The 144,179-nt window shown below is 32.8% G+C and overlaps 1 protein-coding gene and 1 pseudogene across 2 annotated transcripts; one reads left to right on the plus strand and one right to left on the minus strand.

Moving 5' to 3' along the window:
- Window positions 1-9,697: 9,697 nt before the first annotated feature.
- Gabrg1 (gamma-aminobutyric acid type A receptor subunit gamma1) lies at window positions 9,698-83,856 on the minus strand. Of its 2 annotated transcripts, none has more exons than XM_071614788.1 (9): window positions 83,753-83,856; window positions 63,485-63,633; window positions 48,485-48,552; window positions 30,248-30,468; window positions 29,173-29,255; window positions 26,954-27,091; window positions 26,674-26,826; window positions 21,770-21,858; window positions 9,698-9,967 (listed from the first exon to the last, which is right to left on the minus strand). In XM_071614788.1, exons 1-9 carry the CDS (start codon window positions 83,854-83,856, stop codon window positions 9,698-9,700), a joined length of 1,275 nt encoding a protein of 424 aa, XP_071470889.1. The 2 variants fall into 2 exon arrangements, with proteins under 2 accessions (XP_071470889.1, XP_027793620.2); XM_027937819.2 differs by having other exon boundaries at window positions 21,770-21,981.
- LOC114100889 (U2 spliceosomal RNA) lies at window positions 79,097-79,301 on the plus strand (annotated as a pseudogene).
- Window positions 83,857-144,179: the final 60,323 nt, after the last annotated feature.

The raw sequence follows: 144,179 nt of genomic DNA on the forward strand, positions 1-144,179 counted from the left end.
AAAAGTGGAATTATATAGTATTTGTCTTTTGGGGACTGACTTGTTTTACTTAGCATGATGCCCTCAAAGTGCATCCATAGCATATCCATAGCATGTGCCAGGATTTCTTTCTTTTTTAAAGTGGAATAATAGTAAATTGTATGTGTCTATCACATTTTACTTACTCATTCATTCCTTACTGAACACTTGGGTTGCTTCCAATTAGATACTGTGAATAATTCTGTGATGAAATTGGTGGTCAAGTGTTCAAATATCTTTTGGAAATTCTGCCCCCCTCCACACACATTCTGCTTTCAATTGAATCATTGTAAAAGTAACTTTAATTAATAAAATAATTTAAAACATGAAGTTTTGTACATCATTTGGAGGTTTACTGTTTTTTTTTTCTTTCCCCTTCATTCTTGTGATCATTAGCCTGTGACTTTTGGTTTTTCAGCCTTGTGAATTAAGGTAGATGATCTTGTTTCTCTGGTTTGCCAACCCTTATTTGAGTCTTCTGTTTTCAATCCCATACTGGACGAGCACATTTTGCTTCCCCTCTCCTCTAATGTTAGTGACTACAACAAGATATATTCATAGTAATGCTTTTGGACTTATGCTGGGAAAGCAGAGCCTGGATCTATGGAGAGGCAATTTTTGCAGAGCGCTCACCAGGGCAGGTTCTCAGATGGACATGCCTGGGATTAATCCCACTTGTAGGACTCACTTCTTCTGGACTTTGGACAAGTATATCAACCACTCTGTGCCCCAGTTCCTCCTGTGTAAACTGAGGATGATAATGGTAGCAATATCTTAGGGATATTGTAAGGATTAAATTAGTTATTATAATTGAAGTTCTCATGACAATACCCAGTAAATAGTACACACTGACTATCACTACTTTTTCTTATCATCATATTTTGTATTCCCTGTTCATTTCTTTCTTCTCAGAATCCGTTACCTCTCTAAGTTCTTTTAGGAAAGCATGTCTTTTCCCCCAGTATAATTTGTTTCATGTGTCATCTTCAAATTCTTCTTTACATTATCTGTCAAAAGTGGTCTGAATTAAAAATCAAACCATGGTTTACTCGTGTAGTATTAAAGATACTTATTTTCAGGACCTGAGAATACTGTCAGTTCATTTTTGATACGTGAATACCAGAAGAAAAAGTTGGCCCAACTCTCCATTGTGACAGCTTAGGAACCAAATTCCTCAACAAGACTCTGAAAGCACAAGAAGTAAAATCAAGAATCAATAAATGAGATGGTGTGAAACTAAAAAGCTCCTTTACAGCAAAAGAAACAATCAAAAACTGAAGAGACAGCCTATAGGATGGGAGAAAAATCTTTGCCACCTGCACCTCAGATAGAGAATTAATCTCCAAGATATATGAAGAACTCAAAAAACTTAATACTAAAAAAACAATAGCTCAACCAATTAATGGGAAAAGGAATGGAAAAGGCACTTCACAGTAGAACACATACAAATGGCTAACAAATATATGAAAAAACCTTCAACATCTCTAGCAATTACAGAAATGCAAATTACACTATTTCAATGTTCTATTGTTCTCCTTGTGGGGCCATGAATGAAAATCACATCAAAGTCTCCTTTGGGTTGGACTTTTCCTGTGTTCCTGTGTTCCTCACTCATGCTCAAGGAGACAAAGGAAGGGAGGACAGGAAGGATTATGCCACAGGCATAATATGAAGATGGTTCTAATTCCTTTATAATATATCCTAAGCCTGGGTTTACATTATAAACACAAGGTATGAGCAAAATTTTGATCTTAATATACGTCACAATGTGTAGGTCACCTAGCTCTCTGGCTCACAATTTTTTTTATTAAATGGAATATGTCTGATATTGTTCCTTCATATTCCAGAGACTATGCAAATGTTCACCTGAAATCATTAATATAGAAAAGCTTATATTTAAGAACAATACGCTAATGTTAGTAATTAATATTAATATAAGGAGAGGATTTCAAATTTTACATTTTTGTTATGATAGACATTTTTTTTAAAAGACAAAGTAAAAAAAATGAAATTTGAGCACAATGATTTGAATTTAAAAATTAAAAATTAAAAATTCAAATCTGAGTATTAATGTAAGAAAATTTTAGTAGTGCCTTGAATTTATATTCAGGTATTTGATTTATAGTGGATGAAGGGTATATCATGACTGAAATAAATCTATTGTATAATGTTAGCTCAAAGAAGGTTGCATACTTTATTCCATGTGTGCAATTTTTAACAAATTATTCTTTGTGATTACTTGAAATGTAAATTTTAATAATTGAAATGCACATACTGAAATGGAGAGGGAAAGCACATGAGTAATGGGCAAGGTAAATTAAATATTTATTCCAATGGAATCATTCATAAAAGACTGCTTGGGTTATGGTGTTCTGAAAAATGTTGTTAAATGCAAGATTATAGACACAAACAATTTTAATGAGGAAATCTGCTATCACAAGGGAGAAAATTTTTTAAATTATTTGAATATTTACATTTACCACTTATCTTTTAAAGAATTTTAGTGGTAAATAATCTTGTGTTTATCTTTAGACTGACCTACGTTATCTACTTTAAATATCATTGAAATAATACTAAAAAAAGCCATTATTTTCATTAACAGGACAGATTTATAATTTTTCATACATTTTAAAAAAGAAGACATAGTTTTGATTACTATATTTTTGAAATAAATTGAGTATGAAATTCAGTAGAAAGCAATTAATTCTGTTACGTTACATGAAACTCTTCAAGCAAGACCTTTTTCTTTCAAAGTTAAAATATATAAGAAAATGCATATTTTTAAATATGGTCCTTTTAGTTAGCATAGTAAAGTTTTTCTGAATTAAAACCATCTCCATATTTCCAAATTCTTCCTGTAATGTGTCACAGAGTCAATATTAAGGCATTACAGGTCATGTGATTCTGTTGCACATACAGGGCTATGTCATAGCATAAAAGCAGCCATAGTCAATATGTTAATAGTGGGTGTGTCCCTTACCCAATAACCATTGATGTGACCATAGTTTGTGGATCCCTTTTCTAAAAAGCCAACACTTTATATTTCTATTGGATATTAGATGTCCTTTTTTTAAAAAAGTATTTTTTTATTTATAGATGGACACTATTTTTTATTTATTTATTTTGATGTGGTGCTGCAGATCAAACACAGTGCCTCATACTTGTGAGGCAAGGGCTCTGCCATTGAGTCACAATCCCAGTCCATCAGGAGTCCTTTTAAAAGGGCTTTTAGAATATGTTAAAGGTGAAATAAAAATCCACTTTGGAAAGAATAAGTAAAGGCTATTAATGAATCATATAGTATAGTAAATTTTTGCTTTAAATGAAATGGACTGTGTGGTTTTTCAGTTCCCTACTTCCCATTTGTAAAAGAATTGCATATCTACTGTTGAAATGAATATGAGCAATCACTTTGCCATTCAAGTGATTCTTTATAACTGAAAGATAAGGCTCTTTATAGCTAGACATACATAATTTGATTTTACCTTACAGATATATGAGCTTGGAGAACGTACATGTTATATTGAACCTCAATTTTCCTATTTGCTAAGCAGAGTTCCTTTCTTTGAAGACTAAATAATTAACATCTAATTAATTTAAGGTTGCAGAAACAAGCAGGTACTCAAGAAATAGTAAGTCATTTCCTTCATTCTACAGCTTTTTATGCAAATAGTATATCTGCTACTTTGGACCTTACCAAAGGACCACCAACTTTTTCTTTAAGACTGTACTTTGGAGTCAGGGAAGAGAGAAGTGGGAAGATTAAAAAAAATATATTTAAAAAGTTTTTTTAAAAAGATAAATTATTTTCCGGCTTTCAATTTTCCTTCAGTAACTTTTTTCTTAAGTGAAAACAGACATTCTCATATCATGAGTTATTTGCAATGTTCTGAGTGCTTTTCCTAATGTATATTATTCTCATCAATTTACCTGAGTAAGATTACTGGACAGTTCAGATTAGGAGGAAGTCACAAATTGCTGGAATAATCTAGAAATTTATGGTCTGAGCAGTGAAAATGTAAGTATTAGTTATATTTGCCTAGCATCTTATGGTTCAATTTCTTTTTAAAACTCTCTATCAAGGAAAAATTTTAATTAATTCATTAATTAAAAAACTGAAATAACATTGATCAGAAATTAACTTCAGTGCTAAAGTCATGGTCACACCCTCTGAAACAACTCAGGGAGACATCTATATGAAAACAGGACACATTTTAAGAGAAGGTAACATGTAACTTTTTATTTCACAACAAGTTACTAAGTTTAGTTTGTACTTAGGATCATGAATGTACAGAACACTTGGAAAAATCGAAATATTTTTGCCACACACTTACAAATGCTTCTCAAAATCATGAAGCAGAAATAAAGCAAAAGCACTTTTCATCACAAGCTGTAAAACTTTATTATGTGAAGTGACTACATACACTTAATGGATGCAAATAGCCATTATTACAGCAATTTATTGAGATTGAAAAAATTTCCATTTAGGCCAATAGTGTCCTAAAATTCTGTCCATTATTCCTTTCTGCTTGACTACATTCCAGTTATCACAGTATTTACTATTCAAAGTCAAAAGGTCCAGGGACATTTCATTGTCCAACAATAAATATTCATTTGTTTATTAAGTCAAATGTTTCAGAAATTGTTTGAGGATCAGAAATCAACTTCCTGGATTTGTATGGCACTAGAGTGGCTTATTTCTATTTATGCTTTTCGTCTCTTCCTTTCCTTGCCCATATATATATATAGTGTATGTGTGTGTCTCAGCTAGAAAGACAGAATAGTCTACTTGAAGAGAAAATCCTTTCAATAAGGGTCAGATTTAATTAAAATAGTAATCTGGACAGACCACCTATGATTTACACTTCAGGAAAAAACACAGATCCTTAAAAATAAATAATCACAGGATTAACAGCAAACAAGATTGTAACACAAGTAGAATTTCTTTGTAGTGTTTTAGTGTCTATTTACACACAGACAAGTATTAAAGAAAGGATCCCCCAAACACATGCCAGGTCTTATAGTTAATGTTGCTTATGAATCATTGCTTAAAGTCTGCCACTTTTCTTTATTAATCAAGGTGATCTCTCCCCCATCCACTGAAAACTTCTGGAATTGAGAACTGATCTTCATCCCTCAGCTTCTACACTTCTAAAATCTATTAGCTTTCTTATTTTTCTTATTCTCAAGATCATGCACCAATAAGATGAAAGTTCTCCAATTTAATAATGGGTCTTTTGTATTCAAGTATCTCTGTGCACTCTTGATGAATTTTTAATGTCTGGTCTCCTGAAGTTTGTATTCTTGCTTCTCCACCATAGAAAAAGGCCTGTATTTCCAGTCTTACCTTCAAGTGTCTCTATATTAGATAATTAAAATGAAATTTTCATTTGTTTCTATAATTTTGCTTCTTTATGCAAGCTGTATTCGCACCTGAAAGTTGTGATCTCTGTTTTCCTCACCTATTTCCATATATAAACATATATCCATGAAATCTTCCCAATATTATTCTCCTTTTCTTGAATTGTGTAAGTAATCCTCTGATCTATTTGACTGTCTGTTTCTTGAGAGTGCATCTTTACATTTTCTATTAAAAAGAATATTACTTTTCATATAGAAAGTGCTGCATAAATATTTTAATTAGGTTACTTCACTTCCAAAATACAAACACAAAAAAAGCAGAGACAACCTTATGTTTACAAGAGCAATGTGGTCAATGGTGTTTGAAAAGTCCATTTGGAATGTCTTTAATAAAGACTTATTAATGGTTTTTGCAGCTTCATTGTGGCACGATAAGGCCTCCCTAGCAGTAAAAGGCAAAGAATGGCTAACAGACAATACCAATTAGAGCTGACCTTCATACAATAAGATACTAAGTAGCTGAATAAATTTAATGATTAAAAAAAATACTTGGTCAGAGGTAATATTTATAATATGTGTAAATGGGACAAATTCTAAATCATTAAACCATCAATTGGGTCTCTTTGATCCTGGTGCTGAGACCAATGAAATGATTGTGGATGTGGCTTATTTCTCCAACAAAGTTTACAAGACTGAGAATAAGCACTGATATAGAATTTGGATCACTGTAATGCATATATTTATTCTTTCGCTGTGTTTATTCAAATACTAGGTGTTAGTTTCAATTTTACTCAAACGAATCATCCCATAAAGCTTTTCTATTATAGAGTCAAAGTATAGAATGTATTTAGTCTTAATATATTGACTTGATACACAATTTCACCTTTTTATTTATGGGCCCCATGGTGTGAGAATACTACCAGTCATTCTTTTTGATCTTGAGACATTGTCAAGAAAGCAGTCCTCAGGTTGGGGTTGTGGCTCAGTGGAAGAGCTCTTGCTTAGAACATGTGAGGCACTGGGTTCGATTCTCAGCACCCTATATAAATGAATAAATAAAAAATAACTGTCCATCAATAACTAAAAAAATAAAAATAAAAAGCAGTCCTCAATTTTGTCCTTGTTCTTAAGGAAAGATGTGGCTTGTTTTATGACTACATAGATATCTGAATATGGGAACACACTTAAGGTGAAAAGCCCAGACGGTCACCTCTTTATTTACACATATTTACTGGGCTTTAGTTCAGAATTGATCAGCTTTAAAAACATCATAATGATATCTATCTTTACCTTAACATAAAATGCATTCAAAGAATTGTCTGATTTTTTTTGCTTACATCAAAACTTTATATTTAGTGAGACTTCTGGGGAAAATATTCCCTTTCCCTACTAAATTCTCAGAAATCTAATTATCTGTTATAACAAAAACAACAACAACAACAACTCAACATTGTAGTAATTGATTGCAAGTGAGCCTAATTTTGTCCATGCAGTTCAAGGATACATAAAATGTTACCATGTTATTGTAAATCTAAATGGAAAAACAATGTGCTAATCTCATTTCTCTTTCAGAAATTTTGCGTCTTGGACATATATTTAGAGGATACATCTACATGAATTAACATTTTTTTTAAAAAATGATTCTACTAAATCCTTCTGCTTCAGTTATCTTTCTCATCTGTTATATCCACTGTTTTGGTATGAGTGTTAAAATTTTTTTTTTTCCGTCCAGGGTACACAAGTCCCAGTAAATTTAGACATAACTCACCTAGAAAAAGAGAAAGCTTTTTAAAACATATTTCCCAAAATGGTAAAATTAATACTTTAAAGAAGAAAGGAAGAAGGATTATATCGCCTCCCATTTGAAAATAAGTTCTTTTTGATTTCTTGTAAAAAGAGTCTAAATGTACTTTGACCTTTCCATGCTAATTTTTAGAAATAATCAGTTTGTATACCTCTCTTTCTGATCTGAATATTTAAATAAAAACTGCTCAAAATAATAGCAGCTTTGAAAACAATGGGCTTATTTTTATGGTATATACAAGAAATATAAATAGAAAATCAACTTTTATATTTTCATCAGTTTTATTTTCACTTTTAAATACTGTCAACATTTGAAGTCTAGTTAATAAAACACCAATGAGAAAATCCAGGCTGTTTATATCAAGCATTTTATGTATTTTAAAATGTAGTCATGCTCAGATACAATTGAAAGAGCCCCAAAGTCAAAACTGCCCCATGATAATGAGCAGGCTATAGCTTAAAACATGTGAACTAGCCATAAAAAATTTAATGAAGTACTTTATTTCTTCATGGATACTTTATTTTTCATTTATCCAGAAATGAATGTGCAAGTTAGAATATCCACCAGTACTCGATGTTATAAACCTGAATGCATGAATAATCTACAAATGAATATATACACAGCCAAAGTTTAATTGGCTTTCCATTTTTTAAAAAAAGGCGGTCTCAGTGGATATTTGTCATTACTGTTTAATTCCTGCTTCTTTTCTCAGAGGTTTGTAAGCAAAGTGAAAAAAAAATCAGATTTAGCCAGGTAAAAAATCCTATATGTTCCAAAAACAAGTATAACCATGCCAGAACCCCACTCACTGACCAAGTAGGAGAGGAAACTCACATTAAAATCTCAACTGTCAAATATGAAGGTGACATCAAAACTTTATATTTAGTGAGACTTCTGGGGAAAATATTCCCTTTGATTTTCTACTCTTTTAAGGATTCAATCATAAAACTCTTCACTCTAATCTTGCTCTTGGCAATGGGAACACTTTTTAAAGTTTATCTTCTGGCTGACTGTGGTGATTCTCCAGAATCAGGTTTTGGTGAATGAATATGGAGCTTGTATAAGAAATTGATATGCTAAATGACTTACTGGAATATGATCATTGGAGCCTAACTTTAATTCCCTTCTTAACTAGAGACAGTTGGCAAGTATTGATAGTCTTTTCATATAGTGAGACTTTATTGGCACTTTTTCTACTGTTTTCTGTAGAAATTTAAAGAGCTCCCACACTCAAGTTCATTCAGGATGCCTCTGAAAAGCTCCACCTTTAACATGATTTTGAGGCTTGCCCCATTTTCTAGAAAATTTATAATGTAGTTGTGAAACTGGACCAGAATCCGGGAGGTGGAAGAGGCAATATGTGACACAGGCCTTAAACTGTTTCCCAGATACGTATGGTCTAATAAATGTTAATACTACGTATTTAAGATCATACCCTCAATATGACTTGAAATCTAATTTTCTAAATAACTTTTAACCATTAAGAATACATGTAACCTCTCTTCCCTAATGCTTCTTAACTCAGGGACTGTAACACTCTTCTAGCACCTAAAGAAAACAATTATCTTTTCCTTTTGCATTGAATTGTAATGTGAGCAGATTTTAGCATTTCAGTGTTAACATCTTCATGCTTCATAAATATTATTAGGCAGAAAATAAAATGGATAAGTGTAACATGTTTCCTGAATTTTTTTCACCTTGCTTATGAAAAAACTAATGCGACTATGTCCATCTAATTTTATAGATCCTCAGACTAAATGTAGCCAGAGTTTTGTTTAATATTGAATCAGGAAATGGACTGGATTAAATGACAGATACATACTGGCTATTTCATAAGTCACCTGTAATTGCCAACTAGCTTTTGATTTAATTATTTCAGATTCTATTCATAGAAAAAAATGATAACATTTTTCACTCCAAAAATTTATGCAACTACAAGTTGTCAATTCACAACAAATAACTTTAAAAAATAATAAAACAGTGTCTTCTGGGGAATGAAAAATCTTGGAAATAAATTCAAAGAAATTACAAATTTGTTTTAACAAACTGCATCCCAAACAGTGCAGATAAATAAAAATCAAGAAAAAAAAATCAAGTAAACAATGTTTCTAGACAAAATAGTTATTAAACATTAGGCATTAGTCTCCCAATACAATGATAGTTATATTTAAACAAAATACATACTAAATTTATTTCATCTTTAAAATATGTATCACATAACTTATGAAGCTTTCAAAATCCTAACAAGATTTAATACTAATAAATTAATAATATATATACTAATATTTTAACATACTGGATCTGACAACTAATGAATTTTCTGTAAATTTATGTAAATGAATTTAAAAGTAGTTATTTTATTTACCTATGAAGGCCTTAAAATAGTTATAATACTATTCAGATTTTAACCATTGGATTCTCCCCATTTTAAGTTTGACCCTCTTATTCCTGAAGTACAACAGATTACATCAGATTTAGCCAGATGTCTTATGAATTTTTGTTCAGGAATGGAATTTATAAGTAAAGATAACCAACCCAGTAAACCAGATTGAATAGTGCGAAAGCTGTTGGGAAAAATATTCGCGAGTAGGAGTCAATTTTCGCAATGCGTATGTGGATCCTTCCTTCCCTCCAAGATCCTGTTCTGCAGTCTTCAAAGCAGCAGAAGAAGCTGGCACAATCTTTACCCTCCAAACACTGATACCCATAATCATCTTCTCCTTGTGGCAGAGAAATGCTATTCATTGGAATCAGAGTAGATCCAGCATGGAGACCAGGGGATAGCTGACAAAATAATAAATTAGTTTTTGAGACAAAAAAAAAAACAGAATAAAGAAAGATCAATTTGTGCCTCAAGAAAAACTCTGGGAGACTGATAAGCAATAGAAGTAATCATGATTTTCAAAAATTAAATATTTTCAATTTTAATGTAGTTTTAGATAACAATTTACATCACAACATGTAAATTTCCTTACTTTCCAGAGATTATGTACAATACAAATAACCCTAAAAGTATAAAGTATTTTAAACTTTTAGAAAGTTGGTCCACCAAAATACTGTCAACATGAATTGGATACTAAAATTAGAATGAATCCTATATTTCTATTTTATGTTACACTAAAACATTTTCAATGCAATGTTTCTTTGCCATATCATGTGTTATTTATTTTTATAATAATAAGAATAAATAACAAAGAAGGTCTTCCAAAAATGCAAAAGGCATAAGAAGTTGTGAATAGACAGAAAAAAAATTGAGAATTTGTAGTGAATAAGTGCAAAGCATCATATTTTGAAGTGATGTACACAAGCTAAAAACCTAGATTTGGAAACAACTGGTGTTCAAAACCTGTTCATTCCACCACTCTACTTATCATCATAGCTGGAATTATTAGCACCTAATTTTTATGATAACTTACTGTAGAATGATCAGTGCTCCATCTTGCCTGGTAATAATAGTGACCACTATTATCAGGATTACTTGGGAGACATATCAAATTAACATTTCATGATTGCCAGTATCTGAATAATACTTAGAAGTGTTTTTAAAGTGTCATAAATCAGGAAATGTCAGAATACTATAGAGCATTAAGGCAAGCCCTTTAGAGTCAGACATAGACTGAAATTCTAGCCTGGTTGAGCAGAATTGTATAAACTTGAATTTCTCTCTAGCCTCAGCACCCAACAAAATATGTGAAACATAGCAAGTGTTCAATTGCCAGTAGATAATAATTATTGTTTCTGTTATTGTTCTTTTCACCATTGACCCCTGACAAGGATATATTACAATCAACTATAAAATACATAATAAAACAAAAAAGTAATAAGCAATAATAACAAAACTCCTGAACTTAATCAAAAGATTTCCTAGAAAAAACAAATTAATAAGTTAACAATAAAAAGGCATGTAAAATATACATGAAGTCAGCGGTTTTAGTTATTCATTCTTCAGAACTTCTGCCTATTTCAAGGGTTATATAATTTGTGAATCTAACAAATTATTATAATCGGTGGTTTTATTATTTCAACACTAAATACAATGCCATTTCATAATTTTTAACTTGATCTTAATTCTTTCTAATGTAAATGTTTATCAAAATTATTTTCAGTTTAGCTGGGTATGGTGGTGCACACCTATAATCTCAGCAGCTCAGGAAGTTGAGACAGGAGGATCGCGAGTTCAAAGCCAACCTCAGCAACTATAACTATAGCCATAACTATAGCAGGTAGAATATGGACACAGGAAGAAGGTGAGGTGCTAAGGAACTCAGTGAGATGCTGTCTCTAAATAAAATACAAAATAGGGCTGGGAATGTGGCTCAGTGTTCAGGTGCCCCTGATTTCAATCCAGAATACAAAAAAAAACCAAAAAAACACAAATTATTTTCAGTTTGAACTTTGAAAAAGATAACTCCTAAAGTAAGACAAATTAAATACTTTATAGAAAAGAATATAGAAAAGAATTTACAAATTAAACAAAACAAAAAAAAGAATTTCTTTAAATGTGGACCTATATTCAAAGCCATTCTACTTTGAAAAAGAAACAGAATTCAAGCCAGTAAATATTAAAAATTCACTATATGCAGAATAAAGCAAACAACTGAATTTAGTGATACTTAAAAAAGTTGAAAACATGCAAGTCACAATATCCATATTTGAATCAAAATATTCAGCTTAGGGATAAGAATCAATGAATGGCCTAAACACAAATAAATTCATGACTACACCTGGCTAGACACATTGTAAAAACCAGAGGTGGTTTTTATGTAATGTTAATGACAGCTCTTTTGAGGGTGGCACTTGGGGTACTTGACTAGACTCTTTGTGGAGCACTAAAATTATATAAACAGTGAGGCCAACTGGTATTCATTTCCTTGTCATTTAATATTAAATAGCATATTTTCATATGCTAATCAGTGAAAACTGATTAAAATACATTTTTTTAAGCTGGCACTTTTAAAGTTTATATGATTGAAGGCACATTTCACATATCCCTATGTCACTCAGCATTGTCATATATAGAAATATGGTATCAGAAGATATCAGTTGTGTATGAGAGGGATGATAAAGGGTGAAAGTGCACAAAAATGGGGAAAAACTGCAAACAATTTAGTTTAAGAATGTGGTCACTGTCATGGAGATTCTCTTGTAATGACACTTGGACAATTTTCTTGTTTCTTGCTGTTTCCTCCTTCCCTCCCTCTAGAAAACCAAATTGATAAATTGAAAGAGACTGAAGTTCAATGAATGATGAAAGTGAACAGAAGTAGACTCTATCTAGCTGAAAAAAATACCAAAAGATCTGACACAGTCTCAGTAAAATAAAATACTGCTGACACACAGACTTCTGACTTGGAAACCACTGAAAAATTAATGGGAAGAATATATACATTCCCAACCGCACTTTCTGAAGTACAACTACACTACCGTGGCTGCCCTCCAAAAGAGCATAAAAATAAAAGTAAAAATAAAAGTAAATCAGCCAAAGTGATATAAAAATAAACAACATACTGGAACAGGATATTCTTTTATTATGATGATAGTTCAAAGGATATCCCATGTTTTATTATTTTCACAAAGTCCCTAAGATTTGAGTCAAACATAATTTTCAGAAATTCATCCCATTCCCACTACCAAAAATACATACATCAAGTGCTATTTTAATAATATATTATACTTAATAATATACTGAAATATGCAAAATACCATCTTGAGCACCAAGATGTACTAATGTGAAATATTAATAACTAGATAAATCATTTAAAGTATAAGTTACATTTGCTTGGTGTTCTGCGTTAGATATGAGGTGTCCCCCGAAAGCTCATGTGTGAGACATGAGGTGACTTTACAGAGGTGAAATGGTTTCATTATGAGAGGAGAAAACTAACTAGTGGATTAATTCCCTGATGAATGAACTGAACAATAACTACTGCAGGTAGAATATGGACACAGGAAGAAGGTTATTGGGGGTATGACTTGGGGGTTTATATTATTGTTCCTGGGGAGCAGAGCTCTCTCTCTCTGCTTCCTAGCTGTCAAGTCCTCAGCTGCCTCCTATCCTATACACTTCCACTACTATGTTCTGCCTCACCTCAGGCTCAGCTATGGAGCAGGCACACCGGGGAATGAAATGCGGAAACAGTAAACCAAATAAATTGTTTTCCTCCTCTAAATTGTTCTTGTCAGGCATTTTGGTAACAGTGATGCAAAAGTTAACTAAAACATAAAGTTATGTATTTATTTAATTAGTATTTATACCATATGATAACACCATGCATGCTATTCAATTAGTAATATGAATAACAAATATTATTAGATGAATTTGTTAACATTATGAAATACTAATATTTCTCATTAATTCCATTTCTAAAGCACTATGCATGAGAATGTCAACCTAAGCACTGGTTTTCTCTACCTCTCTCTTATAAATTTTATTTAAGTATCTGCCAGAATGTTAAAAAAATTATGAAATCCACATCAATACTCAAAACAGGAGGTGAAAAGAAATCAAAAAGTATATCTAAAGAAAAGGCATCTCAGAAATGCCAAGGAAGTGGAAGTGTGCATGTGGAAGATGTTCTTTCCCATCAAAACACTAGAGATGCTCCTCATAAGGGAGAAAAAAATGGGATGCTAAATAAGATTAAAACATCTTATTAGCTAAATGCCTCAATTTCCTGATCAGTTGCACTGTTTTGAACCATAGCCCTTGTACTGTGCATGCCCAGAAGTCAGATGCTAACAGGTGGTGGTTTGCTCATTGTGAGCACTCCATAACTTCTTAGAGTATAAATAATAACCTTCCACCACCTCAAGGAATATTAGAACTCCTATGGCAGTGTTGGAATGTTCTAGTAATGCCCTCATTGTCCTAATATTTATCATTTAGAGAGTATGGGTGTATATTTGGAAGCAAAGAGATGGTATGCTCCCAAACACACAAGAAAATAAAATCTGACAACTAAGAACTTGACACTTAGATAACACATTTTCAGGGTCTATTGGAGAATAATTATCAAGGACTTTTGAGATAAACCAACAATGCAAAAGGAAAAAAGTGACATGGAACAGTTAGAAGTACTGACTAATAATTCAGTAAAGAAGAACAACAATTCTTGTAATTAGTTCACTCAGAAGTACTTGAGCTGATAAATCCATTTAAGAAGAAGCAAAGGGAGAACAGCTAGAAAATAAGACCTCTAAGAAATTCAACATGCTTGGGTAAGTTTTAAAAACATTATAAAAAATCTAAAATAAAATCTTGAGGAAATTTCTCATCCTATATAAAAAAAAAACCTCACTGAAAAAAAGGGATTAAAAAAATCTGGAATGCACGGTTAACCCAGGAAGCTTAAAAATATCTAACAATAGTTTTTAGAGGAGAAAATAGAAACCTCTTGGAACAAAGACTCAAAAAAAAATTCGCAAAAATAGTAGAGGTTCTATTAAGTATTGAAGTAAACAAAAATACTAATATTTAAAAAATATTTTACACCATGACAAACATAATGGGAAATGCTAAGAAAAAGGTTTACTTACAAATAATAATCAGATTGGCAGTAGAATTAGTCACAAACATCAATTTAAAGCTTAAAATTAAAAATTAATATAGTAACTATAAATCATAAAATACTGAGAGAGAGAATAAGGAAATAGTAGAAGAGCTAATTACTCTTTGATGTTTTTTCTATGTTTGATACCTTGAGTTTTGGTATACCAAGAATTAAAAGCACAAGGAAAGTAATCATCAGAAGAATGTGAAAACAGGGTTCATTCTGAGTTCAGACCAAGGTTGCTAGGTAAAGGATTTTATTCCTAATTTTATATTATTGTTCTATTTATCCATCTGCTTCAACTATGTACTCATATTAGTATTAGTTTCAAAATCATTGTTTTTTTAAATGAATTTTCCTCAATGATTATTCTGATTTCTTTCAGCTGTAATAGTCTATGGTGCTTTAAGTTGGAAGGAAAACATGAAAGGATCTTATGTAAAAGCCAAATGGAAAAAAAAAAAAAGCCATTGGTAGTATCTAGACACCTGCAGAGGAGCTTCACAAGACCATTGTCACAACTGACATGAAATGGTGATTCTGTCTGTTGAAAACATTCCACCATCCACTGACTTTTTACAATTCCTTAAGCAATAATTTTGCTGTATTTCACATTTTACCAATATCACATAATCCCTCCTGGGAGCTTTGCCGAATGCCATTTCAGGAAAAAAAAAAATCTATGAAATTTGTAAAATTGTAGATTGATGTATTTTTTTGTGATTCTAATGCATACTCTGAAAAGCAGATAAATGTTTGTTCATATATATATATGCATCAACTAAAGAAGAATATCTCTTCTTTGCAGAGAAGAGTTTGTGAGGTGGGGTTGGAGTGGAAAATCTCTCTTCATCTCCATCCTAGTACTATTCTGGCTCTCAATAGTATATTACTATTGTAATGGTCTCCAAATTTATTTCCCTGACTCATTTGCCATACAAGAATATATTATGTTACTTCGAATTTTCTTTCAAAAACATATGTAAACATACCATCCTGTTAAAAAAAATGTGTATGATTTACCAGTGCTGATAAAACAAAATCTACCTGCTTAGTATTGAACTGGGGACTAAACAATCTGGCCATAAACTATTTTTTTAACTTTAGCATGGGTTAATTTATGTTCTGTTTATGTTCTGTTTTCCATTTTCTACACCAGCACTGTCCTATGATAGAAAAATCCCATATCTACTTTGACCAAGACAGCAGTCACCAGATATGTGACTACTGAGAACTTGAAACATGCATAGTTCCACTAAGATACTGAATATTAAAATTTTACTTTAATTAACTTGAATCAACCTAGCCATCTATAGCTAGTAGGTACTCTATGAGCCATCATTGCTTAGAACATAAATGTCTACCTTTTATTCTCATTTGGAAGTTACACTCAGTTCATATGCTTCTGTCTACAATGTTATCCCTAATTGGTTCTTCTGAAAACTCTTATTTTTCAAATAATTGCTTCAGTGATGTCATATGTTCTCTGAAATTTTCTCTACCAAACATCCTTTGAAAGAATTGGTTTGCATGCTTTGGGAATGAATTATTTACACTTGAAATTAAAGGAAGCCTTCCTACTCCACTGTGACCCACATTGACATAAGCCTCTTTTCAACGCTGTGTGCCTGGTAAATCAATGATTCACAGACCATATTACACTGTATCTCAAGACTGTCTTCGATGTTAGGTATTGGCTACATAGGCCAAGTTTTCAGCATCTATTTCAACAAACAGCTCCTCAAAAATATATATAATGCCCTATAGCTTATTTATACTCATTGTGAAAAAACAGTTCTGCTTCTGAAAACATATGAGAAACTACCCATCTCATCATTAACTCTCTAATAGCTTGTTTCTTTACTTTGGATTTTTATGTTATGCCATTATATATATATATATTTCACTTTATCATCTTATGTTTGAATTTCTAGTCTATTTTTCCACAACAAGATTTAATGATGCCCAAAAGCAGAGAACATGTTTTTTAAATTTATTTATTTAATAATGTAAATTCTTTAGATTGGACCCAGGCACACTTTACTACTAGGCTACCCCCCTATTTTTATTTCATATTTTTAGACAGGGTCTCACTAAGTTCCTGAGGGTCTCACTGAGTTGCTGAGACTGGCCTCATACTTGCAATCTTCCTGCCTCAGTCTAGCAAGTTGCTAAGATTATAATTGTGTGCCACCACATCTAGCTTCAGAGAACACATTCTTTTTGTCTACAAATTGCTCTGTCCATGCCTGAGGAAATAAATTTCTATCATTTTACATATTAATAAAGTTGATACCCTAAATATATTTTTTTACTCTCAAATGGGCATATTAAGTTCCTGGCAGAGGTATAACAATATACCTAAATCACATTTTTTAATGAGTGGCAATAAAGAAAACTAAACATATATTGAATGGGAATGTGAACCAAATAAAATGTCATTAATATGCACAATATAAAAGGAAGATGAAAAATATAGAGAAATAAGAGGAAAAGAAGCAAGGAGGGACAAATTAAAGAAAGATCAAAAAAATAAATGAAAATGAGAATGACAAAAGAAAAACGGAAGGAAGGAAGGAAGGGAGAAAGAAAGTAAGTTAATATTGAGAATAAAATAGAAAACATCTTTATTAATTCATGTTTTTCTTAAAGGTTTTACTAGATCTAAAATTTTGATGTGTTCGACTATAATCTCTACTAAGAAAAAATTCAGGGCTTTCTATAATGCTTAGTTAAGCAGTTGAAGAGATGTCAAAAAGGGGATTTCAGTTCTACTTAATAACTCACAAATTGACCTTATAATGACTCAAGCACATGACTTTAGTGGACTGACCATTGCTTCAAATATTGGAGAAAAGAACAAGGGGAAATTCTGGATTTCACACTATTCAGAATTTTGAGTCTATTAAATAAAATGAAAGAGAAAGAGGCAGGTAAAAAGGGGTGGCCAAAGCACAAGTGGGTGTAATGACAAGAAGATGCTATAGTCCAGGGCATATTTAGTTTTCCTACTTCAAAGAGAAGAAACATGTGGCTTCCACAAAACCCTTAAATAGGATATTTAAGACAAAAGCAAACAGAGCTGTCTATTCTTTGTTTTAATGTAAATATATTTTTATTTGTTCTTTTGAGATATACATGATACCAAACATAGCCACATCAATGTCTATAGCAGCTGAATTCACAATAGCTAAGCTATGGAACCAACCTGGGTGCCCTTCAACATATGAACTAATACTGAAAATGTTGTACATATAAACAAAGGGATATTATTCAGACATAAATAATGAAATTATGACATTTGCGGGTAAACGAAATGGGACTAGAGACTATCATGCTAACTGAAATAAGCCAATTCCAAAGAATCAAAGGCAGTCTATTCTTTATAAAGTACATTATATTTTACCTGATTAGGAAGACCATATGGCTAAACACTGGACCAGGCAGGAAAACAAATTTGATTACTGATCGTGGCCTTTCAAAGCACAATTTAGAACTGAAAGAGCTCATTAAGCACATAACTGAACAAAAAAAGAAAGACTAAAGAATTTAAGTTTGGATGACTGAAAAAAAATTCTGTCACATAGGTAGTCAATTATGTCAATTGAAATGTTGCCATTTGTCATCATTTAGTGGTTCAGAGCTGTCATTTAATTATTATTTGTGGTTTTTCCACCTTTACTGTTTTTGCATCCTGGATTAAATTTTAAATACTTGATAGATTTTTTTTTCCTTAAATTACTATACTAGAAGAGGATCTGGTAGACTTTAATACATATTTTGTGAGCTTATGTTTGAATAACACCATAATTTTAATATTTTTCTTCCAATATTTCAGCTCTTTTGAGTATTTGTGCCATCTAGAACTGTGGTTGAGTACATGATCTGCAGTCAAACTGATCAACTGTTACCCTACAATACCTACTTTTCAGTTTTATGTAATTAGGTAATAGAATAATAGAACTTGTTATATATATTCTTAGAGTGATATTAGAAAATACATGCAACATTATACATATTCTGTCTTTTAACATTAGTTGTTTTTATTGTAAATATTTTCAATCAAAATTTCCAGAACTAAAATTTTGAAAGTAGCAAACATACTTTAAAAAATCTAGCAAAGATGCTTGGCTTTAATTAAAGGAATGTAGTAGAAAACATTCATTTTTATTTATCTAAAAATAAGTGAAATAACCCAATCCCAAAGAACCAGATTTTCTGGTTTCTCTGATATGCAGATGCTAATTCACAAGGGGAGGTGCTAGGGAAGAATAGAGGTACTCTGGATTAGACAGAGGGGAGTGAAGGGAGGAGAAGGGATATGGGGGTAGGAATGATAGTAGAATGAATCAGACCTTATTACCCTATGTGCATGTATGATTACATGAACAGTGTAACTCTATATCATGTTTGACCAGAAGAATGAAAAGTTATACTCCAAGTATGTATGATGTATTCAAAATGCATTCTATCTTCTAAGGTCTTCTTAAATTACGTTTTTTATTGTTTTGTAGTTTTCATTGTAGAGGTCTTTCACCTCTTTTGTTAGATTGATTCCCAAGTATTTCATTTATTTATTTTGAGACTATTGTGAATCATACATTGCTGTGAGACTGGAAGTTGGAGCAACCACTATGGAAAGCAGTATAAAGATTTCTCAGAAAACTTGAAATGCAATCACCATTTGACCTAGCTATCCCACTCTTTGGTTTATACCGGAAGGACTTAAAATCAGCATAGTACAGTGTTGCAACCATGTCAATGTTTATAGCAGCTCACTTCACAATAGCTAAACTATGGGACCAACCAAGGTGTCCTTCAATAGAGGAATGGATAAAGAAAATATGGTGTGTGTGTGTGTGTGTGTGTGTGTATGTGTGTGTGTGTGTGTGTGTGTGTGTGTATATATATATATATATATATATATATATATATATATATATTTTCAATGGAATATTATTCAGCTTTAAATAAGAATGAAATTATGACATTTGCTAGTAAGTGGATGGAGTTTGAGACTATCATGCTAAGCGAAATAAGCCACTCCCAGAAAAACTAAGGCTGAATGTTTTCTCTAATATGTGGATGCTAATTCACAACTAAAGAGTTACTTTAGATTAGGTAAAGGGGAGTGAAGGGAGGGAGAGGATATAGAGATAGAAAGGACAGTAGAATGAAACAGACATTATTCCCTTATGAACACATATGACCACATGACTGATGTGATTCTACAACATGTAAAATTAGAAAAATGAGAAATTATATCCCATTTATGTATGGTAAAACAAAGTGCATAAATGCATTCTATTTGTCATGTATAACTAATTAGAACAAATTTTTAAAAATGCATTCTATGTCATGTAGAACTAATTAGGATGAATAAAAAGTAGCACTGAATATTAAAGCTGACATTCTTGCTCTCTGATGTATTCATTCAGGAACATCACTATGTCCCATGTATAAGCTAAAGTCATGTAGCATGAGAGAGTCACAAGATCATTGTACAACATAAATATTCAAATTTGTACTGCCAACAACATGCTTTGCCTTTATGTTGTGGGAGTCAGAAAACAAAATATAACAGGGCTTGCTTATTGGAATATAAATTGAAAAGTAAATTATAATTTAAGGGGCTAGGGTTGTGGCTCAGCGGTAGAGTACTTGCCTCGCATGTGCAAGACCCTGGGTCCGATCCTCAGCACCACATAAGAATAAATAAGGGTAGAAATGAATTACAGTAGATGGGGTAGAGAGAGAAGATGGGAGGGGAGGGGAGGGTAAGGGGGATAGTAGATGATAGGAAAGGCAGCAGAATACAACAGAGACTAGTATGGCAATATGTAAAACAGTGGATGTGTAACCAATGTGATTCTGCAATCTGTATATGGGGTAAAAATGGGAGTTCATAACCCACTTGAATCAAAGTGTGAAATATGATATGTCAATAACTATGTAATGTTTTGAACAACCAACAATAAAAATTTTTTAAAAAAGAATAAATAAGTGAAATAAAAGTATCGTGTCCAACATCAACTAAAAAATAAATATTTAAAAATTTAAATGTAGGGCAAAAATTCATTAAAAAATGAATGAAAAATGAGAAGGAGAAAAAAATCACTGAGTCCTGAAACTAACTAGGTAATATGGAAAACTCCATGCCTCATGGTATATATAACACGGCAGGCTTTTAAGTTCACACCTATCGTAACTGATGTATTCAGTTATAATTTATTTGAGTATTTTGGAACAAATCTGTTTTAAAAACATTTACTAAAATTAACAATGATTATCTTTGTTGTTCATTCTGGACAAATAAATGTCTACCTTTTTGAGTTCTCTAACAATAGGGAAATACAAAGAAAGGGTTATAAGTTTGAGCTCTCCTACCAAAACTGACCTGAATTTGAGTCTTAGATCTCTCACTTACTATGCTGTCCTTCTGCAAATCACTGAACTTATTCTTTAATTCTTGCTCTGAGAATAAATGAAACCATGCATATAGAATGCTCTGAGGAGTGCCTGAAACACTCACTGTTAGATATAAATGTCAGATCAATAATTGTCATTATAAAAGGAACTTATGATCAATTATCCAATACTTAAGTATATTAGGATCAGTAAAATAAATTGTAATATATAAACTGATACAATATAAGTTAAGGTAGATATGCTAAGAAAGGGGGACTAAGGGAGTATAAACATGTAACAATTTGAATTTTTTAGAATTCCAAATTCTAACACAAAAATAGAATCGAAGACAAATCTTAAAAATTGTTTTAGGTGCAAAAAGCATACCACTTGTGGAAGATTTTACAGTATTAGAAATTACTCTGCATGGGAGATCCAATAGGAATACTGAGGAAATATAGATACAAAAATTGGCAGGTAATGTTGGGCTCTCCATTTTTATCTTTCTACATACGTATCTTTTGTCACAGTGCCTCAAACACTCCCTAGCACCATAAATACCACATAAGTATTTGAAACAGCATCTCCACGTCAGCTGGCTTTTATGAAAAAATCTTTTGTGACATACCGAGGCCTTGCTTTTTAGCTTCCTGTCTCTAGTAGTCTTTCCTTTTTTGTTGCTAGTAAAATAGTGCAAGGTTCCATATTCCATCAAGGCTGCAAAAACAAAAATGAAACACACAGAAACAAAGAGATCCATCGCAGTCACGTAAGAAACTTTAGGTAAAGACTTCCTGGCAATTGTACTCAGGGTTGTCATAGTCAAAACGGTAGTGATACCTATGGAGAGAGGGGGAAAAATAGATTAAAAACAATTTAACACACCACTTTACTTTTCCATCTGATCTGGCAATATTTTGAGCTTAAATAAACAATGGAAACAAAAGAATATGATTACCAGGGATTTACAGAAAGAATTACTGGTAACCATGGCTACGCTATGTTCAATGCGCTTTTTGTGTCTGTGAATTTTAGTCATTTAAATTACTGTGGGCTGCAAATTAATGCCTGATACCCATCCTTCTCTTTCTCCATAGTAATAAAATACCAAGTTTTAAACTAGTATGTTGTTGCCTGGAAGAACAACTTTATTTGCCACCTTCTCAGCAACAGAGTGTAACCACAGGCTAATACCTAGCCAAGGAGACCTGAGTCAATGGAAGCAGTCTAAAAAAACGGTATTAATGAACTGGGAAAGGCCTTTCTTTCTCTCCCTCAGGAACTGTTCTGCCAGAATGCAATGGGTAGAGAGCCTGTCATCATCTTAGACCAGCGAATGATCCTTGGAATTCAGATCACCCATGACTCAGAGGAAATCTAAGAGCCTGAATTCCTCCTACTGCAGTGTACCATCACCTTGCACTACCTACCACTGGACTTGCACAGGAGAAACAAATACCATTCTACCTAATTGGAGAACAGTTATTGAAGGTTTTCTGCTATATGTGGTTAAAATGAATCTAAATGAACATAGAGCCTTCTTATTTGATAAATTGACTTCAACCTACTTTTTAACCACAGAGTTTAAGTATCCAGGCATAATTATTTAAAGTGAATACTTCAGAAGGACGAGGTAAAGATTTACATTTTTAGGCACTCAACATGTGGAATAGGAATAAGTGCAAGAGCCCTACCTCAGTGTCCCAGGGTGTTGTCTTTGGACATAACTGCATCTCTTTACCCATTGGCTTTCTTGTGGTTCCTGCCATTAATCTTAGGTCCTATTATGGTTTACATATGAAGTGTCTTCCAAAAGCTCCTGTGATAATCACTGAATGTCTGGAGGTGAAATCACTGGACTGTGGTAACTGTAGCCTAATCAGCTCATCCTAGTTTGAATGGGCTGAGTGGGAATTGTAGGCAGATGGTTTATGACTGGAGGAGGCTGGTCACTAGGAGGAAGCCCTCAGAGGGTACATATTCCCTATGGCCCCTTCTTTCTCTTTGCTTCCTGGATGCTATGAATGCTGCCCCACCAGGTCCTTCCACCATCACCTTGGTCACCTAAATCACAGATGCACTTTCTAGGTCTCTCTTTGCCTAAACTGCTACAATTTCCCTTCTTTAGCACACTATATATGGCTCTATGGTTGGCACTGTTTACTCTTCAAAGTACTACATATAATGCTAAATGCTTCTTAATTTGGCCAATATTTATAGAATGACAACATTCATGATAATAAAACAATAAGGCTGTAGCAACAGCCTCTTTGTTATGGTGAAGGCAGTAACTACCATTTTCCATCATGTTGCTGTGTAACAATTCCTGTGACATGTCCATCTTTCTAGTTTTAACAGTTCTTAGGATTGGAACAGAAAATGTCACAAGTGCGTTGGAAGCGAATACAGAATTAATCCTTGACCCACCTATTATCTTTGTAATCTTAAGGAAATTTTCTTACTCCTATGCTTCTCACCTAAAAAACTAGCACAGTAATACCTTGCTTGATACCTATAATCAATATATAAAAAGTAATTAATTTACTTATTCTTAAAATGGATACTTAGGTTACTGATTTTAAATCTTTATTCATTTCTAATATTAGTATTTAAAACTATAATTTCTAATCTAAGTAGTGTGTCAGCCTCATACTTCATTAATCACGGTTCTAATGCCACCTCTGCACAAAGATTTATATAGACACCACACTGCATAATAGCAAACATTATGTCCACCTATATCCCACCTGAATTTATGCTATGTTCTATTAAAATTCAGGTTGAAATATTGTCTAACTTCCCTTTGTTCCTGACTCGACCCAAAGGTTACCTAAAAGTTCATTCTTTTTAAAATTTTAAAACTTTGAGGACATTGTTAGTTACATTATGTTTATTAACTTTTAATTTACTTTCATTTTTGTTCAAATATATGCTCAGGAAAACTTGAATCTTTTGAATTATGTTGAAATCTTGGTTAATGTTCCATATGCATTGGAAAATATATTATGTACTGAAGATAGTTGCTGTGTCTAGTAAATATAAATCAGTTCATGCAGTTGGTAATCTCATTCAGATCTTCTACATCTTGAATGATTTTTTTTTCTTCACTAATTGAGAAGGGGACCTTAAAATGTCCAATTACAATTGCAAAGTTGTCCATTTCTCTCATTATTCCTGAGAATTTTTACTTCAATTATTTTGAAACCAAAACTGCATTCTAAAGGTTTTGCATATGGTAATGCTAAATAAGTTCAATGAATGCAAGTATCCTTTTTTCTTCAACTTCCACACTTCTTTTTGCTGGGGGGTGGGGGTGAGTAGTAAATTACAAAGACCCCATAATCAAACAAAAGAAGATTTCTCTGTCCCATCTCTACTTAAAAGTCACAGAGTCAATGTGTGCATGTATTTTATTATCAATGATTATATTAAATTTTACTTTAATAAAACACTATTACATTTCTGTTTAATAAAGCAAGGAAAACCACAGTACAACTTAGCTTTCAGAAATGTGTTTCTCTAATTTAGCAATTAATATCACAGTGATTAAATTGAGAAGACCATGATGGATTTCCTATTAAAGTACCTCTGAACTTATGCTAATAAAAAATGTTTGGAATATTAACAGGACAAGAAGAAACCAATTCAGATATCATTGTTATTTTCTCCATGGATTCCTCTGGTCAAGAGCCTATGATAATCTCCCATCAAGTGTGGAAAAAAATCCAAGTTCCAAAAGTAGCTCACAAAGACTTAAATGATCCAAGCACTGTCCACTCTCCAATCTCATCTTCTGACACTATTCAGTCAGTTCTAGCCACACCTGTCATCTTTCTGAACATCAAGCTTACCCTGACAGGTTCTTCTTGCCTTGATTATTCTACCAAATATCGATCAAGTACTTCACCATTAGATCACTATTCAAATGCCACCTCCACAGAGGACTCTCTGGACACCACACCATGGTATAGCAAACATGTCCACCCACATCTCTTGTAGTTTTCTGACCATTTATTTTCTTTCTTTTCATAGCCTTTATCACTCACTGAAATGTTACATTCTTTTCAAATTTGATCATTATCCTTTTCTACATTGAAAAGTCCCACTCACACAAACACTTTATAACTTTTGTTTTTTGTTAGGACAGCACCAAGAACGCTGTTTCACAGAAAACATTTCATAAATGTTAAAATGCAATGTTGAATAAATTACTTCAATAAATTGTCCCTCAACAAGATGTAAACATACATATGAACGCTTATAAAATTAATTACAACTTCATAGGGCTCAGAATTATAAGAGGTATACTTTAAGTTTGATCTAGTTATGTCTATCTTGACAAATGCTAGTATTAAAAATATATGAATTCACGTAAATCCATAAAATTGGATCTGCTCTTTTATGACACCATAGCATATGATTTTTTTAATACAAATTCAATAGTAGAAACAATCCACTCAAATTCTCTTTGGAAAAACAATATGAAAATAAAAGCAAATATACTATGTTAACTTATAATTGTAATAGTATATAAAGAAACTATAATAATGAAAGTGCTTTAAAACAAAATAATTTGAAATAATAGAAAGAAATAACACTTATGAACAAGTACTTAGAGTCTCAAGAAAAAGGCATTTCTAGAGCTACATGTTTCAGGTTTTATTGATGCCACTTTTATGTGAATTGCAGTTCACTATTTATTAAATGGAGTTATTTGCCATTTATCAGAGAATTCACATGAAAACTCTACCATAAAAATAGCAATTGTCTCAAATGTCTTTATGTTTTTAATACATAATTATCAGTGGATAATTATTCACACACAGTTAAGATTCATATTTTAGACTGATCTTAAAAATAAATCAATAAATTTTCTTTGTGTAGGAATACATGAATATAGATCATCACTTTCAATCAAAAATATATGGTAGTTAGTCCCTGATTTCCTCAAATTATTTGTTGCTGCAATAGATTACTATAAAAAGAGAAAAAAATCCATTTTATTCAGTATGAATTACAAATTACTCTTTAAACAGCAACCTTCAAATATTCACAGATTAATTGCTCATTTTATATATTGCATAAGCTAGGGAGTTTTTTGATCCTTCTAGGTACCTGCCCTGTGGAACATCTGACTATTCATTTGAAACATTTGAGGAAAGAATTTTATATACATGCTGATTATTAGTGGTAAAATAAAACTTATCAAAATCATTGAAAATATTTACCAAAATGAGATTTAGATATTTATTTAGAGATTTTCATTTATTAATTCTTATTGTGAACTGTATTTCCTTTGACCTCCTTCAGCATGAAAAATAAGGAATTTTCTAAAAGCTCAAGTTCTTTACTTTCTTTATTTTCTACTTGTCTTTTATAGATTTATTTCAAACGGTATTTCAATAGAATTTCAGTACATTTTCCCCTTGATTATGGTCTAGAGGAATATTTCTAGTATTTTCTCCTGTAGACTTTTATTAGAATATTTTTTTAAAATCCTCTGATAATATAGCATAATATTATATATCATACCCAGTGATGTTCTTGCAGGTACTGCATCTTTATTGATCCAAAAAGACACCCAAGAAAGAACAACTGTAAGAATGCATGGGATGTAGGTCTGGATAGTGAAATATCCCATTCGTCTGCTCAGGTCAAAAAAAATTGTCATGATAATATAATCGCCTGGAAGAAAAATACATGTTTTACTTTGGCTAGAAAATGCATAAAAGTATATATTTCAATTCATATACTTAAATGCCAATGTCATTCTCTACTAGCATAATTCACCAATTTTTTTTTTTATCCTTACCAGAGATTGTGTGAGAGATTTCAGTTGTGTTCCGTAACCCTACAAATGCAAACTGATATAATCTCCAGTATTTAGGATCAGCCACTTCCACAGAGGGCTTTTTCCACTTATATTCAATTTCATTTTTAGGATATCCATCTGGAAGGAAAATTGAAATAAAAAATATATAGATTAGAAAGTTCCAAAGCTGCTAACATTGCAATACCAACATTATCCAAAAACCAACTCTTGGAGATTCTTCCCTTGTGTGTTATTATAAGATATACCAAATATAGAAAAAAACTGAATGAAATATGCATGTTTAAAGCATAATCATATTTAACAGTTATTTCACCCTATATATTAATATCACAGCCAACTTATATTTTAGTCCTTGGAATTTGGGAGTGGGGACACTTCCTCAGTGATCTAAAGTATATAACATTTTATATCTCAGATTTATGTAAAGATTTTATATATTAGAATTCACCCCACAAGACTGTCAAAACCAAAGCACAGAATTCCCATGTTTTGAAAATGTCCCTAGGTCACAATTGCCTGCAAACTTATCCTTCTGAATACAACTTTTTATGTGAATATTTTTTTTGGTGGACAAACATAACTTCCTATTTTTGATTGTTCATCTGTGTTTGGAAATATTTTAATACTATGAAATTTCTAATTGTTTCAGCACAAGGAGTTCTGTACCATATTTCAAAATCAGAATTCAAAAATATTCTAATATTTCCAAAATAGTATATTATTTTGCAGGATCTCCTATTGGTAATACAATAAATTTGCTTTCATCTCTGCTGACCTATTTAAGAATGTTTTCCTTTTTGCTCTCCAGGTCTGTGGTTACAGTGCTTTTCCATAGTTCCTATTCATTATAATCACAGAGATAGTTGAGTGAAAAGTGATAACATATAGGAATGTGAGTACAAATAAACATGGTTATGTAGATACTTAACCTCTCTGACTCTCAAGACATTGACCTTAAATTGGGGCTAGAGTAAAATCTTATACAAATCTTTGTTGTGAAATATTAGAGGTAGAGGCTAAATTTTCTACTGAGCCTGAACAGAATACCTGACAAAGGAAGTTAGGATAATTGTATTGTGTCATTGACACCCAATTGCATTTACAGGGATGGATTATTCATTTCCAGTAATGGCAAGCAAAGTCAAAGCAAATCACAAGATTTTAAGAATGTCAAATAGGGGAAAGTGCACTAAATGCTACATCATCCAATATTTACATGTCAACTCTTCCTTGATAATTCCTATTTATCAAGTCTTTTGCCCTGATTTAGCTGTCTTTATACATTGAGTGAGATATAAGATCATTAATATAATAAAATAAAATTTATGAAGATAATCCAATAAAATCTTTAATAAAGGGCAACAGAGATATTTAGAATTTACTAAGTGAAGAGGTAGGGAAATACTTATGAGTAAATACCTGTATCACAATCTACTAAGAATAGGTTCTAGAATGTAAACTGTGAAAAAAAAATCCAATTGTGAAGGAAGGAAAACAGCATTAAATGATTTGTGGATATAGGCAATAGCATTTTTAAAAGTCATATATATTGTCTAATTATTTTTTAGATCAGTATTTTCCTAAGAATATATGATAATACATTTTTATAAGCATAAAATAAAATTAATATTGCAATAAAAATATATAACTGTTTTTTGGAATAAAATTTTAGGTTCAATTTAGTTAGTTCTAATCACTCTTGTGTTACATTTATTCCCTTTAATTAAAAAAGCTCATCTCCAACTCATTAAAGTCTTTCAAATATTTACTTTCATGTAGTAAATACTCTTCACCCAAATAATTTTTGAAACATTTTAAAATCCAAGGCAATAAATTTAGATGCTGCCTCCAGCAAAATGAATATACTTTGAATCAATTTTTCTTTACTCTGTAAAAATATGTGAAAACAAACCTATCTTAAGAATTCCTTTATTTATTCAAGCTAAGAAATATAGACTTGCATACACTGAAAGTTGTAAAGATGATTTAATAAAACGTATATACATTCACTACCTATTTATTGTCTTTTAATTTAAAAGCAAGGAATTAATGTACTATTTGTAATTGTTTTATCTAAGAGAGTTGAATATAATCCACTCTTCTAAAAACTGTCTTTTTTTCTCATTTTGCTTTACATTTTTAAAGAAATGATATTTGAGACTAAACTGTATGAAATTATCAAGTATTTTCTGACTTACAGCTTGAAAATTCCAGTGGACAAGAATGTTCATCCATAGGAAAGTTATGAAGCTGAAGGTAACATTCTGCATTAATTGTCAATCTATATTTAGATGAAAAGATAAATATTAAATAAAGACAATTTTCCATCATTAGACTCTCTTGTCTAATTTTAAAGCATGATTTGAGACCACAATAATGAAGTATGTAGGATTAGAATGTAATAATCTTTTTTAAAATCTCAAAGTCTTAAATGATATTATAACATTCATAGTTAAATATGAAAATTCTAACGTTCTCTTTTCCAGCCAATCAGATCACTTCTGTATATATTTTAATAAAATCTTGGTACTTAAAAAGTCATACTTCACCATATTTTTATAATTATATTAAAACAGATTCAACTTCATGTATTACCAAAAAGAACCAATACAAAAATAATAATAGCTAAAAAATTTATAGTTCAGGATCTTCACCAATACATATGCACATATACAGGCATACATACACCAGATTAACAAATTGTACATAGTTAAGTGTTATGAAGTTTTTCATCTTAATATATCGGGAATATTTTCCCATTAAGAATGTTTTTGTTTTGTTTTGTTTTGTTTGTGTGCTGGGGACTGAATCCAGGGCCTTGTGCCTTCAAGCCAAGCACTCTACCAACTGAGTTATATCCTCAGCCCCAAGAATGATTTTTAATAAGTAGATATCTTCAAGGAAATGAACTAAATATATTTGAACCTTGCACAGCAAACTTATATGTCAATCATTTCTTGAGGAATTTCTAGTACTTTCTTAAGTATGTTTTATTAATTGAGGTTGTTTGAAATTCAGATTATACAATTTTATAGCAAGATTGGATGCTAGAGAAAAATCTCAGTAATTTGCATTACAGGTTACTTTTCACATAATAGTAACCCTGAGATTAAATACTGCCAAAACATTTCAGGATTTTAGATTTTAGCAGAAGAAAAAGAGCTACACATTTCCTAAATTTGCAAGTTGGAAGAAGGAGAAAATGCAGACACTAATTAATTATTAGTTTTGAAAATAAATTAGAGCAACTACAAATTTTTCAAACAATATTACCTGAGAGTATATAGAACTCGCCCATCATTCCAAATCCGCAGCAGGCGATTCGGAGTTGTTATCCAGTGTGCATCTGATTTTCTTGAGTTTCTGAAAAAAGTGTCAGGAATCCAAATTTTTCCAACCATATTACTGTTAAGCATGAGCACTTTCATGGTACTATTGAACTTCAAACGGCTGTCAAACCAGGTTTGGGCAAAAATTATATCAATTGTGTACTCCTAAGGGATAAAAAGAATAATAATAACATATTAGTAAAGCCACCATTTTAGGTGTTTTTTTTTCAAAAGTTTAAATTTTCAAGTTATAAAGTTCCTGCTAATTAATAGCACTTAAGCTCAATATTTTTAGAGGAAAAAAAATAGCCATTTTCTTAACTTTTCCTTTAATTGTGTATGTGGATTATATAAAATAAAAGTCAAGACTTCTGGCAATTTCTACTGCCTGGTATTGTTTTATTTCCTTCTAGTTTATACCTGTTATTCAAATTTTTGTCATATGTATGATGTAGCCATTAAAGTTAAAAGTAAACTCACAAATTTGCTTTAAAAAATAAATTTATCTTTTCAGCAATGTTACTAATTTGTGGTATTTATATAATGATTACATCACAAAAAAATCACAATTAAGTACAAATTTAAGAGGAAAATAGCTACTAAATTATCTAGAAGGCTTATTCTAAAAAGCTAATTTCTTAATTAAGTTTTTAGTCTGAAAAATTAACTCCAATTATTTAGGTCTACTGGTTTCAAATGTTTTCAAGTTACCACATATAAGTCCTTTGAGCAATTATAACACATGAAACACTATGTTAAGAGTTTTCCTTGTCTCATGCATGTCACTAAATTTTTCTCAATACCTAGGAAATTTGCACTACTATCATCTTTATTTTTCAGTAACATTTGCTGATTAAAATAAAGGCAGATTAATTCTACCCACATCACAGGGTTAATAATTGGCTGATAGAGAAACTGAGCCATTGCAAGACTGAATTCCAAGCTCAACTCCATATCACATACATGCTATGGTGCTTCAAAAGTGAGGCTGATGATTCCAAGAGTGGACAGACTGGGCATAATCAGCAAGTAACTATTAACAAAAAGTCGCTCAGTTAGAGAACAGGAGGAGGTAACTAGGTATTATTTACCTTTGTATCCTAAATGTCTGCTATATTATAAGCATTAAAAGTTACTCAAAATAATTAATGAATAAGAATACAGTAATAGTGCTATGAAGATAGGGAATTAAAAAGATGTGCGTGTGTGTCTGTGTGTTCATAACTTAGAAATTAAGAGAACAAAAAATAAACTGAAGAATATAAGCTATTACATGAGTTACTTGTGGGAGAGCCTAGTTACCTGCCCTTGACAGGATATTTACAATCAGTGGCCAATTTGTGAAATATTTAATATAACAAATGGAAGTATAATTGGGAGTTTGATTAATGAATGAAAACATTTTTTAAAAGTGTCAGGAAGACTAATATGTGAGGGCTAAGGCTCAACTTATGAATATGGAACTTGGAATTTGCTTAACTGAAATATAGAGATAAATTGAGAGGGAAACTGTATTTCATCTATTTTCAATGAGCAATGTTGCAATTTGGAAAAGCAAATATATACTGAAATCCAACAACAGCCCACATATTATGTAATTAAATGTGATATGTTATTTATTATGGTATTATATGTATTAATATGTAATAATTTATATATATAATGTAAGTAACTGTATTATAAGTATATGAACTATTATGTATGATTTTTTTCATATAATGATGTAATATGCAATTATTCAATATATTTAGCATCTATTGCATGCTGATTATTGTTTTGTGTGGATGTAAAGACATAAAGTCTGTGCACAAAATTAAATTTTCATTGTGACCCTCTCATCACATTTTATTGGTTGTCATGTGATAATTAAAACTTTGACTTTTTTTAATGTCAGTGTGGCACAGAATCCAACTGTGCTGAAAGTATTTTTGTAGCCATGTAAGCTTTGTGATTTCCATTGCCACAATTTTGCTAATATACTGTTTGTAACTTGAGTGGAGACATAAACATATGACATAATACATGCTAATGAAGCATATTTATCCAGGAGATGCTTAATTATCTTACTGAGTAATATTAATGTACCAGTATATAATGTGTGCCGTCATTCAGTACGGCTAATGGATCACTATATACAGTATCACTGGTGTAACTAATGTTATCAATAATTCCTATTGTGGCCCCCTTCTCAGGCTTGATGTCATTTAAAATTTTTTTAGTCAATTATGATTTATTCAGGTAGCCACTTCATCTGAAAGAAATGATTAACTCTTTAGAATCTAACAGCGAAACCATGCTAATGACATGACTTTTGTTTTAGTTGTAAATGTGAATAGAAAGAAACCTCATTGTTGTGGTTTAGATATGAGGTGTCCCCCCAGAGCTCATGTGTGAGACCACACAATAAAATGTAGAGGTGAGATAATCAGGTTTTGAGAGCCTTAACCTTATCAGTGCATTAATTCTCTAATAGGTATTAAATGGGCAGTGACTGTATACAGGAAGGGTATGGTTGGAAGAGGTCGGTTTCTGGGGACGTGTTCTTGGAGTTTATATGTTGTCCATGGTGAGGGGAGTTCTCTCTGATTCTTTTGGGGGGAGGGGGCAGGTATTAGGGATTGAACTCAGGGGCACTCAACCACTGAGCCACATCTTCAGACCTATTTTGTATTGTATTTAGAGACAGAGTCTCGCTGAGTTGCCAAGTGCCTCACCATTGCTGAGGCTGACCCTCCTGCCTCAGACTCCCAAACCTCTGGGATTACAGACTTGCACACACCCAGCTCTCTCTGATTCTTGATTGTCATGTCCTGAGCTGTTTTTCTCTGTCACACTGTTGAGCTGTGGTATTCTGCCTTACTTCCAGCCACAGCAAAAGAGCCAGCCATCTACAGACACAGACCTCTGAAACTGTGAACCCCAAAGAAATGTTTCCTCTCCTAAAACTGTGCTTGTCAGGTCTTTTAATCACAGCAGAGAAAAAGCTGACTAAAATATTCATTCTATTGAATATCCTGGAAAGAACAATTAGTTAATGATATTTGGCAGAATTGTGTCATATTTTTGGATGGGATGAAACAGCAGAAACCGCTTGAGACACCTGTCAGGATTATGATTTGGCCACTACCCAATATTGGGTGATAGAGAGAACCTCATTTTACTTGGTAGGTATATTTAACTGCAGTTTTCCTGACTAACAGGACATTTAATGTGGTTTCTGAAAACTGATTTGTCTAGAGGTATAACTTCACTAGCAGTTGTGGATACTGCTTAGAATCTATTAAATTTATGTATTTGTTTTTATGTATGTATGCATGCATGCATGTATGTATGTTGTGCTGGGGATCTATCCTGGGGCCTGCACATACTAGGTAAGCATTCTTTCACTTGGTTATTTTTCCAGCCCAGGACTTTCTTCAGAACACTGACTTCTAAAAGTAGTCAGCACTGTTGGAAAGGTTATAACTTCCAAGGAGTCAAATTTTCCTTAGCAATGCATCTTGAAGAAAAGTGAAGTTTTCAGCCCACAGTTATTTCTTAAATGTAAGATTAAAGAGTGAAAGATGCAGAGCATATGTCTTGATAATCCATCCTTCCTAAAGCCTCGAAGAGGCTAATATACCCAAGCCCTTTTAACTTGCTAATCCTGAATAAATGCTTTATTGAGATAAGAAGGTCAATCAAGTCTGAACTCTTTTGTAAGTAATCAAAAAATCCAACTTCATTTAATCATTTGTGTTAAGGGGAATTTTCAGAAAATGATCAAACTATGTTCTCATGTATTATTTTCCTATTTTGAGGTTATAATCATCTACATAACAAATAAGAAGAGGAAATATGAAATGGGACTTCTATTCACTCAGAACAAGCACAATATTTCCTAGGGTAAATGTTTTGAAATAAGAAATAGTGCATTTAAAACTTGAGATCCAATGCACTTTATATGCTTTGCTTATCTCCTTGCAAGTTAACTGACAAAACAGCATTAGTGAAAAAAATGTGAGAAGTGGGTCATCCTGATCTCTAAGTTAACCAATTCAAATTATAAGCACTGAACAATTCATGGTGTCATTTTATTAATACATTGTCAGCTTTGCAACTATGCACTACATCTCACATTTTTAAAATGTTAACTCAATATTATAGTCTTTTTAGTAATCGGAGAAACTTCATACAAAATATAAGATTTGCTTAGCCAACTAACATAGATGCATACTTTCATCATAAAGTTTGATTGACCCTGATCTGATTTTTCCACTTTGCATTAAACTCTCCCTAAACTGTCTAATCACATGGTAAAGTTAGAATGGTAGGCTAAATTATGGTTAGCAGGAAATGAGATATTAAAGATAGAGACATGTAGAGAGAATGTAGCTAATCCACAGCACAAGGAGTTTTACAAATGTCCATAATATCATCTCTATTTTTCTCAAGTAAAAAAAAAAGCCATGAACCCTGAATTCAGCTAATAAAGTGTTGTGTTTTTGTTTCCGGTGTTCCAATTACTTCTACATTGTGCTTGTCTTGCATGGATAACAATAGGACCTCTTGGTATGAATTTATACATAAAAATTGGGAATCCATAAAACTTAAGAAAGGTATATATAAAGTGAAATCAAAGTAGAGATTATTTTCAGTTATGGGATATTAAGACAGATTTCATGATGCAAATTATATTTAGGCTGGGGATGTGGCTCAGTGGTAGAGCACTTGCCTAGCTTGTGCAAGGGCCTGAGTTAAATCCTCAGCACCACAAAAAAATAAATACATAAAATAAAGGTATTGTGTCCAACTAGAACTAAAAAGTAAATATTAAAAAAAAGAAAATTGTATTTGACCAGAACCTTGAAGGACATAGGAACATTCAGATACATACTAGGATTAATTAATAAATGGAGAGGGACAAACAGTACAATGCAGGGCATAGCTGAGTGGTAGTGCATGTCTGTAATCCCAGTGGCTAGGGAGGCTGAGGCAAGAATTTCATAGGCTCAAAGCTAGTCTCAGCAATTTAGCAAACTGTGAGCAACTAGTGAAACCCTGTTTCAAAATAAACAATTAAAAAAAAAAAAAACAAGGGGATGTGGCTCAGTGGTTAAGGACCCCTATGTTCAATCCCTGGTACCAAAAGGTGGGGAAAAAAAGAATGAAAGAAAGAAGGAAAAAAAGAACAAGAAATACAGGGCATAATGGGGAAACTGAAGAATGCAAATCATATGAAAAATGTAGTTCATTCTTTTGTGTATGTTAAGAAATGTGCATTCCACAAATACATAGGATATTCAACATCTGGAAGAGTTTTTGTCCACTTTATCTACAATTACCAATTTCTAGTAATTGACCTGAAAACATAGATATTGCTTGAACTCATGTATTACTGAAATGAGGATTATAAACTGAAAGTTCTAAAACTTTATGTGTTACTTTTCTTCATCATACTTTGTCAAAAATTTTTTACAGGATATATATTCTACAATATTTCATGTATAATTTCAAAGGGAACACATTGAACAGTATAATCACAGAACAAGTAAACCCTACAAAAAAAGAGGGAAATAATAAATGAACTTCACATCAATAAGAAATTTACAACATAATAGAGAAGCTTAGCTTCCTGATATATAAAAAAGTACTCTGCGATCTGCAGTGGGAACTACCTTTAGAAATTTATATTAGCCAGGGTTCTCCAGAGAAACTTCACCAATAAGATAGAGGGACAGATGGAAGAGAGAGTAGCTTGGTCTATTTTAAAGAATTGGCTCACATAACATGATGGAGGCTGGCAAGTCCAAATATCTTTCTTCCTCTTAGGATGTCAGTATTTTAAGCCTTCATCTGATTGAATGAAAAATGTTAATCACATATAAAAAATACCTTAACAGAAAAATCTAGGTTGGTGTTTGACCAAATATCTGAGTACCAGAGGCACCAAGGTAACACTTAAAAATTAACCATCACAGATCTAAAACAGCAGTAATGGACATTCACGGTTTCATAAGGCCTTAATAAAAACTACCATGTGTTTCATTTCTATAAAAGAAAAATAAAACAATTAAGCAAAAGCATGAGATTCACTCTGAGTCTACTACTTTTACTAAATTAGAAATGTTTTCATAAGACTTTAATTAAATTCAAATGTACATTTGGTAATCTTTCATTTAAGCAGATAAAGCTAAAAGTAATTTTCCTCACAGCATTCTCATTTGCTTTCTAGAGTCGATCAAATTGTGTTTGCAAAATGATTACATTTTCAAGTTCTATCTTCTCATACTATTCTGAATTTTCCCACTCTGATATAAGAAAATAACTTTCCAAGGTCATACAGCAAGTAAGAAATTTTGATCACATATCCCACAACTTTAACCTCTTCACTATAACATTATCCACATGAGACATAAATTTGTAATCTAGAGAGATAAAATTCATATTTTCCCAATTACTAGTTCTGGTTACTTATTTCATACTGTCCTCTCTTTTATCATATTTTTAATTATAATGACATTTATATCCCTGTTATCATTGTGGAATATCTGAATGAATGAATATGCTTAATCTGCTTGTAGCAAACTACCTAAGTACAAAATATAGTATAACAGTATTCTGGTTTGGCTATGAAGTGTCCCCCCAAAGCTCCTGTGTTGATGCAGGACTATTCAGAGGTGAAATAATCAGATTGTGTGAGATGCCACCTAATCCATCCTGTCCTTCCAGTTTGAATGGACTAATTGGGTGGTAACTGTAGGAATGTGGGGAATGGCTGAAAAAGGTGGGTCACTGGGGATGTGTCCTGGAAAGATTCATTCTTCCTGCACTCACTTACCCTTCTGCTCTCTCTCTGCTTCCTGGCTGATACAAAGGGAGCAACTTCAGTTGTCTTTCTCTGCCACTCAACCCCACTTCCATGACATTTTGCCTCACCTTGGGCCCAGAATAATGAGTTGGTTGTCTGTGAACTGAGACCTTTGAAAGCCTGAACCCCAAATAAACTTTCCTCCTCTAAGTTGATTTTTCAGGTATTTTGACACAGTGACACAAAACTGACTAAAACAGACAGCAGATACATACATGCATAGAAACTACCTTGCTTACTAGATTGCCCCCAATTAAAAGCACAGTAAAGGATTTTCTGCAGTGGATACTTGATATTTTGGTTAAGACTCTTCTTCCTGAAAAAGCCACATCACCAGTTGGAAATTGTGATTTGCATCCACATGTGCAACATCTGTGATAGTTTGAGTCAGTGGTAGATAACTGCATCAATTGCTCTATATTCTATAGAAAATATTTCCATAATTGTACTTAGTCAACATACATTAACTGCTGTCTGAAATTGTCTTCCTAAGCAAAAGAGAACCCTATATTTGAAATGATACATTTAGAAGTAGCCCACATTGCTCATGTTATTAATTATTTATATTATTTCCAGTTTATGGATTTCTTACCACTCTCCATATTCTCGATGCAGAAAATGAAGAATTTTCCAACACTTCCAGTAGGTTGCTACCAGGAGGACACTGTTGGCATGGTTGTTAGAAGGCTTTTCTTCCTGTGTTTACCTCAGTCTTATAGTATGGATCCCATCATGTGTATCACAATGCTGGGTGTTTCTACTATAAATGCCAAGGCTTATCATAATTTATACATTATATAATATATAATACATGATGTATTTCTATAATTATTTTTTTCACAACTTCCATTATAATGTCCAAAGTCAAGACATTCAAACAAACTATCTTTCCTATTTTAATTAAACTGCAGAACAACCAATATTGTCTCAAATCCATTGCCAATCTAAGATATAAAACTTAGGTAAGTTATTTAAAACCTTTGTTGTTATAGATTTAAAAAAAAAAACATTGAATTAAGGACTAGGCATTGCCTTTTAATTATGTACACACTTTTAAATAACTTTTAGATAAGCAATGAGACAATGAATGGCTGAATGTATCAAAGGTGTGTGCAGTAGTGAGAAGTTGTGTGCAGTGCAAAGTCCAGGGGTTGGATGGAATGAGTAAATCACATCCCAGTTCTGAGTTAGTCATTTAGCCATGTGCTAAAATATAGTACTGACCATGTCACTCACCCTGGTAGAATGTGGGAACCAGGCAAGATCATCCCTATGGTCTTTCCCAGTCTGATTAATTATGGAAACATTATAAAATGTTGGAAATTATCTTGCTAAAAATGTTCTAACTATAAGTGGGGTTTAAAGCTAAGATGAGTTTAGTGTTTCCCAGTGATGCTTCTTCACAAAAATAGTTCCCATCTGTATGTATCAGTCACATTCAATTAATCCTGCCTAATTCCCTCCTACTTTATAGTGAAAGATGGTTTAAGATAGTGGCTGCCAGGCATGGCACAGTAGCACATGCCTATAATTCCAATTTGGGAAGCAGAGGAAGGAGGATCACAAGTTGTAGGCCAATCTCAGCAATTTAGGTCCTAAGCAATATAGCAAGACCATGCCTCAAAAAACAAGAAAAAAAAAAATAGCAGCTGACAAGCTTAATTAATTAAATTTCTTCATAGCCAGATTTATTAACTTGCCCCCAGACTACTAAACCAAAATCTACAGTACAGCTGTCTGAGAATTTGGATTTTTCTTTTAAAGAACAACTTACCTTTTTCTTATCTATAATTTGGGATTATTAAGATTTGAAACTTTGTTTTAAGTTTCCATCAACTTCTCAGTGATTTTATATGTACTAGACTCCTGACAATTCATTAATTTTATATGTACTAGACTCCTGACAATTGATCCTGCCTAATTCTCTCCTAGATTAGAGTGAAAGATGGTTTATAGAAGAAATAAATTAACAAAAAGTGAGAAATAGAAAAGAAGGAGGAAGAAGAGGAGAAAGAAGAAAAGGATAGTAAAGAAAGAAATTGAGTCAATTAAAATTCAATTCCAAGTAACTGAAATCTAGTTGCATAATTTTCAGACTTTAAATTTAGAGTTAATATTCATAAATGGTCACTATTCTTCAAATTGAATCATGTGGGATACCTTCTTTTATATATACTAGCTCTCCATATTAACTGCTATATGAGAATATGTACATACAATTAAGAGTACATTTGGTTTCCATCATTCAACTAATATATGAACCTGTATGTAGTTTCAGATTGTAATCTCCTAGGGCAAAATATTAGCTGCCTGAAGTTATCTAAGGCAATGCTACTACCCCTTTTTCCCAGATGTGAATTAGTTTTGCTGTGTTTTATATTATTAGCAAAGTGATAACTTGTCACTCTCATCCTATAAATAAATTTTATATTAAGAAAAGAAACAAACAGGTTATATAATAACTGAGTTCAGCATTGAAAGTCCTTGATAATTATCAAATAGTTTAAGTAATTCAATTTTAAATTAAAAAATAAGGAATCATAGTATATATTTCAATCAACTATAACACTTGACATATGAAGTAGGGGCTTGGAAGAGTAAAGTTGAAAGTGAGGCTAAAACCAGGCTTTAATTTACCTGTATGAAAAAATCATAAACTGAAATAAATAAGGCTCATATTCTGCCAGCACTTTCCCCCTCAAATGTAGCCAGAGGCCAGAATTACCATGCTGTGCAGAACTATTCTACATGCACTAAGCCATAGGACTCTAGATTGTAACAATATTAGGACTCCATCTTGAAAAATGTTACTAAAAAATAATTCAAAATAGACAAACATCATCCTAGGTTCAGGAATGTGTACTTTATCCTAAGGAAATAATTTTGAATGGCCAAAAGAATTTAATAAATAATATTCATAATCAAAACAAATTAAAAACAACCAAATGTTAAGTAATAGATCATTAAATATATTATGGTACAAATATAATCTCTAATATTATGTAAGATATATGCTTATCTCAAAAAGTAATTAAGTGAAATGATACCCATAGTACAATAAATAGAAAGATGCAATGTTTTTTTTTTTTTTTTTTTTTTAAGAGAGAGAGAGAGAGAGAGAGAGAGAGAGAGAGAGAGAGAGAATATTAATATTTATTTTTTAGTTTTCGGCGGGCACAACATCTTTGTTTGTATGTGGTGCTGAGGATTGAACCCGGGCCGCACACACGACAGGCAAGCGCGCTACCGCTTGAGCCACATCCCCAGCCCCAAGATGCAATGTTTTAAAACCATATATATGTTATTGAAACATTTGGTAAAGCTATATACATAAAATTAGTTAAAACTGTAGTAACAATAGTAGCCACTAGATACTCTAGGATATGTTAACTTTTTTCTTTACCTAAATGTAATTTCTATTTTCTTATATTGCATGTGTTTTTTATTTTTAATTGTTTCATATTATATATATATATATATATATATATATATATATATATATATATAAATTATTGGGTTTATTTAGGCATAATTATACAAGCAGGGAATATAATTTACTCCAATTTGGTTCCCAGTATTTCCCCTTTTCCTCCTCACATCTCTCCTGCTGTTTTCTTCTATTTATTTATAGTTTTCTTTTAATTAGTGTATTACAAGTATACATAAAGGTGAATTCACAAGGTATATTCATACATGTTTGATCAGATTCATTCCACCATTCTTCCCGTTTCCTATCCCTTCTCCTTCCCTCTCACTTCCCTTTCTCTACTCCACAGATACTCTCTTCTATTTTCACTGGATTCAAGAAAAACACTGTTTTTTTTTTTTCTGAAATTCTGTTTTAGAAAAATACAGCATTTCAGGGTACCATAGTACACGTCTGTAATCCCAGTGAATCAGAAGCCTGATGAAGGAGGACTGCAAATTCGAGGACAATTTCAGCCATTTAGTGAGGCCTTAAGCAACCTAGTGGGACCCTCTCTCAAAATGCAAAATAAAAAGGACTGGGAATGTAGCTCAGTGGTTACATGCCCTTGGGTTCAAACGCCAGTACCTAAATAAATAAATTAATTAACTAAAAAGAAAATACAGCATTAAGTCATCATTTATAATTTAAAATCTATATTGAATTACACACAGACATTTTCCTGACCTTTCCCTTTTATATACTCTAATTTTTTTCTCATCTTCCTTGATAGACTTTATGCATATCTGAAAGAAGGAGGCCTTATCTTTTTTAACTTAAAAACCAACACACCAATTGCCACATATGAAGGGTAAATAAATATGACAACACCATTAAATAAAAATAAATGTTTGAATGTAATTTAAACAAAATGTAATTTAAACAAATGTAATTTAAAACAAAGAGATAAATTTTTTTTAAAATTTTTGAATATATAGAGGTCAATTTATATATTCACAGGGTATATCTATTTTCTTATATTTTGGGGGGGTAGGGAGGTACCAGGGATTGAACTTGGTGGCACTTGACCACTGAGCCACATTCCCAGTCCTGTTTTGTATTTTATTTAGAGACTGAGTCTCACTGAGTTCCTTAGTGCCTCACTTTTGCTGCCTAAGCCTCCCCAGCCACTAGGATTACAGGAATGTACCACCATTAATTTTTTTAATTTAATTTTTTAATGTTCCCTATATTTTTTATTTTATCTCTGCTACTGTTGAGTCAAAGAATAACTAAATTTCATGTCGTTTTAAAATAAGATCTGTCAAAAGCAATAGATTTTATATCAACAAGTGACAAAAGAAAAATTAACACTCAGAAATAAAAAAATTAAAATTATTAAAATATACAAACTAAGAAAATAAACATAAAATGGTAAAGTATAAATGCTTTTCTTCAAATTTTGCAATTCATCACTTCCAAGAAGGTTTAAATCTTTCTCTTTTGCTGCAGATGTAGGTCTATTATTTAGATAGGAAAAAAAAAATATCTTGTTTCCGTGCAGCTCTTGCTGTTCCTAATTCCTCAAGTTAATGCACTTGGCAGGGAGTGACTATTGCTTATTAATATAGTAAAAGGAATAAAAATTTTTCTTTGATATAGAAAAGCTATGTCTAAGGCTTTGTCTCCGTGAATCTAGAAGCAAAACAGAGAGAGCTCTGGAGGAAGGGAGGTAGGGAATGAAGAAAGAGCCAAGAGTGAAAGAGTGGAGAGAGACAGTGATCGATCAACCTATGAAATATTAGAGCCAGTTGTATGAACCACGATGGAGAAATGTGGCACTTGCAATGAAAAATAATATGAAGAAAAAATTTCCTCTGCACAGTATCTTTCTCAATATATAATTAAACAAAAGTTGCATGTCTGGGTTTATTATCAAAATGAGACAGGTAAAGGACAACAAAATACAAATACTTGAATGTTAATATAGCTTCTTTAACTTTACCCCCCTCCCCACACACACACACAACCCAAGTTAATTTTTGCTGTTTGGCCATTCTATTTAAATGAATGCAAAACAAAAAAAAATTATTGCTGAGAAAAATCCTTTATTACCATTCAATAATGAATAATGTTTATGAGTTTTGTAGCTCTAAATATACTTATTTTTGCCTTTCACAGGGAGCAACTGGATTTTCCTTTTTTGTTAAAAGAAGTCTGAAAGGGGTTATTTTTGTTAGATATTTATATTGTGGCCAGTATAAACTTACTTCATTTATTTACTAAATTTACTCAATTGTGTTTGTACTCCTGGTCCTTTGTCACTCTTTTTGTCAGGGAGTTACAGTATAGCCCAGCTGGTACCCCATATCTTTTTAAATTATTCTCTTCATAGCTGGTGCCCTTCTATTCCTCAGTCCTATTTGTCTCTCTTACAAAGACCAATTAGAATTTATAGCAGGAAGAGTCTATCCAGCTTCAGAAGCAAATTCTAGGACTATATGACATGTCACTTTTATAATTAGAATGGCAAGTATTAAGCTCTTCATATATGAACTGAGTTCTCATTTTTCACCAATTTTTATAATCTGTTTCTCTCTTGTTTTTATAATCTTTTTCTCTCTTGTTTCTCATTTTCAAAGTTCCTGTGTTAGTCACCTCTTCAAACTGGTAGTCCAATATAGTTATAAGGATTACCAGTCCCTATGAGTAAACCCATGTCCAAATCATACCTGTACTTTTCCATTATAGCTATGTTTGTACTTACTAATCTTGTGCTGTAACCTATTTTAGATAACTGTAATATCATCTAGAACTTCCTAGAGCTCTCATTCTTCTTGACTTGTCTTGAAGAATCATTATAACTTTGAACGGTGTACTTGTTAGTAAGGAGTTGCTAAGACATGTACTCAAAAGACTACAACAAACCTCTAAACTTGTAAAGCTAAGTGATTAAAACATGCTTCAATTCTAGTCTAACTTAATACTATTAACTCTCTCTCGCCTTCAGTTCTACTTGCATATTTTTTTCTACTTGTGTGTAAGATATATTTAATTGGAACATAAAGTGGAACTCCCTGAGTCACTCCATTTTTTCATTAAATGTTTTTGCTTTTTGACTATAAATTCTTAAAAAGAGAATTAAAGAAATGATCGACTCATTGACTGATTCACTCATCACTTAAGATGTAATTATTGAATATATTTTTGATAGGGACAGTGAGATTGAAAATATCAATGTAATCCTATAAACAGAAAAGAAAAACAAATCTTATTGTAGAATGATGTTTTAGGCTTATCAGTAATTTAAAGAAATGTTATTTTATGTAGCCAAGCTTCAAAAGAAACATTCACCTTGCAACAAAGGAAATTTTGGCTAACTTAAAAAAAAGAAAACAGTTAAGCCAATATTTTAATTTTGTTCCTTCCAGCCACTTAAATTGTATGAGTAGTTAAGAAGAGAAACTAAAAAAAAAAAATTACTACTTTTCTGCTTGCTTAATTATGCTCAAGTTTCCTTGCTTGATTACACTCACATTCAAAGCAATTTTGTTCATTTTATGAAAAGTGAATTCTAATTTTCCTGCATTGTTTAGTTAAAATAGTCTACTATGTGAGCTTCTTATTAATTCCTTCTTTGACAATGCTTTTCTTTAATAAACACTATAACTGTTCCATAGAGTTTTCGCTAACTTGTTTTACTATCACTATTTTCAATAGCAATTTCATTTAATTAGCTTTTTAAAAAAGTATCACTGTCCAAGGTTACAAGTGTGTAATTTGCCCTACTGGAAAAACAAAACCTATACTAGCATGAATCTTTTATAGAGGAAGATTATCATAGAAGCCTCTGGGTACCCATTCATGTCAAAGAGTTTCCAGATTACTGATAGAGCTTTGAATCTTATGTCTCTTTATTTTAATGACTACAGTTGTTACTTAATGAATTTTGGAAAGTTGAAAACAAAACCTCACAACAAAAAAAATAGCTAATTCAGGAAAATGCAGAGTTTATCACATGCTCAATAGGCTTATCTTCTCCAGGTATTGGTTACCTAGAAACGGAATATTTTAGGATTCAAAAGAAAAATTAACATTTAAATAATGTATTACCTTAGGAAACTCTTCTTTGCATGATGTTAAAAATTTAACATTATTACACACAGGTACATAACATGTTTTCTCTTTATAAAAATCAACAGATTGTGTAGGAATTTGGGGCAAAGCTCACATTAAAATCTCATTGAAACTTCCTATTCCCTTTCTTTCTTGTTGGCACTATTGTACCTTCATTTTCTTGCCAAATCTGTTGTTTCTTTTACTACCTCAGCTCTCACATCCTTAAAAGGATGGGTTCCGACAGTCTGCTATTCATCCCCCCTGCCTTTTTTTTCTTCCTCTTTCCTTTTTGTTAAGGTTCTTTCCCTTTTCTTGCAGAGGTTTAGCAAATTTCTTACAAAGATTGGCTTCAGCCCCATATTTCCATGGTGTGAGCTCCTAATTTAAGAGCAACTTCTGGGCCAGACTATCAGGACATCCCTCCATCCTCTCAGAATCAATCTATCCACAGCCAGTTCCTATTCATTTACATTATGGTGACAAAGATGTCAGTTACGCCATGGATCACATGCTGTCACTACAGAAATCAGCGCAAACAGCTGTGAAAGTGAATGCCAGTTACGGATGTGAGCATCATATTTACGAGCAGAAAAACGGAGTGTGGCTATCATACTAGAGGAATAAGGGAACACAGGCAGAGTTTAGTATATTAGGATGGTTCCCCAAGTATAAAGTGATTAATGCCTGCAATAAAAAGATAATTTTTGACTCTAGTAATAAGTGAATAAATTAAGTGAGGAAGAACATCAGCAAAATGTCAGAGAATTATCTTTGATGTCAGATAATTTTCTTTGGGCTGAATTGAGTTACCCCCAAAATTCACATGCTGAAGCCCTCATATCTAGTATCTCCGAATGCGACTATAATTGGAGATAGGGCCTTTTAAGAAAAGATTATTTTAAAATGAGGCCCTCAGGGTGGGTCCTAATCCAATTTGACTTGTAATAAGAACTGAAAATTTGATACAAAGAGATACCAGGGATGAACAATCCCAGAGGATAAGCCATGTGAGGATGCTCAATAAGATGACCATTTACAGAGAGAAAGGCCTAAGAAGAAACCAGACCAGCCATCACTCTGAGCTGTTGCTTCGATGTCACATTTTTTACTACTTTGTTAAGGCAACCCTAGAAGACTAATAATACCCACAGAAAAATCAAAGGAGATGAACAGTACAACACGATGAGTCCATTACATAGGACCCTATAGTTTAAATCACAGAAAGGGTGTAATAGGAATTGAAGCAGAACATTGCAGTCTATTTTTAATAATTTCTGTTGTTTATTATAAATTAGTCCTTCAAATAGTATCACAAATAATAATAAAACTCTATGTATAAAAAATAAATAGCACACTTCATTGTCTCCTTCTTAAATGTCCCTCTCTATATTTTCTTATTCTCTCATTCTCTGTACCTTCTCCACCTCCATATTCTTAAGAGTCTTTTTTTTTTTAATTTTTAACACAATACATGATAATTTTACATAGTTATGAGCTACAGTGTGGTGATTTGATACTTATATATAATTTATAATGATCAAATCAAGATGCTTAGGAGTTCCATCTCCTGAAACATTTATAATTCCCTTGTACTGGGAACATTTGAACTATTCTAGTTCCTCATGAAACATAATAAATTGTTGTAAACTATAGTCATTCCATGCTGCAAAGCACTAGAACTTATTCCTCCTGTCTACCCCTGTACTCTTATCTGATCCTCTTCTAGGCCAAGTTTCTTGAATAATTTGTTCATAAAATTAAATCCACAATCCTACTCCCTCCTCAGCACCTCAAACCAGTTTCTTATTACATAACTGTCCTAGCAGGACCTATCTGTATCTTCAGTGCTCAGGGCACTAACATTCAATAATGGGACCAGTTCTGAAGATGGAAGATGAGGTTCCATTCAACGGGTTTCTTTTCCCTACCTTCACCATATGTCATGGTTGATTTAAATGGTCAACTTGATTGGATAAAGAGATGCTGAAGACTAAGAGGCTTCTGGGTGTGTCAGTGAGACTGTGTCTAGGAATGATTGGCATGTGGGAGAGTGAAGTGAAGACCCTCCCTAAGTGGGGGCAGGACCATCCAATAACGTTGGAGGCTTGGATGAGAATGAAAGTTGAAAGAACAGAGAAGCTGCAGCAGATGCAAGCTAGATGCTTCTTGAATGGGGTCTTGATTGTTGCTGCGATTGCCTGAGGATGTCAGACTCTCACTCCTTCAATCTTCCAAAGTGGACTCTGCCAGTGATTCTCCAGGGAATCTCCAGAAGCCTTCAGTCTTGGACTAGGATAGCAACATTGATCCCTCTGGTTCTGAGGCTTCAGCATCTTGGACTGTGCTGCTACTGTTTCCTCCAGCTCTCCAGCCTACAGATGGCTATTGCGGACTACCAGCTTCTGGTTGTGTAAGCCAATCTAATAAATTCCCTTTTTATTATCATACTTCCTGTTGATTCTGTTCCTCTAGAGAACCATGACTAATACACCATTTTAACAAATTTCATCTAACAGAGATAAACACCACCTAATTGTTAATTCCAGTAGGCCTCATTTAATCTATTTCTCATTTAATTTAAGGTACATGGGCAATTCATTACTATTCCTCTATTTGTTGTTCTTTTTAACCCCTTAGAGAATAATATGTCTTCTTTTCTTGGTTCTTCTACCCCTCTGACTTACTGGATTATGCCCCCTTTCTGAACTTTATTCCACCTGTATTTTACACACATTGATCTTATTATACAGTCTGATCCTCAAACCAGTGCTTTTCTTAATCTAACTATCCCCTTGGATTTTCCCACATATTCTTGTGGTTTTAAGATAAATGTATGCTGCTTGCCCCCTTTTCCTTCCTGATCTATGCCAATATACAGTCCTAGCATCTTCCCAGAAAAGCAGGCTTATAATACAAATCTTTGCTGGACAACTCCTCCTGAGTGTACCTGTTGCATTTGGGACACATAGGCCTGTATCTTAAATGAAGCCACTACTATCTGCAAAATTATTCAGCTTAATACCTTGCAGTCAGCCCATGTACAACCACTGAGTCATCAAACCTGAAAAATTCATCTAATATTTCTTAAATGTGGTATTGTTTGTTTTGCTCAATTGGTACTCTTGAAAGTCTTGGAGATCTATTGCCTAGACTAATGCAACAACCCCTTAACTGGTTTCTCTAATTCTTATCTTGGTCTTTTACATCCATCTTCTGTACTGTTATGAGTAAGATAATGAAAATATCAATCTGACCACGACATACCCTTGTTGAAAGCTTCTGGACATTCTTACCCCAAAAGATACAAGTGCATACAAACATAACACAATGCATGCACTTCCTATTATGATGGCTTACAAGATCATACTAAAGACGGACCTTAAATATTCCTTTTGCCTGAGTTAACACTAAATTTGTGGAAGTTCTCCTGATCTTTTGAGGCTGTTTCATTTCTCTGACTTAGGGCACTCTGCTTTCTCTGTCATGAAGTCCTTCTCCATCTCAGACTAACTGCTTTCCTGTAAGGGCTTTTGATTTTCTTTTTCCAGATTTCTTCAGAGACACATTCTTGATGGATCAGGTGACATTCATATGTGCCATAGAATAGTCTTACCAAATTCAGTGTATTGGAATAACATGCTAGTTTTTAGATAAGGGGTATTTTATTTCAAATTCTATATACCTACCATGGAGTATTTGTATATGGCAATCTGAACTCATTCTGTATCAGTTATCAGAAATTATGTATTCATTGTATTATGAAGGCATATATTTTGGATTTCTATATTTTAAAATGAATTACTCACCATATTTATGGGGTCAACTGGTCCAATGCTGTTTACATAAACATCAGTTTCTATTACTGTGGGCCTCACTGCAAAACATCAATAAAGAGAATATTATCAGAAATTATCTTAAAGAAATCATAGTTTTAAATAAATCTTGATAACTCATGTTTTTATTATTTCAATCATAAAACATTCCTCATGATGAAATGTAGACACATTCTCTATTTCAAAAACATAAAATTTTTTCAGTTGAAAAATCAATGATTTATATAAAAAAATGCTTTAACTAAAAAATTCCCCTGTGAAAATAATTTAAATATAAAACATCTAAACCAGTAACCTAAGATAAAGTTTCTAGTGTAAAACATAATTAGATATTTAGAGCTACCTGAGATAAGAAAGCTAATTCACTAAAATATTTGCTAGATAATTAACTTGTAGAATTTTGAATTAGGAGGTATGCTAGAACCTAAATAGTATGTAACTCTCCTTATTGCCTACCTATAGTGTTCTGCTAAATGTTTAACAAACTTGCTCACAGAGAGGTGAAAAAAATGCACTAATTTGTAGTTTTTACTGATTTCAAAGTTGCAAATACTCCCTCAATGCCTGATTAAAGATATCAATATGAAATCACGGAATTCAGAGCTAGAATAATATATGGTTACATGTCTATTGTGAACCAGCAAGAACCAGTTGTAGCATACATTGGAATTTGTAATATAGCTATTAGGATTAAAGGACATAATGTCTGTAAAGAAATCACCTCCAGGTCTAACTCATATGATCTTAATAAATATTTATGCATACCCCCTTCCTCCCTCCCTTATTAGCAACATTCTTTTAGATTGGTGATAGCAAATTCCAAGGTTCCAATGTAAGGCACCTATTTACTTAATTCTCAGTTATTGTACAGGCATCCCTATGGACCTTATCTATTGTGCATTGTATGTAACCATTAGTATTTTTCCAGTTAGTCTTTAAAAGGCACATTCAATACGTTTATATTATATCAAAATGTGTACAACTTGTCAGGTTTGTGAACACTTATCAAATGATATAGTTAACAAATATCCACAGCAGTGCCTTATTTGATGGTGCTCTAGACTTCTTGAGATCAATGAGATTTTTGGGTTCTGTTTTGGTTTACATGTGAGGTGTCCTCCAAAGATTCATGTGTGAGATAATGCAAGAAAGTTCAGAGATGAAATGATTGAGTTATGAAACTCTAAACCTAATCAGTGCATTAATCCATTGAAATGGATTAACTGAGTGGTAACAATAGGTAGAATGTGGTTGGAAGAGGTAAGTCACTGGGGGCCTGCATTTGGGGTATATGTCTTGTCTCTGGTGAGCAGAGCACTGGCTCTCTCGCTCTAGCTCTCTCTCTCTCTCTCTCCTTTCTTGTTGCCATGTCTAGAACTGTCTTCCTCTGCCATGCCCTTTGGTCTTGATGTTCTGCCCCACTTTGAGCACAGAGCAATGCAGTTACCATCTACCAACTGAGACCTCTGAAACCATGAGCCCCAAATAAACATTTCTTCCTTTACATTGTTCTTTTTAGGTCTTTTGTTCACAGTACTGAAAAAGCTGACTAAAACAGATTCCTTTAATGAAATTTACCTGAGTAATGGTGATTTATACCCATATATTTTTCTGTTTGCTATGAAAAACATTTTCACATAATTTCTATTACTCCCTTGATGATCACCACCCAATAAGATACCAAGGATTCATTTTCTAATTCAGAAAATGCTTGTTAAGGAAGGATATAAAGCATTTACAAGGTGAACCACAAGAAGACGAGCATTTCAAGAAGATGATCTGTCACATATTTCACAAAGAATTTTATAAAGAGAAAGGTAAATGAGATAAAGCAAAAAAAAAAATACCTTGTAGGTTCAAATTTTCTGGTATTACAGTAGAGTTTTAATTACATTTGTTCAATTCCCCTTGCTGAATTGTCTGTATTCTCTTTTTGGTCTAGTATTTATCACTTATAATTCAGAGGTTGCGAATGACCTGGCAGGATATATCTCCACCTTTAATACATGGCCCAATCTGCCTGTCTGAATGTTTCTGCAGCCCTATTCTCTCTATTGGTTATTTTCCAATCTGGCACAGTTTCTAAGCTACCAAAGCTCCATGGTAAAGAGACATTTTGCAAAATAGTACTTACATGGCTTTAAAACAATATTTATTTTTACCCCTTGCAATAAAAAAAAAAAAAAACACTTCTTTTAGGAAAACATACATTACATAATGACTTTTTTTCCCTCAGACAAAAAAAAATTCTTACATGTTATACATATTTTATTAACTAGAAATGTGTTTTTAAAAATATTTTTAAAAACAGTTTCAGTATGTGAAACTAAGCTTTCATACTTTTACAATAAATGAAAAGGTAACTCACCCTGCTAGTCAACCCTTAGATGATGTAAATAAAAGGATTTTATAATTTAACTTAGGTTGATGATATTTTCTGAGATGAGTTGTTTTAATTGTTTGCTACATTTTTTCTGACAAGTTATACATTGTGGCCAATTAATATCTGTAATTAAGCTAATTTCAGCTACTGGTTTTTCCAAAAGCCAATTAAAAATACTAAAATAGGTATTTTAATTTCACTTACATAAAGCAATTATAACTGAGGTAAGCGCATACCATTCTTACATAGATTTTTTTTCAAGTATACTGATGAATCAACAATATTAAGTTCCTGATTTTATTGCTCAATACTCAGGGCTGAATACTGTTTACATTGAGAAATAAATGATTCTTGAGGAAATTTTTAGTTAAAGGACATATTTGTCATATTTACAGAGCAGAAAGTTTGGTAGGAGAGTTACCCTACTTTCTGGATATCAAAATCTCCCAGCTAACTATAGGATGAAGCTACATATATCATAAAACCCTTAATTCTGGCCTTAATATATGAGCTACTTAGCAATGGGGATATAATCAACATGAAGCAACTGCACCTGGGCTGGGACAGTAAGTTCAAGGTCGAACACTGCTATCAATAAAGAAGATACTCAATTAGCAATCATTAAATAAATATATGTTTGCAAAGTATGAATCATGTTGTTATTTTGTAACCTATTTTATAATTTTATGCTGCTGGCCTTTGATCTATATTTTAATCTGCATGCCCAAAAGTTGAGGAAGAATAAAGTTGAAAGTAAAACAAAATATCCCAGATTAATTTTGAAACTATTGCTGGTGATTTTATGCAACAAAATATATAATTAAGAGAAAACCAAAAGAAATTTGTAACTGCTCCTTAATAATGAGTCCTTGTCACTTTGATTGACTAAGGGTATGAATAATACTGTGGGTAAAACTAAAATTAAAGCTTCTTAAAAGGTGAGAAGATACCTTTTCTCAGTACTATGATTTTTTTTTTTTAGTATAAAGTTTGTTCAACTGCAGGATCTTCATGATGTTCAAAAAGGAAAAACACAATATTTTAATTCAAAACTTGAAAAATGCAACTGAAAAGGAATTGTCATTTTAGGACTATTTAATGATGTCTTGAAAGTAGACACAGACTATGTTTAATTCATCAATACACAATAAGATCAAAGATCTTTCTTTGCAGTAGTGTAACAATGAGTCAAAAACCCATGTACTGCTACAGCAAATTACATTTTTTTTAATATATAGAAGGCAGATAGAGATGACATTAGATCATTTTTGCAAAACCTCTTTCTGTGCTATGATTTAAGTACTTTGCTTTAAGAACACCAGCAGAATGTAAGTAGATAAACTCCCAGAGGGAGTGAGTAGATAGAAAGAATAGAGTCACAGTAACTTGAGCATCCACAGAATAGGATGAGGAAGAAAAACTTTAATATATTAAAGAAGAAAACAGTGAGACCAATAAAATTTCCACATTTGGTTAGTCCGTAACTAAGGCACAACTGAGGACAACCAATCCTTGATGTGGATAATTGGCTTATCAATAAGAAAATATAAATATTTTAATTTTTTTCCTCAATCAATTTAAACATGTTTTCTTAGTCACCCTACTACGATCTTTTTAAGAAATTTCCAGCCAGTTATATAGCTTTTTGGTAATGTTTACTTATTAAAATAAATAAGGTCAATTAAAATTTCTAATCATAAGGAACAGTTTTACAGTTTTTATTTCTTATCATCCAAGAATAGTTGTTAAAAATAAGTAAATAAATAGCTCCACTAATCTAGATATTATAGATATTATAGTTACTCCTTCAATGTATGTTATTTCATTCAACTCATATATTGACAGAGATTAATCAATACATTTCAGTTCTTAAAACATCTCAGTCTGATTTATCTATCAGAATTATATTGAGTGAATTATACTGATTTAGTGAAATGAGTTGGGAATCTCTATTTTTCCACTTACTAAAAGTTATTTTATAAGATTTATATTACTTCTTTCTTTCATATCTGATAAAATTCACTACTGGAGAGGAAAAAAAATGACTATTTCTGACCTGGATCCTTAGCCTTGAAATACATTATTGGGACAAGTGAAAACTGAACATTAGTATTCAATGGTAGTAAATATATCAATATCATCTTTCTGGTTTTGATGGTTGTACCACACTTATATGAGGTTAAAATAAACAAATTTAAAATAGAAATCAATAACAATAAAATAGATCTTGAAAATTCCCCCAAATATTTATAAGTCAAGCAATATTTAAAAATAATCCATGAAGCAGAAAGAAATTTAAGGAAATTTTTTTTCACAAAATATGAAAGAATGAAAGCCAAGTTATGAGTTAGTAAAATTGACCAAAAAATTCAAAAACATTAAAATAAATCTTTATTTGCTTAAAGAAAAACCTGTGTTTATTAAGGAGATTGAATTTATAACCAAACATCTTCCAACAAAGAAAATCCAGACCAACATCACAGTTTACAATCATCTCACTGGGATGAGAGAAAAACCTGAATAAGGGCTGGAAGGAAACAATAAGGAATTTAGTTCAACATTCAACATGCAACTTCCCCTGAAGGTATTTGCTAATTCCTGCAGTGTTCATGTGTATGATGTGATGCTGACAAACCAGATATAAATGGTGTCTAAGCATTTACAATAATGTGGAGGAAATTCAACTGTTTCAGGGATAACTGGACAATCAAGGTGTGAGGTTTCTGGTACCAACCTTAAGCTCGCAGTTGAGACAACTCAAATGACTATTCCTTAGGAGAAAGAGAAACTTTACAAAGAGTATGTTCTCCAGTCACAATGGAATTAAATTAAGTATCAGTGATAAAATAAAACTAAATAAAAGCCCAGTTATCAAAACTAAGGAATATTTATTTGACTAATCCATGTCCCCAAGAAGACATTACAAAGGAATAAAATATGAATGGTTAAAGCAGTGCTTAAGGAAATTCATATAAGTTTCTTAAACCCCATCTTCCAAAATCACACAGAACAACAAAAAATGGAAAAATAAAAGTACACAAAAATTATATCCTCAGCGTGGCTTGAAGACAGAAGACCCAAATTTCCAAAAGACTATCTATAAAAAAGTAAAAAGGGGCTGGAGATATAGCACAGTTAGTAAAGTGCTTGTCTTGCATGCACAAGGCCTGGGATTCAATCCCCAGTACTACCAAAAATAAAAAATTAAAAAGTGAAAAAAAGAAAATCAAATGCTGGCAAGAACTCTCTCTACGACTTTTTCATCAACACTGCAGACTGAAATAAAGTGTGCAGAAGAGAGAAAAAGGGAGTCAGCAATAGGCCTGTGATATATCTAAAAGGATCACTAAAGAGAAGAAGCATATTGCCAATTTGAAAATATTTAAAAATATGTTCCAAGACCAGAACAAGAACTAACAGAAAAGAAGTATATAAATGTGTGTGTTATGAAAGAATAGTCTTCAAAACAAGATGTTTCAATATGATGTTAACTATGAGTTTGCTACATACACCTGTTATTATATTGAGGTATGTCCTTCTATTCCTAATTTGTTCAGAAGTTTTATCATGAAGGGATGTTGAATTATATAAAATGCTTTTTCTGTATCTATGGATATGATCATGTGACTTTTCAGTCTTGATCTTATTTATGTTACATATTACTTTTATTGATTTTGCATGTATCAGATTATCCTCACATCCCTGGAATGAAACCAACTTGATCATGGTGTGTGATCTTTTCGATGTGATGTTGAATATGCAACATTTTGTTGGTGATTTTTGTATCTGTGCTGATTAGGGATATCAATCTACAGATTTTTTTTTTTTTTACTGTTTTGTCCTTGTCAGGGTTTGGTATCAGTTTATGTTGGCCTTGTAGGGTGAGTTTGGAAGAGTTTCCTCACTTTCATTTCTATGAAATTATTTGGAGAGAATTATATTAGTTTTTCATTAAAAGTTTGAAAAAAAATCTGTGGTAAAGACATCTAGTCTGAGTTTTTTTTTGTTGTTAGAGACTTTTTATTACTTATTCATCTTTGATTGTTACTAATCTATTTAGATATGTTTATATCTTATTCATTCAATTTCAGTAGGTCCTATTCATCCAGGAATTGTCCATTTCTCCTAGATTTTCCAAATTAGAGCATATAATTTTTCCAAATTACCTCTAATGATTTCTCAAATTCTTCTTGTTGTAATGATGTCTCATTTTTCATCTCTAATTTCATTTATTTGAGTCTTCTCTCCATTTTTGGTTGGTCTAGATAATGATTCATCTTATTTTTTTTTTTTTTTCCAGTGCTGGGCATCAAATTCAGGACCTTGGACATGCTTAGAAAATGCTCTACCAATGAGCCATATCTTCACACCCAACTTTGTTTATCTTTTTAAAGAACTAACTTATTATTTCATTGATGCTTTTTATTGATCTTTTAGTCTCTATTTCATTTATTTCTGCTTTGCTCTTTATTTTTTCTTCTATTTGGGGGGAGGGTTCACTTATTCTTGCTTTTCTAAGGTATTGAACTACATTCATTAGGTTATTTATTTGAAATTTTCTATTATTTGATGCTGGCACCAGTTGCTCTAAATTTCCCTCTTGGTGTTGTTTTTTGTGTATTCTACAGGTTTTGGTATGCAGGAAATTGATGAAACTGGAAAGTATCATGTTAAGCACAAACCACTATGTAAAAGTAGAAAAGAGATTACTAGAGTCTAATCCTAGGTTTTAGAGGGTCAGCAGAAGTGGGAAGAGATGAAAGTGGCAGCAGATGCAGAAAGAGTGATGGACATGATCGATGCACATGTATTCACATATGAAAATATTACAGCAAATCCCACTAATATATAAAACTGATACATTAGTATTTATAACAAAAAAATTTTTTCTGAGCAAAGATAAATATCAAAAAAATCCACTTTAGAAATTGTATGGTAATGGGAAAAAGAAACAAAGAGAGGTGGATTTTATGCTCCTGCAAAAACATAATATGCACCTATCAGAGAACACACACCACCATAGCAATATATCCATGAGGGCTGAGGTTGTGGCTCAGTGGTAGAGCATTTGACTAGCATGTGTGAGGCCCTGGGTTCGATTCTCAGCACCACATATAAATAAAATAAAGGTACATTTACAACTAATATATATATATGTATATATTAAAATAAACATATCCATTCAAAGGATCCAGGCTTTCTTATTATGGCGTAAGAGCATGAATCAACTAATAATCTGACAAAACACCTATGAATCACAAAATAAATGATAAAACTATTATTACAAAGTAAGAAAACAAGATCCAATACAAATCAACCATGGAAAAAATCCCCAAAACACTTTTCTTGTCAGCGTCCTATAGAAAACTGCTCTAAATGGTTAAATGTATTTAAACATGCACTTAGGGACAGAAAAAAAATGACTTCAAATCAATTTTAGAAAGCAACAAAGAAGAATATACTTTCCTGACCCCTTAAACAAAAATGCAGAAATGAATAGAGAATTGATTAAATGTAGGAAAGAAAGAAATGGAAAAAAAAGATAAAATTACAAGATGACTGACAATCAATACACACACACAAAAAAAATGTAGTAATAGGCAGGAAAAAACTAGAGCACATAGATGTGAAAAACATAAGTCAGAAGACCAGAGAACATGTGGTGTAAACACAAGTAAATCAGAGTGTGATTAAATAGTTTTTAGTTAAATCCATGAAGAAAACCAATATAATAGCTTGCAACAAATGTTAAACCCTGAAATGCAAAATAAATCAATAAGTCAATAAGTAAATATTTCCTAGACTAGAAAGAAATCCTGAAATTACATTATGAAAAGAATTAGAAATTTGGAAAAAAAGATTACCCAAGTTAAACAACTTGAGACATATAACTATAAAACTACTCAGTTGAAATAAAAAGAAAAATGCCAAAGGTAACAGGACTAAGCAATTGGATGGATATGAGACTTCTCAAAAATAACTCGACAAAGCAAGTCACCAGTGAACTAACATATTGAAAAGAAACTGCAATCTGTATTTGGGGTAAAAATGGGAGTTCATAACCCACTTGAATCTAATGTATGAAATATGATATGTCAAGAGCTTTGTAATGTTTTGAACAACCAATAATAAAAAATTTAAAAAAAGAAACTCAGTGATAAAAAGCATAAATCAAGGGTTTTGTATCCAGCCAATCTGTCCTTCAAGGATCAAGTTCACAGAAAAATAATTTTCAACATATAAAAATGTGAAAAATCTACTCAAGGAAGAAATGACTGAAAAAACTTCAGGAAAAAAAGACTATTTATGAAAATTTTTAACTAGTTGATGCAGATTAAAGACTAAAAGATTAGCACAAGGATGTAAATCTAATTTGTAAATATGTATTATGAGAGAGAATAAAAAATTATGCAATAGAACTGTTAATAAATATTACCAGTTGGCACTAAAAATATCCATTTGTATATGCTATTATTATGGATAGAATCTGGGATGTCCTCCCAAAGACTCATGTGTTGATCACTTGATCACCAATGCAGCAATCTTCAGAGGTGGGGCTTTTGTGAAGTGATTGGATCATGAAGGCTATGACCATATCAGTAGATCAATCCACTGAGAGATTAGTAATTTTATGTCATTTTTGGTAAGTGTTGAAACCTTCAGAAGGTGGGCATAGTTGAGGAGATAGGTCACTCGGGGTACTCTCTGGAAGGGTATCATTTGTCTCCATCTCTTTTCTTTGTCTTTTTCTTCCCAGTTACCAAGATTTAAGAAACTTTCTACCACAGCCTTCCACCATGTTCTGCCTCATCTCAGGCCCAAAGTAATAGAACCAGCTGACCATGAACTGAAACTTCTGAAAGAGCCAAAATAAACATGTCTTTCTTTAAGTTGCTTTTGTTAGGTATTTTGGTCACAGCAACCAAAGGAACAGAGGTATAATAATATATTTTGAATACTTAGGGAATTAATAATTAACAATAAAAAGTAAGTACTAGAATATAAAATGAACATCGATCAATCAATAGTCCTTGATATATGGATGAGAAAACATTACTTGCAGTGAAAAAAATAAAATTTAATACTTACGAATAAGTTTAAGAAATGTAAGAATCTGTGTGAAAAAATCTTTTAAACACTGCTGTAAAACACAAAGTAAATATGAAGAGATGGAGATAGTCTTGGTTCTTATATTAGACCACTGAATGCCATAAAGATGTCTGTCATTCCAAAGTCGATTTTTCAAAATATAATACAATGATACCACTTTATTATGAGGAACTAAGCTTGTTGGCAATAAAGTTGGTTTATAAAAATATAAAAGGATAGCCAGAATAAAACTGAAAAAGTAAATAAACCATTGAATTTCTATCATTAACAAAGTATGGTAGCACAAATAACTCAGTAAATATCAAATAATGCAGGCTAAGATTGATTTTTTAATAAATGATGCTGAGTCAATAGAATAGTCATTTAGAAAGGATAAAATTAGATTTAGATTTCACACTGAGAACAGTTATAGACTCCAAATAGTTGATGGAACAAAAAATAAAAGCATGCAAACACTAGAAAGGAACATGGATGAATTCCTCTTTTACTTCAGTATAGTATAGAAAAGATTGACAAGTCTGAATATATAATAAGAAGAAATAAACAAAAATCTTCTATAAACAAAACCAAAGGACAACTGAAAAACTGATGGAAAATGTTTGCATAATATATCACAAAATAAGGGTAAGCAATACTGAATTAGTTTTCTAGGGCTGTGGTTAGTGTTATCAAATATTGGTAGCTTAAATATACACTGATTTGTTATTTCATGGTGAATGCCAAAACCAAAAATCAAGGTTTGCAATCCCTCTGAAAACTTTTGGGAAGAATCTATTCCAATTTCTGGTAGTTGCAGTAATCCTCATTTCTCTGCAGACTACTTTTATGTCTCTTTCTCCTCTACATGTCTGCCTTTGTGCATGTGTTTCCTACCTTTATGTATTCTATCCTATAAAGATTCTTGTAGTTGGATTTAGGGCCCTCTAGGTAATTCCAAATGATTTCCTAATCTCAAAGTCTTTAATTCCATTTTATCTGCAAAGATCATCCTTCCAATTAAAGTTACATGCACAGGTTTTGGGGATTAGGACATGAACATCTTTTATGGAGCCCACTGCATTCCGTTTGTGTGTGTGTGTGTGTGTGTGTGTGTGTGTGTAAAAACTCAAATATCCATTGAAAAATAGGAAATAAAAGTGAACATAAAATTTCCAACAGTGATATTAAATTGGAATTCAAACATAAAACATTATCTCTCACTTACAATTAGAGAAAACACAAATTAAAACAGCAATGAGAAACCACTTCTCAGCTCTTAGGATTGCCCAAACTGAAGGCTAAGACAATATGTCCTGATGTTGGGACTGCTGGGAAACAGGAATCCTCATATATTATAGATAGAAATTAAAAATGGCATAAGACTTTGGGAAAATAATTTGTCAACTGATAACGAGAAAAACTAAATATGCATATATATTTTCATGCATACAAGGTCTAGGAATTTAGCATGAATTAAGTGTCCAACAATATTAAAACATATACACACATTCTTGGTATTTGCAAGCTATTGGAAACAATCATTCATAGAAGAATGTTTGAATAAGTCATGATTCCACATGGGATTACAATGCATATAAAATATAACTGTATTTACTTGTTTGTGCAAATGAATACAGAGAGTGCAAACTAATGACCTTAATTAGCTCATTATAGAAATAAAAACAAAATAGAAGGAAAATTAGGACAGAGACATTGCACAAATTATATATTCACTTATGATTCTGAATAAAAGCCATGATAATTCCCCATGCATATAAAAATAATTTAAAATAACCATAATGTGGTATGAGCTGAAAATTAAATATCATCAGTAACACTTGGATCAAACTGTGTTAAAAATGAAGAACATAATAACACTGGAAGGAAGGTTGAAGGAAGAGTAACCTGATTAAATTTGGGGAACGGTATTCTGACTATATTCTATAAAACAAAAGATAAAATCAATCGTACATAAATATTTTATTCATTAGTTAACTTGTCTTCATAATTATGTATGATATACAGTGATACATTAAGTTCTAAAACTATATTATTTATTTATTAGAATTGAGCAAATAGGATACAAGAGAGTCAAGTTCTCATGCTGAAAAGGGGAGTTACAAATATGGAAATGATAAAGGCTGGAATGAATCCTGTGGTGTTTGAAATGGAATCAGAGCTATCAGTTCAAATTCATGATTCATGGTATACATTCAAAAAAAAAAGAGAAATAGAGATGCCTCTTAGTGTGTAGAGCACATTTTATTACACAATTCTGTCCACCAAGAGGGTCACATAGCAATGACACTCAGTTTTAATGAATGAAATAAACTCTTAGATCTTGAATTCCAAATATCATTCTTAAAAGGTGGGAGGGTTGGGGGAAGTCTAAGTATTCTAGGAGAAATAGTGAGCTGTATTGATGGGTCAAGATAAATCTGGAGGGTCTGATGTACTGAAAGACAGCAGGAGCTTAGAAAATAATAGAATGTGTGCAAGGACCTAGGAACTAAATTGTAGGAGGCTCCAGAGGCTAAATCTCTAATAATGTATAACCACATAAATAGATTAATGGTGTATAAATTACAAAATAAAACAAGTGTTCATGAGTTTTTAATGATGCAAATATGTAAATGGAACAGAAAGTACAGCTCTTCCTTGTGGTAGAAGTACAATTAATACAATGATGGCAAACAACAGAGTAATAAATGTCACATATAAGAAACACTGGTGAACACTCAAGCAGTGGCCAAGAGTACACTGAGAAACATTTGCACCACAGTATCTCCTCTAAATATATTTAAAAATCAAAGAGGTAAAAATAAGTATTTCCAGTAGAGAAATCCAAAAGAAGCCATAAACACATAATCAAATTAACGTCACAAGGAGTAAAAAATATATTTACACATGGATTTCCTGCAGTAACACACTGAAAGGGTAGAACATCACTGTGGTATTCTTGTTAAAATGCCTAATCTCATCCTCATAATAAAAAACATCAGAAAAACTCAAATTCAGAGCCACTCAACTTGCCAGTACTCTTTGAAATTATTATAGTCATTAAAAAAAAACAGAAAAATTAAAGTTCATGTACAGATACTACATTACTCAGTGTAGAATTTATTTTCAAATAAAATGATTTAAGCAATCTAGTGGAAAAGAAAATTAAATGAAAAGAGATTGGCATAATAAACCAGACATTATAAAACAATTAAATTTAAGATAATTGTTTAACACAGGAAATTGAAAAAGTCAAAATTTGTTTCTGTGAAAAAATAAAATTAGAAAAAAATTCAAGATTAATTCACAAATGATGGAACAGATTACTAATAACAAATAACAAAGAAAAAACTCATAATAAGATTAAATATGTCCCCAAAATAATGTAACTATTCAATACTAGTAAATTTGAAAATTTTAGATTAAATTCCTTATAAAGTTTAACTTGTTGCAATTGAGAAAAGAAAAATATTAAGCTCACATATTTTATATATATTTAAAATAATGAACTGTTAAAAATCTTTCCCCCAAATCCCTCTAAGCCAACATGACTCTGACAAATTCAGTTCAATTTTCAATACAAAAAAAACAAGAGCAAACAAACAAAGAAACCCAGGACAAAATCAGAATTGGCACAAAACCAGAATTCTTTTAAATATTTAAGGAAGAAATAGCATCCATCTTAGATAAACTCAGAGATAAAAAAGGAGGAAACACATAACTAGTATATGCTTGTACAATTTGATTCCAAAAGGAAAAATACATTGTAGAAAATAATATCATATTCCTCATGAACATACAGAATTTCAAAGCAAAATATTACCAAATTGAACCTATTGATAAATTTTAAAAGTTACTATATCAGAATCAAACGTCATTTACAAAAGGAATGAAAATTTTAAAATTGAAAAATTATTTATTTCATGAACAGTAAATAGAAATAAAAAGCAAAATATGACCAATATGATTACTTCAATCCTTGCACAGAAAGTATTTGAAACATGAGGTTTGGGGGTGTCTAACAAAATAAGAACAGAAGGTAATCACCAGAGAATGGTTTAAAAAAGAAGCCCAGAGCAAACGTCATACTGACTAGTAAAATATGAATTGCTTTCTCTGATATAAGAAATAAAAATATTCAACCTTGTACTTTAATCTTACTCAGAACAGTATGGTATGAAAATGTATGATTTTTGAAATAAAGAAGCAAAACATTCACTACTTGCAAAAATAGTCACTATTTTCTACCTTATAAAAAGTTCAGTGGATGAGCTGGGCAATGTAGCACAGGCCTATAATCTCAGCAACCCTGGAGGCCAAAGCCTGAAGCAGGAGGTTCACAAGTTCAAGGCTAGCCTGGGAAATTTAGCAAGAGCCTGTCTCAAAATAAAATTTTAAAAAGAGCTGGGTTGTAAATCAGAAGAAGAACACTTCTAGGTTCAATTCCCAATTGAAAAAACAAAATCCACAGGAACCCAATAATAAGTAATTAAAATTAATAAATTTAGCAAGGCTTGAGATCAGAGTAAATATGAAAATAGTCTACTCTGTTGGTGCATACTAAAAACTAAAAATTAGAATATACCTTTTTTAAAGAACCCGTTCATTCTTGCATCAACCTCCAATTATATACAATTAAATCTAACAAAAATGCTAACACTATTAATGAGAAAATAATTTAGAAAGTTAAATCTATAAATAGAAAAAAAATAGAATGTTCAGGAATTTGGCATGGCAAAAGTTCAATATGGTAACGATTCCAATTTTTATTTTGTTGACTACAAATTTAATCCAATTCAAGAAAATCTTTGTTCATTTATGTTTGTCTGTCTTAAACCATTATAGAGGAAAACTTACAAGTTAATTATGTTATAAAATTTTTACAAAATCACAATGAAATGAGAGTAATAACTAGTTAGTCTCTTGAATAACTAGTTGACTACTTCCACTTAAGGTGTCCTCAAGAAAAGGTTAATCATGGAATCTGGGTGTGGCATGGAATCTGGGTGTGGTGGCACATTTTTGTAATTCCAGGAACTCAACAGGCCCTGTGTCAACATAAAACTTAAAAAGGTTTGGGGTAATAGCTCAGTGGCAAAGCACTCTGGGGTTCAATTGTCAGTTCTAACAAAACAAGAACAAACAAACAAAGAAACCCACAACAAAACCAGAATTGGCATAAAACCAGAATTCTGAATTATTTTCAAACATTGACTCTTTTATGAAATACTGCTCAGTATTTCAGAAAGTTCTATCATAACTGTGAAGTAGCACTTTTAAGATAGTAGTTATAAAATAATTATGTTGTAAATGTTTGTCTTTTGTCTTACCCAAGACTGTAAACTTCTGAACAGTGACTATTTCAACCAATAACCTTCAAACTCAACATGGCCTCTGACATACAGGAGATACTCAAAAGAATATGAGATAAATGTTTTAAATAGCATCAATGAAGATATTTTTCATACTCATCAAAATCTCTGAAGAAAACTCAAACTTACCTCCTATGTCTGGACGAAGTTTATTGTCATAGCCTTGAAGCAATGAGTTGAGAATCTGTGTGATATCTCCTTCATGAATTTTTGGTGCCAAAACCCATGTTTTGTTCACTGTTAAATCTTCATCATCTTCGTCATCTGCTTTATCAACACTAAATAGTTCAAAGAAAAATTGGGGTGATAGAAATTTTAATCAAAAAGTTTATATAAAGAATAGTTTTAAGATTATTTTAATTGCATAAAGAAGTAGTAATAGGAGAAAGAACATTACAGAAATGTTGTTTCCAGTAAGACTAGTGCCTTTATCTTAAGAGGTATCTGATATAATAATATTTGAAAATTAAGAATTTGGTGCCAAAAATATAAGGTGCAATATTGATTTCAATGTTAATGTGAATCTTTACTCTCACAACTGCTATTAAAATTCACAAAAACTACAGGCTAAAAATATGAATCATGTCCCCTAGATTTGTGTAGTACCCTTAATCTACCAAACCCTAAAACAAAAAGTAAAAATTAGTGGAAAGGTCATAATAGCCTAGTAGAATATATAAAAATGCATGTATATAAAAGTATAAGGAGGCCGGGCGTGGTGGCCTGTAATCCCAACAACTCAAGAGGCTGAGGCAGGAGGATCATGAGTTCAAAGCCAGCCTCAGAAAAAGTAAGGTGCTAAGCAACTCAGTGAGATCCTGTCTCCAAATAAAATATAAAATAGGTCTGGGATGTGGTTTACTGGTTGAATGTCTCTGAGTTCAATCCCCAGTACACACACACACACACACACACACAGACACACAGACATATATACACACACACACACACACATTAAGGAAAGATGCAGGAAGAAACATTTGAAGGAAAAAAAAATTGAAGCATACACTCTCATGTTCCTGCTCTTTCAGTTTAAATGGGGGGGAAAAAAAAACAGAATATCTTATTCCAAGAATTTTGTCAAAGATTACATGATCATCAGATCACAAGTGAATGACTCATCCTCTGCACATATTCTTTTAAAGGACAGGAAGAATATATTTATCAAATTATAAAATTAGAAGAAAGGACCAAGAGATCCAATTACCCCCTGCCTTTATTTTGTATATGAGAAAACTGAAAATGAAAGGACAAATCTAAAACTGAGAAAAAAAACAAAACAAAACTGATTCCCCAGCTAATAGTCCCTGCTGCACCTGTGTACTTATCAAGTGTAAAGATTCAGCTTAATTCCAACTTGTGGTACAAATACGCAGTAATGTAGATATTAATTTAGGAGTCATCAAATGTAGCAATTTTTTTTATTACACGTGAGAAACCTCACCCTTATTTAAGAAATATTATCCTAGACTTAGAATACACCCTCTTTTAGTAAATCTCTAGTGCCCCAGTGAAAAGGGCCCAAAATACTAAATGTGAACATTGGGAGAATCAAATAAATCTGTATTCCACTAGGTTGTTTACATATATTTCATGGATATATTCAAGTATATTCCAGTAGTAAATATCCAACCCTTTTCTTAATATTTTTAGTTGGTCTTCTACACTATCCATTCAGATCTCTTCTGATTTAGACCTACACATCTTAGGAAATGCAGCCCTATCTCCTTTGATCCTTACTAGGTATTGCTATAGTTTGGATCTTAAACGTCCCCTAAAGGTCTATGTGTTAAGGTTTGGTCCTCAGCCTGTGGCACTAGCGGAGGTGGTGGAAAATTTAAAAGGTATGGCATGGTGGGAGAATATTTAGGATATTGGAAACATGCCTTTGAAGGGAATGGTGGGACTCCATTGCCTTCTTCCTCTCTCTTTGCTTCCAGGATGCCACGGGGCAAGTAGCTTGCTGCCATGCCACTAGTCCAAAAGTAATGAGGTCAGCTGACCCTGGGCTGAAACTTCCCACAATGTGAGCCCAGTCAACCTTTTCTATCTGTAAGCTGATTATCTCAGATATTTGTTAAGTTTGAAAAGCTGTCTAACCCAGGTATTAACAAAGTAATGAAAACATAATTTTAAAGAATTTACTCTCATTTCATCTTTGCAATAATTCTATAATTATTATCAACAGATAAGGGTATGTCTTATTTTTCTCCATGTCAGTCCCCTCACTCCTGTCCGGGAATTATACTTCTCACTTCTCACACCACTAACTTCTAACTCGGTCATATTACCTATAATGCCCTTTTCTGCAGGATTGTACATCCCTGACCTGTTGAATTCAGCTGTGTACTGGGATAAACTTTGGCTTCCAGAAAATAAGTGACACATGTCACTACCAAGCAGAAGGTTTAGTGTTATTTTATTTGATTGTGTCTCTTTTGTCTTTCTGCCAAAAGACCAATAGTGCTGAAAGTTTACTCAATTATTTTACTCTTAGAGTGAGGGTGACATGAACAGGACCACAGGTGAATCACAGTGGACATATAGCCTGAGTGAGAAATAAATATTGATGGTTATAAGCCTCTGAGGCTTGAGAGTTGTTTGTTACCACAGCTTAACAGCTTCTCTTATGGTCCCTTGTATTTTCATTTAGTGATTGAGAAAACCAAACAACAGATGTTAACTAACACATACCTCTATTCAGCTACACCAAAATTTCATCAGTTCCCCCCACCAATGCCACATGAATAGAACAGATAACCTTGGTAAAATCTTTCCTAAGATGTAATTTCAGTAAAGAGGATGTACATATTATCCAAACACAGGAAAGCTCCCTGGTACCGCCTGAGGCTAACTATCAAGGGTATGTGCCTTTCATATGATTACATTTCACAGCTTTACAGATGAGGAAACAATCTATGAGAAATTATTCAACTTGAACAAGGAAAAGTAACATTGCTAATACAGCAGGTCTCATATTCTGACACCTGCCATACACAACGACAATGGAATACTATTTATTTTGTTGTTGTTGTTGTTCTACTTAGTTGTGTATGACAGCAGAATGCATTTCAATTCATCGTACACAAATGGAGGGCAACATTTTAATTCTCTGGTTGTACACAGTGTAGAGACTCAACATTCACGCAATCATGCATGTACTAGGGTAATGGTGTCCATCTCATCCCACTATCTTTTCTATCCCCCAAACTCGTCCCCACCCTCCCCTTTGCCCAGTCCAAAGTTCCTCCATTTTTCCCATGCCTCTTCCATCCACAATTTCCTGTAAGCTATCAAAAGTAACTTCAGAATACTTAATTACATTATTATTATTATTATTATTATTATTATTATTATTTGTGTTATTATTGTAGTTAAATAGTACTTTTAATTTTTTTCTGAAGTTATAGATGGATAGATGCCTTTATTTTATTTGTTTATTTTTATGTGATGCTGAAGACTGAACCCAGTGCCTCACACATGCTAGGCAAATGCTCTGCCACCGAACTACAACCCCAGCCCAGTACTTTTAAATTTTAAAACAGTTGTTATAGCACACCTGATACCTTGATCTCTGTTAGAGGGCTGGGAAGTTTTTATAACTTTTAGATATTTTGTATAACTATTCATTTGGATAATTATTCATTTCATAAATATGATTTTCAACTTATTTTAAATAAATTAGCATTATTTCTACTTAAATGGAAATACTTTTAGAATCCTGATAATGCAAATTTAAATATTGTTTCCTATATTGATTGATGTCTTCACTGTTATGAGCAATTGTGTGTCTATAATACACCATTAGTTACCTACTATGTTTTAAGAACTGTGTTCATTTTTTTTCACACATTATATTTAATCCACAATAATTTCATGAAATAAATATTTATGTACTTATTTTTTAATACCTTTATTTCATTTGTTTATTTTTATCTGATGCCCGGGATGGAACCTAGTGCCTCACACATGCCAGGCAAGCGCTCTACCACTGATCCACAACCCCGGCCCTTATACTTATTTTACAGATAAAAAAATAACAATCTTCAGGGCACACAGTTATTTAATGATACAATCAAGATTTAAAACAAGATTGCTTTAATTTGAAGACATGTTTCTCTTCCCTTTGAAGTCTCACTGCATCATCTCATGTTATCTTTATTGAAAAATACAGGGGGTTGGGTTTTGTATTTCCTAATTCAAAAGAACACAGAAATTGTTATGGTATGTATTTGGGAATTACTTGGATTGTGTGTGGCTGGAATGCGTAGTCTCTCAGCCCTTGTGTTCTGGGAAGCTAAATAATCCTCTCAATGAATCACACTTCTGATGAAGATGACTTTCTAATGTGCTGAGTCTCTGACCCAGTGTTTTAATTCACTTATGGAGGAATTACCATGTATTAAAAATGCATCAAGTGCTGGGAATACAAAGGCAAATAACACTATATTCTTAACTTAGATGATCATATTTTCTAATAAAGGAAAATATTACTCAAACAATAGAGAAAACATTACACACAATAATGCTTATAACAGTTTAATGTGATAGCACAATTTTAAAACAATAAGAGTATGGTTTCAACAAATGACATACTCATATAATAGAATGTATACATCTATTCAATTGATGGTAAAAGTCTCTAAAAACATGAAATTATGTTCATAATTCAATATTGCATGAAAATAACAAAATAATCTCTTTCCTTCATCTATGTAAAATAATTTAAAATGCTTGATGTGAAAACACTATAATGTACACACTTAATATTCTACTTGAGTGGCATTATGAAAAATTTATTTTTTTTCTGTATGTTAATAGTAGCCAACAATTTTCCTGGATACATTTTATAATATAAATACACAAAAAAGAGTTAATTTGTCAGGAATGCCTACCTTAAAAATGAATTGCCGCTCTTTGTATACCAGAAAGTGCTCTGAAATAAATATCTAATCATACAAAATAAATAATTAAATAGAGACTTTAATGGAGAGAGGCAGGGCATTATTCTCTGTCAAGAAAATTATCATGGCAGCCCTGAAAATTTGCCATTCAGTTCTCTGGACTGGGAACATTAGCTGCCCTGCCAGCCTGGCTGCCAGGGCTCAGGATTGGCAGTCTGTGCAGACCCAAGCTGCCCCAGGCTGCTTTCAGGCAATAACTGAATGTGGAGGGAGCAGTAGGGCAGATCCATTCCTGCCTCAATAAGGGCTACTCTAAAAGGATACTTGCCTTGGAGGAACCCCACTGGCCTGGCAAAATTTTCTTAGAAGCTCACTGCACTCTGAGACTCTATTGACCCAAACTCCTTCTGCACCCTCGACTTACATAGATGTCAGATATGCATATTACCCAAACTTCTCTTCTCTCAGGCCTACTCACCATTCTTCCTCCTATGTTTCCTAGACATTTTTTTAAAAAATTTCACTTGCATGTCTAATTTCATATTGGCAGCAGCTTCTTAAAGCCTCTGCTTTTACATTCTGCAATTATAACTTGCAACTACTTATTAAAGAAAGTTTTGAGTCATATAAATTGTTTACTTATTTTTGTCTTAGGTATTACTCTAACAATATATATATATATATTCAGATGATATAAGAAACTATTGCATGTGAAAGTTTTTGTTTGTTTTTTTTTTTTGGCGGGGGGGTTGTTGGTACCAGGGATGCTTAACCACTGAGCCACTTCCACAACCTTTGTCTTTTTATTTATTTGTCTGTTTGTTTATTGAGACAGGGTCTCCCTAAATTTATTAGGCCCTTGCTAAGTTGCTGAGGCTGACCTCCTGCCTCTGCCTCTGGGATGAACCACTGGGATGTAAAAAGTGCTTTAATGACTCTTTTAACTTTTATGTAACAAATAAGAGTTTTTTAATTAATAGCTAAGAGACAATTTAAGTAAAGTCAAAACAAGAAGAGGACTAAGCCATACATACATGAAGAGAAACCATCTTTTCCACTAGAGGGAAAATATGTCTAAAGCAGGTCAATCAATTAATATAGACCATTTTTCATGAAAAGATAAATATTCACTGAAGTTTGGCCCAATCAGTCCTGATTTACAATTGATGTCCTGGAATAGTTTTTAATAGTATCTTCTCACCACAAAATGACCTACTTTGTATGACAAATTATGCAGTCACTCTGTATATAGTTCACATAAAAGTAAATGCAAACGTTCTGTTTCTGACACTTGAGGGAGCCTCATCCATTAATCTGGTAATAAAGCAGTGATGAAACCAAGAGTAGCTTAATGAATTGCCTAAGGAATATGACTAAAGCCTGAAGGAATATTGATAAAAATTTTTCCTCCATAGTTTGAGCAAACATCGTATAATTGCAAGTTAAATGCACTGGAGGATGATTTCTTTGAAAAAAGAAACAATTGCTGCTCCTTTTACTAAGTAGATACATTATTTTTAAAAAGGATTGAGAAAAATATAATAAATACTTTGTGATTTTTACTCACATTTTGACATTTTTATATTAATTGATTATTAAATCATCATGGTGAAAAATTCTTCCATGCTATTAAAAAGAAAATATCAAATTTGTTTTTTACATTATTATTCTTTGAAGTTACCCTAGTTTTATTCTCTAAAAAATCTATTAATAAATATTAACAACAAGTTAATCGGTTAACTCAGTACTGACATATTAGGGAAATACATTTGAATAAGGAATCTTGAGTTTTGCCATTTTACACTTAGAAAATGAATAAATATAGACACAGAAATCTTATATTAATACCATCACTATCACTCTTATATTAATACTATCGAAAACAATTAGTTAAGTAGGAGATTTCGCTTGTACTGTCATTTTAATATTAATAGACAATTAACCAGAATGCTTTGTTTTCATCATTAGGGTTTGTTACTCACTTGAGTAAAATCACACATAAGAGGTTATACTGGGGGAAAAAAAGTATGTATACAATCTCAAATTTGATATTTTCTATAGGCTTTAAATTGTTAACCCTCCCATCTTTAGGAACATACAATGTTCTAAGTGCTCACATGATTAGAAACTGTTGTGTACTACTGCTTACATCAAAAAAGAAAAAAATGGAGACTGGAATTCTGAAAAGATAAATTATTTCATTAAGATCTCACAACTACTTAATGACAAAATAAATTCCAAATAATTATCATATCACATATAAAATGAGCATAATTAAGTAATTCAGGTGTATCAATGATCATACTTACCAGGTCCTTTACTAGTTACTTAGAAGAATATCTTCTAGTTAAATGTGATGGTAGGTTGTGGCAGAAAGAGGTTACTATGCAATATTTTAGGAACTCCAAAACAGTGGATTATGCAATAATCAACTATTTATGAACCCAACACCCAGTTCAAAGAGTCAAACCTCTCTTTCCAATGATTATAACTGTTGTAAGGAATGCAGTATAGTATTACAGTAAATTTAATCATTAGTATGAATAGCTAATTATTATATTTTTGATTTACATATGGATCCCTAAATGACACAAATATACAAATAACTAGTAAATTATTAAAGTATAGTCACATAATTCATTTTTCCTATTTAATGGCTATGAAATAGTGCCTAACTTTTATTTCATCATATTTTCTTGATTGTTAGTAAAATAGAATATAGATAATAATCTGTGAGTACAGTAGAATAATGCTAATTTGTATGTATTGGTCATTGGACCTTATGAAATTTATATTCCAGTTAGTTTTTTTTTAATTTCATTAAATTTTATTCAACTTCATTTGAAAAATATCTAGTAGGTGATTATTGTGTACCAAGAATCTTCCTGGATATTGAGGAAACAAAAGTGAATAAAACAATTCCCAGAGATAGAAGATAGAAAGCTCATAGATAGAAGATGGAATCTTAAATTCTGTATTAATAATAATCTTTTAATGATAGTGTGATAACATGTGATAAGTCTATAAATATCTTTGAGACAGTTTTATCATTCAACTTTTAGAGCTTAGAGCTTTGTGAATCCTTAGATGGTGAACAAATATTAGAAAGCTTTTGTAACAGGTAATTTAGGACTTTATTCTGAAAATGGTAGACATGCTATCATTCCTTTCTCAGAAATCAACCAAAAGTAGCAAAGAGAGAAGAAATAAAGTCCTAACCACCATTAATGATAAACCAGAAAAATGCTAAAATCCAAATCGTAAAATTAAAGAGATGGATATAGATATCTGAGGGAGCCAGAAGAATGGTCCTTTCTGAAGTTAGGGGCATACTTTTAAAGCAAATTTAAAAAAAAAAAAAAAAAAAAGATGCATGTTCTGCAGATGTGGGCCTTTTCTAAAACTGGCTTGCTAAAAACAAAACAAAGTGAAGTGAAAGCCTAGGTCAATTTGCTGAGACTGAAGGAAGAATAACACAGAATAATACATCTATATATATGCTTTTTTTATTGAAGGAGAATAGAGTTTCTGCATTTCAGAGAGTCCTATGGCTCTCTCTCTTGGCTGCCTGAACATTATGGTGATGTGGAAAGTTTGGGAGTATGTGATAATTAATAAACAAAGTGAAATGTTTTTTTAAAAGGCAATTGTTAACTTGAGAGAATATTTTAAATTTAAAAACTTAACTTCCTATATTACACAAACATATACCTCTGACTATATGGATATAGCCATAATTAATGTAAATATCAAATATGGCTTGATCAGTATCATATTATCTATCTTCAGACAGACATCTCTGGTTTCAGAAAGTATTGCTGAAAATACTTCCAAGTTAATCTTATATGATCATTAAAAACAAAAACAATAGATAAAATCATGTTCTGAGCAAAAGATGGGCCAAAATTATTTTCTTCTCCAGGTTCCAGTTCTCTTGTCACAAATGGCTAGTTTTATAGACACTTGTGAGTGTAATTTACTATTTTGCTTTAATTTGAATTCATCTAAAAACAACCCACATGGATGTGCCCTGTTGGTAGCCCAGGGACCTATATCTCAGGCTAAGTTGTTTAGAATAAGGTAGACACATTACCCCTCTAAGTGAGGCAGTCATTCACTTCTGCCCTTGGAGAATTTTATCCAATGATTGCAGAAATTGCTAGTTTGTAGTGCAGTTCAGTTAAAGGCTTAGCCCAAGAAGGAAAATGCAGGGATTTCTGCTACCTGGACCTCAGGACTTTCCTGTTTCCAATTTTTCTGACGTTTGGTTGATCAGTTCTTCACTGGAGCTCAGGTAGTCAGTCATTCGTGTATTTGTTTGTTTAGTTAGTTTGCTTAAGCACAGTTTTTTTTAATATATAAAAAGCACACTTTTTAAAAAATATTTAATTGTTTTTAGGATAAAAAGTATCTTCTACTACAAAAGTTCTTGACAAACAGAGTTTATGTTCTTTGCTTCATTCTATATTGATAGGGAAGAGGCAAGATGACCAGGAGAAAGAATATGCCTCCTATTCTCCATTTACTGCCTAAATTTAACATATGGTGGGGTAGCTAGTGGTAAAGCTTGTTACATGCAGCGTTCCTTAGCAGAAAGTACCCTTGTCTACCAACAAACAACATTTTAAAGTACTAGGTTTTATTGACTGAAAATATAGTCTAGCAAGAACACTTTTGCTACTTTCAATTTACATAAAAGCTCAAAAAGTCATAGCTGAAAACTGAAAGAACACTTGGTCTTAGTATGCTCAACTGAATTAAGCTCAGGATGGCCAATATTTTTAATGCAGTAATTATTAGGTATCTGAATTTATTTTGTTACACCTCATGACTCCTTTCCTTATTATCTGAACTTGGAAACATTTTTAACTAAGATTTTGTAAGTCAAATAAAATAATTAGACATCATTTTAAACAATCATTTTCCAAGTTTGTGATGAGGCTGAATGTGAAAATGATGACAGAGGAAGAATGATGGTACAGGATCACCTGGTTCATCTTTTCAGTTCCAGTGTAGCCACCATGATGTCATTATTTTGAATAATTTCGCAACCATCCACTGATGCCCTTTGCATTCTTTAATATAGTTTCCTTTTCATTTTTCATTAATTATAAATTCATTATAGCTCATTATTTCTCAGCTAAATTTTAAATATTCTTTACTAAGTAGTATGAATAAAAGGATTGTGATGTTCTCCTAATAATACATAACAATATGTATAATGCAAAATGTTTTAACCTGATTGCAAAAGTTACTATTTAGTAGTTCAATGCAATGATTCTAAATTTCATACATACATACACACACACACACAAAGACAAATGCACACATATACCCTCTCATTGTCAGTTATTTCTTATCTTCCTATTCTTTTCTTCCATCTTTCCTTCCTTCCTCCCCTACTTCCTTCTTTCTTCTCTTTCTCTCTTTGACTCTTCTGCTCTGTATCTCATATAAGCAATTATGACTGTGATCCCAAATTGTAGAGTTTGGGACCATTGAGTAGAAATGACAGTTTCACTAGGATTTTTTTGAAATATCAGTAACTCTAACCTATTTTGTGTTGTCTAGATATACTGTAATCTTATTAGTTTGTTTTCAAAAACTACAAAAATATCATGTTTTACAAACTTTCCAATTGGGCAATATTTCTACTAGAGGCTTTGACCTTCAAAATGACTTGTAATCATGATCATTATTTTCTTAATTGAACTATCATTGGAATATATTGTACAAGTAGTGATATAATTCAATTTTAATAAGAAAGACCAATAAGAAAATGAAAAATTTAATTCCATATTTGGTAAAATATTGATGTATGGTAGAAAAATATTGATGGTAGGAAAGATAAGACTCTAAACAACATAATGGAAATCTAATAGGTTTCCTAGTGCCTTCTGAGCATTCATGAAATATTTAAACATCTATCAGAAGTAGCATTAGAAAAGTTTTGTTTTGATTCCATTTGAAATACTTGGGGAAGATACTTAGGGGAAGATTATGATAAGCTTGGAATGAAAAAAAATGCTCAGAATTATATAATACAAGGGAAACTTAGCTGACAGGGAGAAATGAGTTTATAATTTCTTCATATATGACTCCTAAGCTAGGAAACCAAGTTAGTCCTCCTTTGTTCAACTGAATTAAGCTCAGGATAGCCAATATTTTAAATTTAATGATTACTAAGAATATGAACTATTTGTACATTAATTTCTTATACAAAGAAACAAACAATATATCCTACCAGGGTTAAGTCAATTTTTAAAATTTTCTGCTCTATCAATGTACAGTAAGATGTCAGTAGTTTAGATATATTACTAAATCATCTGTGAAGATGATGTTTGGCTAAATCTATTGAACTGGAAAACAATTTTGTCTAGGTCAACTTGCTTAATGTGGTCCAGGCATGCATTCATCAAGTAGGAGCTAAATGTGGAATTTCTGACCTTGCTCATACTAAAATTTGTTTAAAATGAAAGAAATTCACTCTTCCACAATAACCTTAAAAAGTAAGCATTTTCCTAGCATTCTCAACATATTGTGTTAGTTCTCATCGTGATCCATGAGTATGGGAATTTTTCTCTCTTTTTTTTTTTTTCTGATGCAATGTCAGTACTTAGAAAAATGTCTGGCACAAAGTGAGCACACAATTGTTTGTTGCATGAATGAGTAAATAAACAAGTATCCTATAAATTTTATAAATGAAGATAGAACTGAGTTTCTGAAAGGTTTAAGTAACTTGCCCAGATTCTTACTTCTAGTTCATTGGCACAGGTAGCATAAACTAAGAATATTGATCATATTGCCTCTTAGTTAACTATTTATTTATGAACCCTATAAGCTCTAAGCAATTATAAGAAAGGGCCTAGGGCATTCAATATGACATCACTGGCATCTGGCCAACGTCCAACACACTCTAAGAGTCTAATAATTATTTAAAAAATTACAGTATAGGTGAATGGATGGAAAGGATGTGAGAACTCAGGGTGTTATTTTTAGGTAAAATTCAGTTGAATTTAAAACATTTTCAATTATATCTATTGGGCATAATAGGAGAATTATGATAGCTAATCTTACATATTTTTTAAATTTCTGATAATAGTACTAATCCATTTAAATGTATAGAAATCTATTACAGGATCAAAGTTACTAGTTGATTTATAAATAAACAATTAAATTATTCATCAAGTTGTAGGGAAATGATGATTAATTCAGAAGAAATCAAAATAATGTTCCTAACTCACATAGTATAATTAAGAACAAACTATAATAAAGTGTAAAACAATTACAGAAGATATTGAAAATGCTTTTTTGACCTTTGGGGTGAGGGGACCATTAGTGATAATCAGTAACTGACTTAGGAACAGAAAAAAAATTTTAAAAGAATTCATGAATGGCATAGATCACTTTAGTCAATGCTAGAGACAAAACATCAGCTGACATATATTTATAATATAGCTAATATACAATAATTCAGAGGGCAAAAAGCAAAAAATATATTAAATTTTGCTAATACTGCAAGAGAAAGTAAATTTAAAATGTAAAATTTTAGCTATATGGACAAAATATTAACAAATTCATTACATCCAGTAGTGATAATAATATGGATAAATGGCATATGTTATAACCATCAACAGAATGTGAGATTGGCATTATGATAAGTAATTTGACAATACTGATACATATATTGAAATAAAAGGCATGGGAGACACACATGAAATGTTTAAAATAGACAAAATGCAAGTGAGATAATTTATTATGGAATGATTTCATAAATTATACCTCTATAATGCAGAATGCTGCACTATCATTAAAAACAAGATAAAATAGGTTTACTGATCTAGAAAGGTAGATAGGTACCCATATTTTATTACAGAATGTTTCATTGGTTTCAAAAAGGATTTGGGGAAATTCCTAAGTCTATTGGAACATAGTTTATCAATTTGCACACAGGAATATAAAATTCTAATCATTAATAAGAAGGGAGAGTGTAATAACAGAGTATTTTTTAAATTAGTAGATACAGTAGCATATATTTAGATTGTAAAAAAGAATTATTAAAATGTTTTCTAAATGTTTTTGGTTATACAGTTGAAACTTCTGTAGTTTAATGATTGATCCTTAGGATAAGAACAAATACTACTAATAAAACAACATTCTTTGCCAAGCTTTGAACTTTTGTTTTTGTTTTATTTACTTTGTTTGGCAGGTCAACTGTGCTATTTAAAATAGAGTGTAGAAAACCACAAACCATATATTCCATGACTAGTCTTCAGAGATGTAGTGAATATCCAGAGATAATAAATGTTCTTTTGGAACGACTTCTATGTGGATATTTTTTGAAAGAAGAGAAAGAAAACAATATCATTATAGTATATTTTTAAAATCCTCTGTTTCCTGGTTTTTTCTTTTCTTTTTTTTAGTTTGTATCCATAAAGCCTACTAGCACATAGATTAGATTAAGCAATGATTCAACCTTTCATGACATTCACATTTTGTAAATCTCTGATGCATTTATTCATCGGATAAATGTTTTAAGTCTGCTAAAATTTTGCAAAATGAAATCATCATATTGAGACTTTAAGTTCTAAAATACATAACAAGACCTTAAAAGTGAAAAAGATGGAAATTAATACCTCTGAATAGAGAAGCATATGTATTTTTTCTTCTCTCAGAATCTTAAAATCAGACTGAAACATAAGATAGTCTTGGATCATCCACTTTAAAAAGAAGAAAATAAAAATAAGGACAGAAGAAACAACCAACCTTTTCTTCTAATCTATTTGAGTTATGAATTTAAGGTTTTAAAAAAAGAATTAGTAAGTAAATCCCAGAAGAAAACATATATTCATAAGCCACACTTACCTAATAAAAAATAGATTATAGAATACAGAAATATGAGAAGCACTGAAATCCAATCCAGCCAATATGGCTACTACTTTGCTAATCAGAAGGCCAATTTGTGTAATAGGTACTCCTTACTCAAAACATTGTGAAATACGCTAGAAAATAATTTTTATACTGGCATGTACATCAAGGATGACTGAGAGGTGAATGAGTTTCTGTACTTAGGCATTTCACATATTGTATAATTATAAGTGAAGTCCTAGAAATCTACTCAAAGATTAACTTGGAGATCAGAATCTTCCATTCTAGAGTTTGTTTGATTGTTTGTTTGTTTTTGCTATTCTGGGTATCATACACAGGGTCTTGCATGGTCTAAGCAAGTGCATTACCACTGGGCTACAGGCACAGTCCCATTCTAGCAGTATTAATGTTATCTGGGGAACCAAATCACACTAACATTAAAATGTTTGTATTAAACCAAATATATCCTGATAATAGATTTTCTGATCTTCCCACTCTATCTATAGGTTGAAGATCAGGAACTATCTAGTTTAATTGCATATCTCTATGTCTTAGCACAGTCTCCGTTACTTTGTCATTTGATGCTTATCCAAAAATAAAGAGAAATCTTAAATTTTAGAGTACATGTTTTCTGGGAGAAAAGGATTCCCACAGTTCAGAATTTCACTATTACACTAAATTATATAGCCTTTAGTAGGATGTCACTATTTTAATGCCACAGAATAGATGACCAGAGAACAAAGCTTTCAAAAAACTACCAAACTCTGAAACCAGACCAGAGGTCACAGTTATATTACCTGTCTCTCTACACCCTTCACTAACATTGACCTGAACTTGTGCATATGACAACTGACAGCATACAATCTTTTTCCAGAGTTGCATTGATGGCAGCCTCCTTAGTGTTCTCACGGCACCTCATCTAGAATTCTCAGTAGCACTTACATTTCACCTCTTTCCTTATTTCTATTAATAAGTCATCTCAACCTAAACTACCAGAATTAAGTTCACCAGAAACAAGGCCTCAGATTTCTCTGTCCTGTGCATCTCACATAAGTCGTATATATATATATATATATATATATATATATATATATATATATATATATATATATCTCCTATTCGTACTACAGAAACACAAAGGGCAAGGACTTTATCTTGCTTAACATTTTATCTGCAGGTCCTAAGAACCTTATTACATAAAAACTGCTGGGTAAATAGTTGCTGAATAAATGGCAAATTTTAAATGTATGTTTACAGAATGCATTAGCAGCTAAGGCTATTTTCTGAAACACAGACTTGATTTTCCAAACTATTTTAATACTGAGACAATTCAATTCTCAGATGTTTAAAAATAGAAAGAAAATCATAAATTTATCTGCCTCCTACAGAGTACAAAAACCGCTAACAGGCTTCTGTTTGAATAAACCTAGTGATTAGGCATCCATTATCTTGTTAAAGGACCTCTATGTGGCATGAAAATCTGCCTTCAAGTAACATTCACTGCTTGGTTATGGTATGACTGTACAAATATGCATAATAAATTCAACTGTTATTTTATGTAACATCCTTTAAAATAAAGTAGCCGTTCCTCAACAAAACTTACTTACACACAAAAAAAATCTTGCTTTTAATTCTTTATACTATAATCTTATTTTATTGATCCAACTTTTTTTTCTTAAAATAATTTTTCTAGCAATGTACATGATATGCAAGAAAGTACAAGTATATGTAGAGTAGATTTTTCTACTTACTCTGCCTCAATCAATGAAAAGATAATTACGTTATCTTTCCTTCCTTTTCCAGCCCTTCCCAGAATGGCTCTCCTCTCCCTTACCCTTCTCTCCTATGTCTCTTCTTTTCTCTTTCCTTCTCTTCCTTTTTCTTCCCCTTCATCCACAGTCAGCCTACTTGCTTTGATTTATATTGTATTTGTAATCTGAGTGGTTTGACCTTTAAAAATTCAGGCTTTATCGCTTCTCGGCCTTTTGGCTAAGATCAAGTGTAAAAATTCAGGCTTTGGACATAGAATACTTGTATTTGAGATTTGAATCCAACACTTATCACCAAAATGAGTATTAAGTTTTCAAAAAATCTCTGCCCGTTTTTCCATGTGTAAAATGGGCAAGTAACAGTATCTGGACTTTATTCTCCCTTCCTGTTTAACTGGAAATTTGATTAAATGTCATAATCTAGGCTGGATATTTGTTGTAAGAATTTGAGAGACATTTTCCCCATCGTCTTCTAGTACAGCTGATGAGAAATCTTATGGCTCTTCAATTCTCTTTTCTTAGCCATGATTTGTTCTCAGCATCTTCTAGCCTCAAGAATTTAAATCCTCAAGCTATATCTACTTATTTTAACTAAAAGATGTTTTCTATCTTAGCGGATAGATAGGCGCCCTATGGGTAGTGCTCCTGTGTACTCTTTTCACTGTAAGCTTAGCATATTGCACTAGGTTCCACACACAGCAGGCATTCAATAAACATTTGTTGAATACATGAATGAGAGATCTCTCCCAAACTTAAGGGTATTAAATTGCACACAAGGATTTAAGGATTTCATTCTACTGGACTTAAAATCACTTTAACAAAGATCAATACTACTGTGATTTTACATAATATATGCTATTCTGCCTTTTTCAGACAAAACAGTAAGTGATAGGTTCTTTGCACAAATTTTCTTTCTTGGTCTTGAAATAATCTGGAAATATAGATGACAAATAAAAACTCTCTGCCTCAAAACTTGGCTGAGATTATTCCAATGGGAAATGGTAAAGCTGAAACTAGATTTTAAATTTGATGGTATAATCCAGGCTTTCCACTTGGGGCCTGCTCTACTCCATTTGAGTTCATTCCTCCTCTTGCCTCATAGCAGTCATTGCCTATAAGTAATGACATTTTCTCAATATCTCAAAAGCCACTTTTAAACTTTGTATCCTTCCTTGTCTACCCTCTTTGGGCCTCCATCTTCATTCTTGTATCCCAAGGCAATTTTAATCACATTTAAGAAACTATAAAATATTGTATTAATCTATTTAGTGTTTGAATGAAATGAGAAGCATTTCCTTTTATTACTTAGTCAAATGTGCATTTTATAATATAGAATGGAATGAACTTGAAGAAAGGTATTTCTTGTTTCGATAATTTAAAAGACTTTACAAACAAGGGACTTGTCAATTATGACATTTGTATTTTATTTTCAAAATTATGTTATCTCACAGTTCTTTAAATATGTAATTATCATGGAGGATCATTTTCTTCTCAAGTTTTCTTGGTTATCTTTAGTATATTAGAAATTTAAACCAAAAATCTAGACAACTAAAGAAAAATCTTTCATTCACTACCACCCCCACAGAAATATCATTAAAGTATATTTTAAAAGCAATTATATTTGAATATTTTCATCTGGGAAGTTGAATGCTACACTGTATGATTATTGATTTATGGAAAAATTTTTATATAAAACAAGTATTTTCCTTGAGATTGTCTCAAAATATAACTTGTGGATCAAAGTTGATCATAGCTTACATTTTCGAACACATAAAACCTCAAGGCGCTTTTTAAACTCTTTTTGAAAACCTGCTTATAGCTAGATTTTTTTTTTCAACATTACAAAGAAGTCAAAGAAAGCTGAGTAAATTTAAACCAACTTGAACAGAAACCATAGGGTCTCCTGGTGAATGTAACACAGGATCCATGACTACAGGTTTTAGCTATAAAAGAAGGATCAGTGTTCACAGTTTACCAATATAAAAATCAATATAATGTTTCTCCTTTATGTTTTTAATGAAAAGTAATAAAGAGAGAAAGTATTAATGGAATGTTTTAATGAAGGTGTTAATGAAAACTATTAAAGAGAGATGGTTTTGTATCTGATTAGATATAAGAAACAATAAGGACTGGAGATGTGGTTCAGTGGTAGAATGCTTGCCTAGCAGCAGAAGGCTCTGGATTTTACCTCCAGCACCACCACACAAGAAAGCAGGAAAAAAAAAAAAGTCAGCTAGGCATGGTGATGCATGACCATAATCACAGCTACTTGGGAGGATAAGGCAGGAGGATCCCAAGTTTGAGGTTAGCCTAGGCAAATTAGTGAGATATTGTCTTGAAATTAAACAAACAAACAAGGACTGGGAATGTGGCTTAGTAATAGAGTGCTTGTCTTGCCTGCGCTTGTGGAGAATCTGGGTTTGATCCCCCAAAAAACAACAACAAAGGTTAGCCAAGCACAGTGATGCTCCCCTATAATCTCAGCTACTTGGGAGACTGAGACTAGAGGATCAAAAGTTTAAGATTAGCCTGGGAACCTTAGTGAAATCCAGTCTCAAAATTCAAAAAGCAAACAAAAGGGGTTGGGGATGCACCTCAGTGGTAGAGCCCCCAAGTACCATACACAAATTAGAAAATAGTAGCTTCCAATTTGGCAAATTCAAAAACAGATGATTTGAGATGATTGTGAAGATTCATTTATTTGTTCTATGACATCAAAATACTTACAAACAAAACTACCTATGGTCAGTTTTGAAAAGATCCCTCAGAACAAGAAAGAAAAAGGTAAATATGATTGTATGTGGTTTATGCATGTTAACATCAAGTATCTCCAAGTATTAAAAGCATGAAAAGTTCAGCATAACTTTAGCTACTTTAAAAATGGAAGGCATAAACTTTCATGAGGCTCTAAGAGCTAATTATAACAACAGATTTGTTTTTTAATGTATATTCATTGAATGGAATAATGCAGTTTATCTCTAGTATTATGATAAAATGAATTGTTTATCAATCAAACTGTGTAACAGCCCCTCATGCACATGGTTAAAAAAAGTATATGGGACTCACATTTACAAATTTCCCTTTGAGAACTACTAAGATAAACTAGTGAAGCAGCCCTTGAGTCATTTGATGTTTCAGTTCAAATCTTACATGCATTGAATGCCAACACTGGAAACATAAATGCCTACGGTTATCCCTCATTTCTTAGATTAAGCAACTGAGTCCAGACAGGTTATAGATGCTTGACACACATCATTATGTATTCAGACTGCTAAGCCCGTGCCTTTTCCACTACACCACTGAGTTCTTTAACTCTGAGAAACTGGAGTTTAGTAGCCAATTGCAATTATTTTAACATAAATATCCTTAAAAACAAAGTATACTATTTAAAGGATTTCTTGAATGGAAAACATGATTTTTCCTAAGTGGTTTGCCTGTTAGATTGAAAGAGAAAGTTGTCCTTACAACAACAGAAAGAGTATACAGGTTGTTACTTCAGAAAACCACTAGGTAAATTTGCCTTTACTTTTGTAGTACTATGAAGATGTGTGTTCTATTTGAATAGCTTCTATAAAATTTTGTAATATAGTCAAAGAAATAAATCATCATGATGCAACATATATAAGGAATGATTCATTGATGAACATGTTTGTTATATAGAACATTTGACAGTCTAAGGGAAATGTATATATAAACTGAAACTGTGAAATCAGGAAAATACCAAATGACAAAAATTTTTCCAGTAAAGCTGATATTACTTATACTTTAATCCAATCTCAATTTTCTGAAAGAAAATGTATTTGTTCTATCTGCTTGTAATGGCAAAAGCAAATACTCTAGCTATACACTAAAATTATAATAATAATTCATTTTAGCGATGCTACAGTTTTAAAGACATGTTTCTATCTTCATAGTTCCTTAGTCAAGTTCTAAGAGGAATTATATAATACAATAATATAACTTTAAATATATACACTTATTTAAAATAAGTTACATGATCTTAGTGTTGTGGACCAGACATATATAGTGCCTATGTTTTTTAATGAATACATTTTAATTCTTTTCACCCTCTATTCTTTCAAATGATCCATATATGACAGTTGAGCATTTCATTTCCTTACCAGAATAATTTCAAAGTTTCATTGAAAGCTATTGCCGCCTAATCTTGTTCCTCTTAGGCTTGAGCCTTGTGATTGGTAATATCATGCACACATACAGCCAAGATACTAATATCACCTTACATTTTGTAATTGCTAGTGGACAGCCAACTTAAATAAAACCCACTCAACTCTGGTTTCAATAAAATATACAGGGTCACTTCTAACTTGAAATTTACACATTTTCAACCTTGATAGAGATTTTAGCCAGATTTATAATCTTATAAAACATTGATTTATTCCAGAAAGTTATTAAATAATAAGGAAGAAAAACAGTATTAGTATACAGGAAAAAAATGAACAAACAAACCATGCATGCTGTTAAGAAGTTTGTGAGATAGCTCTGTCTTTAAAATGCAGAATCATCCATAAAGTTCATCAATGGCATTCATTCACTAAATTTAATAGCAAAGTCATTTCTACTCTTCCACACCCCTTCCCAGTAACTGAACCTTTACTAGTTTGTACTGTCTTGAAGTAAAAAAAGCAGCAACTGAACTAATCTCAGTGCTTCAGAAATAAGCTAATTTCATGCTGAGAGTGAGCAGATACAATCAGAAGATAAAATGATGGTAAATATTGCACATGTTCCCCCAGGAAATGCAATTTCTTTAGAATGATTTCTTTTAAAGAAAGAGAAATACAGGGAAAGAGTTAGATGTTAAAAAAAAAATAGTTTTAAGTTTTGAATTTACTTACCAGTTTCCCAAATGCAGGGTCAATAATAAGAACATCAACCTCACCCCTCTACTTTGACTCCACAGAAGAAAAGGGAAGAAGAGAAAAGCTTTCCAAGAACCCATCGGGATCTCTTTTTCTGTTAACACTGCCCAATCTCAGAACCAGGACTTTGCCTCCCACCTCAGCAGCAGCCCAGAGAGTAGGAGCTGGGAGAGTGTGGAAGGGCAATACACCTCCTAACCAGGTAGGATGCGACTCCCAGCGGAACTAAGCGGGGAAGCCAATCAAATCCCGAGGATGCTGGCATAAATTATCTTAAAAAGAGTTGGACCAATCAGTGGCCCAGAGGGGCGGAGCTTCCCCTACTAGAAACCGAGCCCAGTAGGGGAAAGGGCTCCGTTTTTCTAAAAGAAAATAAACCTCTACTTCCTCCCAGCCGCAGAGAAACGTTTGAGTGGCCTTGACAGACCTCCTCCCTAGGGAAAGACTGCCTCCCTCTCCCCCGCCGCCCAGTCCCCAGCCTTCCCTCCTGTGTGTTTCAGAGAAAATGCCTCTTTTCCTCTCCTGGGTTTGGCTTCTGAATCTGTTTTCCAAGAGAGATCAGGGGGAAGCAGGCAGCGCCTGTCCCTCCCACCCCCACCCCAGGGCTAGGGAGAATTCGGTTCATTTTGGTTAATTATCATTTGTTTATTTTGAAGGTGGGGCGGTGCCTCGTCTTTTTGCACACCTCGTACCTGACCCAGTGCTCTGCACAAAAGAGCTCTCGGGAGATGCTGAATCTGTAATTGAATGAATGAGTGAGAGGGCTTGTCACATTCCAGGTGACAATGTTTCCTATCCCCTCCCGGCCACAGGATTTACAGTCAGCTCCTCCCGCCAGGCACCAAAGGATGACACTAATGGCAGGCAAGAAACTATCTCATTTCAAAAACAAAAACAAAACTCTGATTGTGGAAAGGTTCCTTTAGCCTCAGGAGGGTGGTCCTCGTTCTCTTCATCCTTCCCAGTTGCCGTGGCGTTTATTGAGCTCCAGTGTGTGGTATCTAACTTCAGAGGATCTGCTTTGAGTTCCCAGCAGAGCCGCAGAGTTGCCATGGCAACCAGAAAGCCTTTGGCAGCTGGAACAACTGTACAGGCAAAGACGGTGGTGGTGGTGGTGGTGGTGGAGAAGCAGGCTTTGTGCCCAGCCATCTTCTGCTTTTACGCCTTGCTAAATCCCTGCTTCCCACGGAAGTCGCCTGAGGTTGGGGTCTTTGGCTGCCTCATTAATCACTCCACAACCACCTGGAATTGGCCAGATTCATGGCTGAACTGAAATTGACCACCTAGTTACTTGAGAATATTTGTCTCCCAGCAAACAGTTCAAGCCAGAAGTAACAGTGTTTGTGCATAGCGGTAAGGGAACTGTTGCTACGCTCACTGAAATCACTTAAAGGAATTGGATGGGGATAACAAGGTTAGGGATTTTTCTTTCCTGGAATAAACAGATGTTTTACAGAGCTACACTTTTCTTTCCTCTCTTGTTCATCATCCTTTTACTTTTCTGAAAGATGCTCGTTGAACCTCCTTGTTCCTGTTCTCCTATTTCACGTTAATTAAGCAGCATCTTTCTCTTCCATAAAGCATGTTAATCAAAGCAGCACATATCAAATTACTTACATAACAATAAAGGTCCATTTTAATATACTATGAGAAATAAATTTAGGCAATTTAGATGAAATGTAATGCAAATATAAACCTGGGTTTTGGGTTTTTCTTTTCTTTCCTTTTTCCTATTTCAATTAAAAATGTGCTCTGGATAATTATTTAAATGTTTCATTGGATGCACACACTAATTCACTGATCTGATTAGCCACTCAGTAGGAATTAATTCACTTGAAGTACATTGTGAATAACAAATATTTGTCTAGTCACCCCTTGCATTTTCCTAAAATTAGGTAAGGGTTTGGCACATATTGATGGGAATATAATACTAATGTTTTGAAACAGTTGTTGATAGTCTTCCCATCAATAACTCTTAATGAGGTTTTGCTCTTAACTCTTCTCATAAGTAACTGGAAGATGCAGAGGACAGTTAAAAGAAATTAATGAAAAAGGTGAAGGAGATATCCTTGGGGAGTAACAAAGTGCCTGCTTATTCTAATAAAGATAAGGAACTGGAAAAAAGGAAACTTCCCTATATTTTCCAAAAATCTTTATGTTTTTCTAACTTTGTGCTGAAATATTCTTCAATATTTTTATTTACGTACGTTTACTTGATTCTTTTTTAGTTCTATGTTCATCTGATACATATTTTTCCTTCTTATATGTCTTCCCAGAAATGGACCCTATTCTGCTGTCGCAGTTAAATTATTTTTTCCTGGAAACTGTGTAAAAGAGATCTAATCTCTCTGGAACCTGATAAAAGCAATGATAGTTTATATATCAGCCATATCTTGATTCCAGCAGTCTATCCCCTTTGATTTGATAAACCAATTGTATTTGTGGGGTAGAATGGAATAGGAAATGGAGAACCTATGTACAGAAAATTCTGAATAAAGCAAATAAGGTATATTATATTTATTAAGCAAACCAGGGTTTCACAGGAGCACACATCTAGGAAAATATATCAGGTTTCTTACAGGATTCTAGGTTAGAATTACAAAAGTTCCTAAGTAGGTAAGGGACCGGAGAAAGTTCTCTGACTTCCATTGTGGGAGTAGTTTTCACCTGGAGACCATTTGACTCCATGGGATTTTGACAGTGTCTGGAGGGACTTTCAGTTGCCACACTTGTGGATTGGGTTAGCTATGATGTCTAGTGAATATAGGCAAGGGTTGTGGATATAACCTTAAATTCACAGAAAAGTCCTCCCATGACGTAGAATTACAGAGTCAAACTGACAATATTGCCACCACCAAGAAGCCCTCTGACGTGAGTGAAGGGGTTAGGTAGGCAGATTCCATAGCAGGCGACTATTTTTTGTACTTTATTGAAGTCACCTTTCTCTTCCCTCTTCCTTTGGATGGCTGGAGCTTTCTGATTATTAAATGGTTCTGTATCTAGTTATAATGACTATCAATTCACAGTGCACACCAATTTTCTTTTTCTCAAAGTTGCTCAGAAATCAATTTAGAATATAATACTTGGAATTCATACTACATTTGACTCAGTTATCCCATTCCTCTGCATATACTCGAAGGATTCAAACTCATTATACCACAGTGAAATAGTCACATCAATGTTTACAGCAGCTCAGTTGACAATAGCTAAGCTATGGAAGCAACCTAGGGGCCCTTCAACAGATGAATGGATAAAGAAAGTGTGGTATATATACACAATGGAATATTATTCATCCACGAAAGAATGACTTTATGACTTTTGTCAGTAAATGATGGATCTGAAGACTATTATGCTAAGCAAAATAAGCCAATCCTCAAAACCCAAAGGTGGAATATTCTCTGTGACATGTGAATACTTACACACAACAAGGAGCAGGGGAAGAACACAAGTTCAGCACAAAGGGAAATGAAGGTAAGGGAGGGGGTTCAGGATTAGGAGAGACAGTGTAATACATCTTACATAACTTTACTATGAACACATATGAATACACCCACAGTGATTCTTCACATCCTGTACAACCCAAAGACTGGGACCTAATTAGAATAATATACTCCATGCTTATATAAATTTGTCAAAATATACTCTATTTCTATGTATTACTAAAAAGAAAAGTTTGTTAAAAGTTTATGGTCATTGTTTTCTAAGAAGTCTTTATTAATTGAACACTATATGCTAGTCTGTTACATGTATGGCATGTAATAATAGTTACCATTTTTGAGGGCTAATTATGTATCATCAGGTATAGTGCTTGTCTACCCTAGATTATGGTACATGTAGTGGTCTCTCCTAAAACAATTGATTCATATCTGTTTCATAGACAAAAAAAAAACATATTTTAAGAAATTAACTGTTTTCCTATCCAAAACACCAATTCTGTTTTCAAATTTTATAGATGAAGGATCGATAGTTTTTATCAAATATGATACCCCACTTAGTGCTTATCAAATATGATAACACATCATGCACATTATTATGTATGTATTTGATTAATGCTTCTTTCCCCTAGAATTTAGCCTCATGAACACAAGCACTTTATTTTTTTTTCCATTTCATTTTTACTGTGAACCTTTTGTCCAAAGAAATTACTTATATGAAACAGACATTCAATATATATCTGTATAATGAATAAGAATTCAATGCACAATTAAATGAATATGCAAATGAATGATTTTAATCCTTTTCTATATTTCTGGAGCTATATAGGAATCTATATTCCTCATCTTAGGTCTCAAGTACCCATCGCTAAGTAGGCAAATTCCAGATCTTGCTTCGTGATTTATTCTTTCCCATCACATCACAAAGATTATTTTTCTGACTTATATATATCCAAGACTAAAATTAACAAACAAGCTACTTCAGTTTATGCAGTTTATTAGTAAAGTAAAACAGAGATGAGGGTCAACATATAGAGATTTCAAAAGATTGAAGTTGTCTACCCCTTCTTCCTCAACTGTCAGTCTTCTTAATCCTGTGCCTGGCCTCTAGAAAATAACCAAGATGAGTCCAGTAAATGGTTCTTGATGTAAGGTAGCAATGGATCTATAGCTTCTGACTCACTAACCACCAGAAGCAAAAAGAAAAACAAAGAGAAGGCCCTAAGAAGCTGCAGATCCATTGCTGCTTAACATCAAAAGCCAAATTCTGGACTCCTATTAGCTATACTTTGGAGATTGGGAAAGTTCTATAATTACCATTGTACTTTATGAATTTGAACTTCTGTCACTATTCGTCTCCATTTATTTCCCCTTTCTACTGGTTTTCTGACAAACACACACATATGCTTTTATGTCTAACATTAAAATATGTTCTGTTAACTTCCTTGACCTCCCTGTTTTCTATGCCTTTAGTTTCACCTTCCTTAATAGCCATCCTTCTCTGATTCTTTATCTCTCATTCATTCTTCAAACTCTCTGCTCTGGTGTTTTCCACCATTAATGCTGCCATGCTGCTAAATCCAGTAGAGGCTTTCGATTTTTATCTTGTGAGATCCCTCATCTGCAGTTCTTCCAGTTGACCATCCCCTTTGTTAAATGCTCCTGTATATTTTGAGTAGCCTTTAGCAAATTTCTCAATCTTTTTTTTATGTCTTTATCCTATCTTTTTAAACTCAATATTTTGTGTTCCTCATACATAAGTTATTTTCTTTTCTAACACACTGTCACCTTTGGCATCCCTATCTAGTCCCAAATCTATACGTACCATTGTAAAAGCTTAAGCATATCTGCTCAAATGATACTGGTAGTCAAGGAATGTCTCTGGGGCTTCAGGAAATTTATATCAGTCAGTTCATCAAACCAGAGACCTCAACATTATATTCCTCAACATATATATGCTCTACTCTATCACCAAGTATTTTCAATATTTCTGATCTGTCCAGTGTGAATGGATTCATGAGTAAGATAGGCTGTGTTCAAATCCAAGATCTTCTATTTACTGTGTAATGATAGAATGCTCACTTCTCTTTTTAATACCTTAATGCCCATATGGTTTCTGGGAAAACTGAATCATTTAGCATATATAAAATACTTAGAATAGTGCCTGACACATACTAAAGGCTAATCTTTTTTAAAAAAATATTTACTTTTTAGTTGTAGTTGGACACGATACCTTTACTTTATTTATTTATTTTATTTTTCTGTAGTGCTGAGGATCAAATCCAGGGCCTCGCACGTACTAGGCGAGCGCTCTACCTCTGAGCCACAACCCCAGCCACTAAATGCTAATCTTAACTATTAGTATTATGTAAATTGCCTTCTTTCTAACTCTACTGCCCATTAATTAATCCAAGTGAGCATCTAATCTTATGTTGACTGCTTGGTATAGTTTACTAGGTGGCCCACAAAAGCTCATGTGTGAGACAATGCAAGAAAGTTTAGAGATGAAATGATTGGGGTATAAAAGGTTTAACCTAATCAGTGCATTAATCCCCTGATAGGGATTAATTTGCTAGTAACTCTTGGCAGAAAGGGTGTGGCTGGAAGAGGTGGGTGTCCCTGTGGTCATGCCTTTGGAGTTTTTATTTTGTCCTGGTGAAGAGAAAAAAAAATTCTCTCTCTCTCCCTCTCTCTCTCTCTCTCTCTCTGCCCCCCCCCCCTCCCTCCCAGCCTCCATCCCTCACCTTCCTTAGCAACTTTTCTGGATCACACTCTTCCACCATGATATGCTGCCTTGCTTCAGGCCCCAAGGAATGGAGTCAGCCTGCTGTAGACTGAGACCTCTGAAACTGTGACCCCCCAAATAAACTTTTCCTCCTCTAATTGTTCTTGTCAGGTCTTCTGGTCACAGCAGTGAGAAGGCTGACTAAACCACTGCTACAATCACTTTGCATTTCCAATGTTGTCTCTTAGTTATTCTTTTCATAACTGTGAGAATGGCCTTTTACCAAATGAAAAATCTAAAACATTGTTCTGCTTAAATCACTCAATGACATCCTACTGCACTTAGAACAAAAGGAAATAGCACTTTCATGATTTTTAAACCTTCTCCCTTCCTCCTTACATCTCTCTCTTCTCAAGGTGTTCCAGGCAGAATGCCTTCCGTTAACTTCTTCACCGTCATGCCCCCTCTTTATTTATGGATTTGCAGATAGTTCCTCTGTACCTGAAATACGCCACCTCAATTCTCATCCTTCATTGGGCGATCTTCTTGTCTGCTTTTCAGTCTCATCTTAACTGGCACTTCTCAAAGAAGCCTTGTTTCCCAATTGAAATGAACTGCCCAATTACAACATCTAATAGCACTCAGCACATCTCCTTCCTGACACTTGTTCTGTTTTATAATTCATTGATTTAATCATTTTAATAAATACTCATAGAACATCTGGACTTCTAGCACTCTTCTACATACCAAAGATAGGAAAATAAACAACAAAAAAGGCCCTCTATCAGACTTTTTATAACATAAATTTGGTTTTTGCTCCTAAAATATTTTTATAATTATCAGTTGCTTTCCTCTATAGGGATGTGTGTGATCTCTCTCTCTCTCTCTCTCTCTCTCTCTCTCTCTCTCTCTCTCTCTCTCTCTCCCTCTCCCTCTCCCTCTCTCCTGAAGATGTTGCCTTCCTTTCTTTCTTTTTCCATACTCACTCCAATGGCCGACAAAGTGTTCCTCATAGGCATTTGTTAATGAGTAAATGAAAGAAGGAATAAATCACAATATATCCATACTACTTACTATCTCTATACTTTGAACATTATATTTCATTCTCTTTTTTGGGGGGCGGGGGGTACCAGGGGTTGAACTCAGGGACACTTTGCCACTGAACCACACCCCCAGCAGTGTTTTGTATTTTACTTAGAGACAAGGTCTCGCTGAGTTGCTTAGCACCTCACTTTTGCTAATACTGGCTTTGAATTCATGATCTTCCTGCCTCAGCCTCCCAAGCCACTGGGATTACAGGGGTGTTGTTTGTTCTTTTTAGATATACATGACATCAGAGTGTATTTTGACATATTATACATGCATAGAGTATAACTTATTCACATTAGGATCCCAATCTTGTGGTTTTATGTAATGTGGAGTTTCATTGGCTGTGTATTCATGTATGAATATAGCAAAGTTATGTCTGATTCATTCTACTGTCTTTCCTCACCCCATCCACTCTCCCTTCCCTTCATTTCCCTTTGTCTAATCCAATGAACTTCTGTACTTACATTCCCTCCCACCTTACTGTGTGTTAGCACCCACATATCAGAGAGAACATTCGTGCTTTAGTTTTTTTGGGACTGGATTATTTCACTTAGCATGATATTTTCCAATTTCATCCATTTACTGGGAAATGCCATAATTTCATTCTTAATGGCAGACAAAGTGTTCTTCATAGGCATTTGTTAATGAGTAAATGAAATATTCCATTGTGTATATATACCACATTTTCTTTGTCCATTCATCTGTTGAAGGGCACCTAGGTTAATTCCATAGCTTTTCTATTATGAATTGAGCTGCTATAAATATTGATGTGGCTGTGTCAACATAGTATGCTCATTTTAAGTCTGTTGGGCATATGCCAAGAAGTGAGATAACTGGGTCAAATGATGGTTCCATTCCATTTTTTCTGAGGAGTCTTCATACTGTTTTCCAGAGTGGTTGCACCAATTTGTAGTCCCACCAGCAATGTCTGAGTGTACCTTTCTCATTCCTATAATTGAAATATCTTCTTTGCAAATGGAAAGAATTTTATTTATTTTTTTTCTTTTTTGGTATCAGGGATTGAACTCACAGGCACTCAACCACTGAGCCACATCCCCAGTCCTATTCTGTATTTTATTTAGAGACAGGGTCTCACTGAAATGCTTAGCACCTGGCATTTGCTGAGGCTGAACTCACCATCCTCCTGACTCAGCTTCCTGAGCTGCTGGGATTACAAACTTGTGCCAGGGCACCCAACTGGAAAGAGTTTTAGTATGGAATTTGCAGAGTTGCTGTAACATAGTGTGATAAGGTATATAAAATGTGCACTATGCAATATGCCTTTATAATTAAATGATATAATTGTTATACTTGGAAACAGAAGTAGATTTTAGTAATATAAACTTATATCCTTACTGCATGATTTTTTTCCCCTGATTTTGGCAATTATATCACTCTGAATCTCACATTTCTCAGTTTCAGAAGGAAGATGATAATTATTGACAATTATTCTTTTTATTGGTTATTTTTAGTTATACATGACTATATAATTCATTTTCATGTAATTATACAAGGATGGAATATATCTTATTCTAATTAGGACTCCATTGGTGGAATTCACTATGGTATACTCATATATGTACATTGGAAAATTACTTAGGAGTCTTTCCACTATCTTTTCTTTTTCTATCTCCCCCTTTCCTTCATTTCCCTTATCAAAATGTTTTAGTATAAATGTCAAACAAAATAACTTTAGCCTAACACTTTGTAGACTAGTAAGTGATGTAGAAATATTATATATTAATATTATTTATAATAATGTTGATGATACATACAAAATAACAGCAATTAAAGAAGACATGATACAGAAATCCAATTATCAAGAGCTACCACTTAGTAATTTTCTGAGGTCCCACAGTACATAAGGACAAGAGGTAATATTTGAACCTAGAGCATTAGGTTTCAGAGCCCATGTTTTGAATTGCTATGTGACAGTGTCCTTTGAGTCGCATATGAATTTGATTTATTTCAGCCAACACCAACTTTTCCTTCTCAGGTTAACTAACACAGTTATTTCTGTGACTACCTACCAGGGTATCATCATCATGAAAACCTTTCATATTTCACTCTAAAGAGCCATCCCATAAAAATGTCAAAAGTGGGAAAGAATTTTTGAAGAATGACCCTTAAGCAACCATGTTTCACAGGTATATAGCACTGTTTGAGATACGAGACACTTACAGGAAAGAGGTCCAGCACGTGAAGATTTATTGTAGCCTGACATTTAATGAAAACCCTCAAGGTTTTGATGGAACTTTATTATATCAATTACTCACTCACCTCATGTATAGCCTAATATATTTTATTTTTAAAATGCCGTGCTAGCAGAACTGCCTTTGAAATAGTAGCCCCCAGGGCATCTTTGAATGGGTCATATCCAATACCTAACTCCCTACTCATCCAGTTTATAGCCCATAATTTGTCTACTTACATGACTGACTAGCAGCTAAAGAATAATATAATTTCCTAGAGCCATTAGATTTCAAAAGGAGGGAAAGAGAGAACCTCCTTCTATTTGCATATTTCTTCCCTCATTTGTCTCACCACAACTTTTGGTCCCCCAAAGAACATTACACCTACATGTCAGTATTTGGAAACCATTCATAGTGATCAAGTCTCATTTTGTCTTCATAAGCAGGTACCAGACACACCCAAAGAGTCCCCAGTCTATTGGCAGATATCTAAGGAGATTATATGAAAATAGGTTCTAAATATGTTGGGTCAGGGTGGAAGAATTATAAGTGTCAGATTGTCAAAATATGTTGAAATGAGTGAGTACACTAAATAAAGATTCTGATTTGATACATTAAATAAAGGAAGTAAGAGCATCTATACCAGTTCACCTTTCTGGCTGACAAAACCTTTACCAAAAGTAACCTCCAGTGATGAATTTTAAATGTACTTGGCACTGCCAAGTAGTTATCCACAGCTTTAGGAAGGAAAGGATATCAGAATGGGTTGGTCCTATAAGACCTGCTAACCAACCGCAACCAGTGACCTTGAATCTGTCCATGTATATTCTTTAAACCTTAATGAATACATGAAGGAGACTCCTGTATCCTTCAAGAGTTGTGTTGAGGCCACTGCCTATAGGCCAAGGATGACAATGGTAAAGATTGCTATCAAACAGATTCCCAAAATTCAATATGGATAATGGATTTCCATGGAATCTTTGTATTCGTGGGCATAGTGAAATTCTAGGATGACAGAGGCCAAGGGGAAGAATAACCAGAGGTAAGCTAAGTATGACTGCAATAATGGACAGCAGAACCCACACACACCATTAACGTGTGACCTAAAGAGATCCTTTGTGTCAATGTTATAGCATTGATGACTTCTCGTGATTCATATTTGTTGAAGTTGAAGGCCTAACCTTCTTTTGTTGGTGTTAGGAGGCAAAGCATTGGGAAAGTAATTAGGTTTTCAAGGTAGAGCCCTTATGAATAGCATTACCACCATTATAAGAGGAAACAGGAGCGATAGAATTTCTATTGGCCACTTGCGAATACAACTAGATTTGCCTTCACCCAGACAACAGATCTGCTGGCCTCTTGATCTTGGAATCCCCAGCCTGAAAAAATTGTAAGAAATAAATATCTGTTGTTTCAGCCACTCAGTCGGTTATTCTGTTATAGAAATAAAAACTAAGACAGTTTGCTAATTGATCATGTGTCCTTAGAACTGGAGTAGATGATCAGTCCACTGAGATTTATTGATGTGTACAGGAAAAATCTCACTAGTCCTGGTAAAGACAGATATAACTCAAATCATCACCATAACAAAATCCAGATTCCTTAACCAATTTGAAAACTTGATCTAGCTCCTAAGCCCAGAGACTCCTAATGTGGGGGAAATTGAGTTTTCTTCAGGAAGACTGCGACTCTACAAACAAAAGTTAATGTGTAAATCTACTTCCTAGTCTTCCCTAAAGGAATCCTGCCATCACTTATCAGGGTGACTAGATATTGTAAAAAGAGAATAACCAGAACTTAGAGACGTAGAGGCCCTGACTCAGTCAATAATTCCTGGGAGCCCAAAATACCAACTATGGTGCAGTGGTCATACTAGAGGGCCTTATAGGGATAACTGGGCTTATAGTTGTGGTCTATCTCACAGCAGGCCTAAGTACCCTGAACCCAAAATGTGGTTTTGTTCCAATTATGAAATATAAGGTTGACAAGGATATAATAAAAATAGGAATAATATGGATTTTTTCCTTAAACTGTCAGGAATAAACAAGTGATACTTTCATCTATCAACAATAGACAACACAACATGTTTGTTCATTAAGGAGTTTAAAGGTGAAATGGGAATGGTGCTTCTCACCCCATGCACATTTGTCTTGCTTATTTGACCTATGTAGAATGCAGATGAATCCACGCAAATTGTAGTGGATTATCAAAAACATAAGTAACTAATGAATCTAATTGCAGCTACTGTCCTGAATATGGTTCTAATGCTAGAGCTAATCAACAATCCTCTGGCACCTGATATGTAGTAAATATTTTACTGAAAAAAAAAAATTACATGCATTTACTCTTAGCTGAAATGGTAAAAATGCACATATATCTCAGGCTAAATCAAATATCCAGCCCTGTGACATAATCTAGTCTAAAGAGACCTTGATCACCCCCCTCTGTTTCACAAGATCTCATGATGCTCCATAACATTAGCTATATGTTGTTTGGACCTGCTGAACAGAAGACAGAATTGTTCTAAACACCTTAGTAAAACACACACACACACACACACACACACACACACACACATATATATATATATATATATATATATATATATATATATGAAGTTTTTTTAAAAAAAAACTCTATGAAAATTCAAGGGACTTGATGAAATTTCTAAGGGATCAATTTTCTGGGCATGTCTAGATATCCCTGGGAAGATAAAGGATAATTTGCTGCACCAGTTCCTTCCTGACATTCAGGGAGGAATATAATATCTCCCTGGATTTTGAAAACAGTATGTACTTAGAATTTATTATTCCAACCCATTGTTAAAATTTTTTTTAAATTAAACTTTTACTATTTTTTATTAGGACTCAGAAAAAGAGAAAATTCTGCAATAGGTTCAGAATATTGTACAAGCTGCTGTACCATTTGCACCATAAGATACTGCAAATCCAATTATGTTTAAAATGATCATAGCAGATAGGTATATCATATTACACTTTGGGCAGGCATTTATTGATTAACATTACAGTACACTTTTTGTTGATTATATTTAACCAGTCCACGATTGATAATGTGTATGTACTTAAAAAGTATCGTATTGTATGTAATAATCACAGACAATTGCATCTTACAAAATATTTGAGAGTGAAACTATGCAAATGTTTTCAGGTTATTCTCCTTTTTTGAAGTAGCCTCCAGCTTGCTATGGGTCTCTAGTAGAGACTAAACATTTTTCATGAGCCATTAAGTTATCATGCAACATTAGTTACCCTTCACAAACTGAGACTGTCTGACCAACACACCATAATATCAGGCGTATACTGAAGAGTCCATTAGGAAATGACAGTAACACATATGCCCTTAGTCTTGAATGGTGCCTGAAGACATAAATAAGTCATATGAGGATGTGCTTCAGATGCTACAGCTATTGCCCCAGCTACCTTGCCCCTATCTTTCAACCCTCACCCTGAAAAATTCATTAGATGTTTCCTATGATTACTTCACTGTGGAAGAAAAAGAAAATCTTAAATTTATTTTGAAATGGTTCTGTAGGATTGGCTGAAGCATCCAATAGTTGACAACTACAATTCATAATCCCACTCAAGGGTTACCTCCCATAAAATGGTGAATATGCAGATCTTTCAGTAGGATAATTGGTTGTTCATTCATTTTTTCTGAAGTGAGAGATTTTGAGAGATAGAACCCACATTGATAATTTGTTATGGCTAAAGGTCATAGGCTGAGAAGAAATACAATTAGAAAACTGGTGACAAGAAGAGCTGGAAAAGAAAAATGTGGACAGGACTGTTTAAATGGACAGAGAGCATAAAGATACTTTGGCTTCAATCTATGAATTCTCAACAAAGGATAGCTTTGACAGAGTAAGATATTCATATTAAGGTAAACAAGATGATCTGTTATATAGTTATCCATCAGCCTCTTTTCCAGCCCCCCTGTCTTTACATATCGTGATCTTAAACATGTAGACATGAAAAGCATGGATGAATGTTATGCATGGATTCAATAAGTGGACTTTTACTCAACAAGTACAGTCTGACTTGGTGAGCATCCAACCAGTCTATAGCAGACTCCAATGTTTAGCTCACAAAATAGCACCATTTCTGAAGGACCCATCTCAACCAATCAACTGGTAGCAATCAAATTGGACCCTTCCAAGGATGTCATTTTCTTCTGAAAGTTACTCAAGTTGTCAGCATTAGAGTTTATGAGAGACACCCCAGGTTCCAGCTTGTCCTTGCTCTCTATCCCTTCACTTCTAATTATCTTGTACAGCTGATGTCCTTATGCACCCGTAGTGACTTTGAATCATACATACAGAAGGCTAATTTTGAGCAAAGGGAAGGAGTGCTCTGATAAGAGTCCAAATTACAGAGTCTCCAAGAATATTGGCATTTAAATATTGGAGAACAATCAAAATTTTATGTACTGATCCACAACATAAGATATATATTTTTTCATATTAAAACATTATGGACATATCTCACAAATATGCATTAATAACTATAACATAACTATGTCTATATTTTCTGTGCTGTCAATAATTATAACATGTCTGTCAATAATTATAGACTTGTCAACAGATTTAGGTACACAGAATGAGACTATATAAAAATTAATATGGAAAGAGAGTTCTCATTCAAAACCGAGAGGGTATGTTGCAATTTGAACCCTTCAGAATCACACTATATTGCACTGTTGTTGACCAAAGTCAGACATAAAAGGTAATCATGGAAATTGTGTCATATCTCATAGGTAAAATATGGCAATATATTTGTTCAGAAGTCTAGCGTAGTGACAAAGAACAGGAGTATAGGCAATGAATCTCTGGAATATTGTGGGGCACATAAACCAGAAGCACAGAGTCAAATGAGGTAAGAGTCATTAAAATAGTTTGTAGAGTGGATAAAGAGAAAGCATCTAAAGATTTACACAGCACATATGCATAATGTTGTAAATATTTATACAAAATTGAATATTTGATCAACAGTACTGATTATTAGAGGGATTTATAACTAGTCAATTTCAATTATGTTTCCCCACTACAAGAATAATACAGAGCTGTGTGCTGTTCTCTGATAATTAAATTCTATTTTAGCACAACAGTACTATTTCTTTGAAGTTAGTAGTTCATTATTGCTAAAGGCGTTCATAAATTATTCTCCCCTAAACCACTGCTTGAAATAGTTACGAAGGCATGGAATCATCTTCCATGGTCTTAGGAATAAATTTATCAGTAATTTTTTCACTGAAAAGAAGTCTAAGAACATGTTAGGTAATTATATGCCTTTATAAAGATTGAAAAGAGAGTCCAGATGTTATCTACTTTTGAACTGTGTGTCCAAACTTGGTTGTTTAACAGAAACTAGTAGAACCTTTAAAAATGTGAATTCTACCACACTGTACAAAAAGATTCAGTTCCAGTAAGTGAAATCCTGAAAAATCTATGTTAAATAAGCTTCCCAAGATCCTTACATTAAGTTTGTGTAGACCTGTATTTGATACCATTAGTAGCAAATATGGTGGCAAAATACCGTTAATCTGTATTTTTTTCAATGAATATATAAGCAAATTTAGTATTGCTTTGTTAAATTTAACTCTTTTCTAAAAATATGAAACTATTGCCTAGATCTTAGCAAGTATTCATATACATATATATATATATATATATATATATATATATATATATATATGCTTTCTATTAATTTTTTTTGACTCTTAAGGAAAGAGTGGAGAAAATTCATAGTCTCTTTTACAAAAGTAACGTGTGTGTATTTTATGTGTCTGGAAAGAGGTTCCATGTCTTTCTTATTGACTCAGCAAATACTTGATTACCTTTAAGGGTTCCCTCAAAGATTAAGAACTAATGTCCTAGGTATTTATGAGAAACCATGGATTTACATGTTTGCTGACCTTTATCCTAGACCACAAACAGCATCATTTAAATTTCAAATCTAAGTGCCATTATCAAGAACTTATGTACCCTTAGAATAAAAAAGAATGAAGTGCGACAAAGAAGCAAGGTCAAAAGATGTCATTTTTCACATTAGTGTATACATGGATTAGCTTCAGAGGTTTTTTTTTTTTTTTCTTAATGAAATTCAAGATAGAGGTTGCTAGTTTGAGATAACTTCATCAATCCTCTCCATAGTTCAGTTAACTTCACTGCTAGAACTTACTGCCACCATGCATGGTAGAGGGTATGGTTTCAATGCCCTTGTTATATTGCTTCACTCTATTGGAGAGCTATAGTCTATGTGGATTTAAAGTTTTTTAAATAATCAAATAAAATTATATAGATTGAATTGAGTAATGTCACCATATAATTAGACTAAGAGACATTATTTTTTTAAGATATGAAAGACATGAGAGTAATAGAGAAAGCTTTTAACCGGAATGAGTACAAAGAACAACATTTAGGTTGCTTTACATTATAGTTATTGAGATATAATTTACAACTGGTAAATATTTTCCTGTTATACAATTACATGGGTTTTGAAAAATTTATACAGCTATGTAACCACTGTCACTATAAAGATATAGAATATTTCCATTAACTTAATAATTCACATGATCATTGTAGTCCATCCAAACAACCAATGCCTAGAAATTACAGACTTGATTTTTTCCACATATTTTTTGTCTTTTCCAGAATGTAATATAAGTAGGATCGTAAAGTTTGTAGTTTTATGTGTATGTGTCTCTAATTTAGCATAATAAGTTTGAGATTCTTTTTTGTTAGATATTACCAAATACTGTTCCCTTTTTCACTAGAAAGTGCTGCATTGCATGGATGTCACAATAACTATTTATTCCTTTAGTGTTCTATTGAGATTTGTCTTGCTTCCAGTTACTACTACAGACTTTTGCATATGGGTCTCTTTGTGGACATATGCATTCTTTCTCTTGGGAAAAAGCCTGGAAGGCTGATCACATGGTTGCTCATTATATTACATACATAGATACATTTTATGTGTTATATATGAGATACTAAACTGTTTTACAGAATGATCAGTGTTTTACATTTCTAGCAGCAATGCATAAGAAGTGCTTTGCATCTGCATTTAACTCTTGGCATTGCCATTCTTTTAGGCATGCTTATATGTGCATAATAAAAGCTCCTTTTGGTTTTTATTCACATTTCCCTGATAAGTAATACTGTTGAACTTCTTAAGTGTACCTAGTTACCATCCATCTCTCTTATTATTGGTAATCTGTTGAATTTTTTTTTTTCATTTTAATAGAATTATTATTATTATTATTATTATCTTCATTAGTAGTAGTAGTAAATTATGAGAGCTTATTAATACATTCTGGTTTAATCCTTTTAATAAATATGTGATTTTTAAATTATTTTCTCCAAGTCCATATCTTTATCTTCTCATTTTCATCACATTGTCTAAAAGATTTTCATTACAGTTATCAACTTTTCTCTTACAGTTTGTACTTTGTATGTGGACCGTTGTTCCGGGAGGGGTGCTGTAGCCCAGACCCAGCCTGACTGAGACTTACCATGCAAGATGGGACTTTGGAACAAGTCTTTCTCTGTCATTATTTTTCTCTGGCTTATGGATACCAAACTTTGCCATAAGTCTTGTATTGGTCTTAGGTGAATGTTTCCTGTGTCTTTCACAGAGTTACTAGATATCGGCTTGGTATTGATAACAAAATTTTGGAACCAAGTTTGTTACTTATCCTTCCCTGAGGGATAGAACATTTTGAGATTCTCCTCTCAGAAGTAATACATCTTTTCCTATACCACAGCATGGATGTTTGATGCCCTTCCTACAGTGGGGTTTGTCTTCTTCTTATGAGGAGAGAAGAATCCAGGGAGGTGAACAGGACTCTGAGCTCATCACTGCCTCTCCATCATCCCAGAGCTCACATACATCTGCACCACAAATTGACTCTCTCCAGTTTGTGCTTGTCCACAAACTTTCCTGTGGGAACAAGGTACAATCTTGGAAGCAAAGTTTTCTAATAATTATGAACTCCTATTTTTTTTTTTCTGGAGTTCCTGGCTATTCCAAATGAACACATTAACTGATGTTCAGCCTCTAATTATTTCTCAAACTTTTAAATGGTTTTGTCTCAGCCAATTGTCTCATGATCTCCTTGTCCTTCTGTACTATGCCAAAAGTGAAATGATTATTTCTATCTCATTAATCCTCTTTAGAAATTAGTTTCTACTTAGATATCTTGTAAACCTAGGCCTCTGATGGGCTCATTAAAAGCACTAATTTTGTAAATCATTAATCTTTTTCTTATTTTTAGTGTGTACATTCTTTGCAGCTTCTTATGTCTTAAACAAAAGTGTATACTTATTAAAATATAATTGTGCAGTTATAGAAAAATAGGGACTAGTATGAACAAAATCTAAGTGAAAGGGCAGTCAGAACAATATAGGATTTATGCACCCACATAATCAAAGTTTTTCACATCATTCAACTATATAATCTAAAAACAAGAATCCCCATCAAAATTTAAATTAATAAAAGCCTTTTGTAAAGGTCATGAAAACAACATTTATAGTATGCACACGTAATCAAACTTTATTTGGACTACTTTAATTCTGTGTGTCCTACTTTAAGAGAAACATTGACAAGCGAAAAATCTCTGATGACAAAAAACCATCTAAGAGGCTAGATCCATTTATGAAACTGATGCTATTTGGGAGGAAAGATGAGAAATCAAAATCACCAGCAAATATAGCTCTCTCTGCAAAGGTTCCTATGGAGATAAATTTTTACAGGAAATAAATCTCTTTGGCCTGGTATTTTTTTATTTTTCTAACCAAATAATTGTTTTTTGGAAAAATGTTTTACTATCAATTTTTTAAAAATATGAAATGAATGAGATGAGTTTTTTGGTTTTGTTTCCTTGTTTTTTTGTTTTTGGTAAAACATACTGGGAAACGTTGCCATAAGACTTTGACACCAGACCCTTACGTAAAACCTTGAGCTTGGATGAACAGGGTTGGGCTACATGTATTTCTGTCACCAAGACTTTTTGTCTTCATTTTTTGGGTCTTAAGTTGGAGTTAATCGAGTTACTTTCTCAGATTCTTTCTTACAGATTCACAGTTCTCATTTTAGCTCCTGTGATCTAATCAACAAGAAGAAAAAGTTAATGATACACTCAAATGAAGGGAACTGCTAGCACAATGCATATTTCCGTTCTGAAAATTAAATGCTATTACATTTCTTGAGATGAAGAAATTGCATGGGTGAAGAATGAAGGGTCCCTAAATTTGAGTAGAGGTAGAGATTAGAGAACAAGAATCTAAGAGTAAGAATTGCTGTTAAAATGTAGGAATCGCTTATAAATTTATTTTTAAACAGATATGTAAATTACATAAGTGTGTGCCTCACATATTGTATGGATATATAATCAGAGATTCCTTCATTGACAGAGTCTTCAATTTTTGGTAATGATGATAAACAACAATTGTGTTTTTATATTTTATTTATGTTCTATTTATTTATTTGAATTTGTATTTTTAAAGCACAGGTTTAAGGCATAAATTACAAAATTTCATACCAAAAAAAAAACAATGCATGAAATTACTTTTTGGCTCCATTTTACTAGTTTATGCTTTGATCTCTGAGGTAAATTAAATTGGTTATACTCAAGCATTTAGGAAAGTACAAGAATAGGGAAACTAAAACATGTCTCTGAGAACATTTTTCATTCTATTAACTCTTTTTTTTGTTTTGTTTTGCTTTGGTTTGGTTTGGTTTCAGGGATTTATCTCAGGGACACTCGACCACTGAGCCACGTGTCCAGCCCTATTTTGTATTTTATTTAGAGACAGGGTCTGACTGAGTAGATTAGTGCCTCGCTAAATTGCTAAGGCTGGCTTTGAACTTGAGATCCTCCTGACTCAGCCTTCTGAACTTCTGGGATTATAGACATGTGCCATCACACCTGGCTATTAATTCTTAAAAGTGATAAAACTGGGACTCCATCTCCATAAATATAAATCTAGTGTAGAGGAAAAACTTGGGACATAAGTCTATGTAGTCCAGCCTTGTTTATCCAATCTCAAGGCCTTAAAAAAATGGTCTGGTGTCAAAGCCTCATGACACGGTTTCCAGTGTGTGAAAGGACGGAAGGAAGGAAGGAAGGAGGGAGGGAGGGAGGGAGGATAGGAAGGAAGGGAGGGAGGAAGGAAGGAAGGAAGGAAGGAAACCTCACTAATTGCATAGGTTTTTATTGATGCCAAAAAATTATTCCAAAAAATAATTGCCTGATTAGAAAAATGTGAAAATGCTGGTCCAAGGAGACTTAGATTTCTTTCCCATAGAAATTCTCAGAGCTTTATGCCATCTGAAAATCTTTAAGAAGTATGGTTAATAATCAGTATTAGTTACACATTTTCATTTCATTTCATTTTCATTTTATAATAAAAGAATTTTATACATAGTAAAAGAAGTTTTATTAAAGAGTATTTCTGAAAATATATTCTCTAGAATTTTAAATTGTAGGAGATAGTTGGGAGTTTTTTCTGTCTTTTGCCTAAGCCTGGGGTAGTTTAAGGATGCTGGTTCAGCATTCATGATTTTACTTCTTAGTCAAATATTTTTCAATGTGAAGAGGAAGGAGTAGACTTCACAACTGAAAAAATATTGAGACGTGGGAAGAAAAGAATTTGAAAGACAAACTAAAATTTTGTAGAATATTTTAAATAAAAATTGTTGATTTTAAATATAAATTTATGCTAAAAATTTGCCTATGCAAATTGAGAATGTCAGCAATAAAATTAATAATAGTTTCCATTAAGTTAACTATTAATTTTAATAGAAATAAGTTGCATTTTTACATAGATTTATCATTTAATTTAATCACTAGAAATCTTCTAGTTTAATATTATTTCATCTATTTTATAGATGAAGTAATGGAGACTAAGAGAAGTTGTATAACTTGCCCAAGGTTACACAGCACCAAATGTCAAAGCTGATATTTCAATCTCAGAACTTCCCAAGTCTAGCACCCTACTGTTTTCCACTGAACTTCAAAAGGATTTAAGTAGCTGCTTAAAGCTAAGAGCACATTTGCTTCATTTAAGTAACATGATGCTTGTAAAACATCAAAGAAGGAAATTGCAAATTGGATATCAATGGTAAAAAAGCATTGATTTCTTTAATCATAAAAGAAATTTGGGACTTGCATACTCAAATAACTAAAACTACTTTTCCCATTTAAATTTAAAGAAATCATCTTAATGTTTTTTCTTTGTCCTAATTAATTTATTAAATGCGTGAGTTCACTGACTGGACTCTATGATTACATATTCAATTCAGGGTTTCTGAATTTTTTAATGGAGATGTCAGTCTCACAACAATCAGCTCTAGTATCTTTATAGCAGCCTCTCATCAAAGAGATCATAGATTTATTCAATGACAAGATTAAATGACCACTGCTACCGAGACAAAAATAATTTTTCAGGCATAAAAATACTAGTAGTAAAGATGACTGCAGAGAAACACTGTAAAGAAAAATCAATCATAAGTAAATATTAAGCCATAGGTTTTGAAGCCTTAAGTCACTCTCTGGTAGTAAAATAAATGTTCAGTAATTTCTTAAAGATTTTTGAAGCTAGCATTATATATAATGCAAAACAAAAAAAAAAAAGAGTTCTGTCAGGTTGTGAGATTTCCTGGTAGTACATAGTTTCCAGTGAAATTGGCTGTAAATTCTGATAATTTAAACTTACACTGAGCTTCTCCTTGTGCATGAGGCATGTGACAGTGACTGGTCCATGATTAAACAGTCAGATCCTGAGCTCTCCATGATGATTCATGGGCATATCAGCTGATAAGTGAGGCTCCCTTTTCAGTTGAGCAGAAAAAGTCTTATACCCAAAGGGACTTGAAGTACAACCCATCTCTAGCAACCAGGCTGAAACTGAAACCTGGAGGGATACATACAGCTGATGGAGACCCCAGAGTCATAATTATTCTGATTGGAGACAGAGATAAATTACTACAGCATAAAACAAAACAAACATTGCAAGAACCTGGTAACAAGAGCTTTGAATTGAAACATAAACATTCCAAGATCAACCAGAAAATGTGGAAAAGAACATCATGTTGTTCATCAGCAGGGAATTAAAGTCATCTGGACCATAGATTCCTTTTTAAAAAAGGCTAAATATTATTACTTGTTACTTAATGAAGAAGAACTAGAAATTAATAACAAAAACTACAATCCTTTAGGGTTCATTGTATATAATAATGGTCCAATAAATTCCATATAGTTTTCATAAATGAATGTAGATTTAATCATGTTCAATAAATCCTTCTGTCAACTTTAAAAATTTCTGGGTTAAAACAAAACTGAAAATACTCAGGTATGTCGCATATTGATATATAAGCTTTGTGAATATTTTCTGAACCTTGGAATCAATATTTCAATATCAGAGTGAACAAAACCAGCAATAAAGGCCCTTTCTCAAAAAAATGTTTAAAAAAAAATCTTAATTCTACTTGGGTATGCTGAACACCATAGCAGCATTTACCTCTGTATTCTGAAAATTCTTATTTACGGCCCATCTCCTAAGTAAACTGAGAATGTGTAAGAGAGAAGTGTGTGTTATTCATCTTCCTGTCTCCAGGGCTTAACACTGTACATGGAATATGGGAGGAGCTCAGTATGTTTGTTGAAATAAATTGAATAAAGCCTGAATGAATAAAGAAAAACACAAAGAGAAGCAAAGTAGCATTATTGCAGAACAAGGAATGGATCATGAATGAGCAATTAGTCTTAAATTGTGACATTGGCATTAATCAAAGAATACTTTTAGGCTTGAGTTACTTCACCTGAAAATATAAAGCTTCATCAAGGTCATTTTAAAATATCTGATTCATTGAATTTTTTTTTTCATTTTTTCGCTTTTCATTGGAGAACACCGTTCTCCAATGAAAACTTACCATGAATCTCAACATTCAAAACTGATAGAAATAGGCCTGACCTTGTGGAATTAGAGGCGTGCATAGGTTATGGAGCTGGATTTGACCTCTCCACTGCAATTTTGTTCTTATCCACCACCATACGGCAAAAATAAAATAATAATAATAACTTTAATGCATTTTTTTACATGAGATTCCCAAACAGCATAGTTTGTACTATTCGATGAACTTTAAGCAATGAGGAACTATAAATATCTAAGTATGTACCTGTGCAAATATATGATATTTGTAGCCATTCATTTATATGAGCATATACATGCACACCCTTACAAGGTGTTTATTTTATAGTTAACATGTCATCGTCATGCCCTGCTCCTGGCACACACATCTTGCTATGATTGAGCTGATGTTAGGCTTCCCCTATAAACTAATATATACACAAAACAAATAAAAGGATCAAAAGGTGTAAGGAATAAAAAAAACTTTCTTGACTTTTCAACAAAACTTGCTCACTTTTATAATTTTACATGACTCTTTTAAAGCATCTGATTTCTCACCCACGTTCTGCATGGTTGATGGAATTTGGGATTCCTCTTCATGATGCAGGATGGTGGAGAAATAAAGCTAAGAAAAAAGAAGGTGGCGAAGAAACCACACTACACAGAAAGTAATTTTGAAAAGCGAGGGCAGGATGGCTCTATGACCTTAGGGGTGCAGCTTCCATACTTGGAGGGAGGGGGAGGAGAGAGAGAGAAAGAGCGAGCCCACATTTGGTTTATTTATACAAGGGAATTTCAAAGGTTTTCTTCACAACGTTCTTCTCCAAATAGGGCAGGAAGTGGGCTGTCCAAACCAAATGAGTTATGCCAATTCTGGAGTTACAGGAGCTGTTCCATTGGTAGAGCAAAGACAGAGAAGTCTACACATGGGAATGCAGGGTCCTTCCCAAGGAGAGACCTAAGTCTCCCATGGCTCAGTACCCAGTAAAAGACTGCTTAAGTAGCTTTACTGATGGTGCACCCCACTTATTTTTAATGTTTAATGTGGTTGTAATTACTGTAGACATGTACAGTATAGAAAAGTTAACGATCAAGGAGCCCTCTCAAGTGTGGTTCATTCTCAATTCCATATTTTACTCTTCAGTTGCTTTGAAAAGACAATTTTCTTAATCTAATTAAAATATTGCCATACTTATGCTGCCAGTAATGAGTTTAATCAGCGCAAGAACATTGTAAATATTCTCTATTAAAATTTTTTTTATCATTGAAAAATGATTTTTAAATTTCTACAACAGGTTTATCATTACTAAAAATGATACACGTTGTGTTTGACTTGATAATTATTTTGTTATCTTGGCATGAATATAATTATGCATATTTAGTTTTTCTCTATTACAGGGCTTTAGATTAATAGTTTGTTCTTATGAGTATATTGTTACTTTTACAGAAATGGAAGTTACACATTCTTTCAAAGTTATCCAGAGAAATAAAGCTCTGTTGTATATTTTGAATATGAAATTTAAATTCAGAATAATTTTTACAGTATATATTTATGAGTAAAGCCAATTATTTTGACTGAGTCAGCTTTCATGTTTCTTGTGTTTAAAATTCACCAAGACAATGTCTGTGTAGAATACTAAATGAGATTTAGTCCTTTGCTCTTATACAGGCTATGTATATGGTAAGCAGGAAGCGAAAATGCAGTTAATGATTATATCTTAAGTTTTTTGAGTGCTTAACATGTGTCAGGCACTGTTCTAATACTTCTAAGGATGTCAAAAGGATGGTATATAAGAACAGACTCAAGATTAATTAAGCTCAGGGAATGACTCCTTAAACCTCTGTCACAATCACAAAATTGAAAGAACAGAAATTCACCACTGCAAGTAAATGTCCAAAGAGCACACTGTCTTACAGCAATAACCAGGAATTAAGAAGACTCCTCCAGAATATTCCACTCAGAACCATGTTGCTAATTCCTTGGTAGCAACTAACAAACAAAAAGAAAACAAAAGAAAGAAAGCAAGCAAACAAACAAATAGATGATTTCCCCATCTCTCACTTCATCACTCCATTTAGCTTATTTCCAAATTCAAATTTCTTAGTAATCCATCTAGTTGACAAACCTGATGCAGGAACTTAGAAAATCTGGGAAACGATATTTTAGCACACTAGAAGGAGTTGGAATAGGCGTCCAATGGGCCGATGTCGTGTATCCATCAATGCCAAAGACTACATCTATGTACTAAGATTATACATTAATTTTATGAATTCAAATTTGATATTTCAAATACTGGGTCAGACAGAAGACAGAGAAAACATTAGTTTCCTCCAAGACTATTTGTTGTAAACTGGCACAAATGCTCCTTTTGTTAAAGGAAAACTCAATAGCCCTATAAAACAAAAGGGTGCCATAAATGGAACAAGTATTTTGAAAACTTCTTGGGGGAGATTATGATACAAAGACTGAGAAAGAGGATTGAAGGAAACCCACCACATTGCACAAACATAAAATGATAAGTGACTGCACAGGTTATTGTAATTTCATGACCTTTCAAAAGCAGTCGAGAAGTGAATAATAAAGAGGTCCAATTTCAGGATTTTTCAATGAATAATACACCTTCCCTTGAAAATGAATGTTTTACAACAATACATCTGTCTGAATAGTTTTATTAGTGTGCATGTTGGAGCCTAAAAGAGTCAATAAATGGGGATGGAATCAAACTAAAAATCTTCTTCTCAGCAAAAAAATAAAAAACAACAATGAGGTGAAGAGACAGCCTACGTTTTGGGAGCAAATTTTTGCCACATGCACATCAGATAGGGAAATAATCTCAAGGATATATAAAGAACTCAAAAAACTTAACACAAAACAACTACCAACACAATCAACAAATGGGCTAAGGAGCTAAACAGATACTTTCCAGAAGAAGATATACAATCAATCAACAAATATATAAAAAATGTTCAACATCTCACTCCAGTCAGAATGGCAGTTTATAAAGAATATATACACAATAAGTGTTTTTAAGGATGAGGGGGGAAAGGCACACTCATACATTGCTGGTAGGACTGCAAATTGGTGCAATCAATCTGGAAAGCAGTATAGAGATTCCTTAGAAAACTTGGAATGGAACCACCATTTGACCCAGCTATTCCAAAGGACTTAAAAACAGCATACTACAGTGATGCAGCCACATCAATGTTCATAGCAGTTCAATTCACAATAGCTAAACTGTGGAACCAACCTAGATATCTCAATAGATGAATGGATAATAAAAAACTATGGTATAAATACACAATAGAATATTACTCAGCATTAAAAGAGGGTAACATTATGGCATTTGCAGGTAAATTGATGGAGTTAGAGAATATCATGCTAAGAGAAGTAAGCCAATCCCCCAAACCAAAAGCCAAATGTTCTTTCTGATATTTTGGCAATAGGAAGGGCACATGACCTGATTTCCAGTGCTCTACCCTTATATACTGAAGTGAGGCCTGTGGAGGGTAGTGGGGAGGGGGAGAGGATAACACTGCACTCTGAACATAGGAAACAGAAAACCCACCCCTCCTCCATCACCTAAATAATGGAATAAGGCTTGTTTGAGAGATCAACTCATACAGTGCAATGGACACCTCCATTATATCACTATAAAATACAAGCTGAATTTTCATGCACTAATATAATGATTCTACTAAGAGTTTGAGGACGAGTAATAGACCTAAAGAGAAGGACCAAAATGAATGACAAAAACAACTAAAAACAGAAGAAAGAGATATGAATCAAAGAAAATTGTACTAGAAATACTCAGAGAAGTTTCAGGATAAATTTAATTCAGAGAAAAACATAAATGCTGTTGTGAAAAGAAAAACATATTCAAGATATTCATACTTAAAAATATAAAGTACACATATTCATTAGTCTGTATTTGGGCAAAATATATTACCTGAAAGAAAATATGAGAAATCTCCCAGTATCTAGAGAATCAATCTAAAGGTCTTTGGAGCTCTGTTTAATGTGTCACCTGTACAGAAAAGAACAAAGGAAACAGAGGAGGAGAGAGGCATTTCATTTGCTTGTGCTTTAAGATGATAATTTTCCTGAAACTAGTGCCCACATTGAAAGGACCCCACAGAAGCTAAGATATAATTACTTCCTTTAACTTTCACTTACTAACAAAATAATAAAATTATAGTGATCTTAAAGTAATAGAAAACATCACTCCTTCAAGATGGGAAGAAAAGAATAACTCTAAAAATATTGGAACAAAATTTATATGAAATTTCTGTTTTGCAAAAACAGATACTAGAAAAATTAATGTCTGAATGATATTTATTTTCAACACAAAATTGTACTCACATTAATACTTTGAATTTAAAAGATAAAACAGATATTTTGAGCCAGAAATACTAAGGATTTTTAAGTCTGCTGAGAGCCATAGCCAAGTAGGAATGACGCATGGCATTTTTGGTTGAAAGGTGACTCCAGCAAGCCATCTTAATCATTATGTTAAGATGTGCATTCAATTGGAGATTAGACCCCTGCTGTCCACCTTGGCCTGCTACTTTGGAGCTCTCATGGGACTCCCGGAGAGTCCCCATTGGTTGGGGAAGTGCGGTAGGAGGGGATTCCAGAGGAGGGATTTCCTGTTGGTGTAGTGTGTCCCAAGAGAACACCGCATGCGTGGTTCGTGGGAGAATTTCCGGGGAGCATGTGTGGAGTGTGCTGGTGGAGTTCAGAAATAAAGTTTGTTCCTGCTTCAGTGGTTCATGATTTGTGCCCAGCCAGACTGCGGCATAAGTCTTAGCTTACTTTTGGGAGACATTTTAAAGAATTCCTTGAAAAATTCATGCAAAACTTTTTTTATGATAAAAATAAAGATAAATATAATAAGTATAAAATAAGCAGTATTAGAAATCTGGATTATTTTCTATTCACAGTGATAGTGAACAGTAAATCACTATCTGTATTTTAATGTAATGTATGGTTACATAAAATTTAGAAATCATTAAAGTAAAAGTATATTATGAATAAATGTTAGTAGCATGAATGTAATGATCATTCAATTTAATTAAATTATCTTTACCTAAAAGCTATTTTAAAAATTACATGATTATCCCTGATAGATCTTCAAAAAGCATTCAATAAAAACCTAATATGATTTGTACTTATTAAAGAATAATAGCAGATTTACATTTGAAAGTTACTTAGTTTTATAAAAAAGTGTAAGAAATTTATCAAAGACATCAAACTTCATTGTGAAATATTATATGTAGTTTCATTAAGGTCAAGAAGGAGATAACAAAGATGTTATTCTTCAATGCTGTCCTGGAAATGTTTTGATAAGAAACATGTGTGAGATAAAGATATAAAGAAAATGTGATACACACACACACACACACACACACACACGCCATGGAGTATTATTCAGCTATAAAAAAAGAATGACTTTATGGCATTTGATGGTAAATGGATGGAACTAGAGATTATCATGGAAAGTGAAATAAGCCAATCTCAAAAAGTATAAGTAAATGGCAGAAAGATCAGTTAGTAGAAGGAAGGGAACAGGGGGAGGGTGGCGGAAAAAGGAGGGGCAAGTACTGGAGACTGAATAGGAACAAATTATATTCCATTCTTTTATAATTATGTGAAAATAATTCCTATTGTCATGTATAACTAACTAAAAAGAACCAATAAAAAAAAGAAACCCACAGGTGTTTGCATATAAACACACACTACAGCTATTGGAAAGGAAGAGAAGCAACTGTGAATAAATGCATCCAATTTGTTGTATGTGAACTCCATAAAAATATGAATGTTATAAAATGATATATCTTCAGAGGCTAGAAATTATACTCAATACGTAAATTTCAGTGGCCAGACAAAATGATGTATAATCATCAATAACTCTCTAATACAACATAGAGAAAATTAAATAAAAATATTAACATAACAACAAATGTCTGAGAAACCTAAGAAGGAAACATAAATGCATAATGTTTGTAATAAAGAAAATTCTGTCACTTTAATTAAGGGAGCGTACATAGACCACTGAAATAAATTTAGAATATTGCATAGTCTTGATAGAAATATTTATAAAATAGAAATGTCACTTCTCCAATTAATTTTAAACCTTAAAGAAACTAAAAGGACAAATAACAGACTATATAAAAACACTTGAATTATATGAAATGCACTGGAAGCAGAATGTATAAAAAACTAAAGAGTTAAAAAAAACAGGTCAATAGAGGCAGAAAATTCACCAAATAAATAATGTAAATAACCTACCCATACAGATAAAGTTTCTCAAATTCAGAAAAAGTTAATAAAATAAGTAAATGTAAGTTTAAATAACATTGGGCATCATATTTAATTGGGCAGCAAAAAAAAAATATTTGACAGTTCATTAATACTCTTTGCAGGTAACGTTCTGAAAAAGAGCATTCAGCAGGCAACCTTTAGACCTATAGGTAATTAATTATGTCAAATGTCCTGCACTTTAAGGTTAAGGAGTGTAAAAGGAAAAAAAAAAAGAATAGTAGATAGCAAGTGTGAATCAGAGGATATGGCAGAGCTACGTATGCCTAGAATAATAAAAAACAGACAAAATTCAAAAATGTACATAAAAGAAAAAGAGTAGAATTTATGTTTTTTTTGACATACAGAATCTCTTGCATATTCTAAGGAAATATATTGAGTAATTAATATACTTCACATGCAAAAAATTGTTAACATATAATTGGAATATAAAATAAAATAATCTTTCTTTTCCAGATACGGCAAACATGGCAAATCCATAAGCATCACAGAAGTAAAAATCAACCAAAACCTACAGGAGATTCTAGAACTAAGCATGAAAAAGTACTCACCTCACAGAAAGGTGGCAGGATAATGGTTATCTAGAGAATGGGAAATACTGAGGTGAAAACAACATCTGGGTTGATCTATGAAATGAGTGATGAGCATAGAAATTGTAGAACATTTAGGGTGAGAACTCAGAAGCATTTTTTAAAAATATGCAAATGCTATTATTTTTGAGTTATAAAAAATGTAGACACAAATACATCCCATCTTGTTTTCTCATCAAGGATCCAACTTACATAAACAAAAGGAGATGGAAATGGAGAAGTAGGGACAGGCTGAGAGATATTACTTTCTAGAAAGTAAGTTCCAATTACAAGCATTTGTGCCACTCAGGTCACAATTTGGTGGGTTCTGAGTGCCAGCCGTCAGTCTTCTCCACACCATCTGTCATTTAATACACACTGTTGACCACTGATACCACCATTTGTCAAAATGGAAACTTCAGTAAATTTGTGCCAGCTATTATTCATGCAGCTATAGTGAGCACTTTTTTTTCCTGAGAAATGAATTATCTATAGTTTTCCTGCAATTAGAAAGTATTTAAGGTCCCATTTTCTTTCAAAAAATTTAGACATTATATTCATAAATATTAATCATGCTGCTGTTACCATTACATTTGTGCGTTTGTGTGTACATCTATACATACACACATATAAGTGTGTGTGCATGTGTGTGTAATTTTTTTTAGGCCAGAGATGAATTGTGAGTATGGGAAATTTGCATATATTTCACAGTAATGCTTTGTTCTTCTTTCAAATAAAGCAAAAGACAATGTTGTTATCAAGCACAGTTAACAGTGTCACTCGAGCAATCAACCTGCTGAGTATTTCATTAGTCTCTTATGACAATACTTGATACTTGACTGGAGAAATGATTAGGGTCATGACATGAAAGAGCATTTACAGTTGTGCAGTAAAACAAAGCATTCTATTGGTTCAGTTTTGCTATGGATTGGGTGGGAGAGGAGAAAAGTAAAAAAGAGCTACACAGTGCAGAAATGTACTTTTAAGTGATTCAATATGGATTATCTCCATGACTGGTTTAGATATGAAGTGTTTCCCAAAAGCTCATATGACAATATAAGAAAGTTTAGAGATAAAATGATCAGGTTATGAGAGTTTTGACCTAAACGGTACATTAATCCACTGATATGGATTAAGGGGGCAATAACTATAGGCTGGTGGGGAGTGGCTGGAGGAGGCAGGTCACTGGGGCAAGCCTTATGGGTTTATATTTTTCCCCCAGTGAGTGATCTCTCTTTTTGCTTCCTGTTGCCATGTCCTGAGCTGCTTTACTCCTTGATACCCTTTTGCCATGAGGTTCTTCCTCAGGTCCTGAGCAATGGAGTAAGTTGTGTATGGATTCAGATCTCTGAAACAATGAGTGTCCAAAAAACTTTTCCTCCTCAAAAATTGCTCTTGTCAGTTCTTTGATCACCTCATTTTAAAATCTGACTAAAACAATGACCAGACTCTAACCAGGCTCCTCTGAGTCCTCTCCTTCAGTAGGTCTCAAGTTTGGCTTGTAAAGACTTGAACAAACACCAGCAAATGTTCTAAGGCCATACCCCTAAGATAACTTCATCTTCCCTTCAAATGCCTGAGGCAACTCAAGGCTGCCAAAAATTTACCATTGTTTCCAGCCAACACCAGAGCAAAGGGCCTAGCCCCACAGTCTCTTGGGATAATGCAATCTGAGGGGATCCTTGCCTGCTACCAGACACAGCTGGCCTAGGGGTATTTACATTTATTCACCCCTCACTCTGTCTGTCTCACTAATTCTCTCTTTAAAATGTCCAGTCACCTTTGTACAAATTGAAGTTGAGTTGAGTTCACTGTGGGCCCTTTGCTTCAGTGAAAAATCTGTCCTTACTTTAAGCAGTGTCTGGCTTTGGTTGTTTTTGACAGACGAAGTACACAAAAGTGCAAATTACACTTCTAAATACTAAGACAAGGAGTCCACTCTAGTGACTTTGCAGGTGTGAGTGTGAAATAACTGTCACATCTCCAAGGCAGACAATATTTTTTCTCACTGTGTACTGCACATCAGGAATCTGAGCCTTTAGCTGACTCAGATTCATCAAGGGTGAATCCTGCCTGTCTTTAGTTATCCCAAGAGAAAGGAAAATGCATTTTTTTTTAAGAAACTCAATCTGTCATCTCTCAAAATATCTCAAAACCAGCTCTATCTTTATGGAACCAAATGTTTTACAAATATTAATATGAAATTATGATTTCTTAAAAGTGATTCAGAATCAAAGAGAAAGGAAACATGACCATTCCCAGATCAGTAAAGAGACTGACTTCCTTCTCATAAAACATCTCGAACACCATGATTCTTAATGGCATTTTTCCCTCCTCCCAGCTTTGTTCAAGAGAGTGGAAAAAGCATTTTCCTTCCCAGTATGTGATTATACCTGTCCACACACTGGCAAAAATTTGGCTTCAAAATGCATTTATGTCCCTTATATCTTGTAATTTCTTCTCATCTTTTTCTATATTTATTAATTTTTTTTAGTCTGTGTTTACAACACATCTCTCATCGTTCTACTAATGCAGAGACTCCGTTTGCAGGCTAACAAATAAGACACTTCACCACTTAATCTGTGTTGCTTTACTCTGACATAAGCAAACGTTCCTCCTTTTTTAAATCCATATTTCTCTTCTGAAAGATATTTTGATAGCTTGTTTATTTTCCTCCATCTTGAAATAACATTATCAAACTGAAAGGGAAGTCACCTTGCTAGGATGATAATTTATAAATGTCAAAAGTTGAGGGTTAGGCCTTGGAGAGAAGAGAGTGATTCTCTTATTCCTGCTTCTAAAAAGAAAGGGACTTAAAGGTTACAAAATTTTGCATGTATTGGATGTAAAACCTTTGTTTGTTTTTTAATCTCTGGAAATTTTATGTAAGGGATTATATGATGATTCCATTTATCATTCCATTGTATAATAATTCCATTTATCATTTATGAGGGTACATCTCATGAAAGCTTGTTAATGTGGCAATTTTCAATGTCCTTTATTTTTCCTCACAAAAATAAATGAAGCATATTGATTATCAGAATTAAATTTTAAATACCATTAAGTGCCATTAGTATTTGGAAAGGATAGAAAACACTTAACTTCATTGCTTTTACAACAAAAGTAACATATGGACAGAATCCAAAGGAATTCATAAAGCTATGCAATGAATAATATATACCAAATGAGATTTACAGAATAAAAGTTATTTAGGGATTTAGTGAGGAAATAAGTAGCTTAATATGGAACTTAACCTTCAAATAAAAAATAAATACTTGCTGAAGTCAGGCACAGTGTTGCATGCCTGTAATCCCAGCTATTTGGGAGCTGATGCAAGAGAATTTCAAGTTCAAGGCCAGCCTCAGAAACTCAGTGAGATCCCCATTGTCTTAAAACAAAAAATACAAAGGGTTGGGGATGTAACAAAATGGGAGAGTATCTCTGAGTTCAATTCCTAGTACCACTTGCTGAGGTTCAACTCATCAACTTATTGCTTTGACATACATACACACTTGCTGAGATTCAACTCATCAATTTATTGCTTTGACAAATAAGGATATTTATGTTCATAAGTATTTGAGTTTTTTATTAATTATTGTTTTAATTGTGTATATTTATGGAGTAAAATGTGGTCTATATGTGTGTGTGTGTGTGTGTGTATATATATATATATATATATATATATATATGTATATATATATATACATATATATATATATATATATATATATATATATATATATATATCATAAGCAGATCGGGATCATTAACATTTCATCTCCATAAATTTACATAAATATACATACGTTTTGAAGTATGTATACATACAAGTGTTTCAATTAACGTTGTAATGGTATGAATTTAAGGAGTAGAGTGATATTTCTACACATGTACTGTATGTACTGATCTAATTTCCTCTACCTCCTTCTCATACTTTGTGTTTGAACCTTTGTACTCCCTCCTATTTATTCATAAAAATGTATAAAAGGTCATTGTGAACTATAGACCTTCCACTGTTCTATTGAACACTAGAGCTTACTTTTTGCTAACTATATTTCACCCATTGTTAAACCTCATTCTACCTCCTTTCACACCTTTCCAAGACACTAGTAACCACTGTCATACATTCTGATCAACATTCTTCAGCATCTACATATGGGAGAGATCATGTGGTATTTCTCTTTCTGTGTCTGACTTATTTCATTTACCATAATTTCTTCCTGTTCTGTCTGGACGGGAGCTATGTACAAATCTCTAAGTCCTGAGTTAAGAGGTACTGAACAGGTACTGCACCCCACAATACAATTTGGACTTTACCTCGGCTCAGATAAAGAGAGGCAGCTCCAGGATAGGGCATCACCTGATGGGGTTGGATTACACCCACTTGTTTGTTGTAACTCTACCCCCTGCCTCATTTGAATGGCATCTCCCCAATAAATCCCAGTATTTGAGGCATGCTATCTCTCTTTCTTGCCTGCCTTGCCCCCCTTGTGGGAACTGTGGCTGAGGAGTGGTCACTGAATCCAAAGAAAAGGTATTTTCTGTGTCTTGTGTCTTTATTTGGTCCCCAATTTCACCTGGAGTGACCCTGACCAGTTTAGTCGTATGTCATGACACTATTTCATCAATTTTGCAGCAAATAATAAGACATCATTCTTTTCTATGGATGAGTAATACTCCATTGTGTATAGGTCCAACATTATCATTATCCATTCATTAATTTATGGGCTTCTAGATTGTATGTTTCTGTGAGTTTTGGACTGAGAAATGCAGAAGAGACAAGTAGCTGATCATAGTGATGACTCCTAGAATGGTGTGTTCTTATTTTGTTTTATTTGTACAGAGCATTATAAGAGGCTTAGTTTAGTGATCTCACTGCAGAATAGATTAGAGGCAGGGGGTCTGTCTGCAATAATCCATCTAAAGGATATTGTGGTTAGCTCTGTGTGAAATGACAAAGGTCAAATTTAAAGATATGGCAAGAGATGCAGTAGATATGGCAGAAATTGTCAGAACTTAGATATTTCCTGGGTATAAATGCTAACTTTCACTATGGAAAAATTTATAATATGGACCTAGTTAAAACCAACTTAGGTTTAGGTGCTTTTTTTTTTTTTTCGTAATTTCTGTGTCAGAAAATATTTAGAAAAAATGATACATATTAAACTATCGGTGAAAACTTATTTATGAATCCAGAAAATAAAAATGTAGTAGATATGATAGACATTTCTGGAAAAGTAACAATTATAAGGGATCCAAGAGCCAGGCACCTGATAGTCAGTCAGCGAGTCTGTGTAGAATAGCATCTGTATGAGCACACAGGTGTGAGAAAACATGACATGTATTATGTGTTAACTCCAACAGACTAGACATTTGTGTCACATACACACATATGATTTATGATTTAAATTAAGTGCTTAGTACAACCAATGCACATAAACCCACCTAGTATTCTTAGCTTACACTAGAGGAAGTAGATCACTGATAATTTAGTGCTATATGTTTCAGTTAAAGACTATAACCCATTTAAACCAAGAGCTGAGGTTTTTATTAAATCAATAGTCTAAGAATTCAATTATTCGGGTTTCTCATGGCAAGTACTTATTTTAGACAAGTTCTAAATTCTCAAAAGAACATAGTTAAGTGTCATGCCAGTTCAAACTTAAAGAAAGAATAACTTTAATGGCTATTGAGTGCCTACTCTGCTGCTTTACTATACTAGACAGTTAACACTGTCAGGTTGGATTTTCACAATGACTCTGGAGACTAGATGTTAAGTAACAGTCATAAAACTCACAAACATTAATTATTCAATGCTTGGCACAGTTACACAATGACCTAAATGTGTCTGTTCTTTATTTTTTAAAGATAAAACTACTGATAATCATTATAATGTGTAACTCTATACTTTTAAGTACCTATAAGTATCATTTATTTATATATACGACCTCATTTTCAAATAGCAGTGTGTCCTTTACAAGAGGCTCTGTTACACTGCAGAAACCAACACTAGAATTAGACAACCAGTATTTTTCTCTCTTACATTCCATGAGCAATAAAGGTCAGTAGAGGACCTGTACTCATTGTAGTCACTCAGAGACCTGAGCTGACAGAGATTCCATCTTAAGGTTATGATAGCAGGGGAAATAAAATATGATTAGTCATGCACTAGATTTTAAAGCTTCCATACAGAAAAAAAAAAAAAAAAACCCACACACATCTCATTACCCAAAACACGCATACAGCCACATCACACTTGGAAGTAACAGATGTAAACATATGCAAACAGCCTTAATGAAAGCCGCAAAATATGTGAATAATTTCTTAATTGGAAAATGTCTCTCAATAATAATGACTACAACTAATTTTTTTGACCTAATACTAGAAAAATATTTCAAAGAATTGTATTCATATAAACCTTAAATTTATTTTCTGGTTACCAATATAATAGTAAATACTTGTAATCAATTTGAGCAGTACACTAATAGACTTGCGTCTCTTCTAACAAATCTATAATATTTTCTCTGTTGAAAAAAAAAACTAAGATGAATTAGAATCCAAATTTTAACCCAGTATTTTGAAAAAAAATATCTAAATATATATTTAAAATGAGCACAGATCACAATGAAGTAGTTGAATCATTTATTAAGAATAAATTCTAAAAATGATGTATGGAGGTAGTTCAATATGCCTGAATGAATAAATAATTCTCAAGTGGAAAATATAAAGATGGCTAAGTTTTACAAGAAAAGCTTTTCTATGACTTGATAAATGCTTCTTCCAAGTATACCTGAATTTTAAATCATCATTTTATGGATGTGCTTAGCCTTGTTTTATGTACTGACCTCATTTTCTCAATAACCAAAAGCCTCTGAACACTCATTCCTTTACAGAAGTAAATTTTATTCAAAATCTGTGGGGAAAGGTTAGCACAATCAAAATGAATACATTACTTTAAATTTTATACCTCCTTAGCTCTCTGACTCACAGTATATATCTTTTAAGCTCTTGGAATTTCAACATCTCTAGCCACAAATTCGAATAATGTAAAAATATATTACATTACAATTTGTGAAAAATACAGAGAAATGCCAGATTTTTCAAAGAAATTAATAAAAGTTCATATCAAATGAGGTGGCTATGCTTTTGGAGACACAGAGATCTTTTTTGAAGTCATTGGAAAAGTTACCTAAATTATCATTATATGAGGGAGAAAGAAAATTTTGCTGTTTCAATCAGCATTTCAATCCAGAAGACTAAATGTTGATCCACCCTAAAAAGGTTTTATTTAACTTGCATGATAAATATAGGACAATAAGAGGAAAAGAGAAAGAGACTTAAATGAAGACTATCTTTCAGACATAATTGCTAGACAGATAAGGGGTTCAATGATTGAAAGATAGATGACAGATAATAGATAGATAGATAGATAGATAGATAGATAGATAGATAGATAGATAGACAGACATCAGTACATACATGTTCACATACATAAATATATAACTTGGTAACATATTGTGCTAGAACTTTCTGTTACTATAACAAGTATCTGAGATAATTTCTACAAAGAAAATGATTATTTTTTCTTGCAGTTTCAGAAGTTTTAGTTCATTTTCTTTTGTTCCATTGCTTGAACTTATAGAGAGTATGACATCGTGGTGGAGAATGCATGGAAGGGCAAAGTTTACCTCATAACCCAGTGAACTCTCCTTCAAGGGTACAACCTCCGTGACCAGAAGATGTCCCACTGTGCCTCACTTCTTAAAGTTTCCATGACTTCCCAATGCACCAAGCTGGGGACAAAACCTTGAACATGTGTACTTTGGGTGTGGGGCAGACATGTTCTAGCTCTGCTTTAACATTTTTATTTATTAAGTGAAGATAATAATACCCACTTCACTAGCTTGTTGTAATAGCATTAATTATTCAAAATATATAAATACTCCCCTCCCCCCTCTTTATTAAAGGCCCTATGTTATGGTGGTTCTATCACTCACTCACTCAACTGGTTTTTTTTAGTGCACACCAAGTTCTTAGTACTATGGAGGCACCAGGAATTCTTTATGTAATAAAACACAAAATAACCACCCATGTGAGACTTATATTCTAATGTTTCAATAACACTTAAATTAAAAAAATGGAAAACTTTTATTTTATCATTTTTACCCTATGCCTTTAACAACTGATTCCTTGAAGGCAAGATTCAAATAAATGATTCTTTCTCTGCTCTTTCAATGAACTAACTACCCTATTCACTCTGCCTTTCAGAATTTTATAGACACAACATCACTTTATTGTTGAATAATGCACAAACATCTAGTGAAATTATTGTAAAAATATATAGAAAAGGAAAATTCCTATATTTTTCCACAGGTTCTTTTACTCCTTTCATAGCTTAATATAAGTGATATTCAGTTAGTTATTAATCACATCATGTGAATAGAGCTTCTGACTTACTGTGGTTCTCTTTAAACAATAAAAGTCAACATTATGCCTGGGAGTCAAATACAAAACAAAATTCATGTTTTCTTTTCAAGAAGAAGTAAATTTCCAAATACTGCAAAACAATCCATGTTTTCAATGCAAAATTTTCAAGTAATGAACTGGAAATCTATAATTCCCAAATAGCAGTCTGAGGCCTGATGCTACAAAAGGAGCCAATGTCCTGCATTCTTTTGTCATTCCTTTCCTCTAGTTTAACTGAAATGCCTGATGTTATTGATATTGTGAAAATAGCTAGCTACATTTTGAATAGAATAATGTTCAACTCAGACACAGGGATTGTGAAAGAAAACAACATAGAGGATTTCTCCAGAGATCTAGATCTGATAATATTTCCACTTACTGCAACAAAGGCTACTGGTCCCATTGTTAATATTAAAAAAAAATATCTGGTAAACTCTAATCTTAATCTCCCTCAAGGCAGCAGTTTAAACCTCTTCATACTATCATTTAAAATCTTGCTAAAAAAATATTGGCATGTTTGACATTCTAATCCTCAGTGGTCTTGTCAATCTTAGGCATTTATTATACCTTGAATGTTTAAATTCATGTATTTCAGCAAAAATAATTTTGTACTTTCTCATCATCCTTCTAAGAAGATATTAAGCAACATGATTTTCAGATAATAAATCAAAATTTATAAAAACACAATGATCTAATAGTTAGTTTATTTAGAATTCAAATTTAAAGCAAATTCTATGTTAGGAGGCCTTAAGAAAGAATCAGTAAATTTATTTAGATTGAGACTATTTTCCAGAAGCACATTCTTACTTGCTCTTTGGACTTCTCATTTGCAAATGAAAATTTAATTACTATTAATTACTCTCTAGGTCTCACTTCAGTCCACTGGGACTCTTGTTAGTCTCCTCTCCTACCTCTTCTTACCCAAGGTAATAATCTTGTTCATGATTCCTCAATCTCATCTAGCAAGTTCAGGCTTCTGTGACCTTGCTCATAAACTCTCTGTTTAGATTGTGCCCTTTGTAGAGCTGACAGCTTTTCCTCCTTCAATCTTATGTTCTACTACCTTTTTATTCCCAAGAAACATTACCAGAATTCCAATGGTGTTTCCTCAAATCTATCACAGCACACCATCATGAATTTCTGCACCACAGAATAAATTAAATGTCTTTAAATGGAATCGAATGTCAATATTCTTGTCTAATCAAATCAAAATATTCTTGTGTCAACCATTACATTCCAATTGATTTAAGGACAGATTCTGTTTCTCTTTGCAATTATGGCATCAAATCTAAGCCTGGTAGATAATAAACATGAATATGACTGTTTGCTTTGGTGTAGGTGAACTCTCCGACACATTTATTCAGGAAGTCTTTAATATATAATTACTGAGTTTCTACTAGGTGTTAGGTACTCTGCTGGGGATCAGAGCATATACCCTATAGGCAAATATAATAGCTCAAGAAGAGCTATGCGAGGGAAAGCACAGGGCACAATTGCAACCATTAGGGTATTTTAAACATGGTTTTGGAATTTGAAGACAATTTCAGTAAGACAATGATAGTCAAACTAAGGTCTAAAGTTAATATAGCTAGTGATCCTCTTTTCTGAAACCCTTGAGCCAGATAAGTTTCTGTCAGACTTCACAATGTTTTACATTCTAGAGAAAGGTAGCATGATGCATACACAGCATATTTTGTAGCATCCCTAATGGGATTCAGGGCAATACTCCAGTATGTAAAACGTTTCTATTTCAGCAAATAAATGCAAATATTTACTATAATTAATAAATAATAGGATAGTTTCACTTTAGTTCAGGTCAGATCTTGCCTCCAAATAAGTGCAGGTCAGGTTAGGTCTGATTTTTTGCCACAAAAATTCCAAGAAGCTTTTTATTTCCAGAGCTTTGGGGATTTTATAATAGGGGATAGATTATTTGGAGCCTAGAAGACTAAGAGTAAACATTTCCTAGTTCTTACTTCTTTATATGCTTATGATTGAATTCTTATTACAGCCCTATAATGGGTATAGTATTTTATGAGGCAGACAGAAGTTAAGTTCATAGACTTAAAGTCACACTGAGGACTGGTTTAATCAGATTTTAGCAAAGGCAGTACGGTGCCAGAGTCCATGCCTTAAATAAGTGCACTGAAATGTCTTCCCATCATTTATCTAAATGAATGAAGTTAGCAATGGGGTAGTAGAAAGGGAGAAATGAATGAAGAGGAAGGAGGGCGAGAGCACACTCTAAAAAATATGCCTAGGGTGTAGCATTGGAAGTCACAGTTAAGGTTTTCTTATTTACTTGATATCAAATAGGAAAGGGGGTGGTAGACAGCAAGGAGCAGAAGAAATCAATAACTTTATTCTCAGCATTTTAAATTTCAGGAACTCACAATTTGTTCTAAGGGAGGTGTTCTGGTCAAATAGATAAGTGTGGATGGCACAACTGGAGGAGTGTGTGGTGGCTTTTCAGGGATGAGCCTATCAAAAAAGATGTATTTGCACCCAAACAAGTATGCTTTAAAGAGAGGGAAAGAGATAGGAAAAGAATAAATTCCTGAAGAACAAATAATGTAAAAGATCAGAGGAAGAATAAAATAGCCTTATCTATGTCCTATATGCTGATACAAACATTATTGCAATGTTATTAGAATGGAGAAGTACTTTAAAAATACTATATTACAAACAAGAGAAGTTTTTGAAAATTATGAAAATATTTACTAAATAATGTGCTGGAGGAAAATGTAGAATCAACTTTTAGAATTTAAAGAAATTGGTAAAACATGATATAAAATTTTGCTTATGAAAGTTCTTGTTAAAATAAGTCAAATAATTATTTATTTGATTTAATACTGCATAAATTGATTGTGATTCCAATCATAATATTTTAGGATGATACATAAGACTCATGAAAAAATTGGTAAGTCAAGAATATTCACTATAATTATCATTACTTAATATTTTTTCTGTTTTTACCTTGCAGTGTTTTGTATCAAATGAAAAAATAATGAGAAATAATATTGAAAAACAAAAAGGAAAAATAAAGAGGGTTATAAAATTGGATGATTCAAATTAATGGCGATCTATTAAAATAATTTTTCTCTTTAAATAATTTTTCTTCTCAAAGATATTTTACAAAAAAATAAATAGAAATAATAAACAATAAGAAGATAAAAGAAAAAAATCTTATGTTTAAGAAAATCATAGACAAAAGTAAAGTCCAACATATTTATTGAATCAAATACATAAAGCGCTCTGAAAGCAAATTTACTACGTGACATAAAGGTAAGTTAACTAAAGTAAAATTTTTATTCTCTGCTAAAGTATATAATATTATTTTATGGTTACATTGTTTCTTTAACTAATATGTAATGTTATTCTGTTGAAATGACCAATATTTTATTTGTAGATCTAACATCTTAAATTACTTTTAATTTTTTGTAAATAAACATATGAAAATATCTAAGAAATGTCTGAATTAAATAATGAAAACTCATAAATTCTATTCCTCCAGTAGAGTACATGCAATATTGGACCAAAGGGTTTTGAAAATATTGTGTTTTGATTCAGAAGACAGTAGACAAATTGATGAAACAGAATTGAGATTTTAGCAAGGGAAGGAGATGTTCACAATATTTATTATATGCTAAAGGTGCTATTTTAAATCAAAGGGTATCATGCATTATTCCATAAATAGCTCTTAGAAAATTAATAAGACCCTTAAATAATACCATTTTACAACCATAACAAAGATTCCAGATATGTCAATAAGTGAATGAAAAACAAACAAACAAAAAAAGGAAGTAAAAGAAAAAAGGCAGGTAAGTAGGAAATAAAGCTTTAAAAGCAACTCAAAAATCAACCATAAATGTTCATCCTATAATATAACAATGGGAAGAGTTTTATAAAACAAATGCAAACCCCAAAATAGAAATAAAATTATTAATTAAATTGTTTTTAAATAAAAATGAAAATATCTGCTGCAAAGCTGTCTTTCATAGACTCAACTCAAACATCACACTGAAGAATCTGTGGTAAATAGAATTCTAAGAGGCCAATACGATTACTACCCACTAATAAAGACAAGTTGTACAACATCTTCCCAGTTAGTGTGGGTAGAATTTGTGATGTGGTTCTAACCAACAGCAGATGGCAAAGATGAACAGAACTCTGCAGATGTGACAAGGTTTCTAGTCAGTTGATTTTGAGTTAGTCAGAAGAGACATGGGCTTGTCCAGACCTACTTAGGTGAGTTTCTTTTAAAAAGGTCCAGATTTTTTCATGAAATAAGAGACAAAACAGTGGAGAGTTTCCAACTGACTTTGAAGAATCAAGCTCTCATGACTTACAAGATGGCCATGTGTAAGGAACATTGACCTTGACTTTTACTTTGGATTGTGAGACTGATACTCTGGGATATCCTTTTGACCTGTTTTTGAGGTTTATTATTGCACATATTACTTTCACAATTAATTTTAAGAAAGCATAATCTGGGAGGAAACAGACAGCAGTGTGATGACTATTCCCGAAAGGAGGAAGGTGGATCAGATAAAGCAATAAGTAGTCAGAACTGAGATATTAAGGAGTCTCTTTATGAGATGTTTAAATGCTGATGGCAACCACATGGAAATAAGGAGTGCTTGACAATAAAAGAAAGTGGGGTACGGTAGAATCAGACCCCAAGAGTGAAAAAAAGTAGTGGTTTTGAAAAAAAAAATTCAGTGCTTCATTCTTAAGCAATCTGAGTTTTACTGGGCCATTCACAAGACCAGACAGATTAGACCTGTGACAGGTTGAACCACAGGAAGACAACATCTTAAAATTATTTTCCAATATTTTCCTGAATGCATTTCCCCCCGAGAAAGTTTGTCATTTATTTCTTTCCAGAAATTTTAGCACTGAATCTGAAAATAACCTGGAGAGCCTGTGTAGTCCAGAGATTTTCCACGCTGTGTTAAAGGAGGCAAAGAGAGTCCCAACTTAGATACGGTGATTCTCAAGTGAGGAGAAAGGTCAGGGAGCAGAGTAATAGAATACAATTGTAGGGAAGTACCCAGCAAGAGAAAAGATATTTCAAAGAGCTGTCACATTTATCATCTAATTTTATCCTGAAACATCCCTGAGGCAGGTAAGCCAGGGCTTATTATCCTTACATTTCAAAGGAGCATCTGAGGTATCAAAGGTTAAGTAACATGGACACCTGGCAATTCTGTGCATATTTTGGTGATTTCTATCTATGACACCATGTGAAAACTCAGGGGCTTCAATGGCTTTTCTGAAGATCAAAACACCATTTGATTGTTTTTGAGACCTTAAAGGGTTTTATACTCTAAACTTTCATCTCTCTTGCCATTAAGTATAATATTGTTTTCTGATCCAAAGATTTCTTGACAGCACTTATTCTGAAAGGGAGGAATTATAGGTGATCTTTACTTTTCTTCTTCCTTTTTTCTTTTTCTATAATAAAAATATATCAGATTTATAATTCCCAATTTTTAATTGTTACAAATTTTCAAAATTTATTGTAGCATACTATCAAAGAATTCCAAACTACATAATCATGTTTAACCTACACTTAAAAAATGTCCTACAGGTGGAGATAACTATTTTAAAGAAAAATATATTTATATCGAAGACCAGAGTCACCATTAAAAATAAGATAATTGTTTAGAGTATTGACTACAAATACAATTTCTCAAACCATACTTTTGGGTTCAGATCCCAGCTTTATATGACATAGGAAAACTCAGTAAACAATTGCTGCTGATACTGATGATAATTAGGCAAAGTGATCCAGATACATAAACCTCAGCATTAGTAAAGCTTGTAGAAAACCGGCCTCATCATTATTGAATATGTGACCTCTGACAGAGCAGAGGTCCCAACCGTATCTAAGTTGGGACTCTCTAAACATTAGTATCCTCATGTGTAAAAGAGGGATATTACTCTTGGTATACAAATTTCATTGAACAGTAATGCTTGATTTTCATTACCAGTTAGATTGTTAATAACTAAATTAATTATTATTACTATCATTAATAATTACAGGACCTTATTTGATATGGTATGATGACATTCATGAAGAATTAATTATTTTGTGCATTTTAGTTATTCTCTGAACTGGTATTAAGGAAATAATTCAAAGATGTCTGAGATAATTCTACCATGATCAGAAGAATATTAGCCAGTAGGCAGATTCCTTGGTGAGCCCCTGTGGAAATATGGCATATGTGTTGCGTACTAATTTAGCTTTGATAAGAAGACCCCTAATCCTTTACTCAGAGAGTATTTCAGAGGAAATGTGCAGTTTGTCTGTCAATTTCAGAATCGCTCTACATACTAAAAAGGACTCAAATCCACTTCTCTAACATACTCATCACCTACTGTCTCCCCCATTCAACAAATATTGACTGTGTGCTCATACAGTAAGCATTATTCTTGGGTCTGAAAATAACACATCAGCAATGAACAAGACTGACAAGTTCACTTTCCTTATCAAGTGCAGAATATAAGCAGAATAAGCAATAAAGATATAAATAAAATAATTTTGGGAAGAAAGCAAAACAATTATTTGATAGAGTGACAGAGAGAGGGCAGTGATCAAAATTATTACATAGGGTGGTCAGAAAAGACCTTTCTAATGCAGTCACATTGGAGAGAAACTATGAGTGACAAAAAGGAACAGTATATGTAAAGCACAGGGGAAAATTATTATAAACAGAAAGAAATACCATAACTGGTTTGGTGAATGAGACTGACAATGATATAAACTAAGATTAAAGTGATTAACAATGACTAGATTCAGTACAGACTTCTGGCTAAATCACAAGGTAAAACCTCCTTTGTGTCAGAAAAGGTGCAGGAACCATTGTCTGCAATTGGGATGTCTTGCATTTGTGGGACTCCATGTCTGCTATGGTACTATAGGGCTGGAGGGACGGGCCTGCCTCGGATCAAGAGAAACCACATGTATTGCTGATCTCTGACTTTCATTCTTTATTGCTGCTGCAACTAGATTAAAGATGTCAGACATTTTCCTTTGTTTACACTTTATTCTAAGCAAAATGCATTATTATGAAGGCCAATAGCTAAGGATCCACATAATGTATATAATGATCCCTCTTTAACTCTGTGTGTGGTAATGCAGATATATGTGTGTCTGTGAGTGACTAGTTTAAGAGGCGAAAAAGGAAGACAGTTTATTCAATTTGTTTTCTTTCTAAGGACATTATGATGGTACAATAAATACTGTGTGGAAAAAAATGTATTATTCCATTTCTCGTCATGTTAAAGATTAGAAATATTTCCATTAACAACTCCTGAATCTTTAAAATTAGAAGAAAATGGGCTTATCTAGAGTTCCCCTGAAATAACTAGAGAAATATGAATGTAAGATGCCACTCTGTCTTTTCTGATTCACTCACCTGTCATTCAAAATAAGTACTCAGTATTAGAGCATTAATGTAAAAAAAGACTATTGAAATATGGGGGATGAATGAGGTAATAGCAGAACGATTTTCCCCCTCTCTATCATTTTCTTCATCTCTTAAGGTAAAAGCATTCTTCCCAACCATAGCTTTTGCTAGGAATAGATGCTATGAATGAGATTCTTTCAGACTATGTTTTGAATACTGCTAATCTCTCATTTCGCTGATTTATTATATGTAAATAATTTTTCATTCTCTAGTTATCCGGGAAGAACAGGGCCTAATTCTCTTTTAATCCTTCACTTTTGATCATTCACACTATAATATGAATTCAAGAGTGTACAAGTAACTGGCAAAGCTATAATCAAACTCTTATACTCCTCTTTCTGTGTGCACAGTGCTATACTGAATTTCTCAGCTTTACCTTGTGGATAGATCTGGTGATTTGACATATCACAGTCAATGGAATGTTAGGAAAAGAGATATCTGTCATTTTCTGAACTGACTATAATAACTTCTATGTACAGTTTGCTACACTATAGCTGCAGTAGACAACTTGATGAAGGATAATATTAGAAACCTGAAAGTCATGCATGTATTAAAGTTGGTAAGGCCACAGGTGAAGGGGACAGTACTCCAAACCACCTTCTGGAGGGCCACTTATTGGTCAAAAACATCCCTTTGTGAACTTTATGTGAAAAAACTAAATGTCTCTATATTTGAGATCTTTTTGATACAATTATTTTAGAAGTTGTCACTTTTATGACACAATAAATTCAGAAAAAGAAGATATGGAGAAAATGTATACTTTATAACATAAACAAAATCAGACAGTAGTTCTCAGAGAATCTGAAACATCCAATCTTTCAGACACATGCTCCTGCAATGAAAGTCTTTCTTCAGGAGAAAAACTAGTCTTATACTCCCGCTGGAAATACCATCTTGTTACCATCAGCCCATTGACTACCAAAGAGACTTACTTAATAAGAAGAGGTAGAACTGGATGACAGGAAAAGTAGAATAAATTATTACTAATATCTCTTTGACTAAACATAAGAAATATTTCCACATGACTAATAAAATTATGCTATATTTTTAACCTACTTCTAAGTTTCTGGGTTCAAAAATTTTACATATTGGCAAAAAGGAAAATTAAAAAGTATTCATTTCTCATGATTTTCAACAAAACTATTGTGTAAAATATTACAATTAGGCTTTGAATTGAAGATTTTGTGATATTCACAAAGGGGGAAAGACATTATATGATCTAGTTTGGGCTACAAATTGAAATTTAGTTAAAGTCTATGGGTCATGCATGGTCTTATCTAAAAACAGATATTTTACATGAAGATGACACATGCTAATAAAAAGAATGAGGGTTAAAATAGGTTCTAACCATGGGCTTTAGCTAGTTTGTTTTATTATCATTTAGGTTCACAAGCCTTATATATGTGGATAGGTATTTTATTTCATGTTTTCTGGATTATCTGTAAATAAAGGTTCAGTTTCTCCCATTTCTAGATACATAGAACACATTAGAAATAAAATCCAAATGAGGTTCATTTCCATCACTGAAATTAAATAGAAAACTAAAGTTCAAGACATTATTTTTTAGCCAAACCTAAGGATGCTGCCAAAAGAAAAAGGAATTTGAATGTACTGAGTTTTCACATTCTTGAAAGAGTAAAATAAATCCAGGATGACAGCGCTGTCCTTCAGCACCACTGGTAAGTCAGCCTCTGCAGGTCAGCTATTCTTTCAGCTGTAGACGTCTTTGGGAACTTCACTCAGCCCCATCTGTCTAATCACTGTAGAACACAATAGGCCCAGAGGAGTGATTTCTCTCAAAATATATACCTACAAATAAAATGCAGGCTTCAAGGTGTCCATCTTCTCTTTGCCAATTATTCACTGAAACCCACCAAGTACAGAGTATTAATTATACTACATATATGTTTTGGTTTGGAACTGAGGTGTCCCCCAAAAGCTCCTGTTAATGAAGGAATATTTAGTGGCAAACAGGTTAGATGATGAGAGCTGTAACCTAATCAATCAGTCCATCCCAGTTTGAGTGGACTGACTGGGTGGTAACTGAAGGAAGGTGGGGCATGACTAGAGGATGTGAGTCACAGGGAGCATGCCCTGGAAGGGTGCATCTTCCCTGAGGCCTTTCCCTCTCCTTCTCTGCAATGCAACAGCTGACTAACACAATATGGGAGCAAATTCTCAAATGCTGAAGAAATTTTCCTAGACCAAATTGGGGCCTCAGAAACAACTTGAGGAAATTCCCACTTGTAACTATGTAATTTCAGAACACTATAGATTTGTTCATTTTTTTTTTATACCAAAGTGAATTTCTGGAAATACAGTTTGTGCGATAACATTTTTAAAAATAAGCTTTAGAAAAAAAATGGTGGAATTTTACTGATTTTTTATATGTAACTGTTTTAGAGATATCTTTTGTTCTGAACTTTGAAGGCATAAATTATCAAATGTCTCTTCAATTTAAAGTTAACATGTATATTTTTTCATTATTAGAACAAATAAAAGACCTGAAGCGATCAGATGTTTTTTGTTTTTGTTTTTAAAGCAAATAAAACTTACTCTAGAATAGTTTAGTTTTATTGAGCTTTTATTGCTGACTTTGGGGCAAGCATCTTATTCAGAATTCATCAAAGTTATTTTTACCTTATTTTTCAAACAAGACACCTATATTCAGGATTTTGTGTGGGGTGTGTGTGTGTGTGTGTGTGTACATAGATTACCTTAATATAGACTTTTTATGAAGTAGAATATACAAAGAGAAAAGTACAAATCACAGTTGTATAATAAAATGAACTTTCAGAAATTAAACACACCTATGTAGCCAGAAGCCAACTCAAAGAGAATATTATTAGCAACCAAGAAAACTCCCTCATACACTCTTTCAATTTATAAACCCCAAGTATAAATGCTTTTAACATATGGACTAGTTTTGCCAGTTTTTTACCTAGTGAAATTATATATAGCCATTGTTAGTTTGGGGCATGAGTTTATTTGTAATCTGTACACTGCAGTATATACTGTGCCATTGCATGAGTATATCACAACTATTTAATCACTCAACCTTTGATGTGTTTTTGAGTATTGAACATATGAGCCCACAAACAGATTTATCCTTCTATCTCTTATTTTAAAATATTTTTAAAGTTAAAAACATATGTTCTTAGCAATCTCATGTATGGTTTAAAATATAGTCAGTGCAAATGGATATTTTGCCAATAGTAGGAGGAATCTTGAAAAGTCAGTATTTTGACATGGAAAACCAGAGTTCTTTTTTTAAAGTGCTCCATTCCAAACTTACAACAAATCATTGTAAAACTTCTCAAAAATAATCAACTTAGAAATCTCTTGACTGTTAAAGGGCTTATTCTGACATCTTATTCTTCGATACTATATTATTCATGATACCTGCAGAATTAGTTTTCTTTGCCTCGAGGAATTGTAAAGATTTCAAGTTCATGTATCAAGATTAAAGAGAAATTGAATAGTTAAATCCTTAAATGTGTGTGACAAGGAATAAAACTACTTCTGTACTTTTCCCGGTTACTCTTTGGCTGGCTGCCAGTGATGTTCAATCAGATGGAGACTTCTGACAAGAAGTGCTGTTTGTGAGTTAGAAGGTCCATATTAAAGCTCCTGACAAAGGCACAGATGTCAGTTGAGATGGTCCAAGTCTTCCAGCCTGCTGAAATTACTTTTCTTTTGTAATTCAGATAAAACTGATATTTCTCCATCCACTCAGTTAGACCCCCAAGACCCTTGCTTTTTTTTTTTTTATCAGATATGTGGCGGTCTGGTGCAGATTAATGGGGAGAAAGTGTTTCTCCATATCACCTCTGGCCCCTTTTGATTCCTTTCTTTAGGCAAAACTGGGTCTATTGAAGTATTTTGCTTAAACAAAAGTACATGTAACTTAAAAGGAGTTAACATCATTGGTGTTGCAATTTGATTGCGTCCGTTCTAGTTTTAAATTTTCATGTTTTGAACAATGTTTTTTTCATGGCATTTCTTATTTGTAATGCTTATATTACAAATTCTAGGGCTGTGGGTGTAGTAGAGTGCTTGTCCCTGGGTTCAGTCCTCCGCAACACACACACACACACACACACACACACATACACACACATAACCACACAGTTTACCTTTTGCCATGAATATATTTTTCTTTTCTTAAAGTTAGTTTAAACTTCATCTTCCCACCCCAGGACTGACAAACTCCTGTGGGGATGTAGTTTGGGATAAATTTAAAAGGTAACATTGTTGTTATCCTTTTGGTAGAAGGAATTGAACCTGAGGATGCTTTACCTCTCAGCTACATCTCCAATCTTGTTTAGTTTTCAGACAGGGTCTTGCTAAGTTGCCATCCTTGAATTTTCTATCCTCTTCACGAAGTCTCCCAAGTGGCTGGAATTACATGTGTGTTCTACTGCACCCAATTCAAATATACTTGTAAAAGGCATGATGTTGAAATAATTGACTGTGATTGAATCTCAATTCTGACAATTATTGGTTGAAAGATCTTTAGCAAACAATTCAATCTTTTCTCCTTATGTAAAAAAATGTAATAATAATAGGATTTACTCCCTAGGGTTGTTGTGAGTTGGTTCCTATGAAGTACCTAATCAGTGCCTGGCACATGATAAGCACCATATATATGCTAATTATCAACATTATAATTATTATGCTTCAGAAATACTACACATAAATATCACTTGTGAAATTCCAAGCTACAAGAAAATTAGAATAACCTGGAACCAGAAGATGGTCTTGATTAGGTTTATATTTTCTAATCTGCAAATGAGGCACAGTTATCTCTACCATGAAGAGGTGTTCCAGGGATTTAATAATAAAACTAGAGGCATGTTCTAGCCAGTACCTATAAACCTTAAATAAATAGAAGTTTTCTTTTTTATATTAATTTTTATTTATATATGACAACAGAATTCATTACAATTCTTATTACACATATAGAGCACAATTTTTCATATCTCTGGTTGTATACAAAGTATATTCACACCAATTTGTATCTTTATACATGTACTTATTTGGTTAACAGCTGAGTGGGACATTTTTATAGCCTACATTCACTTGACAAAGGGTGAAAAAAACAATGGTCAAGGTGTTAGAAGATGAGAGGTAGAGAGGCAAAATGAAATCACATTTAATCATGTCACAACATATTCTAGACTTGTGTTCAATGAACCAGCAGAAAAGCACACAATGTGGGACCTTTAAAAGAATGAAACCTAGTCCATAAATAAAACATGACACTCTTTATTCTTGACAGTTTTTCCACCACTGAAGATTTATCTTATAATCAGCCAAAAAGATGGGTGTACCTCAGGTAAGCAATATTCACCAACATGAGATTGTGTCAAATTAAATTCAAGCAATGACTTGCAATCACTGACTTAAATTTTTGTTATTTCAGAAAAATACAACTGAAAATATCCTTTAATCTTCCAATTATTTTCTTTGCTGGTGTTTACAACTGGAAAATAAGTTGGAGAGAACCAAACAATGATCACAATACCAAGGAACACAGTATTTATTTATTCTACAATAAGGCTGTTAACTTTAAAACATATGTAAGTAGAAATTTCATACATATAATAGTATGTTGGTTACTTGTACTAATGAAAGAGAGGGAGAATTAATGATGCTAGTAAATGTTATCTAAAAACATCATCTAATTATTCATTGTTTTGTAAGAGGGAAAAAAGAAGATGACTAAATACCCACCAATATACATTATTGGACAAATAAAAGGAAAATTAATCACTGATTTTTAATACGAATGCAGTAATAACTGAATGAATAATTAAACCTAAGTTGATAATGAAAACATATTTTTTCCCTTTAAATTTCTGAAACTATAACTTGTTATCATTTCTTAAGGGAAAGAAAATGGCTGGAATAGTTTTGGAGCTCTCAAGTTTTCAAATTTTGAATAAGAAACCTTTACATCTAGATAATACATCAATTTTTCCTTGAAGTATTTACAACTAGATGTGATTGATCTTTATGTATCTTGAGTTGGAAATTCAACTGAGGTCAAATATAAGAACTTGAGTTCCTTGCTTACACTGTAACAGGAATTCAAAGGAATTTATAATTTCAGACTACTGGCACTCTGTGTTCAAAACTATTCTACACCTGTGTTCCTTGTGCTAAATCCAACAACAAAAAAATCTGTTTTCTGAGAAAAACAAAATTAGCACATATGAATAATATAACTCTAGAACTGGTCCATCCACCTACGAGCAAAGGTCAACTCAGGAATCTCAGGAAATTAAAATAACTTTAATATTCTCAAAGTTTTCTATTAACAGCAAATTTTTAACAAATATAGTGATTCTTCTCAAACTTCTTTAATATTTTGTAGGTATTTATATTTATTCCCTTCTTACAAAGGACAATTCTCCTTCATGGTAGCACCTAAGAATTCATCTCTTTTTCTCAGATACATGCACTCACACTGATATATGGAAAATCAATTTTCTGATTATTCCAAATTCTTTAATACTAACCCAGATCACTTTAAAAACCTCCAAACTCTGAAGAACCTGACTAAGAATCATTAAGAAAAACTTTCTTCACACCACTCCTTTGGCCCAGCATATATTTATCTATTCTGTCTAGTTAAGGGTGCCATGTTTTATCAATCCAATTTCTAAAGCCAGAAATATGGGAATACTCCAAGAATTTTATTTCTTCCTTTATGATCTATATATCTAATTCGTCATTGATATCTGTTCATCCAACCTCCTAAATAGCTCACACTTCTATATATGCACACATTTCCTGTACATAGTTGAGATAACATTTCTTGCTGGAACCTTGGTTGATGACCTTGTTGTTGTTTTTTTTTTCTTTTCTTTTTCCATATCTTTCCATGACTGAACTGTAGTCAGAATGATTCTAAAATGAACCTGGACATACTGCATGCATGAATATTTACTCTATCCACAGAATGCTTAGCACAAAGTCCCCGCTACTTAAATTAGCATACAAGACAATAAATTGATCCTTTTCTCTTCAATGTGAAATCCTATCAATTCAGCAATTTACACTCCATCTGCATGGCACTGTCATGATTTCCTTCAGGTCACCTTTTGTACACACAATATTTCTGAAGCATCCTTTTTTTCCCTCCTACTCCTTGTCCGTTCTTCATCTAGGTGTCCTTGTCTCAAGGACCCTACTGCTGAACATTGTTCTCTAACATCCACTAGAAGGTTAGTGTGATGAAGGCAGAATAAGGAGTTCAGTATACAGTCTTCCTTACAAAGTTGTTAAAATGCTTGCCTGAAATTTACTGTTAAATTTAATAAAAATGAAGAGAATAAAAACTTATGAAACTTAAATTATATTTTATCACAAAGTAGAAATTTAATACTTCCATCATTTCTTTCAACATGTCAGATAATAGCATTCTAATGTGATTATTTAATGTAAATCAAATGCCATTAATATCAGATTTAGGAAAAAAACTGAAAAATTAAATATAAGTAGATTATAGCAGAGGTTAAGATCTACATCTCCAATGTCACCAGATTACCTGGGTTTTATTCTCAACTTTAGTATTTATTATCTTTAATAATATGAAAAAGTAATTTAAATCATCTGAATTTCAGTGTTCTTGCTGAAAAATGTCATCAATTTAGTAAATTTCATAAGGCTGTTATGTTTAAAAAATTAATTAATACATAGAGAGTTCTCAGTTTTTATAGCATTGTCCAGCACATCGTGACCATGAAATAAATGCCATTATTATTAGTGGTGGAAGTAGCAGTGGTAAGATGAGTAAAATCTTATAAATGAGAATAGCAGCAGAATGTGTGGTTTTAACATTTGAAAAACATTTTCTACTACCATAATAATACCATGGTAATACTTTGGAAAACATTAGCTTCAAATGGAATGGCCATGAAATTAAAAGTTGTTTTTTTTTTTGTTTTTTTTTTGGTACCTGGGATTGAACACAGAGGTGCTTAACCACATCCCCAGCCCTTTTAAAATATTTTATTTAGAGATAAGCTCTCTGAGATGCTCAGCACCTCGCTATTGCTGAGGCAAAAAGGCCATTTTTATTTTATATAAAAATTATTTCTGACAAGCCAACCAATTTCAACAGCCATTCATAAAATCTTATATGGTTATGTGATGCAAATTTTAAGAATTCAATAGTACATTCTTTATTTATTGGCTATTATGAACTATAATTATGAGCACATTTTGCCATATTATATAAGATCTGCCATCTCACTCTGCTGTAGTCTTTGTGACTTATTTCATTTTCTGAACACTTTAATCCCTTTCTCGTTTTTTTTTTTTTCTGCTGTCTTTTCTGTTGTCTTTTCTGTAAAGTATGTTTATAATAGCACAATTCACAATAGCTAAATTGTGGAACAAACTTAGATGCCCTTCAGTAGATGAATAGATAAAGAAAATGTGGTATATATACACAATAGAATATTACCTAACATTATTAAACGAGGATAAAATCATGGCTTTTGCAGGTAAATGTAGTTGGAGAATATTGTTCTAAGTGAAGTAGGCCAAACCCCAAATACCAAATGTTGAATGTTTTCTGTGATATGAGGAGGCTGATCCATAATGGGGTTATGGGGGGAGCATAGGATGAATGGACAAACTTTAGATAGGCAAAAAGGGAGGGAGGAGAAGGGAGGGGGAATGAGTGTAGGAAAGATGGTGGAATGACATGAACATCATTACCCTAAGTAGATGTATGAAGACATGAATGGTGTGACTCTACTTTGTGCACAGAGACATGAAACATTGTGCTCTATATGTGTAATATGAATTGAAATGAATTCTGCTTTAAAAAGAATGCTATTGCTCCTATAAATTTTCTTCTCACCCTTCCCATCTTCTCTTCAACATTACATTTTAAAGTAAGATTTTGACCAAATTTGAAGTAGTTCCTCCTCCCATCTCTCTCATGTTCTCCTATTCTCTTTTATTTTCTTCATGCCTCATTTCAATCATAATTTTAGCATTTTTTCATTTTCAGATTTTATTTCTATAGAGAATTTACTCTACACAAAGGCTAAGATGATATCTGTTCTTAATATAATATTGACTTATTATACATGCTCTCTTCTTTAAGTATTTCATGTAATTTCATCTTTATTCATAATATTCTAGTATTTATATCATGTAGTTTTTGCTAATATTTAGCAAGTTTAAATTCATTTGAAAAAATATTATAGAGAAAAATAAAAGCTATTACATTTTATTACATTTATTGGATAGACTAATTCCACTTGTCCTCAGGGATAGAAATGTAATGGGATATCATTTGCAATCCTAAATATTTGGATGAAACAAGTATGAGTGATAATTTAACTTCAGTTCTATCAATAAATGAGTCTTGTTATTTAATATTGATACTTAATACTGAATGACACTTGGATAATTTACCAATTCATGCAGAGTTTAAATTATTTTGTAAAATCTCAGCTAACAAAGATATGGACAGATATGATGATTAAAATGATGATTAATTTTCAATTGGTAACAATACTATTGTGTCTGATAGCATTTGGCAGATTATTGATTTAGAAAGAAATTAGAAATGACTATATAATTTCCTCATTCTTATGTAAGCCTATCTAAAAATTATAAGACAGCCAAACAACAAAAACAACATATACAATACAAAGAAATGAAAGTTAATGATCCATTTGACTAGTGCTGTCAGAAAATAATTAATATCTCATGCACTGAAAAAGCTGTGCTTTGTGATGATTTAGTGGGAAGTCCATTCAGCTTAGAGCAGAAAAATAATTTCAGGGTCAGCATGTGTTGGACCTTAAATTCTTTGAGAAGTATCCTTATCTTTAAAGTAACAATATCAGTGTACTTACATATCAGTGGTGAAAATAAATGAGCATATACTTACTGCAGAATTTTGCACATGCATAGTCACCATATTATTTCATACTACTAAATATTCCAATATCTACACTGTGATCTAAGATGAACTAAAACATTATGATTTGTGACAACTTGGAGGTTGTTTTAGTCAGTTTTTTTTTTTTTTTTTTTTTTTTTTTTTTTTTTTTTTTGCTGCTGCAACTAAACGACCCATCCAGAGCAATTGTAGAGGAGGAAAAGTTTATTTTAGGACTTCATGGTTTCAGAAGTCTTAGTCCATAGAAGGCCGGCTCCATTCCTTGGGGCTTGAAATGAGGCAGGACATCATGGAGGAAGAGTGTGGTAGCAGAAAGCAGCTCACATGTTGATCAGAAAACATAGAGACTCTACTCTCCAGATATAAAATATAGACTCCATAGCCATACCTCCCAGTGACCCACTTCTTCCAGCCACACCCCACCTGCCTCCAATTCCCACTAAGTTAATCTCATTAGGAATCAATTCACTGATTAGGTTGAGGTTGTAACCCAATCATTTCTCCTCCAAACCTTCTTGTATTGTGTCATATGTGAGCTTTTGTTGGACACCACATCTAAACCACAACAAAAGCATACCTCTTAGTGAAAGATTCATTGTAAATTCAGTTTCCCCAATGAGAAAGCATTCTCTCTGATGTGAAAAATTCAAACATTTGTATTGCCAATAAGCATTAATGAATATGTATTGTTCCACTCTGAAATTGACATTTATAAGTTATAAACAACCCACATTCAGTATTACACACAGTAAATTGGTGATAATAAAAGACTATGTTCTTATATTATAAGCAAACATTGAATATTTGGAGATGTTAACACTAAAAGTTTTGCTTAAATAGATAAAGGACCTTGATAAAAGAAATCATTCACAAACAAAAGACAATGAAAACAATATGCAGAGGATATGCTTGGTTAGGAATCTGAAGATAATGCAAACATCATGTAACTAGTTTCTATACACAGCATTGTTTTACTGGATTTCTAAGCTCCCAGAAGGAAAAAAAAAATACCATATTTGCTTTCCCTTACCTGGAAAGCAAACAAAAACCAACCAAAAAACACTAGGAGCTAAAAGGTATGATGGCCTGAAGCAAATATTTGTATCAGTTTACAGTATCAACCTTGAATTTAAGTAGAGATAGAGATTCAAATATACCTACAAAAGCAAATCCATTTAGGATTTTTATTTTTCTTTCAACTTTTAATATTCTAAATTTGTTGTTGTTTGGGAAACTATTAGGTTAAGTGAATAAGCCAATCTCCCTCCAAAAAACAAAGATCAAATGTTTTCTCTGATATGTGTATTCTAACACACAACAAGGGAGAGGAGGAGGAGAATAGAAGTACACTGGATTAGACAAAGAGGAATGAAGGGAAGGGAGGGCAGACAGGAATAGGAAAGAGAGTGAAATGGTTCTGACATAACTTTCCTATGTACATATATATATGCAGTCGAGGGAAGAAATAAGAATGTCCACACGCTTCTGCCCCTTTCAATGCTTTATTCGCTCAAATTATCCAATACAGTTTCACTCTATAGATTCTTAATCAAGAAAACAATAATCCTTAATGCTAGGCACTGCAATAGACATAATCAATTCAGAGCAAACAATTCTAGATTAATTCTAAGCACTGCAAAACACACTTAATCATGATAGGCTAATGACAGACATTCCCTCTGCATGCTAAGTTCAAAGGTCTTAAGTATTAGCCTTTAAGTCCAACAGATGCACACTCACTCAGACCGTGATGATCAGGTCCGGAACCAAGGCAGACTTTTCCTGGTGTGGAGTGGACGACCTGTTGAGGAGGGGATCATAGAAGAAGTTGGGGCTCTCACCAAGGTCCAGACTAGGTGATAGAGTTTGAGAGCAGTGAGGATCACGCAGAGGCTCAGGAATGATGACAAGTGATGGGATGTCAGATCCTCATCAGACTCTCCAGCTTGAGTGCATCCTTGTTTCGGCTGGCTGAATCCCTGTTCATTTGTTCTATCATTTATACTAAATTTTGGTTTTTTTTTTTTTGACCCTCCTTTCAATCCTTATCAGTTACCACTGGATTTCTCAGTGACATCATTTACCCTGAGGTCAGAAACATCTGGTCTGGTGGTCTCCACCCTGACCTTCTCGCTGTCCCTCTCATCAGGCAAGGACAGCCTGCCAGGGGCTTCACTCTCTTTTATCAGAGTGAGGGGAAGTAACTTGTTTGAGGCCATACTGGAGGGATCTATGGATGCACATGGTGAAACTGCAGGTCTTTTAAAATGAAGTTTTTTAAATGGAGTTGCTTAGGCTCAGGCCTAAGGCCATCCTAACAATATGTGAATTCACCACAGTGAATTTCTATATCATGTACAACCACAAGCCTGGGACCCTAATTAGAATAAAATGTACTCAATGTTTGTATAAATTTGTCAAAATAAACTCTACTGTTATATATATTGAAGTATTAGTAAACATTAGTACAGTACTTTAACATTTTTCTCCATATCCCTTTAGTATATTTGACACTGAACCAAATTATCCTATATTTAAGCTTTTCAAAGGAGCCAAAGATATCTCAAGAAAGTAGTAGGTCAGAAATCTGGAAGCAAATGCATATTTTCTCTGGGATAAAGGATACACAAGTTGTCAGGATTCCCACAAATTAAGATAAGCATTACATGAATTAATAACCTAAGATCACTTAACATATGAGATTGTAGAGCTATTTGGATCAGATAAACAAATCAAAAAGATATTTCCAACTAATTTAGATTCCACCAAAACATTTCAGATATAAGATAAACAATTACAGTGATTATAAAAAAAATTAAAAATAAAAGATAAAAATCAAAACTTTTTAGGAAACGAATTTCAAAGAGTTTTAAGAAGATAAAAAATGGATCAGAGAATTTTAGAAATACAATACATAAAATATTGCAAACAAAATATCAATGGATAAATAACAGATTAGATATTACAGAAGAAAAATATAGTGAATATGAAGGTAAATGTGAGGAAATTACCCAGAATGAAATGCCTTTGCAGGGTATTTCAGGGATGAGGGAATTATAAAGACAAATAAATGAATCCAAATAAAAGAGACTGAGGTATTCCATCAACTTTTTAATCAGTCATTAGAAAAGAGATTAAAGAAATCTGATATATGAAGAAAATGTGACTCACTCTGGAATTATAAAGAACAGAAATCCATAGACATAAAAAAGCAGAAAAAATACTAAGAAAGTTAAAAAAAAAGCCAAAAAATTTGTATAAATTAAGAACGGTAAAAAAATAGAAAGAAAGAAAAAGAGGATCCTGAAATAACCAACAATGTACAAATCAGACTTCTTACCATAAAGTGGAGACCAGACAACACAAAACAGGTAATCAAAATTCAAAGATGATTTCTTAAGAAAAGATTCTGTTTGTATAAATTTATCAAATATGAGAATAAGAGCTACGTTTCTGGAAAAGTTTCTACCAAAAATATTATATCATAATACAACCTACAAAATGAGACAAAATGAAGGATTTAATCTGGAAGAGAAAATATCAGATTACAGAAGGAACAGGTACCCAATAAAAAAGAATAGAATACATAAGAAAACGGGAGGTATGAACTCTAAGCATATATAAAAAAATAAATTGAATAAAAAAGAAGAAAACTTCATGTCATACAAAAAAAGGGAAGGAAAGATTAAAGAAAATAAAAAGCAGAAAAAGAGAAGAGCATATAGGAATCCAAAGAATGTAAATGTAGAAATAAGTCTATCTTTAAAAGCTCTCAGTAAACAAAACTGTATTAAACTTCTCACTTAAAAACACATTGACAAAAACGGATTTAAAATATCATTTTCAGGTAAATGGATGAAGCTGGAGAATATCATTAAGGAAATAAGCCAGTCCCCTAAAACCAAAAGCAGATGTTTTATCTGATATGCAGATGCTAATTCACAATAAGGGGGTGGGTGCTAGGGAAAAATAGAGGTACTTTGGATTGGGCAGAGGGCAGTAAAGGGAGAGGAGGGAGTACAGGGTAAAAAGGATAATAGAACAAATTGGACATTATTATCCTATGTACATGACCAGTATGATTCCACATCATGTACTCCCAGAAGAATGAGAAGTTATATTCTATTTATTTATGATGTGTCCAAATGCATTCTATTGTCATATATAACTAATTAGAACAAATAAAAATGTCCTACAAAACTGAAAAAAAATATAGTGGAAATTGTGTGTGTGGAGGCTGTGATGAGAATATGATGTAGTATATGAGATTTATCTGTATTTCATCTCAGTTTTCTTTTATAAACACTCTAGAAAATAAAGTTAATTGAACAGAAAAACATATTCAACTAAATGCTATTTTAAAATAACTAATTAAAATATAAGTACAACTGAGGATTCTAAATAAAGAGCTAAGTTGGGAAGACTGTTCATCAAAAATAAAATCATACTAAATGAACACAAATAAAAATTAAGTAGGATCACTATAAAATTATAAGATTTTTATTTCACCAGAAAGATACAACAATTCTAAACTCATATGTACTCAATAAAAGTCTCAATTATGAAAGCAAAAATTGATAAAGTGCCAAGTAAAAGCCAATAATGCAATCATAAGTTTATCAATTAATTACAGTTAAGACAAAAATTTTAGAAATATTTATGAATTTTGAATAACCCAATTAGCAATCTTGTTTTAAAAGGAATATGTTGATTTGTTCATCTGTTATTAAGAGTAAACATTTTTCTCACAAACTGTCACAAATCAAGTATAAACAAATTAAAAAGAAATATGTATCCAACAAGTATGTTACCTTTTTAAAAATTAATTATGTTGGAAACCAACAGCAAAATGTAAGTTAACAATTTCTTTAGTTTGAAAATATACTTCTCTGTAATTGAATATAAAAAATAAAGCCTAGAAGAGGTTTGAAATTAATTATAATTGAAAAATTAAGCAAGTACACAGAACATTCAGAGGAGGCGTTAGAAGAGATATTTGAAGATAATGAACAACTGTTGATGTTTATATTGGGGGTAGAAATTCTGAAAATTATAGACTTCATCGTATTTTTATTCTTTTCTTGACACTTCTTTTTTTACCATTTTTATTGGTGCATTATGGCTGTACATATTGAGGAGATTTGTTGTTATATGTTTATATATATTAACAATACAATTTGGCCATTATTATTCTCCAGCATTTATCATCTCCCTAGATTCCTCTATTTACATGAAGAAGGCAGAAAAAAGCCAGAAAATTATGAACTATATG

This window comes from Marmota flaviventris, chromosome 7 (assembly GCF_047511675.1).
Source record: "Marmota flaviventris isolate mMarFla1 chromosome 7, mMarFla1.hap1, whole genome shotgun sequence".
In the NCBI taxonomy this organism is placed as follows: Eukaryota; Metazoa; Chordata; class Mammalia; order Rodentia; family Sciuridae; genus Marmota; species Marmota flaviventris.

Coding starts and splice junctions, on each gene's coding strand:
- Gabrg1 (XM_027937819.2), bottom strand. CDS start 83,856: ATGGGTTCTTGGAAAGCTTTTCTCTTCTTCCCTTTTCTTCTGTGGAGT. Junction 63,634..83,752: donor ACCCTGCATTTGGGAAACTG/GTAAGTAAATTC, acceptor TGAACTATTTAG/TGTTGATAAAGCAGATGACG. Junction 21,982..26,673: donor ACCTGCAAGAACATCACTGG/GTATGATATATA, acceptor CTCTCTCCATAG/GTATCACTACCGTTTTGACT.